A 121,896-nucleotide genomic window follows, 5' to 3' on the forward strand; every position below is an offset into this window, starting at 1 on the left:
GGTGGTCCCTACCCTGGATGCTGCCAGATTAGGCAGCAGTGGAAGCATCACTGTCCTTGACCAGCCCCCAAGAACCATAACAGGAGGAAGGGGATGGCAAACTCTATTTTCCTATGTGGAAAATCAAAGCAGAGTGAGTTACAGAGGCTTACAGGGCAGAGATTTGTGAAAGAGCTCAAAATTGCCACACCATCTCTGAATTCTCCATCCTCATTCTGAAGCAGACATCCACAAGGTCTGACTGTCACACAGGGACAGAAACCACTGCTCTCGTGCAGTGCTGCCAATTGGTTTGATACAACACTTCATCTATTTTCAGAAACTGAATTTCCTACGAAGAAATTAGCTATTGAATAGAGAGAAAGGATGATGTTCCCTCCAATACTCCAATACACTCTGGAATCTGGAGGACACTTTCTTTTTTATTTTCCTTTTGGGGATTTTTTGGGGGTTTGTTTTGGTTTTTTGTTTTGGTTTGGGGTTTTTTGGGGTTTTTTTTTTTGTTTTTTTGGTTTTTTTTTTTTTTAGTTACTGTGTCATTGTAGCTCCTTGAAGTCTTACTGCTAAATGTTCAAAAATCAAGAGCTGACCCTTAGACCAGACTCAAATATCTTGTTTGTACACGACTGTGAATTACATTGGCCAAATTCCTTCTTTCTGATATAATTCAGCTGACTTAGATTTACTCACACTTTCCAGCAACATGAATGAGAGGACATTCAGGTTCAATGCTTCATTTTCTGTCCACATCAGAAGTTAACTACCAGCTTTATTCCCTGATCCTGCTGAAAGAGCTGATGATGGTGGGACACAAACAAAGGCGCCTTGACATGCAAAGAGTTGGGTATGTTGTTGCTAAACAAACATGCCCATGTTAACTTCAGCCTCATTAAAAATACAAGACAAACATTCATCCTGGGATCTCAGACAGGCAATTGGTAATAAAGGATGTGTTCTAAGCATCAAAAAACACACAAAACACTCCAAAACAAACAGGAAAAAACCCCACTGTAAATCCATGGTAGGTAAACACTCAAAATTATAAACCTAAAAAAGAAAACATCTTTTCTACATCCTGCCTAGCATGTCTTGAATCTTGGATAAAAAGATTTAACATTCTTTTCACTCTATCCACTTTTAATAGGAAAACCCAGGTGCAGATGTGGGCTTGATTCCAGTGCCAAGATCCCTGCTCTCTTCAATAAAGAGTTTAATGCAACTTAATCTAGAGATGCAAAGAGCCCTAAGATACCAGCAGTTGAGATTCAGAATCCTAATTAATTTTCTGTTGGTCAGTTGTCACAGAGATACCCTCAGTTATGCTTTTGCTAATATTGTTTAAAATATATTAAATCTAATAAAGTGTGGATAAATCAGTTGCAATAATTAATATTTATACAAAAAATAGAATATAACCAACCAAAATTACACTGTTATCTCCTCCCTCCTCTCACTTCATCCCTACCCATGAGATTGTTCTATCAAGAATAAATGGATAACCATAAATATATGGAAGCACCACTAGCTGAGTCTGTCTCAGCACACACTGGTGTTTAGGAATGGAAAGCAGAAGAGGTGTTTTCACCCTGACAGCAAATCCACAGGGAGACGTGACATGGAGACCTTTCCACCACAGGAGGAGAAACAATTTTGTGTGGCTTATGAAGATGAGCATTTGATTTGAACTTCTTAGAATCACAGAATGGCCTGGGTTGGAAGGGACCTTGGAGATCATCCAGTTTCAGCCCCCTGCCATGGGCAGGGACACCTTTCATCAGACAACATTGCTCAGAGCCCCATCCAGCCTGGCCTTGAACACTTCCTGAGACAAGCTAGGGACATTATTTTACAGGAAGCAAATGCAAGCCATGCTCCCCTCAGCCTGGAAGGAGTGATTGGCAGAGAAGCCATTGATTATTGCACAGGCAGCTACCCAGGGTCCAAGGTAAACAGCAGCAAAATGGCCTCAGTGGGACATGCAGTGAAGGCACCAAGAAATTCAGCCGCCCAAGATGAGGAAAAGTGAACTGGCACATTAACCAGTGTAGCTGGCAGTGTTACCAAAATATCAGAAAATCGTATAGCAGTAGTTATGCTAAGGTTTCTTGGCTAGCATTAGGGCACTAGGCCTTGGGAAGGTAGCCTGGGAATATGTTGGGTCTGTGGAAACAATAATCAAAGGGATTAGCAAAGCATGAAGAACATGCTGAAAGGGAAAACCGTCTTAAAGATAAAGTTTGAATTATTACTAGGAGGGGGTCTAGTAACGGGGAAAAGTAAATTTTGGTAATTAACCTATAGTTTTGAATAAGACAAGCATGTAGAATTTATTACTTTAGAAGTCTGTTACCTAGTAGATGAACGTCATTGCTTTATCAAAGAATTTTTCTGTTTGTCACGTAGTATGATGAAGTAATCTTTGTAAAAAGGTATAAAAACCTGAGTCTTGATGAGGGTCTTTGGGAATCCTGATTTGGGACGTTAGTCCCCAGGACCCCGGGCCCCGAATAAAGCACGACATAAACTGACTCCTTGTTAGTTTGTGTTTTCACTTCATTCCGGGCAACAGCAGGAGGTCTGGGGGTGTTATAGCCAAATTCTAAGCATGGGGAGAAACAGCCTTACGTGTGTGGCTGTGCAAGAGGCTGTTTCAAAGTGATGAACCTGTCAGTAGTCCCTACAGGTCGTGCCTCTCACCTGTTTGGGGCAAGCAGCAGCTGCCTCTATGAGACTCAGAGCCCTGGGGCAGGCAGGCCACGTGTTCAGCTCACTCGGAGCAGCTCCAGTGTCCTGGACCCACCCATGGTGAGATCAACGTTTTCAGAAGCCCTTTGTTTCTAGGAGCACAGACCACACATTGATTGCATTTCCTTCTGGGCCAGCGTGAAATTCTGATTGAGAAAAGCACTGACAGGAACTCAGATAACGCATCACAAATTCAATATGTTCGATACAAATGAACAAACAGAATATCTGACCTCTAGCCACAGTATCACTTTTGTAATATGATGACACCATACCAAGTTATTTCCTCCTGGTTCAAGAGCCAAATGCTATTTGCTGAAAGCCAGTTCAGTTTGTCTGAACTTAATAAAACACCCTTCTGCAACAAAGCATAAGGATTTTCTTCTGAAAGAAATTAATAAACATTTGACAACTTAAACAAACTGAACCCTGCTGAAATCCTTAGAGGCTCAAACATATTGCTTTTTTTTTTTCTTCCCCCCAAATCACAGATTTTAATAAATAGCAGGAGTAGACCATGTTATACAAGGGATAGTTATTAAGTAGATTTGGGAAAATACTAAATGTCCAGTGTCTGTCTGCTCACTAAAACTGTTCCATTGCATTGATGGGTTCCACCGATACCATTTTCACTCCCATTTAAAGATACCTGAGACAAAACGAGTTCCAGTGAAGGCACAAGAACTGATAGTGATTAAATGGTATTCCAAGCCATGGGCAAAGCAAGAGCAAGAGAATTTATGCACAGGATGCCTCCAGAGCTGAAGAAAACAGCTGAGACAATGGTGGTCCCATGGCTGCCATTTTTGCCATGGGGGTTAGGATCTTCAAATGATCTTTGTTTGAAAATGTTCAGCTCTTGAATTGGCTCCATCCTCTGCTCTCTACCTTCCTCAGAAAGCTGAAGAGAAAGTTTTTGCAAAGATCAAGAGACTACCAATAGTGTAATAATTAATTTGGCAATAATATTAAAACTATTGCAATGTGGTTTTAAAAGAAGATTTTTATAACCATTTTCTTATGTGAAAACAGAGCAAGTAGCCAAGAAAAAGGCAATTATTACACAAACTGATTTCCACTACTGCAGCAAAGAAGCTTAGCAAAAGAGACCATGTTCTCCTTATTTATGTACAGGAAATGACACAGTCAAAAATAATTATAATTAAAAATCAAAAAGCCCATTAGGTGACTGATTTCGAGAATGGTGCTGGGCTATGAGGGTGTTTTTAAATAACCCAGTCTTTCACAAAGGTGAGTTTTAACCCAGCCTCATGTAAATACTGAGCTGTTTTTTAATGACCACAGTAGTGGGGCAGCCCTTGAGTGAGGTGACACTTGAGTGCAGTGGGGCTACCTACCCACGAGTTTCACTAATCACTTAGACAACTGCCTTTGAGACTTCCTTTTCCCAAAAAGAATGGTACCTCTACAGACCATGAACTTCACTTCTCTCCCTGTCAGAGGGAAGAAATAGTCTGTTGGTGACAGAAATAAATGTTTTCAGATTACTGAGACGATTATACACAAGGAGAAGATAATTCATTTTGAGGTTTTACTTAAGAGACAAAACCCATTAAAATATGGTCATTTCCCCACTGATGTCTGCAGCCCTCTGCCAGAGTGCTCAATGTCAGCAGGACTGTGCCTCTCTTTCTCGTAAGGAAAAACTCTCTCTGTGATGATTACAAATGGAAAGACTGAATAATACCTGCTGCTGAGAAAGTCCCGTGGCTAGGAAGAGTTCCTCACGTTTCCTGCTGCTGCTTTCGCCATCATCATCAGGGCTATTTGATCCGGCAGCGGCGCTCGCAGCGACTGGAAGGAGAAGAGGAGGTTAACACAAACACATCAGAATGGAGGGCTAAAGGCAGCAAGAGACAGACCCTTGTGGTGATGGAGTTATCACAGCTTGGCTCTTTCCCGGTTGTAATTTCCTGCAGACATACAGGGACAGTGGGAAAAATCAGCTTGTACGTCTTCCAGTTAAAACCACCGTCGTGGTCTTTACGACTTTCAAGATGAAAAAGTAAACCTCAGAGTATCAATATCTGAATCCAGGAATGTATCTTCCTCCGAATTGTACAAGATCTCCAGAGCTGCAATTACTCCTGAGGGTGTGTGTTTTCTTGGTCCCACCTGAGGATTCAGCAGCATTCACAGCACATTGAGCACTCACCATGTTCTGTCTGGGCTCAGTGACAGCATCCCCTCAGATGAAGATGGGACCTGGGATAGGGTCTCAAAGGAGTTGTGAATCTCTGTTAAGCTAACTTTCTTCTCTACAGGGTTTTCAAATAATCACTGTTTTAAACGTGATATTTGACCAAGAGTTCTTTGTAACAATCTAGTGCTCTAAAACATAAAACCAGATGAGAATTATCAGCAAGAGGCACTGAAGTGCAAGAAGCAGCCCACTAAGTTGCTTTGAGAGCTGACAGGGAAAGAAGATGCGGACGAGTGAGTGACTTGCCTGGTTCTCAGGGGCCAGAGGTGAAAGCACAAGAAATCAGGTGCTGGAGGAATAAAAGAATACACTGAAAATTCCACTGCCTTGACATGTGGGTGAGGATGACTGAAATGTCTCCTTTCATTTGATGTCACTTTTCTGGGCAATGTTTATATGCTTAGGAAGAGAAGAGTCACAAGAGATAAGATACTGTTTGTTCTCAGGAGGAAACAAGTCTAACCCACAACAGAAATCTTTTTTCTGTATTTTCAGCATAGTGACAAAGTGCCTCCTCTCTTTTCATTAACAATATTGTACTTGTCAAGCAAAAGTCAAGTCAACAACTAAGAGCTCCTTGAAACATAAGATCTGGCATGTGAGGTCTTTGCTTTCAGTTCATGGAAACAGACCATCATGAGAAAACTTGACCGTATCCTCCTGGTGTCACTCACTTCAGAAACTGCTGAAAGACAGCAATCTGTGTGAGTGGGAATTCTGTACAGCAGACTGGGCTGTACAGATCCCTGTGGTCATGCAGGATAGAAGACAGCCCATTCTTGAAAATTTATTTGCAATATTTTTCCTGCTCCCTATAAATTTATTTTTTTTCATTCACGCTTCCCCGCTAGTAGATAAAATTTACCACCAAGGCTTATGTAAAGGGTTGCTGTAAAAATTTAAAGGTACACATGAAAAAGGGGTAAAAAGATATTTTCCCATTGATACAGAGATTCCATTCCAGTGCTTCCTAACAAGAGCCTCTTTCAGGCTTAGCAAAATGGGATAGAAATGGTTTCATCAGTGTTCTACTGCTCCCTCAGTCACACTCTGACCTTGGGCAGGTAATTTATCTGCTCTGTGCATCAGTCTTTCCTTCTACAGAAAGGAGGAATTGAATTTTACCTTATAGGGGCATGCTGTGAAGCTGCAGAGTTTTAAGGGTGACAGGAGCAGACCTAATAAAGGGAGAAGGTACAAGACCCTGAGACAGCTCCAGCTCTTGGGTTCATTTCCCAGGACTTTGCTTTTACAGCACAAGGCCAAAAGAATTTATTTAAAAAAAAAAAAAAAAAAAAACCAAAAAAACAATAGATAAATCTTCATGAAAGTTAAACATGAGATTAGCTGCCTCTCGAAGTCATAGCATTAAATTTAAAACTTCTAAATTACGAGAGCTTTCAGATCAAAGTGCTACACAGTAGCTCAAATGGAACAGAAATAAAAAGGCATTTATATCCAGCTGCCATCCTGCCAACCACTCCTGTGCAGGCTGGGCTCAGCTTCCAGTCAGAGCTGCAGTGAACACGATGATTTTCTAAGCTGCAACAAACTCTGAGGAGGTCCCTGTGTGTCACCCCCGTGCTGCCATTGCCATCCCAGCAGAGCTGCAGTTCCTGCCCCGCTGTGGCACATCCAGAGCACTCACACCCAGCAGGGATAACAGCTGGGGAATGCCAGCACATAAAAACCCAGCTGCATTGCTGTGGCCAGCCTGGTCTGTCTGCTCAGCCACGGACAAGGGCAGATCAAGGCACTCCCCACAGGAAAGGAGAGAGGCCAGGAATATGATCGATCCAGAGAGACCCTGCTCATGGCAGCTGCTGATTTGGGTCCATACCTCCATCAGGAGCAGGGGCATATATCCACTCTCCCACTCTGCAGCCAGGGAAACAAAATGATTCTGGGACATCTGTCAAATTCCTGCCCTCCTCACTGGTTTTCTAGAGGACTTTTTCAGGTTTGGTTTTTTTTTATTATTTGTTTGGGGTTTTTTTTTCTTTATTTCATTGACAAAAGCCTAAAATTATTAAATAACTTCTATACTTTTTCTCCAAACACCAAGTTTTGCTCTCAAAACTTCATTTTAGAAGGCAAGAGGCCCTCAGGCTGGGTCCTGCAGGGGTGGGACATGTCTGATGAGGGCAAAGGGCAGCTGCATGTGCAGAGTGGATGTGGCTGTGCCAGAGCTGCCAGTAGCACTGCACATCTTTCCAGCTTTCCTGCAGCACTTCCAACAGGGAAGGCTCCTGCAGGGCCCTCCAGCAGCTGTTGGGACATGCAGAGCCACCAGTCTGAGCTGCCTGCTGCTGCTCCTGCCACCCCTCTCCTCTCAGCTCCCCGGGGGACCCTCTGAAACACCTTGTCCCAAAAGATCCATTTGTGGCAGTCGCTCAAGCAGCATTGCTTGCAAGGTATTTTTTCTGTTAATTAGGCCTTTTGGCTGCCAGAAAATTCACGTTTTTCTACTCTTTTTCTCCTGCTTTTGAGTTGTTGTATTTATTCAAGATGAAAGCCAGATGTTATATTAACAAGAGAACTGCCTTTCCTAAAGGGAAACATTCATCAGGGCAGAAGCAGACATTGTAGCATTGCTGTGAATTATTTAAATTCCTCCTTTTTTTTTTTTCTTCTGAACAGGAAATCCAAGAAGATGTATTTGAAAGCAATAGTATTGTGACTGCAGAATAAAAGCCATTTATCCTAATCCATTTAAAAGCTGGTAATAGGGATTTAAAAGTACTGAAGTTTAAAAATGTTTAAATTTGAAGGAAAGACAAATATAAACCCAAAATATTGAGGAAAAAATAGAATGTTTGGATAATTTATATAGCAAATACTTTCCAAATCCAACAAGAGATAATTACTATCAAACCAGCTGGATTTTCTTATACCCAGTGGAAATTGTTTTTCCTACAGAGGTTCTTCTCCCAAAGCCAGGGGGTTAGCAGAAACGGACCTAAATGACATTTTGCTTTATTCTGAAAGAAGCACATTCTACAGAATATCTCCTCTGATATTGTGCTGGATGGGTACACTGTGAATATTTTCATAGGGAGGGTGGGATGGGAGGACTGGGGAACAAATCATTTGTGAAAAGGTAAGATTACCTTTGGTTTATCATGGCACTGCCCAGGTGGTTCTTGGGCTGGGTTTGGCACTTGTGGAGCTGTGCTGGCTGCGACTCCTGGGCCAGTGCCAGAGGTGGGAAATGCTCAGTCAGGGCCTATTTTTCCTCTCCTCCTCGAATTTCTCTTCGAATTACACCCATAGGAAGAAGAGCGGAGAAGGAAAACGCAGTGGTTTCTCTGTATCAAAATTCAACAGCAAACAAATAATACTTTTCATGGGAAAAAAATAGACTTTGCAGCAGACTGATGGCCACAGTGCTTCCCTGTGACTGGGCCAAGAGCAGCCTCAGCCATTCCCCCACCCCTTGACCCTGTGGAGGGTATGTTGCTCACACTTACTTGTGATCTGCATTCCTTGTAGTGCCAAACATGGCTTAGAAACCTGATTTTAGCAGCATCACTTTTTAAACAAAGAGCCAAGCTTCTCACACACCCAAATGCGAACACTTCGAAAACATCCCTCCCATGTATGAACTATAATCTTTATTATTTAAATAAATTATGCATATATCAGAGATTTCTAATACCGTATATTCATAAAAATAATCAAGGTCCTGAAGCCTCATTTACCCAGTCTTGGAAAACTTTTTAAAGTTGTAATGAAATCATCTACTTGTATAGAATGTTGTATCTTTATTATTAAATATTTCCATTATGCCATTTCTGGAATATTTTTAGAATCAATATAATGCATTGTAATAAAAAGAAGAGTACTGGCATAGCTATTTGACAAGATGTGTTCCAGTTGAATGAGCTAATTAGCTTTTAATAATGAGATCCAGCCCATGGACTTACAAAGCAAGCTACTGGAGCCTAATGATTTCAAAAGCTATCACATTTACAAGTTAATGTAGTATAAATTATTCATGAGCGTCTTATAAATAAGTGCAATATGTTATTTTCAGGGCTAGTGTTGCCTTAAAATGAGGTTCTTCTGAAAAGTGCCTTTAGAAACAGAGGGGCTTTTATTTTTTTTGTGACCCCATATCCAGCCTGAGTGTTGGTACTTCCATATGAAGCTGCAGAACTCTGGATGTTGATGATCATTCACCAGCTCAGATTTCCTGCAGCCCAAGTCCCCGCTGAGCCCTGACAGTGCCCATGGTTTGGGAGTGTGCAGAGGCATCAGGGGCACTCGGGGCAGTATCCAACTTTCCTGATTCCCTCTCTCAAAGGCAGAGAGTCACTGCTCGTGGCTCCCTCCATACAGAATCCAATTCCAGGGAAGTTTCCCAATGCTGAAGCCAGGAGAGCTGCACAGAGGTACCATCTACACCCTTCTTTGTCACCCAGCCCTTTCTTTCGTGGACAAGTTCTGACTCATCCAGAAGATTCAGATACCCTCCCCTGGGTGCAAAGCACCTGTGAAAAAGTCAGTAAATTTTACCAACTGAGGAAATTCTTTCCAACGCAGGCTTTGTCACTCTTACCTTGAAAAAAAAAAAGGAAGAATTTCAGTAGCAAAAGATGCATCAAGCTTACAAAACGTTTTAAAAATGGGTCAGGAGATGGTTCAGGTATTTAAAAGTTTTGAGCCTTAAATACCTACAGGTATTTAAGAATTTTGAGCCAAAAGGAGGAACACTAATTTATAGGGAAAGATCTCTAGGGATCTGAGGACTAAGGGCAAGAGGAGGGAAGGGTTGGCTTGTTTTTAGGGCATTTAGGTATTTTTACTCTTTTGCCATGCTCCTATTGCCATGCTTGGCCCAGCTTAATGAATTTCAGTTGTAACCTGAAATAGGCTTCAGCTGCAGCTGTTCAGGTCAGGGCTCCAGTTTGTATCACCTGGGGATGCTTTTCTTTGGAGTTCACAATAGTTAAACTGGTTCATCGAGAAGTTGCTTTGATTTGTGAGAATATTTGAAAGTCAAATCTTCTAGTGCACAAGCATCACTTTTCATGCAAAAAGTATCTCTCTTCTAGCAGGGATTTTTTAAATTCATTTTATATACAGGTCATAAATCTACAAGTTCTAATTCTAGTTTAAGACCAACAAACACACAGTAAGATTAAGGCAGGAATGCTTTCTCTGTTTAATTGCCTGTCTGAGTTACATCCTGACAAAGTTCTCTATGATTTGCTTGCTTTCTGATGGATTGTACTCCAGGCATTTTCTCCATTTTGTTATTTTGCTTACCAACAGGGGATCTTGGATGACTCAGAAACATCAATTCCAGTAGAACTTCAGACATTCAGAACAATCCCTGCCATTCCATTCAGCTGTCATCATTTGGGATTGTTTTGGGGTTGATTTTACTAAGTTTTTGAGCCACAGCACAATCTCTTCAGACCTTAGAAGGAACTATGTGGTCCTCCTCATATTTCTTATTTGATTAAGTACAACCGGTATTTTTAAAGAACAGAGGAAACGGTTTATTTCACAATTGCTCATTAAAAGCCAGACTATTGTATTTTCTCTCAAAAACGTAACTTGGCAACATTTATGTGTCTTATCAGGAAATAGGATGAAGAAAGATACTTGAACTATGTTCCTCTTACTCACTGGTTACACAGAGAAGATGTTCAGTACAAATTTGAAGGAGCAGAGGTTCATTAGATGCATCAAACTTGGAAACCACAACTGTTTCATTATCAAAGTTCATTTGCACAACCAGAGGAGACAAGCTTGACTCAGAGGATTTCTAGCAAAGTGTGTTCTATTTACCTTGGGAGTCAGCTCAGGAACATGGTGTCCCTCCTCAAGAGATGCTAATTATTACCACCAGGCTCTCCAGCTTCCTGTGCCCCTTCAAGCTGCATTTTAGCCCTGCTTTCTCCATCAGGAGCATGTAGCAATCCTAGCAATCTGTGGCAGAAAGGCAGATATATAACACAAATATCCACGTGCGCATGACTTGCTCCCCCAACACACAAAATGTTATAGAAGTCCAAAATGTCTCCCCACAGGGAAAGGAAATAAGATCAAACATCAGCCCACTATTATTTAGAGAAAATTATATGTTTTTTAAAAGGGGACAAAACAGCACATGAATCTTTGAGGTGATGTCTTCCACTTGGGTATCTTCCCTCAGCTCACCTCAAAGTTCATTCATGAAGGTAAACTCCAGTTTTGCAGCATTAGCAAAGCTGATGGGTCAGATGGTCTGCAGGAGGCTAAGAGGGATGACAGCAGTTAAAATACTTCTCTGTATTTGTGTAAGGGATATGAAAAGATGTTCAATGCATACTCCTCAAAAAAACCAAAAAGGATATTCAGTACTTCATGAACACTGTATCTGCTGTTAGCTGGGCTTTTAGAGGGCACCCCCATGAAGCTCTGGTTCAAAAAACAGGTTGGTTCATTTGCAGGTTTCAGAGAAATCTTATTTGCACAAGCTACGATGAGGTCCTTAAGGAAGAGACAATATTGTCAGTATTTGGGCATGTCTATCAAAGTAGTTTCTGTGAACATCCCACACTGGGGAGAAAAAAAAAAAAAAAAAAAAAAAAAAAAAGGAAACGTTTTCATCAATCAATTTAAATTACTTAATTTACAAAATGTTGAAAAAAACCCCAATGCACATGTTTGCAGACATTTCTGAGCTCTGTTTTTTCTCCTCCTTTGGTTAGTAATTTATTAAACCTTTTAAAACTATTAGGGTCTGCCAAGCAGTTCCATCAAGCTGCATCCTTCAATGACTCCATGAGTTTTGAGGGGAGTGAAGAACAAATGAGCAATGTCAACAAGGCCTTCAGCTAACAGGAACCAGGTGGGCTTGGACACAGTATTTTCAAGTCGTGCGTCATTGTGTTGCATTCTTGAGCCTGGTGTGACTTCCTGGGAGCAGTGCCAAAGTCAGGAAAATCGTGATTTACAATTAATGACATCTTGAATATCGCGTACACTTAAATGTCTCTTCTCCTTGTTTCTTTTGTACTGCCTCTGTCTTGTTTGGATTCTGACTGCAAGCACTTTGGAACAAGGATTTGCAACAATTTCCAGTGTTTGGAAAAAGGCCGGAGTCTCCGGAGAGCGGTCACCAAAGCTGCACTCACCAGGAGACAGTGCTGGCTCCACAGGCACGGGGAACAGCACTTTCCTTCCCCCAGGGAGTGGTTTGTTGTCACCCAGCATAAATAAGGTCACAGAGCGAATAAGGGATTCCTCATCCCGCAGCCCAGATATGAGGGATTCATTCCTGGAGCACCTCTCAGCTCCCACCTGCCTTTCTGCTGTCACCCAGCTGCTGTGCTTCTGCCCAAATTTAACTCTCAGCCACTCAGGCAGTTCCTGGTGCCTTCTCCTCATTACAGGCAGAACCTGTCATGAGGAGCCCAAGATCTTCTTCCAGCCCCTTTCCAAACCTCCCTCAGCTGCTTCAGTCTCCACTGCGACCAGCACAGAGCCAGGCCCTGGGCACAGGCTCCATCTCACTTCTCCAGGGTCAGGGCACGGCTTCATTTTGCAGATTCCAGCTGCACGATATCTCTAAGATGCAATTTTCTTATACACTGAGCCATTAAAAAAAAATTCACCAGCACTATATCTCCCATCTGATACAATCTTACCTCAAAAACTCAACCTTTCAGACATTTTCAGTGGATCTCTGCACCTGCCACCAGCAAACCCAAACCTGCTCCCTCCTCACCCACTGATTCCCAGCTCCAGACAGACATTTTGCAGCTTCACAGGCAGAAACCTTTGTAATTTTTCCCCTTCACCTCCTTTGTTGATTTAACGTCTTATAACAGATAATTTTAGGAGCCTTTTGGACGGAAAGGCTTCCCAGGTGCCTGCACCATTATCCATTCACTGTGTTTATTCTGAGCATCCAAAACCATCAACACACAAATTAGACTCTTAATTACTGCAACAGGAAAATGAGCTTTACTATTAAAGAATCACAATGGTCTCTTGCTGGAATAAAATTTTAGAAACATGCAGAACAAAGAAAAACAGAAAATGGACATAGAATCATAAAATAATTTGCGTTGGAAGGCACCTTAAAAATCCTCTAGTTCCAACCCCCTGCCGTGGGCAGGGACACCTTCCACTAAACCAGATTGCTCAGAGCTCCTCCAGCCTGGCCCTTGAACACTTCCCAACTTGCTTCCCTATAATTTCCCTAATGTATCTGGTCAAAGATGGACTGTTGATACATGTTTTCCTTATAAAAAGCACCTCTTAAAAAATTTCTCCTTATCCTTCTTCCTAAAAGTCTCCAGCAGTTTGCCATTTTGTAATTATTTTGTTATCTCCTGCATTTGTAGTTCATCAAATCTCTCATTAGTTGCTTATCCGCCAGGAATTGGAGATGATTATCGCTCTGCTGCTTTGAATTTATACTTTGATATGATAATTTGCTGTCTGGATTTTATCAATAAGAGCCAGAGGAAGCAGCCTGAACACCCTGGCTGTAATTTGATGAAGGATTTGTGGCCCTGCTTGGCAGTTCTTTAACCATCGATCTTCCTCTGCAGGGACTTCGCCCAGTGCCCCCGTCTGCCATGCGATGAATTAGGTTGTGGTGCAGGGGGAGAAGTGATTATTTCACTGTTATTTCCAAATCAGAGTGTCTAAAGAGTGTCTACAGTCTCTACGGGCGGGTTATAAAGGACTGGTTTACAGCCCTGAATGCACACTTCTCTTGGAATTTATTAGTAGGTAAATAGCCTGAGTGGTAGTCAGAGCCTGTGTTTTGTGTCCAGTTGTAATTCAGTTGTAACTCAAGTAAAAAGATTGTCAGCGACCTTTGCTAGTTCATTGTGTATATTTGAGGGAAGAAAAGGGAACTTGTTCTTCACTCCAGTTTATTCAGTTATTTATTTAATAAAAAGCTAACACCAGACAGGCCCCCTGCTAGCACTAGAACTCCATCTGAGCAGAGGAGCAGCACCAGTTTGCTGGTTGTCCGCTCTTTGAGAAGACAGCCACGTTTATTTTTGTAGAAAACGCAAGCAAGATTCAGCCATTCATCGGAACAAAGGCTCACCCCAGGGTGATGGTCCCTGCAGGGAGCCTGGAGCTCCATTTGGGTCAGGAACAAAGGCAGTGTGGGATGTCCCTTGCGCAGCTCCTGCCTGCCCTGGCCCTGGGCACAGCCCCGTGGTGACCTGGCACACAGCGGTCCCCAGCCAGCACAGCACACAGGGCGTGCTCTGGGCCCAGGGCAAGCCTAGCCCAAAATAATTAAAGCCCCTTGTCAGCTGCATGGACAGAACGTCACTGTCACCAAAGCCAAATTCCCATGGTTTTACAGCTCCCAAAACAGGCTGCCAGCCTGCACCTGAGGCAACATTTTTATGACTCTTCACCAACATCGCCTAAATAAATTCAGAAGGAAGATGATGACAAACACAAAAATTGGAAGCAACCGTAAAATTCTACCCGCTTGTATTTTTCAAGACAATTTGTGTTTGTTGAAGTTCCCAGTTCTTGGACTCCTTGGCTCAGCAGCTGCTTTCCTGGTTGCATAGCAACTTTCTCTCTGCTTCTGCTTGCCAGAATCAAAGGGCCACATGTTGCATAAAGTAATTAGAGTATTCCTTGGCTCAGAGGGACTGAAGTTCAAGCAGGCTGGCTGGCACCTCACTGCCTGCACTCCTCTCTGACTCCAAACTTCCACCTTGACAATAAGTGATATTCACAGGACTCAAATCACAGACCTATCACTTGCCATTTCGTTTTTTTGGGGTTTTTTTAGAGCATGTTATGGTCCTTCCTGTCACTGGCCATCTCCTGCTCTGAAAATAAAGATGAGAGGGGTCTCTGTACAAGAAGATTATCCAGCATGAAGTGGGAGCATCCTTGTAAGAAAACCTGGTTTTAGTACCACTTAGATTAGAAGACCCACCGCTCTCTTGGTCTTCTCCAGTGAGATGGGTGATGGCTATTTAATTCTTCATAAAAATGCAAGACCTGACTGTGACAGCACCTCTGGGTGCCAATCATGAAAATGATGGCAGTCAGCTCTGGACACCAGCCCTGGCTACAGCCTGGCATGGCCACAGCCAATGCCAGCCCACTGAAATACTATTGGCAAAGCCTTTGTTTATTGGGTTGGCTTTAGGACAGCACCAGTTGCATTTTAGCATGAGGCTGAAGCATGGTGAGCTTCCAGGGTGCCTCACCAGCTCCCTGCAGGAATGTGCTCTGGGAGGTTGCTGAGTGGACACTGTTTCAGTGGCATTTTTTCTGTGTACCTGTGCATTTCCTTCAGGACTGTACCTGAACAGAAAACACAGCCTTTCTGAAACAGAGACCCAAGCCGTGCCCCGCATCACTGCTCTGTTTCATGCTTTGTCCATAAAATCAGTAAGGGTAGGCAATTACCCCAAATTCTTTCCAGCTGCCACAAGCATAACCATCTTTAGGAGCAGTCCAACTTTCAACAGAAAAAAATCCCAAAAAATAGCTCTAAAAAGGGACTATTTACAGGATCTTTAGGGCAAAAACCTGCTCAAGCTTAAAATATCTGCCTTTAATGGAAATATGCAGGTACACATACACAAGGATCCAACCCTGCTGTCCTGTATTGCTGCTGTTACTGGGAAATGGGTGCATGGATTTAACACAATCCTTTAATTGATCCTAAAATTTCCCCACTTTTTTTTTTTTTTTTTTTTTTTTTTAATCTCATAATTTTCAGAGCACAATGTCAGCAGGAAAGAAATCACAGTGCACAGTCACTTCATCTCTGTACAGCAGCTCTGGATCACTTGGGCAATCCAATATGGTCCTTGCTGTGCTTTTGGGCCAGGCCACCCATCAGCAGTGCCAGGGTCTGCTGGAAAGAGGCTCTGCCCTGGCAAGGAGCCATAAGAGCAGCCACAGTCAGTGCCACCACTCTGTGGGGTCAGGTGGCAAACACAGCCTCCTGAGCTGTGCACATGAGCAGCACACAAAGCCTCAGTGGCTCAGGGAAAGCTGCTCAGTGGATCAGCCAAAGTGCCCAGCAAGCAGCTTCTGAGCATCCTGCTGCTCCCCAACAGCTGAGACAGAATTGTCTCCTTTGTTCCTCTTTCCAGAACCCCACACTCTCTGGTTCTTCTCTGCGAGTCCAAAGTGGTGGTTCAGATATAAACCACAGGAGGAGAATTAGCTCTATCTTGCCTGTACCATATCCTCTGGGGCTGGTCCTGCACCAGCTTCAGAGGAGTCACACTTTATCTACACCACCCTGAAGGAAAGGAGAAAATCTGGTTATTTTCATCATCCGCCCCCTTTCCTAGCACACAAAAAGCAGCTTACCTTGCTGGAAATACGTTGAAATCTCAGATTTAAAAGACTGTGGAGCGTTCAAAGATAAGACCTGTGCTGTAATTGATCTGAAATGTGCAATGAAGAAAAAAAGGGCAGAAGCTCAGATCTTTCTTCTTAGTCTCTGTACAACACATTTTTGAAGATACTGTTTGCGTTAGTTTCATCCTAATTCTGATGTCTTTTCCCCTAATCACCACAACAATTTTCACTGAAAAAAAACCACTCTAAATGTCCCCAATCCCATAAACATATCTTCAATCCTCTAAAGATTAAGTTTGAAGAGGGCAAGAGCAGAGACAGGTCACCTACTCACTTTACTGCAGGGTCCAATTTCCACAAGGAAAAGTCCAGCTGTGTCTGGACCAAGAACAACCTGTATCCAAGAGCACTAATTTGGGATGCTAATTGATCTGCAGCCATCAACTTCTCATCTCCTCAACTTCTCTAATTTCTAAACAATGCCTGGAGACCAAGATGTATGCTTGTGCAGGGCATCAGAAATATGAAAATAATGTATAATATGTGCTAATTAGCAAATACTGGGTTTAGAGAGAATGAGATGTCCCAACTTTTTTTTTTAATTTAGCCTCAGCTGCAGGAAGTAGTAATACTCTACACCAAATATTTAGCAATGCAGAAAAAGCTGGTTCCTGACCATCCAAAGGACACAGAAATGATTTGAGATTACCCCAGAAAGAGTTTGTTTTATTAAAAGCCAGTATACTCCACAAGATTCCTTCCACTCGTATTTCTTCTCAGCTGTCTGATGCCTGTAGAGTGTAAGTGCACACACAGAGTAGGCTGCAGCTTCTTGAGAGCTCAACATTTAGATGAAATATTTCTAAAATTCTTCAGCCATCTTTCCAACTTAAAAAAATTACGAATATCTTTCCTCTCATTAGAAAACTTCCCCTGCCAAAGAATGCCTTAGTGCCCAAGTGCCGATGTGCCCATCCCAGTGCCCATTCCAGAGTGACCTGCCATCCCCATGCACTCCCAGGCTTCCCGAGCCCTCCAGTGCCCTGCAGGTGCCAGAACTCTGAAGGGGGAGCACACTCACAGTCTCCTTACAATCACTGTCCTGGAAGGTACAAGGATATATCCTACATTCCTTTGGAAACAGCCTGCCATCTGACAGGGACTCACACGCAGACAGGATGCTTCACTCGTGTTGTGATTTTACCTTAAATCCCCCTGACTTCCTGTAAATGCCAGCACAATCCAGCCTGAAAGGTGTGCTGCAGCTCCCGCTGGCCCAGCCAGTGATGCCCAAAGCAGGTGACAGCAGCACAGGTGAGGAGATGCTCAGCTTGAAGAATCCTAAATTTTGGCTCTTCCACTGAGACAAAAGCAACCACTGAGCAATTTGTTGTGCGGGTGAGCAACTCCTCTCTTCATACAGTCCATTTGAGGAATAAAAGAGAGGTTTAATTTGAGAAAAAGACGTATTTTCTGTCTCACCATGCCTCCAGGCTCACACTCACACACAGCTGCTGGGTTATGGCCGCTCAGCATCCACAGCCATACTCTGGGCACGAGCTCTGGGCAGTGAGTGGAGCTCCACTCCTGCTGCTGCCTTTTTTCATTCTCAAATCCCATCAGGGAGCAGCCCACACCACCACCCAGCCTTGCCATACAAACACGTGCAGTGGTTAAATGGGAACTATCACCTTCCACCCGGTGCCAGGGGCAGCTCCAAGGACTTTCTTATCCCTGCCTGACTCCGAGCTCCCAGGCCATGGGATCCATCACCAGAAATGAAGCACTTCCTCAGCAATATAATTTCTTTCCTTTTTTCTTCTTTAATGAATGCAACAATGACAGCAGAGTTATGATAAAAGGTTCCCTCTGGCAACAGAATAATAAGATGAGAATATGATAGACCCTCCGTCTGCTCTGAGCAGTATATTGGCTCTGGCATTTTTATTTTTTAAAAATTCAGCTCCAAAATACATAAGTTTGGGATAAAGCTTTTGGAAGTTGGTTTAATGATCCTGAATGGGATTTGCTCCCATGAAAAGTTTGTTGCAGCTCTACTTTGAGTTGTAGAAATAGACATGAAAATAGCCATAAAACCCCACAGATGCTGGGAATTCTTCCTAAAACCCTCCCTTTGGTGAAAAACATTGTTATCCTTCATGGCTTTTTTTATATTACCTTTAGAAAAGTAAGCAGTCTAAAGTTCAAGAATGTCAAACCTAAGTCTATTTGGACAACTTATACCACTGAATGGAAGACATTGATTACAGACATGTTTGGTGACATTAGCACCAAATGTGTTTGAACATCACCTCAATGCTTCCAAACCTCATTAAAACACCTCATTAAAATCCCTATGACAGTGGGAAAGGAGGAGCTTTTTATCCTCCATGAGGAGTCCTCTGTGGGGGCAGCTTTTGGCACACTGGCAAGTCCAGCAGAGCTCACAGAACCTTTGGTGTGCCCAGCTCTGAGGATGCTGTGGCCTGATCCCGAGAATATGCTGTGGAGAAGGTGCAGGTGAGCATTATCACCTTTCCATCATGCCAAGTTATGATGGAAAAGACTTTTTAGAGCAAAAGGCCTTCTAGGAGAATATTAGAACAGCTGGACCCCTGGTTTTCTGGTCGTGGTGTTTTCTTCACCAGCTGAATCCTTTCAGACAGAACTGCCTCATCTTTGGCTTCCATCCAACTGCGAGGAACCTCATCAGAGCCATCAGGATTACCTCAGGCCCTGAACTGGACCTGAAGAGGAAGTGAAAACCCCTCCACCCACAGGCCTCAGGAAGTTTGGATTTGCAGATAGGTCCTTTCTTCAGGACTGTGGAAAAATGCCTCCTTTTCCACTAACAAATCTGGGTATACCTGAGAAACTCATCCCAAAGGCAATACTTGAGCCCTGGTCCTCACTGATGGAAATAATGAATATGTGATACACTGATAAATCTTGTCTATGGTGCAATAAATCTGTCCAAAATTTTGTAGGAGTTCCCATACAGTGAACTCCTCGGCAATAAATTCTTTCAAGTCATAGAAACAGGACAAAGAAATGAAGATGCTGTCACCGAAATGCAAAGAAACTAATTTCCAGCAAGCATTAATTTTATAAAAATCTCTATGCATAGTGCATATAAAAATACATATAAAATATATATTTATATTAAGTCTCATTACCGGGTGTGCCAGGGAGGCAGTTTTATGTGTAGAGTGCACATTTTAACCAGCTACTAAAATGTTACATCGTGATTTGTTGCTTTTAGCAAGTCTGCTCTTAAAACCACAGTTCATAACCCCAAATAGCCACGTTTTGAACTGGAATGCTTATAGCAAGTTTTTTATATGGTAGTTTTCTCACTTATAAAACTATCTGTATTTAACATACTTACAAAAAATATTTTCTTTCATTGCAATTGAAAATGGGTATTTTTTCACTAATTGGGAAGAGCTATTTATCTGAAATATGTTAATTTAATTGGTTTGGCAATTGTTTGTGATTTTGCACTCTGACAGAATATGTAATTTGCATAAATAAATACTAAACCTCTGTCAACTTGGCTGACAAAAGTATTCTCCCTTTTTTAATCTTAAATTGCAGCATTTGCATTAAAATGGACAAGCTTGATAAAAACAAACCATGAAGAGATAAAATTGCCTTGGAAAGGAAATATGGAATTCAATTAAGCAATTTCTTTGTGTCCAAAACACTCTTTGCAGGGTCTTGTGTTGCTTTGGCAGATTGGGTTGCTGTTGTGGGCAGGAGAGTTTGACAAGCATACAGGTACCCAAGAGAAAGATCCTGATTCTCACTATCACAGAGGCATTGCCATGTCATACCTGCTAAGCAAACAAATAGATTTGCAGTGAAATCCAAATGAGGTTTACTTGGGAGATTTAAAAACCTGGCAGAAGAGTAGCAATAGTGCCAATTCAAGCCTTAACCTTCTGTTGGGTTTTCCAGTTGATGTCAAATGGGGTATTTGGGATATGAACGCCGCTGTGAGACGGTGGAAACTTTCCACTCCATTCTTAGCTCTGTCTTGGGCTGTGCAAAGCGCTGAGAAAGAGCAGGTTTGCTGTCAGTGGCAGGCCCCCACGTGTGAGTGAGGACAACCCTCCCTTTCTCTGGGAGTTAACAAAGGGCATGACATCCCAGCTGAGCCACCTGGGCTTGGTGAGCAGCTGGACAGGGCACTGACCAAGGCACTGCACAGCCAAGTGACTCCTTCACTGCTGCTCCCCCAGCACAAGCATTTGCTATGCAGAGCTATTAATTACAAATTGAAAGCATCCACATACTCAGGATAGCTGCAACATTTTCCCCAGGAATGTGGGAGATATTTTACATTACCAGCTTCAAAGAGGGGGACAGGGAGAGAAGGAATTTAATCCTGCTTGTGTATGAGGTAACGTCAATTCCTCGCAGTCAGGAGACTGGGGCTTAATTGATATCATATGGCCAACAAATGTACTCCAAAGCCAGCCTCATTTGATTGCTTTTTAATAACTAATAACTCTCAGTGGGAGTCCAAAATATGTATGTATGAAAAAGAGTGCTGAAGCTGCCTCTGTTGCCTGCCAAGATCACTGTTACTGAAGCAAATTTGTACCTTTTGCAGTCCTGGAATAGATACCAGCAGTGGCTGCACACGTACTCTCAGCCTGCCTCAGCCAGGAGTGTCTGCAAGAGCTGCAGAGAAGCTGGAGGGCAGGTCCCTGGCAGTGGCAGTGGTTGTCCACCCTCTCTGGGGTGGGTGTCAAGCCGTGGCAGGAGGAAGGGTTGGATCCCTCCATGTGTCCTCTCTTGCCTGCCCAGACCAGCTCCACACGGGCACATCTGCCTGTGGCCGCAGGGCACAGAAAGTTGTTGCCACTGGGCAATAATTCTGTCAGAGATCACTTTTCCTGTGGAGTTCGTTGCCTAGCCAAGTCACAGACCCCAAAGAAGGAAGTCCTCTGTGATGGGGCAGGAGAATCATCCAGGGTTGGGCTGCTCAGTCCCCTTTGTGCCCCCACCTCACCTCCCCTGGTGCTCAGAGTGTCCCCGCTCACTCCCCAGGGCAGTGTCAGCAGGCCACCAGCAGTGTTCCTCAGTGTCCCTCAGCCCAGGAACAGCACAGAAACCAGCTGGATTCCCCTGAACAGCTGATTATAAAAAAGCTCTGCCTGAACAGCAGGGTCTAGCTGCAAGGAGATTTTTACAGAGCAGGGTATATCCAAAAACATCGTCTACTGACTACCAATAGCTGGCAAAACCAGATGCTGAGTCCTACTTTCCCCCCTTCTCTCCTTGCCCCATCAGGGTGGCTGAAGAGGAACAAAAGGATTTGACACTGCTGTGTCACAGGGTGCCTCATGCCTCCCTCCAACCCTCCCTTAGCTGTGAGAGCCACCTTCACCTTCAGTGCAAGACCTGCCTGGCTCCAAGTGCTGACCACAGGGATCCAAGCCAGAGCCACGGGAAGTTTCCTGCCGCAGCCCTCTCCTCAGTGGAACACAGCAAGTGTACCCATGGAGCACCACCAGCATCACTCAGTTGTTTCCATTTCACAATAAGATGACACAAAAATGCTTGTATCTGAGCATGCAAAGGTGCTCATTAAAAAGTCTGTTATTTTTTATGCCTCATAAATATAAAACGCCCTTTTAGTTTGCTGTGAAAACACTCCTTTTAAAATCTGAGCTATAGGACACAGGACAAATAGGATTTCAGAATAAAAGCCTGGTTTCTATTATCTCAAGAATTCCAACATTGTTAATTAATAATTCTCCTTTGCCTTTCTTTGTTTTCAAGTCTTTTCAAGGCATGTATTTCTGAAGATCTGCTGTTTCACTGCTCTCCTTTGATGAATATTTTATCACATAGTAATGAACATCTTGTAAGGCAATCGTACAGTTTACAACTGTTACACAGCGAAACATAAAGCAAGAGGGGCAAGCAAAAGCAGAACGCTGTTAAACACTTCAACTTCTAAAAAACCTGGAATGACATCATAATAATTTATTCTAATGCCAGGCAGCATTTTGCCGTTCTGCTCCTGCTGCCACTTCCCTGAATGGTGAGATTTGGCTGCTGGTGTGTGACCATGTTGTTGCTCACCCTTTCGGAAGCGTGGGCACAGGGAGTGGCGGTGGCAGTGAGGCCACAGCCAGTGTCTGAGGTGGGACACAAGCTCTGGCACACCCCACGTGTGCCTGTGCCCCTCTCCCTGCCCGAGGGCATGGCAGCTGCTGCAGCACTGGGTTTTATTTATGTGTGTGATGAAGAGCTGTCGGAGCTTCTGCTCTGAGCACAAGGCCATTGCCCCTCAGTGGGTGCAGCCCACAGAGACCCTCCTGATGCAGAGCATCACCACTGGGGGAAGAATTTTCAGCAGACATGATTTATTTACGGGCTGACAAAGTGTAGGCCTCAGGGCTGAATATTAATGTAATAACTCTAACTGTAATAAACCAGCTGCTTCTCAGAAGTGCTGATCTCCCACAGCTTTCGACGTCCCTCATTTTTTTTTCCCCCCCATATTCTTTACTGTTCTAAAAATCAGACTGTTTTCATTTCCCTCTACAAGCAGTCTTGTCAGGCAGCTTTTGGTGTTACTCTTGTTTCAGGATTGATTCTCGTGTTCTGCTGCACTCAGAGGCTTGCAAATCGTTTGTGAGCCTGTTTTGAAGATTTCATGTCTTGGGGATTTTTAAACGCTGATAAGAACAGCAGTACATGCAGCACTCCCCTGAACAGTGTGCAGGTACCACGGATTTGTTGTCACCATGACATGACACCCCCAGGGAAGCTTCACACAGTTCAGTGCAGGAATTCTTCCTGATGGAGGAACACTGGCACGTTTTTGTGGTGTGTGGTACATGGAGGCATTTAGAGCACTACAAGACGTTTGTATTTTATGTTATGAGGTGCAAATAAAGTGCTAGGGAAGGTTGTGTCCACCCTGACGGAAAAGATTTCTCTTTTCATGACTGTCTCCTTCAGCCTCAGTTCCAGGCTATATGAACAGTCCCAATGTTCACCATCCTTTCCTCAGTTCACAAGATGATTTTAAATTGTTTTTCTTTTCTGAAAAACGGGTGGAAAACCAAGGGTCGCTCTGTGCTGGGGGAAGAACCCTCCAGGGAGGAGGCTGAGACCTGTGGTCACAGTGCAGATGTCAGACCTGAAACAACAGCACAGGGTGAGGTCTGGAGACTTGGCTTCACTGCTCCTTAGGGTTTATTAAAAAAAACCCAAATAATTAAGCGTATGAGACCTGATGGACCTGTATTGATACCTCTCAAAACAATGATCCTTGTACACCAAAGCTCTGTCACACTTACCAGTTCCGTGGTCTTGGGTTGCTGAGACACTGTTCAGAAGGAAGCAGAGGGCTTAAACCCAATACTTGTGGTGGAAATGTTCAACAGAAGATGAGCAGGATTGTTTCTCCCCCTCAGGAGATGACAAGAGGCCTTGGCATGAGGAATCTTTTCTCAGCCAGCCTCAGGAGAACCAGTCTTGGCCCCAAACATGAAGTCACCAGTTTCCATCTGCTTGAGGCCATATTTATTCCACTGATGCTCCTTGAGCATGAGAAACTGCCAACAAACCAGAGTTTCAAACGCTCTGGATTATTTTTGGTGTTTCTGCTGGTGCAAGTCTATAGCAGCCTCTTCAGTAGCAAGGTAGAAGATCTGCCCAGAACTCATTCTGTGAGAAATACTGAGAGTTTTAGTTCAACACAGATCAGGGTGTTTGGCCCCTCTTACAGACAGCACAGAGCAGAACTTGGAGACCTACAGGAAGGAAGCAAAAATCAGCCATGAAATGCTAAGTTTTCCATTTGGGGCAGACACAAGCAAAAGGATACATATTCAGCTGCATAATACTGCCAGAACAGGAACGAACACGGTGAGTTTATCCATTATCACTGTACCAGAGTGAAGAATTTTGCATGGGGGAGTAAACAGATTTTAAACAGCTTTAAAGATTTACTACTGATTTTAAAAAGTTGCACAGCATGTGCATAACCTATTAGCTTTGCCACATATTATCTTTGCATTCAATTGTTTGATAGGGTTCACATAAGAGTTAGGCAGAGGGAAATGAGAATATCAGATGGCTCTAATGAGGTGGAGAGGTTTAAAAAGATGTAAATACTCAGATTTCCTTGGCGCAAAAGTCACTTCCAAAGACAAAACAATGCACAGAATGGAGCACTGCTCTGCCTGCTGTGGTAATTCCCAGTTCCTGAAGAGCCCCATACTACATTTTACTGTGTCCTCTTACACAGTACATTTACATCTGAGAAAATACAGTACTTGCTATCCTTGAAGTGCACACAAAAATTTTTAGCTGTTTACTCACATAAATGTAGAAGTGCCTTGGGTTTTCTCCTGGCATTATTCTGCCCCTGCCTGGCACCTCTGAGCTGCTTCCAGACCAGCATTCCTGATTCACTGGAGTGAGCTGACAGGGAAGCACAACACACTGAGCCTTGAAGCTGTGTGTGCACAGAAACGGTTTAGGAAATTGCTGTCACAATCTCAGCGTTTCAAATGGCATTAATCTTCAGCCCAGCAAGATTGCTATTACCTTATCTCTGGAAACATCCAAAATCCAGTGCCTTGAAGCCCATTTTTTTTTTTCACAGGCCCACAGGCTGAAAACCAGAGGTGGGACTAACCAAATTAAACTTTTCTCCTGACCTCCTCTGCAAGTATCCTTTGACACCTGCATGGCCACCAGCCCATCCAAAGGCAGGCAGGAGCCAGCTCAGCACTGTTTTGCCTTCAGCTGTTGCAAAATACTTTTGGAATGTGCCTGGCCACCAGGTTCACCACTCAGGGAAGCACTCAGTAAGATGAAGGTACAAAGAGGAGAGGGGAAAAAAACATCTATTTTTGGACATTTAAAGAAAATCTTTTAAAAATCACCAATCTTGGCAGGGAAAAATACTTGATTTGAGGTTTGCAAGTGAGCAATTTTATTTCTAAAGCTGGCATGAAGCCTGCCCTTTGTCCCACAGGATCTAATCCACCACCAGCTGAAATCACTTGCCCATGGACCTGCACTTGGACTTTCCTGTAAGTTAATACTTTACATAAAAACCTCGCGGCTCAAAATTACCCAATAGAAATGTTCGTAATAACTACCTTTCTATAAAATTAAGCCTCCATATTTTTAGGAGCATTTTAAGTGTTTACTATAAAATTTTATTATATATTAAACTTAATTACCCAAATTAAATTCTCAATTATTGTACCTATGCAGGCTGTTTCATTCTTTGCTTCAGTAATGCCAGATAGTATAGTGATTCGATTGTAGTTTTAAATTTTGATTGCATTTATTCAGGTATTTCAAGCTGGTAGTAAACTAATGATAGAACCTGGTTAAGCTTTAGTATTACTGTCAGCAACCATGCAGGCTCTGTACTGCCAATCACGGCTGGCAACACACTCTGGGAGTTTTTGGAAGAAAGACAGCAGTGTTCAAACAATTGGGACTGTCTGCTAGGTCCTAATGTTGAATCAAAAGCAGATTTCCATTTTGAAGCCAAATCTTCCTCAAAACCAGGTTTTCATAGATGAAAACATTACATTACCTTGGGGGGAAAGGGAAAGGATACAATAAGAAATTTTAAGGCAAATCAGCCCTATAGTTTGCCAAGTATATGACTGCTGACAATTAATTTCATTTATGCACTTATGGAACATCTTTTACATTCTTATATTCAGCATAATAACCTCCTCCCCCCATGCCCTGAGTCTCCACAGTACCAAACCACCAAAATAAGAAGTTACATTTTCACTCTTTTGATTTGAAATCTGAGTTCCCTGTTACTCCAAACAGTGTAGCAGGCATGTATTTTCTGGTAAACTCACTGATGAGCTCTGATAGCCCTACAAATAATACAAACAGAATTCACTGCAAAGATATGCCCCTTTCAGAGACCACTTCGTTTATTCCTTGCAGTAGCTGAAAAATCCAGGCATGAAATCATGTTTTCCAGCTATGCTTTTTGTCATATTTATGGTCTCTTTGGTAAAATCAAAGGAATGCACTTCTGTGTAATGGGGCATAGTTTGAATGGGGCACAGTAACCATCACACCATAAAATTTAGAGTTGGGCTGCTTGATTACAAAAGCATGTCCTCACTCCAGCCTTTGCACAATGCAGCTGTTTAAATCACTGAGAGTTTAAAATTGGAGTCACTTGAGAACTAAAATTGCATGTGATGGCAAAATGGAAGAGGATATTAAGTTTGGGCTGCCAATTTCAGAGCAATTTCTAGAAGTCTGAGAGCTTACTGATAAAATTATGAGATGAAGAACATGCAGCAATCATTAAACTCCTTTCCTTTTGCTTACATCATGAGATTTCTTATTGCACCATTTTATTGTGGGACTCCTTGGATTTAGAAACAGGTATCAACAAACGAGAACAGGGTAATCAGATTTTTGATGAATGGAGCCTTTAACTCCTGTTGGTTTTCTCCTGAGACATGCTCTCAGCTACTGCTCACTGGAACATGAATGAATGTTCATTTATTACTGTGTTGGACAAAATCTTGCAATCCCTGCTTGGTTTAAAAATGCTCATGATGTGACAATCCCATGTAAATTTTCAAGTACAATATGCTATAATGCAATGACCACCCTCCTTTTCCTTAAGGAGATGAGCCTGGAGAATGCTCCTGGGACACCTCACTGCAGCCTTCCAGTATTGGAAGGGAGCTTATAAAAAAGGTGGAGAAACTTTTCACACAGGCAGAGAGTGCTGGGAATGGTTTTAAGCTAAAAGAGGAGAGATTTAGATTTGATGTTAGGAAGAAATTCTTCTCCTAGAATTCTTCTCCAAGGAGGGTGGTGGGCACTGGCAGATTCCTTGGAGAAGCTGTCCAAGGGCAGGTTGGATTGGGGACCTGAGCAACCTGGTCTAGTGCAAAGTGTCCCTGCCCATGGCAGGGAGTTGGAGCTAGATGATATTTAAGGTCTCTTCAACCAAGTAATTTATGAGTTGATGCTGAGGAAGATTTGTACCATGGCTTAGTTTGGACAGTGGAGTCATCTCTGCTCACACCACCTCTGAAGGTGGATGGAGAGCTGGCCAATCCCCACTTCATTTCGCTCCTCTGGGAGCATGTGACAGAAAGAGAGGGAGGTGACACCTCACCAGACACTCTGAGTTACAATAATTGCATTGTTATAACAAACTACAGGGGCTACTTTTTCCCTTGTATTTTTCATACTCTTGCACAGAAGCACCCAAACCATGTGAGCTGCCAAAGATACTCAGGATAACATGTGACTCATTAAAACTCAATAAATGCAGGTTTAATAGCATGCTTTTGCTGCTTTTCCTAATTTCAAATACTAAATAACCCTATATCCTTTTCTCAGGGTAATTCCTTGTTTTCCAGAAAAGGGAATTTTAAAAAGAGAGAAGACCACGCTTCCCCACCCAAATATTACATACTGAAAACATAATAATTTATTTTTACCACAAATCTGTAAGAAAAATGCTGTGATTATCAGAGGTAATGCTAAATCACTGTCTCCTCAGGATGACATCTCAGAGGTCTCCAGATTTCATATCCAAGCATCAGTTATCTCCCATGCAGGGCGGTTTCTGCAGAGCAAAGGCCAGTGCAGAATCTGTCCTCCACTGTTTCCTGAAGCCACTCACACACTTTCCACAGGAAATGCAGTTTAAGGATTAGCAGACACCATGGTAAGTCTGCTCCTTCTGGTTTTCCTATACTAATAAACCCTCAGCCCTGTTGCCAACAAAATGTCAGTAAATTCAACAGCTTCCAAAACCCTGTGATAACTGTGGGGCATCTGCAACAGCACAGGGATGAGCAGAGCAATCCTCCTTTACAACCTCAAAACTGTTTTATTTGGAAATGAAGTGGAAAGCCATTGCTGAACCAGAGCATCACACGGAAATGAGAGTACAACACTTCTTTCTTTTCAGCTGTTAAACGGTTGTAGAATTTTTTTCCACATTCGCAGCTATTATCTTTCTCCTTTCTATTGAATCTGGGCTTAGAGTATTTCAGATCATTTTGATTCCCACCTGCATGAAATTTACACACATCTTGCATGGTCTGACATCACTTAATCTGCAAGATTAGAGTTAATTCTCTGTTTTACCTGATTAACTCCACTGAACTGATCACACTTGCTTCTCTCTCTGGCTAAGATGCACACAGCTGCTCATCTAAAGCATACAAATTATCTCATAGCCTAGTTATGCTGCTGACACAAGGTCATGAAAAATGTGCCAACAAAACAGAATCCCCAGTGCTCCAGCAGACAACAACGAACCTCATATTTCACTATAACTTGGCAATTAAGTTGGAAGAAATACCTCGGGAGAGGAGCCATTCTCCAGGATCTCAAGCAGAACAAAGCACTGCTGCTGAATTAGCTGAGACCCACTGCAGCGTGCAGGCAAAATGTGAACCACGCTGAAATGCTCTGTTCTTAACCTTTATAATGGCATAAATTAGGATTCCTGTAAGTAAGGCACAGGGACTGCTGGGATCTGTTGCACGAAACTGTGCTCAGCACGGCTCAGCATCACTTCCTCCCCCTGCAAACAGCTGCAGTGCCACCAGCCTGCCAGGCACCCAGCCTGTGGCTTGGCTGTCCTGTGGGAGCACCCCACAGCCAGGGTGACAGGGGACAGCTCTGTGGGAGCACCCCACAGCCAGCAGTGACAGGGATGTCCCTATGGCAGCACCCCACAGCCAGCAGTGACAGGGATGTCCCTGCAGGAGCACCCCACAGCCAGGGTGACAGGGATGTCCCTATGGCAGCACCCCACAGCCAGGGTGACAGGGATGTCCCTGTAGGAGCACCCCACAGCCAGGGTGACAGGGATGTCCCTGTGGGAGCACCCCACAGCCAGGGTGACAGGGATGTCCCTGTGGGAGCACCCCACAGCCAGCAGTGACAGGGATGTCCCTGTGGCAGCACCCCACAGCCAGGGATGTCCCTGTGGCTGTCCTGGCCCCACGTGTGTTCCCACATGCCCACTGGCACCTTTCCCCAGATGAGCCCACTGGGACCATCACCCTGACACAGAGGCATTAAGGACCTGAGGCAGGAAAGAGGTGGAAGCACCCCAGCAGAGAGCTGTAATGAATCAATTATCAAACCCTAGGCAATTAATGCCATTTAAACTTCTGCAGACTGCAGGAAGGAGCCTTTCCCTCTGCTCAGCACAGCCCAGTGCATTACCATGCACACACTTCCACAGCACTGGTAGAGAACAATACATTTTTCTGACAGGCACACAAATTTAATCAGAGCACACTACCTGCAGAAGACACTGCGATGGCCCAGGGAGCAGAGCAGGGCTCATTGGAAGTGACAGCCACCTCCTCACAGGGACACCAGGGACAGGCAGAGCAGGACAGCCAGGCCAGGGCAGAGCAGGGGCTGCAGAGATCCCACAGCTCCCTCACACAGACCAGCCTCCAGCTCATCCCAGGTCACTGCTTTGCTACCCAGCAGCAAGGACTGCTAGAAACAGGGAAGGGAGGCACAAATGCCACTGCTCTGTGTGGTCAGAGCTTACTTGAAAAGACACAAAGAAACATACCTGGAAACCCCAGAGAAAATCAGGTCTCAACTCATTTAGGAGAGCCTGGGCAGATGTGAAGCATGGTCTATTAGTCAAGCACAGTTTCAGATTTCACCTGTTCCTGCACTGGAAGAGGTCTGACATATTTTATGGGCACAAAAATATCCCACAGTTGACCATCATCATTTAACCTCATTTTTCCTTTCTAGAAGAGTTTCCTTTGAAGTTCCTCTGTGTATTTCATTATTGTCTTGGGATCTGGAAAAACTGTTGTTACTTGAAACCACGAGATCTGGAATCCATTAAAGATGAGACTGAGCCAGGGAGCACTGGCATGGTACTGAGCACTCAGCCACAACAATTTAACCCAACTGTGCAAAAAAACCCTGATTAATTATATCCTCAGTAATTATGTCTACAACTACTTCTACGCTCTAAATGAGAGGTAACTAAATTGAAATAACAAATTTGAAATAGGAATAACACACTTTTTCACATTCACATGATCTATTATCAACTGTATAAAATTACAATTCACTAAGAATGAAATCCACTCCTGTCCATCATCCTCAGAAAGTCTATATTGCCTGCAGGAAAACATACCAGCCACATGATGCATTATTCATGGGATTATGATGTTTCCTCTCTTTCCAGCAGCAGTAAGATTTGCGGGAAAATAACAGAGAATGTAAAACACAACGCAAATCAAAGCCTAAGAGGTAAGAGTTACCACCTAGTGCTAGCTTCACATTCCAGTGGTGGAAGCTGGGAAGGAGAGATGCTCCAGCCTGCACAGGAACAGCCCCTGGGGAAGGGACACTGGGACCATGTGACAGGGACAGTAATCAAGAGTCACTCCTTTGCCATCAGAGCTGGGACCTTGCTGTGCCCTCCCACCTCTCCCCCAGGATTACCAGCCCATTACCAGTCCGTCCCATCCAGCACAGTCAGCATGTGCATCACACCATCACATCACATCCAACTCACCTCACAACCCTTTTCCAGAGAAGGCACCACAGCAGACACGGTAACATCCCTCCAAACACACAACAGTTTTCAGTAAATCATTGTCTCTGCTTTAACAACACTGATCTAACTACAATCCTAACTGCAGGAATTCTCACAGCACTTACAATGAACTGCAGGCACACAAGAGAAGTCTTCCCAAACGTCAAGCAAATGAAAGCAGACACTCCGTGCTGCAGCACAGGGCACAGTGTCAGTGTCTGTGCCCTGCTGGGGTGGGAGGGGTGACCCCCCTGGACAACCCTGCCTTTCCCCAGCCAAAAATGATCAATGGCACATTGGGAGAGAGGAAGCATTTTAATGGAGTTTAACTAAAAACTAACTTCTAAAAACACCCTGTGTCTGTTTAAAATTACATTAGAAGAAAGGTATAATGAATGTCCCTACATCCACTAAAGGATTCTCTTACTGGAAACTCTGGTCTACAGGACAACAATCATACATTTAGGTTATCACTTCCCAATTACACACAAATTAATAATTCACTGCCACAGGGGAAAATGAGCCCAACCATGTATCACTGTTAGAGCAGCGAATTGGACATGGAGTGGGATAGCTCTGGTGGCAAACAATGCATATGGTATATCAAATTTTGTATGTAGATTTAGTTTACCTCCTACTAAAAAAGGGAGAACTCTTAATAGGCAAACCATTCATCTCCAGACTAACATGCACAACTGCCTTCACACATCCATCTACTGTTACATATGTCCATCATACAGAGAATATCTAACAAGCATCATGTTTCAACATGTGTGTGTGCAGATATGGATGAATATATGTACCCATACATGTGTATACAGACACACAGAGAACCTTACAATTAAAATAAAATTCACTGTGAATTCACTGACATAGAAGAGTCAAAACTTCTGAGAATAACATATTTAAAGTTTCCAAGAGACTGATAAGGGGTTGTCATTGTATCAAATGCTTCTCAATCACATACCATTTATTTGAAAGTTTTAGGAAAATTAAATGAATGTCATTGGCAAAATCCAACTGCTTTTTCATGTAAAACTGAAATCATTCACTACAGGAAAGCTAAGGAGTGGAACCAGCTGCAGAGAGTTTTGTTTTGGGGTGGGTTTTTTGTTGTGTTTTTAGTTCCTTTTTTTTTTTTAACAAAACAAAACATTCAGCTGCTCTTAGGGGCCTTTGAGTTTAAACATGAAAGAAATTACTCTCTGCCTTTCTCCATCCCCCTGGGCTAAACCCCCCATGCACATCTAAGCACTTCTCATGCAATCTACGCTCACTAGTGCGGGGTGTTGCTCTCCCCATGGCACAACCATTCACTCACAGCTCCACAAAAGACTTGGTAGGAACAGAAGATATTCAGACTTCAGAGCTTGAAAACAGAACAAATCTACTCTACATAGAGTAACAGTTTCTCTTTCTTAAGGTAGTTAGAAAAATTGTGAAAATCACCTTAACATAACCATGGTGATGTTATGCAGTGCTGTTGAGATGTAATGACCTAAATGCTCTCTACTTTTTCCACACTTCTAATAACAGATACTCGGACCCTTTCCACTCCCCCCTAGAAGCACAAGAGGGAAAGAAATCCTTTAACATGTTTTCCTGGCTGACACTGAAGGAACTCATCAACTCACAGTGGGATGCAGTGAGATCCAAAACTGGACTCTTTGTAGTTGAACAGGAAGAACTTTAGCCAACTGGAAACTACTCCTGATGGAAAACTTTATGATTTTTCTTTTCCAGCAGATTAATTGAAGGAGAAGTTTAACTTGATATTTCATTCCAGTATCTACTGGCAACTGATAATCAGTGATAACTGCTATGCTAGCAATTCAGGATTGAAAGCATTTCTCCGTCTTGCAAATAGCATCACACATTTGGAATTGATAATGCAGAGAGATTTGGCCTGAATTCCAAATTATCTAAGGATCCAAACTCATGATACTGATTATTTTTCAAATCTCATGTTTTCAAAGACAAACTGAAGTTCTCATTCCCTCATATTCCCCTGCATGTTTGAACTATTAGAAAATAGTTGGTTCATGTTTCAAAGGGTCTGATTTTCTAATAAAAGGACTAGAATTTTCTCCTTTATATTCTATTTTTATCGTGCAAAATTCTAGCTAGTCCACAGCCTCCAATTGCTATGGAATTATCATAGATGCCACAGTATCAAATATCTTAGGGAGAACTCCCCAACCCACTGTAAATCAGTACATCTGTAAAACTGTAAAATCTGTAAAAAAGAAATGTAGACTGTTCTATGCAAGAAAATAAAAATGAAAGGACAACAACAAAAACCCCAACAAAGGGATTCTTCACTCAACCCACTCTGGCAGGTAACAGGGAGACAGTATGTTCTCAGCAGGTCCCAGCACATTAGAGGAAAGATTATTATTAAAAATCAAATGATCATAGAATCATAGAATTGTTTAGGTTGGAAAAGATCTTTAAGATCACCGAGCCCAAATGTTAACCCAGCACTGCCAAGTCTGCCACTAAACCATGTCCTTAAGCCCCGCATTTACATGGCTTTTAAATACCTCCAGGAGTGGTGACTCCACCACTTCCCTGGGCAGCCTGGTCCAGTGCCTGACAACCCTCCTGGGGAAGAAACTTTCCCTAATATCCAATCTAAACATCCCCTAGCACAACTTGAGGCCATTGCCTCTCGTCCCATCACTTGTTACCTGGGAGGAGAGCCCAAACCCCACTTTGCTACAACCTCCTGTCAGGGAGCTGTAGAAAATGGTGAGGTCCCCCTGAGCCTCTTTTCTCCAGTTCCCTCAGCTGCTCCTCCCCAGACTTGTGCTCCAGACCATTCCCAATTCCACTGCCCTTCTCTGGACACACTCCAGCACCTCAATGCTGTGTAGTGAGGGACCCAAAACTGGACACAACACTCTGGAGGTGCAGCCTCACCAGCACTGGGGGACGGTCACTGCCCTGGGGCTGCTGCCACACCACTGCTGACAGCACTCGTGTGTAGTTGTGCTCTGGCCTGGACTGGAGGGTGAGAAAGGCAGACTGTGTCAGCCAGAAAGATCAACCCACCCCATGACAGGAGGACATCCCACTCCTCTAAGCATTTGCTCCAGAGATGGAAATCCCAAACCCAAACCACCCACCGCAGTTCCCCATAGAGCTGGCGGGAGGCACCTCGTGAGGCTCATGTGTGTGGTGGGCTGGGAATCTCCTGTCCCTTCCACACTCCAGCAGCCCTTGGCTAAGAGCTGGGGCTGGCAGACAAACCCCTCTGCTGTCAGCAGGAACATCTGGGTGAGAGGATGGAATGAGGGATTCCATGCCACCATTCAGAGTAGCTTTGGTGGCAGAGCATCCAAACAAGTCAGGAAATTAACACACGACTACGGCTCTGAGCAAAAGAAAATAATTTGTGAAAAGTCGAAGAAATTTTGCTTAATTCTGCCTCTGATCAAAAGCATTTAGCCCATACATGACTCCCCACTTCCAAGTACACACTGTGAGAAGAAAAAGAGAAATCATTTTTAGGCCTGTATTTGGAAACACTGGTTTGTCCAAAGATTCAGAGAAAAACTGGAAGTTGCCAGCCTGGTGGTGTATTCCCCATCCTGCCATCAAATGCCCACCTGAACCACTCTGTGATTTCTGTAAGCAAGGCAATACTGCTCCCTCACAGCAGAGCTCATTTCAACAGGTTGGGAGGGGGTTATGTCTGCCACCTCCTGCTAAGCGGAAAAAAAAAAAAAAAAAAAAAAAAAAAACAAAAAACAAAAAAACAAAAAAAAAAAAAAAAAAAAAAAAAAAAAAAACCCAAAACCACCCAAACCAAAAAACTAAACCAAACAAAAAAAAAAAATCCAACCAACCAACCAACCAAACCAAAACCAACCAACCTCCAACTGATCAAACAAAAAACCCAAAAAAACCCATAATAACCAACAAACCAAGCAATGAACAACAAAAAACCATCAGCCAACACACACAAGCCCCCCAGAACCAAAACCTCACAGCAATAATTAACCTAAATATTGAAAAGAAAATAATTTTTAATTGTTAACAGCAACTCTCATGAAGACTGTTGCAATAATGAAATGGAAATAAATTCACATTTTCATTCCACTAAATGAAATAAACACAGAACTCACACACACAAAACCACAGAGTTTGCATTGAAAAGAGAGCTTAAAACTAACAAGGTTTAACTCAAAAATTTTTTTTATTATTAAAGTATGAATGCATTTATGCTGGAGAACAGTTTACATACATTGTAAAGCAACAAGCATATTTTCAAGAGGTGTGGGCCCTCCTCAATACATCTCCATGCTCAGTCTACATGCTTTACCACTGGACTCACACATACACTCTCACATACAAACACAGAGACACAAAACACAGACACAGAGCTATCTGCTTGGATTAGCTTTCTTTTAAGGCTTCTGTAAGGTGCCCTAGTGCCCCTAACATGACCATAATTACAAACAAAATTGTACAAAGGAGCAGCATTACTTGCAAACTATTGATCTGCTCTCAGCCTTAAAAAATATCAAGTGAAACAAGTTTTTCCTTTATTTGAGTTTTATTAAACATCTGCATTTAAGAAAGGCATGACTGTATATCTTATGAACCAGGAAAGATACGGGAATCTTAACATGAGGTTCTCAACCAGAACAGATGTTCAAACCTGACTCCTAAGGGAGCATTTCCTTTGATCTTTACGTGAGGCAGCCCTGTGTGGTGAGACACTGCCAGCTCCGTCCCACCAGGGTTGCTCATCCAGCAATGCAGAAAGCAGGGACACAGAGCTGTGCCCACTGTGCTCGGATCTCCTCAGACCTGATGAGAAGTCACAGTTCAAACACTGACACACCCAAGTGTCCCTCAACTCTTCCCAGGGGGCTCCCCTCCTGCAGAGCACATCAGGGTAGGGTAATGCACAGACAGCAGGGCTGACCTGCTGAACCCCCAGCCCCCAGGGAGTATTTCTGCCCACCCCTTTTTGGTATCCTGCAGAACATAGTCTGAAACTGCAACTACTGGTGTTGGGTGAAAGATGTGGCAGCAGGTATATTAAGAAAATAGGTACAATGAATAAAATAAAGGATAGCATATGATATAATGTGTACATACAAGCATCTTTCATTTTTTTATCTGTGAAATGTGAATTAACTGCAGAATGCCAGGCCATTAGTCTAACAGGCTATGTATGGCTGTCTTAGCCTAGGTATGGTCAAAGGATTTGTGTGATGTATCAAGGGGAAAGATCCTTCGGGAACCATTAGGGCTTTCCAGGCCTACTTGCTCTTGTGCACCAGCATCAGCCCACAGCTAGGAATGCCAGAGAAGCAACTAACAAAATTGCCTGACCAGTCTTTGAAGACAAACAGGAATGGCTGTACTTCATGGTATGCACCTGAACTACAGAGACGAGAAAGGGACAGTGATGGGTGGGTGACAGAGGTGAGGGAGGGGGATCTTTTCCTCACTTTTACAACAGCAGCAAATTTCAATGCAATTTCAACGTAATTACTTTAATGATGCGTATTTGTAGGTACCAAATTGCTCTTCTGATTTAAAAAGCTGGTCAGACAAGTGTTTGGCAGTCCTTTCATTACCCAGTTTCAATTGTTGCTTATTCATCTATCAGCTCTCATTCCCTAAGCCATTTCTGCCTTTGTTGAACCGCCAGTGAGTCCAGTCAGCCATCGTCAGATTCAAATTCATGAGACACTTCCTCCGATGAGCTGTTCCTGTGGATCCGGCCATCGCTTTTCATGCTGTGAAAAGTCTTCTTAAAGGCCTCCATCATGGCATGGGCCAGCTTCTTGGCCTCCAGCTTGCTCTCACACTCCACAGCGTGGCAGTCCATCTGGTAGGACAGGTCATCGTTGATCTCCCGATAGACCCAAGCGAAGATGTTTGGGCTGACGTTGTGGTCAGCAGTGCAGTAGGCTATACGTGCTACCTGGAAGGTATCCATGTGCACTGTCGCCTCCCCTTTGAGGTCCAGATGATGCAGCCAGACTTGGAAAGGGCGAATTTCCAGCAGGGCATTAGCTGGGTAAACATCCTCCCTGGTGAGCGTGTGCTTCTTCCACAATTCAATCACTGGTTTTTCCGTGCAGCCTGACAAAAACTGCATCCCTGTTGTGGAAACCTTACCCAAATATGTAACCTGCAAAGAAGAGCAAAGATATGTGAAAACACAGAGAGCAGACTCTGGTGGTACTTTCTGCCATCCCGGGGAGTTTCACTGGGAAAATAAAAGCACACACAACTTCCCGCCGCAAACTCCCCAATTTCTGCATCATTTTCAGTAAAACAGTTTTCAAACTGCTTTCCAAATATTTGCTTTTGCGGATGCTGACTTCACTGTTCAAACCCAGAGATTAAAAATGCCCAAGTGTCCGAGTTTCAAGGCATTCCACTTTCTTCACCTCCCTAAAAAGCCCAGCTTCAGAGCCCATGACTACCCCATAGCTCATCTTAGCAAGTCCAAGTGCCATTGGAGCAGGTCCCAGGCAGCTGTGATGCAAACCACCTTTTTTCCTTCATACTTTATTCAGATGATTTATTTGTATAATACTTCAAACATTAGTATTGAGGAGATGGAGACATTCTCAGTTTGATAATGCAAGGCTGCAGGGAGTCAGAAAAGTGTGATCACAGCACAGAATTTTAAACCGTTTGAATGTTTCTTTTCCAAAATGATCCTGTTCGTCCACCACTTCTGTTACTTCTACTTAAGTATTAAGCCAGGAATAGCTCAAAGCTGTTCAAAATTTATCTTTGAGCAGGGCAGAGATATTTATTACATCAATTCAAGAAAATATGCTGTTAAAAAATCTAGTAATAAATCTACCTAACTATAATCACATCATCTCTCTGCTTTCCTGTCTAGTCCTAGCAAATATCCTGTTAGCCAACCAGCACAGGAAAGCAAGGTGGTTTTATTGCCTTTACAGTAATTTGTTCACGAAATATCAAATTCACTAGGAGGTCCACATCAAAATTCTGTATTAAGCCTGTTCCCCTAAATCTGTGCAGCTACTAATGAGGCTTCCTTCCACTTACAGCTGAATGGGAAGATTATTTTACCTGGGAAAAGGGATTTTCTCCAGGAAAGACAGGTCAATGCCACATAAATGCGATTATGAAGATTATTCTATTTATTGTTGCTGTCAGGATGGTGCATTTAAGAACTACTCTATGAAAACGAAATTGTTCCTCATTTATCTCTTGCAGCAGTAACTGCTTGAGACAGAATCTTTTACCCTTTGCTTGATGTCTTATAACCACGTCTACATTTTACTCAAGGCATTTGGAGGAAAAAAGTAAACACATGCACTTTCCAAACTAATTTCTTCATTATTCTGCATTAAACACACTGTACAGGTAATTTTTATGTTGTAAATGTGGTAAGAAATGTAAAGGAAAAAACATAGAATTTCCACATTTAAGCACATTTTAAAAATCCTAGCCACAAGAAATACAGGATTTGTAATCCATTCAAACAAAATTTTCCACAAGAAAAATATTTTGCTGGATGCTTCATACGTTTTGTTAAACTCAGAGGCCTAAATTAAGCCATAATTAAGGAAAAAAAGCTTACAAAACTTTATTGGAAGTCTGTGTCTTAATCATGCTTGCCAAAAAAGCAATTTCATAGCACTGGCATTTCAAAATGGGAAGTCTTATTCTTTGCCTATAAATATTCATGATTTGCACTGGGAAAATGTTGAATCTTATAAAGGGGTTTTTGGGGGGAGGGGTGTGAAACAGTGGGAAACACAACAGCTAGAACAGTTAACAAGGCAAGACCTACCAGTGTTTTGCCTTATTTTATTAGTGATGAGAGCTGAGTTTCCTAAAGTACTGTAGAAAAACTTAAAAGAAAACCTCAGAGTTCACAGTGCCAACTAAACACATACAAACAGCACATACAGGACCAAAGTGGAATGTGTCTGCAGCATACCGGGGCGTATTTCAACATATATCCAAAGTCAGATTGCTTTGAACAGAGCAAGACCATTGTGCAAATTTGCACATTCAGTATATTCTCTAAAGGTTTGTTCAGCCCTGTTTCATACTCACGAGCCAGCTAAAAAAAGACAAACACTCTAAACTGACACTTGGGGTCAAATTCAAAGCCCGTTGCAGCATCAGAAGTCGCTCACTAGCTTCAAAGAGATTTGCACAAAGACTTTAAACCCCCAGGAACAGCAAAATGGCCTCCTGCTCATGCACTTCCTCACTGCCCAAATACAGCTTTGAATCCCTGGCTGCAGGACAGGGCTGCCACCACTGCAGCATTTTGTCCCCCCAGCTGCTGGTTGGAGAAGCCCAGTGTCACCTGGAGACCACGGGAATCAGCACCTCTCACGAATGCACCAGAGGGGATGCAGGGAATTGTTTCACTACTGGCTTGTCCTAAAGGGGAAGTGCTGCCAGCTTGTGAACCGCCCTGAGTAGCATCACGAGGATGGGCAGAGGAGAGGAAAGCAAAGGCAGCTCCATCCCAGTCAGTGGTGCTGAGCTCTGTGCTGCAAATTCACCCCAGCCACAGCATCAGCTTCTGAGCATGGGCAGCTCCCAAGTGATGCTCGGACATCTTCAGCAGCCAAGGAGCAAGATCAGAGTAAGTCATTACACAGCAGCATAAACTGAATTTAATGTTCTCTTCTGTTCCTCTGCAGCAGCTAACTGCAACCCCCTGTCGGCCATCAATCCGTGTGTGGCCTGCTTAAGAGTGAAGTTACAAAAAATAATGGATTTCCCTAAAATAAAGTAGTTGTATTAAAAAGAAAAAAAAAAAAAAAAAAAAAAAAGAAGCAGTGAATTACTCTGCCAGCAGCCAATGCAAAAGTAACTAATAACAAGGATGGAACTCTGGCTTGTTTACCAAAATGGGATGTACTGGTCTGATTTACTGTCCCAGTTCTGTCACGGTATAACTGTGTAGGAACCTTTGGAAAGTTGCTTCTTTTAACGTCACTTTGAACCTCCATTATATAAATTTCATTTTCCTTTGAGGACACAGCTATAAATATTTATAAGGTGCTTAGACATTACAATAAGGAGTTCACAGGAAAGAATAAACAAAGCCTCAGCTTTAGAGTTTCTCCTGCACTGTGTCTTATATAGAAACATCTACATCTAGTAGTGCTGTCACTTTTTGGTTTTTTAAATGGATGATCTTTTTTCTTCCTAGTTGAGATACAAGCATCTGACAAGAGTAGCATCACTGAAGCTCTTGGTGAAGACAGATGTCTAACATTTCATCAGAGCATGGTCCCCTGCTGAAACAGAACAGAGATACAGGGGCTGGTGAGCCACCTCTACTCTTTGACCTACAAAAAGGTACTTCTCCCTGATCTCAGAGTTACAAGGTTATTCCACAAGCAGTGCTCCCTGCATTTTGGCTCCTGCCTCGACGCATCTCACAGCCTACCCACCTTTGTTTAATTGCTCAGAAACCACTGACCACACCATTACAGTGAAGCTATTATAGTACAACCATCTTCCTTTTCAATTTCCAGGTCTGCCAAACAAAGATCATTCCTTCCATTATCAGATGGAAAAGAAAGCCATTTTGAGGCAAAAATTCTCATTGGTGGTCTTTCCCATTAAAATCATTGATATCTCATCAGTGTGAAGTCAGCAGGGATTATAAAAGAGGACTCCAAAAAACCCAGAATTTCATCTTGAATTAATACTCGTAAGAACCAGATGTGAAGAGCACAGAAAGACATTAGTAGCAGCAGCAGTGATGTTACAGTTGTCATTGCACCTAAAAAGCACACTGAAGTGCCTGAAAAGCTTTACTGACCAGAGAGTGATCATTGACGAAGACAGGCAAAGCCACAGTGCAGGCTGAAAGCCACATCTGTGACAATGCAGCTCTGACCACAAGCAAAAGCTCACCAGGACTGAATAATGCTTTTTCTTCCTCTGAAACTCTGGAAATCTCTTGGCAGAAAACATCAGTCCAAGAATATCACTTATTTGTGCAAGTGTGGCATGTCCTATAGCAAGGGTCATCCTATACAGCAGGAGCATCCTACAGAGCCAGGAGTTTTATTCCCTCCCCTCTAGGGTTGTTTAGCACTGGAATGAGCTGCTTGGGGAAGTTGTGGAGTCACCATCCCTGGAAGTTTTCAAGAAACAGCTGGTCATGGCACATAATGCCATGGCTTAGTTGCCAAGGTGGTGATTAGTCAAAGGTTGGATTTGATGATCTTGGAGGTCTTTTCCAATCTTAATGATTCCGTGATTCTACGATTCTAGCCTCAGAGCAAGGCAGAGTAGCTACAGGTTGGTAGTAAGAAGTAAATTATGATCAAGCTTTTCCAGCTTTTACTTGTTTTGGACACTGTCTTTTAAGTGAGAAAAGGAATGCAAATTCAGCTCAATGCCACTGTGATAACCTTAAGCAGTGAAGGCATTTCCTATCGTATCTTCTACCAGGGATAAGAACATATTTCTTTATGGCCCTTTTAGTCCTTTGGTTTGTGTGCTCCATCTGTCTCACAAATTTCTGGAAGATACATAAACCTCACAAAAATTTCTTGTGCATGTTAAAAATTATCCACATTCTTTCCAGCCTTTCTATGGCAAATTTCATCCTCTGGCAAGCTACTGTCACCAACCATGACATAAAATACACTTGAGGCTTCAGCACTTCTATGCTTGCAAACATTCAAACCTTTTGTAAAAGCCAAGATGTTCTGAAGAGCTCCTGATTTCACCCTAGAGACTTGCCAACACCAGTGTCAGTATCTGACAAAACTGTCCTCAACTGAAAAATGCTGTGCTTTTGCCCTTTTATAATGCAGCTACACCCATGTGACACATAGAGACATCTCATGTCAAAGGACATGAAGAATAATTGATGTCATTTTTCATACACTCTCCTGGAAACACAGAAATATATAAGTATTTTGACATTGTTGTTTTCAGCCCCTTCAGTCCAATAATGTGTAGTGAAAATGTCTTTTAATAACTGTGTTCAAGAGCTTACCAGCTTTGAAAAGAAAAGTAGAGCAGCTGCCATAGACATTTACACTTCTAGCACAATATGATTTGTCAGAAGTAATAGGGGTTGTTCCCTTTCATACCCAACTCTTTCATGATTGATCTCACATTGTTCACTTGCAATTCACAGGAGACAAAGAGCAGCTCAGCTCCTGCATATGTCCATCTGACTCCCCAATGGATCGTGTGTCCATACTGCTCCTATCTCACAAGCCTCACTTGGGCACCTGAAGTTTAGGCAGCCAAACGACTTTTTCTCCTTCTGTTCCCTATCCCCAGTCCATAGGCTATCAGTGTTCCAAGAAAGCAGATCCAAGCTGTAAAGACCCATAATTACTGCATTACAGGAGGACAGATGCTCTCTTGGCACAGGAGCTTGGCACAGGAACTCACAGGACTCACATACCTCACAGGACTCTGGGCCCTCTCACTTTTCAAGACCGTGGTCAAAAGACCATGCGTAAAATTCACTCCTTGGTTATTCATATAATATAAGTATTTCCTCCATATGAGATAAGAAGGGTCTTTGTCAGCAAAATCAACACAGAAAAATATATATATATATATTAAAAAAAAAAAAAAAAGAAAAAAATAGAGCCCTGACCTTGAGCCAGCAGGTATTTACTCTGCCAATTTGGAGTCACCAGAGGATGCCCTAAAAGATCTTGGATCTTGGGCAAATCTTAGTAGTAGATTACTGTCTCTTTTGTTGATCAGTATTTTAAAATAAAGATTCCTTTAGCCTCAAATTTGGTCTAGCTGCAACTGGTTATGTTTGATCAAGATAGTAAGATATTTCTCACTTAAACGTAAGGCAAACAGAGGTAATGAGACATTTTCTTCCTAAAAACAAAATTGCTCCTGTGGCACCTTGAGGATAACATGGCAAGGAAAAAAGTGACTGTAAGGGTCTGTGTTAAGATGCACAGGTATAGACCCTCCAATCAGCAAGTAAACTATTACAGAATCCTGGAAACATCAGGATTGAAAGAGACCTCTAAGATCATACAGCCCAACCACACACTCAGCACCACCACTGCAACCCCTACACCACTGAACCGCATCACCCAGCACCAGATCCAGACACCTCTTAAACACCTCCAGGGATGGCAACTTCCCCATCTCCCTGGAAAACTTGTTCCCATGACTGAGGTTTGTCAGTTTGTTCCAGCCAAGCAAGAAAAACCAGCCTAAAGATCAGGTAAACTTGCCGAAGTTCTAAAGCAGAATGCAGAGGAGATTTGAAGAAGAGCAGCCAAAAGCAGGTTTAGGAGGATTTTTGCATGTCTTGTTTAAAATTGCTGCAAGAACACGTACATGGAGATGCTCCCTGGGTTTGCAGCACAAAATGAGATGCAGGATGAGAAAGTTAGAGCTTCACCTAGACTCCAGGTACATATTGTTGAAGCCAGGATACAGCAGGCTTCATCTCCACATCAATACAAGGTCTGGAAACCTCTCCAAGAAGTTGCCACTCAGGAAACCTGAGCTCAACTTCACATTAATGACAGTGTGCACAAGGGCCCCTGTGGAACCTGACTGGTTGGGGAGAACCAGGGCTCACCAAAGAGTCACAGATTTGATGGCTGAAACGAATTCTTCTTTTACTCCCGGTGGAGCTGGGATACATGTGGGACAGGCCTGCAGCACGCTGCCCAACAGCTTGCTAAGTCCTGGCACAGCTTTCATGTCAATAAAAGCAGATTTAGCTGTAGAGTAATTTTCAACATCTTTAATTAAAACATCCAGCTCCAGGCACAGCGGGAGCACTCTGTGCTGGACAGAGTACCCGTCTCACCACACCAACTCAGCTCTCCTCACCCTAAAGCACAGTGACTCAGCCTCAGGCTGGCAACTTGGGATTTAGAGCCAAAAGCTGCTTTTTGGCTCTGAAGGAAAAACAAAAATATCCCAGACATTCCACTGGATCACTGAGCAAATACCATGAACTGCATTCAAGCAACGTTTGCTTAAGACCCAAAAAATAACTCAGTCAAGTAAAAAGGCTGCACAGTTTCCCTCTGCCTGTCACAGCCTCCTCACCCACACTGCATGTGTCCAGCCAAAGCCTTGCAGCATGAACACGAGGGTCTTTGTGGGCACGGCAGGGCTCCTCAGCACACAGAAATACACAGTAAATGCAGTAATGTGGCTTACAGAAATATGTGAAGAACTGTTTTATTTTTTGAGACAAAATTCAGAGGGAGAACAGACTGAGCTAGGCAACTATTTAATGGAAAATAACCATCAACTCTGAGGGCTGCCCACTGGATTAGGAGGGAAAAAAAAATACATCAGTAGTTAATGTCTGGTTTATTCCATGGAATCAAAGAAAAAATTCCAGAAAAAGCTGGAAGCATCAGCACCTCTCCAGCAGTTAAGTCAACAGCCAGCATCTGACTCCTTTTGTGAGACCAAAGCTGAACTTAAGTCTTAAAACAATGCTACAATTCCCCCTTGAAAACAAAAATAATAAACAAGCCCAGCGAGAAATGTATTTGACTCTTTACATCTTCAGAACTCCTAAGGAAAAACAAGTGCTGGGCAGCAGCTGCTCCAGCTGTCCATGTGTCCCCACAGCCACGCTCACAGCAGCCCTTTGCAGGTGCCTTTATTTCCCCGTGTGTTTCTCAGCTGTGACCATGCAGCAGATCCTGCCTCAGCTGCCCCCCAAGGAACGGGTCACCACACAAGTAAGGCATAAAGTGATAGCACAGAATAGTCACTTTGGATATAATTCCCCAACTGAATGCCTTTGAAGGACAGAAGAGCTCACATTATCTTTAGTCCATCGTTGTTCTTCCAGGTTTTACAGCCTCCATGCTTCTCAGTAGCTGTAGCATGTGAAGGAGAAGGAAGAGCTGGAGCACTGTGAAAGTACTTTTTCTTGAAAAATGCTCTTCCCCAGTAGAAAGAAAAATATAACATGAATTTCAGTGCTGCTGCTTCCAAGGTTGCCTATCCCTGTTAAAGCCCTTCAGCATGGCAGCAGAAAGACCAGGTGAGTTACTGTGATCCAGGGTGGGTGTCCCAACGTCCAGTCCAGGGCAGCATCTGGGGAATGGGGCTTCTCTGAGGGCAGAGCTCACCCATGAAGACTTTTCACTTCTCAAAAACTATGCAGGACAAACACTCCAGGAACTGCAGATGATTAGCCTGAAAGTGCAGGGCATATCCCTGAGATCCTGTCCCAGCTCTGAGTAAGACACCCAAAAGCACACAGACATCTCAGAGCTCCTCTTCATGGCCAAAACCCCTCTCACCTCCCAGAGCAGAGCCCTGCCAGGCCTCCCAGTGATGGCAGCTGGGGAGGGGAGCAGAAGACAAAAACCTCTGCAGAATGCTTACAGGAGTGGAACCCTCCTTACCCTATGTGATCAGCCCCATCACCAACACCAGGCCACGCTGCTTGAGGAAGACATGGAAAAACACATCAACATTTGGCAAGTTTAAGATTTAGTAAATAAATGTACTGGAAGAAAAAAAAAATTACCCTTGATGGCTTAATTTCTAAGCTTTGAGAGGGGAAAAAAAGCCAACAAGAAAAAGCCCACTGAGTCCACAGCCAAACAGTCAGTGTGGGGTAAACAAGGCAGCAAGCCAAACTCTCCTGGAAAACACTCCTGAGAAACACAACGATCCAAGCTTTTCACCTTTCATTATATCAGGCTGCTGCTCAGCAAGTCTCTTTATAAACTACCCCAGGTATTAAACGACTGCCCTCAGTTAGACCTAAGAGCATTTAACACATCCAGTGACCAGGAGTCTCTGCCTCACTGGCAAAATAGCTAACCAAACCCAAACACAACCTCAGCAAGAGCCAGCTCTGCTCCCTGCAGCCTCCCGTTAGCAACAAAAGGATCGCCTCTTGCATTTCATTCTCCACTGGGCAGGAAGCTCTTTTTGTGGTTTGGCTTGCGGGGATGAATCTGAAATGAAATCAAGTGGAACTGGCAAACTGCAGTCAGCTTGCAGTCAGAGACTCCTCGGTCCTGGTGTGAGTGGAAGATTTACACCGCACTATTTAAAACTCAAGAAATCAATTTCATTCTAGCAGCAACTTAAAAATGTTGTCATGCAAGTCATAACTGAATGAACAAATACATCCATCACACACGACCTCAGCAGGGCTGCTGGACACCCTATTGTACAAGTCGATGATCACTTTTATTCCCAAATATTTTCTTTATGTTGCTATTTAGATCACTATCCCGCTTTGTCTCCTTTCATTGCCTCGTGTAACTTCCTCTCTCTGTACTCAGTTACTACTGGGTTGAAATTAATACTTGGATAAGCCAGTTCATTTCCCACTGTCCTTCCGGAGTCTTCACAGGCAAGGAGAGAGGTGGAGGCAGCCAGGAAAGTGAGAAAACCAACCCACTCTGCAGCTACTACTGCAATTTCTTGAAGTTTCCTTCGCACAAAGTCTTTCCAAAACCTTTCCTTTGCTACCTCAAAACCTTCTCACTGAGAACACCTATTCTGCCAGGAGAATGTGGCATAAGTTGGCATGAGCACTATCTCCCTGCAAACAGAAATCTACCTTCATGTTTATGTTCAAAGTACACACAAACCTTTTTCACTACACATTCTTCATTCACTTGAGGTTGAAACGGAACCTGGAAATCTGATTAAGCACTGCATCATGTTTCAGAAAGCTTTTTAGTCCTGGGCTCCTCATAGCTGTTGTCTCATAGTAGAGGGAAGGAGCCCATGGACACAGAGGGGAGCAGACTGTTCACTTTTACTTTGTTCCCCTTCCTTCCCAACCCACAGAAAATTCACTTTGGCATCAGTCCTACAAAAACTTTGGTTGTACCTCATGGAGCACACAAAAAGAGGGAGTACAGGAACAGTTACATAATTCAGCCACCTTTTCCACTGAGGCAGGTGTATTTTACATACTCTCCAAGACTTAGGGCACTGAAGCACTCCCAGAAAGCCATGCAGAATGCATGTGTTTCACTATCTTTTATGGTCAAGAGATCTGTCCTCAAGGTTCCCTTCTTTGTGCGTTCTCCAGGGGATCCTTGTGTTTCTCCTTTAGTTCCTCCCTTCAAAAGCAGATGCCAAGTAATAAAACTGAATAAAACCTCTGTTACTATGACATTCAGTTCTGGAGACCAAAAATCTCAAGTGCACTTGATTCCTGGCACAACTTGACAACACCTGAAATTAAGAACAAAAGGGAAGGGAGCCAACTTCTGGAGCCATTGAAGATGACTACAAATTTGGATTGTATATCAAAGGAAGTATCAGGTCTGCATCTCAGGAAGAGCAGAAGCAATGCTCAAAATTATTTCAATTCTTCCTCCCCCAAGTGCTATAAGACCAGTAACATTCAAAAAAAGAGAAAAAATTACAAAACAAACCACAGAGACTCCCAGAAATAGCAGTACTTGCTCCTTCTCCTACCATTCACAAACTGCAAATGAAATACATTCCCTGAAGAGTACAGGGGAGCAGAGAAATATCAACCCCATATAAATGTAATTGTACCCACATCCCGCAAAGTTTCAATTAAAATACTCTGTCATTACTTTTACATCTCCTTCATGAATCATTATGTGAAATGAGTTCCATGACTTAACAAAACCCTTTGAGATTTTTCCAGCTCTCACAAGTTTTAGCATCTCCAGGAAAAGTCTTATTTGAAGGCTGGAGAAGAAATACAGTGCCTACACTGGGATGGAGCACTTACACTGCAGCAATGAAAAACAGACCTTGCATATTTCAACTTAATAAAAAGCACTAAACACATTATGAAGAAGAAAATACAGTTAAACAACTCTTCTATTGCTAAATGAGTCCTTAGATAAATATGCCTGATTTATCATTTGTTTGTGTTATCAAATTCTGGATCCAGGCCACAGAAACACAGGCTCAACACAGACAAGAAAGAATACAACCTCACTGCCTCTAAGGTTTGTGACACTGTATTAGAATTAAACCAGAAATTTCCCACTCAACAATGCAACAGTATGTTACCAGACAAAACAACAGGCTTTAAAGGAATAAATATGTCCCAAAGACTAAAATGATGGAAGTCAATAGTGCCATACAGTTTTTAATTCATTTCCAAAGCCGTGGTTCACAATGCCTCCAATGTCCTGTTTTCACAATGGTTTTAGTGCTTGCCTGTATCTTTAATATAGTTAGTTTGCATTTAGATAATGTTTTTCCAACCAGCACAGAAGGACCTGAAAGTGATCCTTAGGCTCTGTGAGTGAATTGGGTATTCATCAGGCTCTTGGGGCTCCAGAGATGCTCATCTGGGAACTTCTCTCTGCATCAGGAGGCTTTTCACAGCGTCATAGAGGGAGCCTCCTTCCTTTTCTGATTAATTTAATCACAGTACCACCCAAGTGCCTCTCCCAGAAAAGCTACATTGCCTCCAACCCATTCCCTTGGCTGCATTTCACCTCTAAGGTGATGAGCCTTCAAAGCAGCCAGAAACACAACCCTTAACCACCTGCAACAAAACCCGAGACACGGAGATTTCTGTGGTGCTAATTTCAGCCAAGATGAAAGGAAACACTAAAGGTAGGATGGGAGAGCCTGGAAAGCAGCACTCCAAAGTAAAGTATTGTCTGGAGGAAAGAAGGGGATGGGGGCAAAGGTCCTCATCTCTGGGGACAGCTCTAGTTATCACTGCTGCAATTTATGTCATCTATTACAGCAGCTTGCCCCCAGTGCCATTCAGATGGCTGCAGGTCAGACTGCTCGCTATTCACACCAGTTTTACAGCAAGTTCCTAGGAACTCCCTTCATATCCACAGTTCATCTCTCTATTGCAGAGGTCACGGCTTTTACAAAGGGCAGAAAATTCATTTTCATAGTTTCCACTGGTCCTGAAGTTGCCTTTGCAAAGACAAAATCTATAGAGAGTAGCCCTGCTGTTGATCTGTTTGACAAAGGACAAACTGGCACAAATTTTAGAGCTCTGAAGAAAAAAGAAACTACTTACGAAAATAAAGAAATCCCTCATTGTTTTTCTGCACGTTTACCATCTTTATGCTGTAATGAACACCAGCAGATAAAAGCATCATAATTCTATTTTCTACCTTCCAGTCTGCAGTTTGGCAGTCACTGGGCCATGACCAAGCCATAGGGGAGGCAGAGCCCACGAGGAGCTTTCCCACTGACACCCAGACACCTTTACCCCAGCTGCTGCTGGACAGGGACAGAAGGCCAGGTCTGAATAAAGCAACACTGACTGAAATGGCTCTTCACCATGACAACAGAACACAACTTCCTAAAGAAATTAACATCACAGGATGCCTATAACATTCTCTTGAAGCAAAATGCATCATATGAAGCACATTCTCTGGCCATTCTGTAGCAAAATAAGCTCAAGGAGGTCTCACTGCCCAAAAATCAACATATGGCTATGACTGCAATATATAGGTGGTAAAAATCTCAGAACTCTTATTATAATTGTTTTCTATAGAAACAATTATTCCAGCATTTTCCACGGAGAAGGTGTTTTACAGCTCTGTAACAAGCAAAAACTCAGTCTCATTTATTATCATCCTAGAGTTACAATTTTTCATATAGTTTTTAAAATTATTTAATAGAATAAGCAAATCTTTTAAGAGTTTAATAGTTCTTTATCATATCAAACTAAGAGTAAAACTATTGCATAATACTTTCTCCAGCACTATCCAGGATCAGATGGAAAGGAAGAATAAAGAAGAAGAGTAAAGAAGCAATGTCCGAACTGACAAAGCAGTGGCCAAGACAGGAATAACTGCTCAGAGGAAGGTTTCTCTTCCCTAGAGAGCAGGAACTAAATATTTCCAGGCATTTCAAGAAAGCCCACGGGTTTTGAGTGCTTTCTTCCTTTTGCTTTGAGATACTGACAGAGAGATTTTTAAAAGAGCATGGACAGCAACACGCGTCGAGCATTTTAAGAAAAGCCGACCATTCTCTCAGCATCTAAAAATGCAGGGAGAAATCTGGCAAGAGAAATTGGTGTGTGCATTAACAAACAAAGAACTACTCATTGTTTAAAGTTCTGTAGCTTTCCCCATGTAGCCCAAAGCAAGCAGAGGCAAAGTGCTCCTGGTTCCCAGGGAGCCTGATCCAGCACTGGTATGAGACACGGCTGTACTTTTACACAGGGATTCGAGCCTTTGCTAAGCCTTTTCTAACACTCCCATTTCCTACCAAAGCTGTTATTGTTTTGGTTAAATGGTTTTAGATAGAAAATTACATATATTTTAGGTTAGTTATGCATCAGCTTAAACATGACAGCACAACAAAAAGCAAACAGTATTTTGGGTAAGAAAGAATTGACTTTATGCTGAAAATACAGATATTTACAGTACAAGCACACACTACCTTATTTGTTTCCTATTATCTGCCTCTAGCCTTCCACTCTTTTCCTCTGCTGCCTCCTTATCAAAACAAATTGGCATCTCTTGTTGGGCCGAAACCAAGCAGAAGATCTTTTAATTACAGTGCAAACCCACAAACACATTAAAGCTTAAGCCATGTATGCAAAAATAAAATCTGAAGAGACCAACTATTCTGGGACTAGAGATTCCTGGGAAGAAATTTTATTTACAAGAAAGCATACTACATCTACAACAAATTCATGGGGGGAAAAAAACCCCACAACAACAACAAAACAACCCTGTACTGTTTCTTACTCCAGGCAAGGGCAGCCAGTACATGACGTTTCTTTGTAGGATCTTGTTTACCTCTTGTTTTCTGAGAAGAAAAAGCTGAAATAAAGGTTAGTCTCCTCTTGAAAAACCAATTACTGTGGCAGACAGTAATTTTTCTTCATGTCTAATCATTAGCGAGGTCAGATATCTGATTTTTAAAAAGTAGTTATAAAACAACAGCCTCTCCCCTTCTCACAAAAGCACCAGAGAGATTATAAAAAATCTCCACATTAAAATCAACTACAGCAAAAACAAGGCAGCCCCTCCCATGGCAGCAAGATCATGCAACTGCAGCACAGCCCCTCTGGGGATGAACTGGTAACACCCAGAAATGGCATTAATGCATCATATCGTAATGCCTGTCACAGCCTTAGGTTCCTATGGTCCCAAATTGTTCAGCAGTGCAATAGACAGCTTCCCATCTGCGTGCCTGAAGTGACACTATGCTATTCTAACAGGCCATGACAGACACATATATGTACTACAAAATAACTCTATTGAATTATTTATAACACTTTTCTTCTTAAAGAAGCATTTAGCAAGCTGTATCATTAAAATATAACCAGCAGCTGCCTACACAGCCCTGTACATGCCAAACTCAGAGTTTAAAAGAGAAGGTGATGAATAGCATTACTGAGGGAAGCTGCAAGGGCAATTTATGAGGGAGCAGTGCAATTAACAGAACAGGAACTGGGCTCCAGCAGCCACGCTCAGAGTGATATTCCTGCAAAATGACACGCAGCTTTCCAATGATTGCAGCCCTTGGGACATGCCTCATTGACAGCACAGTGCCACTAGAGAGGTGTCTCCCAGCACAGCAGGGGACAGGGGCAGCAGTGGCCTTGCACCACCTCCACATGCAGAACCTTGGCAGAGCAGGCTCTGGGTATATAAACACCCAAGAATAAACTAACACAGAGGACAGGCACATATGAAGCAAGATAACTCCACTACCTTCTCGCGTCTGCTTTCTTTCCTGCTGCCATTTGCTCTGCTTCCATCCTTTGCTCCCAGAAAAGTGCAATCCTGGCAATGGACATGTGCCCCCTCTCCCCTCCCCCAGCACTGCCTGCACTGGCCAGGTGAATGATGGAAGTAGGTGTGAGCACCACCTGCTTGGGAAACAGCCCAGGCAGACTATGGAACCTACGGAAACTGCAGCAAGGTGGAACTTTATCCAGGGAAGACTGGAAACGTGTGGAGCAGAGAAAGAGCCACAACACAACCCGGAGAAAGCTCTTGAGGGATAGGCAGCTGTTTCGAGGGCAGATTGCAAACCAGAGCACACCCATCACAGGGAAGTGCATGGATGTCCCTGGATAATCCATAAAGATACTCCTGTGCTCTTTACAGTCAGTCAAATGTAGCTCATGTGATCATGAACCAATGACTGAAACGAGCACTGTAAGATTTACCCAGACATTTTTAATTTAAGATACTGGAATGAAATTTTAGAAGGTGAACAGGAGAAATTCCACGGAGTGGTCCAAAAAGTGCATCTCAAGGGTGGGTCATACAGTAGAGGATACCAGCCAGAAAGGCTAATAAAACCAGAGAAGCTGTGAGATCCCAGCAGAACTGCCACCTGTGCTCTCTTGGAGGTGGTCCAAGAGGATGACGGCACGGTACCACAGGCCAAAGCAAAATCTACTCTCCATTATATCAGGCTGTTGCCCTTTGGAAAAATACATGACCAGCACAGCTAGGTTTAGCTAGAACAAAGTTAAGAGAAGGCAAAAATCACTTGGCTACTACTTATAGATTGGGTTTGGACTTGTATTAAGAACTGTCTGGAAGATATCATGAAACCAAGCATTGCTCTTTGATGTAGAGTCCAAACTGCTCTGGAGTTTCTTGTTAAAAGGAAAACCTTTTATGCTTTAGGCAAAGGAGACATAATGTCCTTCACACTTTCCAGCTAACACTTAAAACTCTTACACAACACTTTGTCAGGTATAACCAAAATCTAATTAAATCAAGGATGCAATGGCAAGAGCAGGCTTCATCTTGCTTGCGTTTTTTTCCAATTCCGGCAACTAAACTGCCACCTTCAGGCACCTACTTTTTTTTCTGAAAGGAAAAATAAGTAAGCACACACTGTAAAACAACAGAAGAGAATGTTTTATTCAAGAGTGTCCAGCAAGTGTGGAAAAGGAGATAAAGCTCTGGACTTTGCCAAATGGCACAATCATCTAAGGCCTGGAAAAATGCTGAAAGAATCAACAAAAGACTAACACAAATCCTTCCATATAAATGGCTAGACACATGGAGCAGCTTTCATAACACTCAAAGACCTTGACTTAGGTACACCAGTCATTCTCCTTTATCACTACCTAACCTGATAAGGAATGAAAACTCCAGAATCACACTTTCTTACACTTACATATGCGCTTGTCAGCAGATGATTCTCAGATGAACAAAGCCCTAATCACTCCTGAAGGACATTATCACATGCATAGCACTGCCCAAACATCTAACACCTCGTATTCTGAAATCCCAGTGAATTCCCGGTTGAAAGAACTATAGCTCTTTTCCTTTCCAACCGACAATCAACTTGAAGTTACTAAGAAAATAGTGGGGTTTGTGGTGGGGATTTTTTAACTGAAGAAGATAGACTGGTGTCCAACTCTTAAACAGCAAAGCAACAGAGAACAGGAATTCAGCAAGATCACAGAGAAGAACTGACTTTGGAGTTTCCCAGTGCTCCCAGTGTGAGCCCCTGTGGATTTACTGGGCAATTTGGCAGCAGAGCATGGCACTGGTCTTCTCTGCTCCCTCTGAGTGACTTCATGCAAAACAGCAACAGCTTAAAGGAGAACAGAATTCTGACACCCTTGAACAAGACACAGCATAAAAACTGGTCAGAAGAAAACCAAGGGCAGAGCCTGGGACCCTGGTAACTCTCACAGGGTAAAACACACATTCCTGAATGACAGAAGGAAACAAAAACTCTTCTCAGCAACAGCAGGAGGAATACCTTTCCAAAAACTTTGTGATATGGTCTGGTTAGATCTATCATAACCAAGATAAGTCAGCCAGTTGACTTGAAGCAATCACAAAGCCTGGGCTCTGGTTCATGACTCAAATACCAAGCAGTTATATGGACATGTATCCATATAATGGATAACATGGATTTCATCCTGCCTCAAGTTATTCCTAGCCTACAACTGCCTAACAGGAAGGTTGTTTCAAGTTTGACCCATCCTGCACTTGGCCACCAGCATTTGTGATGTGGAAGAAACAAACACGATTTTAACCTCTGGCACAGAGCACAGAAAGCAGAAATACAGTGGCCAGCATTGTCTCCTGGGCACTGATGTCTGTCATTAGAAGCAATCCCTGGTTTTAAACTTTAAGATGTTTACTCCCTCACCTCCGTCTTCAGCAGCATAGTCCATGGTCACTCACATCAAATGTCTCTGACTGAAATGGAAACCTGGAAAGCTCACAGAGACTTGATTAAAAAAACTAAAAAAAGGCTTTTTAAACTGTGTTTTCAGTGAGGAAATCTGCGTACAGCACATAGAACTAGACACCTGATGCACCAGGTTTATGCACAGCATGCATTGAGGGCATGTAGGGAAATGTAGGGGTACTACTACAGCATCTCCCAACAGATGAAAGCAAAGGTGTGGTGTCACAGTGTAAGAACCAGAAGCCAAGATGATTACTCTGCTTGTCCCTAATGTGGCTCAGGCACCATTGTAATAGGTGTAATTTCACCAAAACTGAACAGGATCAAAATTCATTCTGCTGGCTTAGTCTTCTGGCATGATCAAGCCCATTGGAAAGAAAAGCTCACAGTCACAAAAAGATGACACACACTTGATTGGGCAAGCTGGATTAGTGAGTTAAGTTCAGAGAAGTTTTTGTGCAAGGCATGTGATCTCTCTAGGCTGACAGAGGAGGGGAAAAAAAGGAAAACAGACATCGCATACTAAGACAGTAAACAACAATATCTGGAACTCCCATAAAGTCAGAGAACGTGCCTACCATCACCAGAGCACGGGCACTGCTGTGGTGTGAATGTGACCTTCCCAGTTCCCAATCCCCTCCCAGAGAACCACCATGGGCTGGCCTGTCAGGGAGGATGGCACGGTTCAATAAGCTCTACCCCAGGAAGAGAGCGCAGTGGGGAGCCCAGGTCCACCTACCCACCCCTGCCCTCACTGCCAGCCTCACCAAACTAGACTGGGGTCAGAGTGTGCCCACCCCGTGTGCTCACCCAGCCAGAAAGAGATGGGGTTCACACATGGTTGTCCCATCTTTCAGCACCAGCTGGCTGAGCTCTTCAGCCACCAGGACATAGCATGGAGCAGCACCTGCTCCTTCAGAGGTGATTCTGAGGTCTGACCGCCTCTTCCAGGTCACGGGCAGAGAATCAGACCTTTCATCTGTTTGTTTCTTAAGCAGATCCAGAGTGATCAAAGTTTGTAACAGCTCAGTATTATTTTATAACCAACCTATGCTAAATGCTAAAATGGGAATGTATGTTTCTTTGTGTGACTGTCAGACACTAGCAATTAAAACTCAAAATAAAGGAGTGAAGGAATACGCCAAGTTATATGGATAGAATTTTCAAGGTTCTAAAATGTTTGGCTTAACTTCCTAAATGCATTTTTCAACCCCTAAATCATCACTAGAAATCAGGTTCTAGAACAGAAACTCGAGAGAAATAAGTCATACATTTTCTCTGGCAGTTCACTGATACTTAGAAGGAAAATCTAGTGTTTTCTTCATTTGTTAAGATAAAAATGAAGAATGGTTTCCAATATCAAACCATTAGAGGACAGGCTATTTGTGACGTGTTGCTGTTAAACCTGTCTTATACTTCCACTACCAAGAAAAAGGAACATCACAGTTACAAAATTATTGCAATTATCAGCCATTAAGGATGAGGCTTATAATGTAGAACAAATCCCTTATAAAATGTTATAACTTCAGCTGATGTTTAATTTTATCTCTATTAAGTAATTTTCTAATGTTAATTTCTAACTATAGAAATTAACAGCCTTCTTTGCAACTTGAGTACAAACCAGAAAGCATATGAAGATTTTGTTCTTGAAGCCTTTGCACAGTAATCCCTGGAGTATTTAATGTCACGCCATGGGTATCCATATACAGACACAGTCATGTGTGAGGTGAACTTACATAAAAAAAAAAAAAAAAATCAAATATTTCTGATAATATCAAGTCAAAAGAAAATACAACTGACATTTGCAGGCAAAAAAGAAACAAGAAACCAAAAAAACCCAACAAATCAAAACCAAACATAAGAAAGCTGTAACTCTGAAGTATCAGTCCTGGTCTGACGTGGCCTCCCGTCACAGGAAGCTGACATTTAAAAGACTGTTTATAGAAAGCTGGATGATGTCTGTGTCCAATGCCAATCTGTAGCCACACAATGCCACTGAAGCCACAGCCATTTATCCTTCCTGGGGCTGTTGTGGTCACTACCAGACACCACGTCAAACAAGGAAATCATCAGCGGTGCATGGGACCAACTTTTGCCACTTTTTCAAACACAGTCGTTGAACTTAACAATGCCCTGTGATACACACAGCTCCAGAGGGAATTGTAACACCTTCTTAGCTGCAGAGATCTCTTCTCTAGGAACTAGAGCTCTACCAAGTGCATTTATTCAGAAATATTTCTAAAGTTCCAACAGCTGCCTTCACAGTCACATATGCAAAACAGTAGGCTGGAATTACCCATTAATCTCACAAGAGAGAATTAGGTTGATGTCATGTAGTTTGAATAGTAATTACAGCATGAACTAGAAACTGTTCCCAGTAATAAAAATTGTTACAAACAGTTGTAGATCCACAGAGTATGATAGATGACTTGTTATGACACTGAATAATTTTTTTAAATATTGCACTGCTTAAATTCCAGTACAAAGCACCATATTCAAATTTAGGGTGACTCAAATTTGATTCACACCAAAGGTTTGCTCGACATACAGTGTCTTAATTTAGAAATATGGGTACAGACAGTTGTCCACAAATGGTTTTTCCAAGAAGGTCAACATGATATTTTATTTAAATGTTGCGCAACTAAAAAATAAATCTTAGTCAAACTACTGGGAGCTTTTGGTCCTTAAACACAGCAAAATCTCAGTCTTGAAATGAATCTTGGAAGCATCACTAAACCTGGATGAAAAAGTTATCACTGCCCAAACCAAACTAGGTTATATCCAGCAATGGATAAAGCAGCTTGAACACCTGCCTTCAACACCAGCACTTCACAATGGCACCTTCTGGGGACAAAAATATTCCAGCTACCCAACCAAATACCACTTTTAATGGGTATTTTTAAACTTTAATCTGCCTTTGTCAACCCACTATTTTTAATGATCCCCCCAACTATTTTTCTGGAGTAAAAATGATGGAAATACTTTGGTTTATTTTGCTTGCTGCTTGACAGCTAATCAAATTTGATATTTATATTGTACTGGGATAATGAAATGTCAAGATGGATATTATAACAACATTTCTGAAGATAGTAATTTAACCTTCAGCAATCCAATTTGATTTGATGGTGTCTACATGCTTGCAAATGATTGTATTTTAGAGCCCTGAACCCTGATGGCAGAAATAAACCCTTCCCCTCTTAGATTGCTGGGTCTGGAGTGCCACTCGGTGGCCAAACACAAACCCTCTTCTTGTAGCAGACACCTCCCTAACACCAGTCAAGCCATGTGCTAGAGTCTAAGTTTGGGATATACTGGATTTGGAAACAATCATTCTGCCTTTGCTTACGTGACAGCCTAACACAAAGAGGAACATTTTTATTCCTCATATAAACTGGGGTGATGAAAGCCTGGTGACAGTCAACACATCCCCAGTGAAGCAGAAAACCTCCAACTCAACAAGCTGAATCTCTCACCTCTCACTTCAGAAAAATTCCAACTGTAACAAACATCTCCCCAGCGCACAACACGCAGAGAGGGACCTGCAGCCCATCCTTACCAGTGGAAAACTTCGAATCCTTAGCACTGTGAAGCGCATATAATAAATTTTTAAGCCTAAACAATCAAGTTTCTTTACATAAACAAATGTGCCTATTCTAAAAAAAGAAGGAATCAGAAAATAGGGTGGGGCAGGCAAAGAGACTTTATAAAGGTGGGAGCCTTTGTACCACTTGTACGCTGCCATCATAGGAGAATAAATTACTATTTATTTATTTGTAATATCTCATAACTCCAGGCCAGTGCTGAATTTGCATCACTGTGACCTGGCAGTTTCAAGGACAAAGCACTTCCAGTACCATCAGAAAATCTCCACTTCCTCTTGCTCAGCTGCCTCCCAGACACTGAGATGCAACAGGGATTTTTGTGTTCCTACTTGTTTTTATTACAACCGCAACAGCACTCACACTCAGCATAAACACCACACAGGCAGCAGGGAGTTAAAAAAATATGGAGAAAATTAGTTCATGCATGAATAACATCTTTCATCCTTCAGAGAATAAGAAAAAAAAAATCACTCCTAATTTTAAGATGTTCTCACAATCAGCTGAGTTAGTTGCACTGTTCCTTTTCCTGTTGGATAGTACAGCATATAGGAATGGAGAGCAGAAGTGATTATCTTGCATGAAGAACCTTAACTATAAAAATGAGATTTCATTACATCAAAAAGTATCAAACATCTTTTATTATTAATACTTTCACTGTAAGCTTTCCAAATTGCTAGCCAGCTTCCCAGAACATTTTTTTTTTTTTTGCTTCTTGTTTTTTCTCAAGGGTAAATGGCTCATGGTGCATTTAAGAACTTTTACACTGCTATCTGAATAAATCCCAATTAGATCAAATTAGTATTCAGTGTTCTTCAATAATCCACCCACACTGGTTTAAAGAGATGAAAAATACTATCTGATTGTAACTTGATATCAGACCGGAAACAACTGTCAAATACAACACAAGGAACGAGAAGACAATGCATTCTTAATTCAACAAGACATTAACTCATCCTGCATCAATCCACACCTCTGGGCAAAGCTCCTGCTGGGACATGACTCATACACCACCAGTCTATGGGAACAAGAAACTGTAAAGCCAAAAGTTGGTGCATGGGAGACTTTGTACCCATGTGGGCAAACCTCAGAGGCTCAGGGCCCGCTGGAGGCTGTGTTTGCACGGCACACTTCAGCAGAGCCTGGGATGCTGGAACTATTCACAGGGATACACAGGAAGGTCACCACAAGTGTGCCCATACTGTGGTACCAAAAACGTCTTTCTTTCAAAAGAGGAAAAAAGAAAAGGAACAATATGAAGTCATGGCAAGAAAAGAAAAACCCTGCATGATTTTTGTATGACATCTGTGAGCTCACTGTTCCCTATGATTTCATCGTAAGAGGTGCCATGAGAAGCAGCTCTGGCATGCAGAAGGTTCTTTGTAGCATCATTTTCTTAAACCAGAAGGTGACAAACAAACAGTGACATTGTGCTGAAACCACAACATCCTTACACAGAGAAGGTGCTAGCAAGGTCCTAAAGGATGCCAACATTTCTGTCAAATCAGCTACAAATCCATCATCTGGTTTTGCCCTCAAAGTTATCAAAACTAGTATATTCCAAATGCCTTTAAATCTCTGTGCTCTAATAAAAAACGTGGTCCAACCAGTGAACATCTACAGGCAGATGCATTCTGTGTTATTCAGCACTTGAAAATGAAGAAAAGGAATATGATTTGCTGAGAGCAGGTTAGCTGCACACCTGAGATATGAATTACACATCTGAGATACATGCCACAACCACATTTCAGGGAGGCTGCCATCCAGCCTTTTCAAACTGGAGGAGGCCAGTGGTGGGCTGGGACGATCCCACAGAGCTCCCTGCCATGAGAACAAAAATCTGTGCTGAACTGGTCAAGAGCCCAGTGAGGAGCACCAAGCTAAGTTCACCAGCTCCTTGCACTTCTCATACTACTTCAGTGAAGTACTTAAGCACAGGAACCTACCCCACGCCCACTGCATAATAGGAAACATTGACTTTTGTGAATGATTATAAACAGAAGGCTCTTGGAAAGGGCTTTACTCTCCAACAGAACCCCTTAAATATTTACATTCTGAGGGCTGATGTACAGTAAGGACTGTTCTCTGCTGAGGCAGCTCAGAGAGCTGCCACATGCCCAAAGCACCTGGCTGTGCCACATCTGTCACAGCAGCAGCAGCTCAGCTTGGCAAGACAGGATGCCATGGCGAAACTGCTGCCTAATCTGCCCCTCAAGTTCATTTGCAAAATAAGCCACCTATATTCTTCCTCTCCAGGACACAGTTCAGCCATCATCTCAAATGTCTCTGAGCAGCCCCCACCAGAGAGTGGATGCAGCTCTGCCCTCCATGCCACAGCTTTCTGGAAGCAGCAGAAATAATTCACTGCAACAGACAGCTCTTAAACGGGGTTTTGTTTTCCTTTTTCTTTTTCTAGGAGCTAAAGATGGCAGTCAAAAGAAGCTGCTACTACAGCTCTTACACCCCTCACAAATGCAATTCGTATCTTGGTAAGGAAGAAACCAGACAAATGAAATGAAAATATGGAAGGAATAAGATAGGGATATTTGAGTCACTTCCGTGACATGACCAAAGCTTTTACTAATTGCAAAATTGTGCTTTGTCTATTCACCAGCCCATTTTTCAGCTTTTCATTTAGACAGAGAAGCAGATATTTAGCATAAGCAAACAAGAATCCTGAAAACTCACAATAGGTGGTTCCTGTTCTGAGACAGCTCTAGTTTATCACTTTTTTTTCTTTATTGCTATTTAATGACTCATATCATGCAACTCCTTCCTCATTCCTAATGTCTGCTGCTGAAGTCTCCTCTAGAAAGATAATACTTGAATGCCTCAGGGAAAGTCAGAGAGAAAGATAACTGCAAAAAAATCACAGGAGTCATCATTTCCTAAGTCTGCATTGAAACAGATAAAGCTTCCATTGCCAAGATGAGTTCATACAGTACAATACAGGGGGAGATGGACAGATCTCTTTACATAGGATGATAGGATGAATCTTTCCATCAGATATATATGCAGACATATATGAAATAGCTTCTTTGAAATCAGCTGAGTTACTTTTGATTCACAGCCATAAATTTACAGTCTGAAATGAGTTTGCTCTGTGACTTGGCAGCTAGAAAATCCAACTGATTGTCATAGGGAAGGTGCACCTTCTTTTGGGATAAAGCCAAGAACACTAAGCAGAAAAACATAAACCAGATGTTATCGTAGCATATCGTTGCATACAGACCCATTAATTACTAACTAATTTCATGCACAATAACCTGCTAAACTAAAGCTGTAACTGTCACAAATGGTGCTATCCCTATTTTCATCACTACAGGTGATTTGATTCACCTTGGCTAAATATGAACCATACTGCAATTACTGAACAAAGTCACAAAGCCCAGATCGTATACCCAAAAGAATGCACAGCAGTCCTAAACATTTTGATATGGGCTGTTTTATATCATAGCAACAAAAACAGTCACCTCCTGCTCTCAAAATTTTAAGAAATAGATCAGTTTCCACAAGTGTGTATTATCTCATTGCTGGCCAACATCCCTGACAGCACAGGTAACTGAAGATGTTTTATACCGCACATAATGGGAAATCAGAGATCTATCCTGTGAAAATCAATAAACCCCACATGATTCCACAACTAGGCTTGCAGAGATTGCTCAGGGATTTCCCTGGAGAATCATAGCTAAGAAAACTGAGGATATTGTAAAACCAATACTAGAGTGTTTTCCAAGTGAGCAGATGACTTAATTTAGACCATAACATTGCTATGACTTAGTAAAACATATGCTGAAGTGAAGCAAAAATAGAATATCTTTTTAAAATGAGTTTGCACCAGTTCTGCACAGCTTTTGACACCCAGCCACAAACACTGCTATGACCAGGTGGCATCCTCCCCTCATGTCCCCAGCCCTGCTGTCCTCCCACACATGCTCTGCAGCAGCACAGCATCCACCTGTGCTGGCTGCAAGGCACTCACTGGTGGATACAGTGGGGACACATCCTCAGTCTTCCAACACTGTGCCACAGGGCACAGGGGGATTACCCAGAGAGCAAACTGCAGGAAAGCTGGGAAGAGAACTACCCACCAGCAATTGCACAATGAAAGAAACTCTGCAGAAAGTAGAAAATATTTTCCATGTTTTCTATCCTCAGGAGACTGCAGAAGTCACACACAAAAACCTCTGGCTCCTACTGAGAGAAACTAACTAAGCTCAATAGATAATGTATTTAGAAAGAATTGCAGGGAAATAGGAATGCATTCTGCCATGGGCTGTGGCTGCAGCAGTTCATACTGAGGCTCGATGAGCTGCCATAGGAATTGCATTGCAGAGGTGAGCCCCAGGCTTCCCCTCTCCTCCTCCTGCCAGGAAGAGTCAGCATGCAAGAACCACAGATCACATGCTCTGCATTCCTGATGCTCCATTCACAACCTACTCCCGATGCAGTACAGAAGGCAGCACATAAACCCGCCAGGATCAAGAGTTTTCCTACAGTCTAATACCCCTCATTTTAAAATCCAGCCTGGTTTGATTGTAGGTACCTGCTGCCCCACCGCCTGCTGTGACTCCCTGTCCAGAGCAGTGACTGCCTAGATATGGACAGAGAAGAAAGAGCATCTTCCCTCCTCCAAGCACCAGCTGATGCTGTCTGTCCTAAGCAGCCAACTGAAGCTCTACCCAAAGCCTCCAACAGCATAATTAAAGGATCCCTCAGCTAAGCAGGAAAGCAATTTATCCTTGCAATTATCAGAATGCCTCACAAATCTTCCAAACGCCCTTCAAACAGCACTGGATTTGCACTGACAGAAAGAGCAATTGATTCCATGCTGGCAAAGGCGGAAAATTTAGGGACAGCAGTTAATACAGCAGAGACAGGGCGCCCTCAGGAACACCTATGGTGCTCTCTAGCTCCAGGGACAAAACCATCAATGCTTCCAGGCTAAGCTGCTGGAGATGAGCTCCTTGAAGTGCAGGTCTTTCATCACGGATGCCTATTTGATAACTGCCAGCCCCCAAGGTAAATAATGGATTTCTATTTCAATTGATAAGCATCATTTACTGTGCATCAAAAGGACCTCTGTCAGTAGAAGGGATTAGAAAAACCAGGAGGTGCCTCAAGAACGCCTTAAAGCTTTCCCCAGATGAATTTTGTCTCCCAAATCTCCATCTTTTCTCATTTCTAGCTCCATAAACAATATTATTTCACCACCAGGTTTTGCAAATTCAGGTAGCATCTCTTCTTATGGGGGGAACCCACAAGATTCTTAGGTGGGGGAACCCTGGACCAGGGTTAAATAGTGTTTTGCCAGTTTTGTAATGTCATTAAAAACCAAGGAAAACATTTGTGTTTGCTATGACTTTGATGTGAAATGCATTTAAATGAAGTAATTTAGGCTGAGCTTGGGGCAAAATTAAAATCCCCACATGGGACACAACCACATAGGAAAGCAAATTCACTGAGCTTTGCAGAAATCATTATAGAGATCCAAGCAGAAAACCCATTGTTAACTTCCTGTAAGAATGGCTAAATTACAAAGACAACATTGAAACATTATAGTCAAAACACGTAATCTTGAAAGAATTTAGAATTTTTCCTTGAGGCCGCTGCAGCCCAGGCCCCCAGTGGGTCTGTGCACAGAATTTCTATTGTCTTCAGCAGGAGACTATTGTATGAAAGAATCACTAACCAAAATATTATTTCACGCCATTAAAACAGGTTTTAAATGTTTATGTTATATACAGACACATACACAAATACACGTGTTTCCAAAAAAACTTAAAAATCAGGCATTATAACAAATTCTCTCAATCATGAGAATTAGAAAGGGTTCCCTGAATTGTCAAAAGAGAAAGTAATTTTTTAGAAATAGAAAATAAGTAAATATATCTTTTTAATTACTTAAAGACTTCTTCCAGAATTCAGCTCATCTGTTAAATATGCCTACTTTTCTTTTTTTTTCTAAATCTTTTGAAAGAAAGATAGCCTACCTCCTTTCTAACCCAGTGAGCCAGCAAACCATCTGTGGCATATGTGGCAACACCTATCCTGATATCAGAAACCATATTCCTCTTCATCTTGAAATACAACAATAAAAATATAAGTTGCCACACCCTTCCTGTTTACTGCAGGACACCTCCTCAGACCAACAGGGTCCCCTCCAGCAGGGCTAGCAGCAGCCAGTGGGCTGAGCATGGTTACTTGTCACCTTTAAAAAAAAGTGACCCAAACAAGGGACCTACCTGCCTTCCCCACCATGGCAATGACCCCAGGAAGAAGTGCTCATCTCAGCCTGCACTAAGAATGAAGAAATCCCTGCCATTCCAGTTAGGTAGCTTTAGAGCCGTGGATGGGTTTTAATACTTTCTGAGTACTGGGATGTTACAATTAGATACTAATTACTCTCAGTATTTTATTTAGGAACTGCTCCTTAAATAAAGCAAAATTACAGTCAAGCCAACAAGAGTCTGTTCTTTTGGATAACCCAATAGCATCATCCCAGTGATCTGGGATGAAGCAATTACACCATTGTGATCCACAGCCATGCTTAAGCCACAATTTGGGGAAATAAAACAAGAAGGAAAGAAAAGAGGTGGAAATGCAAAAAAGAGAGTTCTAAAGAAGTTGCAATTGGTTTGTTACCATGATTCAAGACTGAATGCCAAAGAACATAAAGAACTGACAGCTCAAGTTTGCAACCTGCATCTTCCAGCAGCCAGAGCGTGTTGGAATAGAAATAGTACAAGGTACTATAAAAAAGCTATTCTGCAGGTTTGTATCACCACAGATTCACACAGCCTGCAAACACTACCTCTTCTGGGTATATGATGGCCACTTATCCTGCAAAGCAAAAATCCAGAGCAAGAGAAAATGAAAGAAAATGCCCAAGAATAGGCAGAGATGCTCTCTCTATCTGTGGGCAGCTCTCGCCATGGGCACGGTGCCAAACCCATATTCCTGTCCTTGGCTATATGGAGATGTAGCATGGAGAAAGTACCATATACGTAACACAGACCCAGATGTAAAACTAGTTAGTCAAAGTAATAATTTTTCTTAAAATACTCACCATAAAAACAAATCTGTTTTATTCTAAGTGTTGTTAAAACATAACACAGTGCAAGATAAAGCAAATTAGAACAGAATCATGAAAAGGATCTAGAAACAGCAGTGTAATTCCATTTCAGATTTTGATTCAGTTACAGTGCTGGAACAACTCCAGGTTTCTACCATCCTGTCAGACTATAATTTGCTACCACATATATGAAATCTTCCTCTGAATCAGTACAAAGAAACTCTGTAAAAACCTGAAGAAGTCCAAGAATCTCAGTACAACATGAGAGGTTCAAAGGGGAGTCCAAGAATCCTAAGTAATAATATTTTGTTTTTTCCAAGTATGCACATGTGGAAAAAGTGCCTCTAAAACAACGGCAGTTTGCAAAACATCAGCACACAGAAGTGCTGAAATTACCTCTCCCCCTGACAGTGAAGTGTTTGCAGCTGCCATACCGTGCTCAGATCAGCCGAAAACCTGTGTGCTGCATTCCCTCCTCCTCTCCTAAGACTGGAGAGGAGGAAGACAGAGTCACGACCCTTCTGTTTGCTTTTGGTTTTTCAGAGCACAGTACACAAGACTTTCTTTAAAATAAAAAAAAAAAAAAAAAAAAAAGAAAAGAAAAGAAAAGAAAAAGCTGCATTTTAAGAACCAAACCCTCTTATTCTTGACAAACAATTGCTTCCACTGAGTAGCACAAAGAATCCCTCCTCCTTACTAAGGTAGCTCCATAAAGCAAGCTGTATTTTAATCAGCATTTCCTGTCCAGACAGTATTTTTCACTTTCACTGAGCACTTCTCTCCCCTAAAAGACTGCCCAGCAAGAACTACCAAAAATTTAGTGTTTTTAAGAGGTTTTCAGGACCATGAGATATGATCTTTAAAACCTCCTGATTCTGCCTCCGCAGTCTGTTTGGGTGCCAACCTTGGCAAATGCAGTATTCAGCAGGGACAGGCATGGAGACAAACAGCTCAGCCCTCCTGGCTGCTGCAAGCCAGGAAGAAATACCATAAAGTTCTCTGTAAAGCCCACACCAACAGCTGCCCTTAGCTATGGACTGGGCAGGCAGCCCCAGCTCTCCAAGCTGTCTCACTGCAAGATGCTCTCACCCCTGGTAACAGAGGACTGCAATTCTGTACCAAACCAGTAACCTTCAAAACAAATTTAGAAGGTCATGATGTTTCTCTTGCTTCTGGTATCCATGTCCAGAAGCAGAAAAGGGCACTTTTCACCCCTCTGCTCTCAATCTGAATGCAAAATAGACAATCTCCAAAGGAGAGGTGCAAGGAATGGCCTAGCAGCCATTTTAATCAAGCAAGGGTTTGTTAGAACACAGGAGCCAGCCAAAACTCAGGAGGCATGTCAGATGTGAAGGGCATATTCTGCTCACCTCCAGCCCCTCCAGGCATCACCCAATCCAACACCATGAAAGCTGACTCAGGAAAAAAATGAAGCAATGTGACAGCATGGGTGCCCTTGGCTCTCCACCCCGTGTTATTCCATTCACGAAAGCCATCTATAATTCAACACACCCAGATGACAGGAAATCAAGAAACAAAGCACAAGAGAGAAGCAAAGGACATTTTCTCAAATGAGACAGATGTGTGTAATAATAGCAGTAACAAGACGAGACTGTGTATTTGTGCTCCAGGTTAACAGACGTCTCTGTGAACTCCTTCCTGAAAGTATTTATATTCTGTAGGACAGGAATATGAAATTATCCTGAAGGAAACAGTCATCACAAAATGATGATGTCCTGTCAGGTGTCACGTAGCTGCAGAGCCCTTTCCCTCCATGTGGGCACTCAATTATATCTAAAACCCTTGGAAAACAGATTCATCCTTATGTAGAAAATTTTAGGTTTTGCTTCTATAAATCCTACATGTTTTACAGTTTCTGTTCTTTCACCCTTTATCATCAGCTTGATTCCTTCCTGTGCTCCCTCAGCTAAGGGGCAGGGAAGAGAGCAGAGAAGAAGGGTCTGGGTTTGGCTCCAATTCACCTCTTCCAGAGAAAGGAGCCTGGAAACAGTTTGGGTCCTGCTGCAATAGGTGCTGTGGAGCTTATGTTGCAGGACTCCCAGGAAAACAAGGTCTTTCCAGATCAGCCTGGCAACTTTGCAGCAACACCCATCATTAAAATCCCCACAGCTTTCCACTTAGCAGAGAAGTGTGTACCTGTAAGACAACCCTCTGGGATCTCATGTTAGGAAGTGTATTATGGTATGAGTGACTGGGAGCAAAAACTTGCTCTCATCTGGACTACTTATTCAAAACTCCTGTACTTATTCCTACTACCCACTCAAAAAACATGCAGCAGAGACTGCAAAAGTAAATGAATTACACAGTGGTGTCCCTCATTCACAAGCCCTACACATTGAAGTTTACAGCTGACATCTGTGAAGGGTCTTCCTTTGCCTGATTCCCAGACTTCCTGAAACTGCATTACTGAACTCATACACTGGGCAAAAAAAGCTACATCTGCACGTGCAAAATAAAATCTTATTAAATCATTAATCACACAGAACCTTAGGACATGGCAGAACAACACAACGTATTTGTAGCTGTTTTGTAATTAGACCCTGCCTGCAATCCCAAGATGAAATTCTGGGTCAGTGCTGGATTGGCCAATCTTTTCCATGCAAAGCACAGGGGCCACCACAATGCTGAATGGAGCCCATGGCAGAGCAGAAGAGCCACCCCACCATGTTCCCTTTGAGGGGCTGAGACAGCACCCTCTAACACACTTGCCCATGTGACAGTGACTGGAGTAAAAGCTACAAGCACTGGTTTTAAATGTACTTGTGATTCGTGGTCAGTGTATCTTCAGTTCTCTCATCTGCATGGAATTATTGCCCCTTTCAAAATTGAAACTTGGTACATTTTATTTCAAGATGACTTTACAAGGCCTTCTAAGTGATATTCATTTCAACAGCTCTCTAATATTGCACAACAGTCATATGATCCAGTGTGTGTGTTTTATGAGACAGACATGGCACATGAAAATTAAAAACAGGTTCCTTGTCTGGAATACAGAGAGGGACTGGAGGGGAAAAAGGAAAAAAACAATGAGAGTGTGCGCCCAGAGACCAGGGTGGAGGAAAAAGGGGAGGAAAAAACAGGATGAGACATCAGAGTCGTGTCATCCTGCCCAGAGTGAAAACAGCTTTCATCAGTATGAAAGACAATTAATTTGCATAAATTTACTGCATAATACAATTGAACTGTGCTGCTTTCATTTCAGGTCTGGCAATCAGGATTGCTGTGTCTATAGCCTATATGCCTACAGTCATTTATCAATAATTTACAATATTCCCTTCTGCAAGCAAGACTTTGTAACTGCCCTTGCCTTTCAAACGACATTTTCTGTAGGTATTACATTCAAGGAGACATACAGAAAATCAGGATTTAAATGCACAGGATTTAAGGTTTATTGTGTAACCCGTAATCTAAGCCCTCAGTAAGAGGAGGTATTTCCTATGGTCAAGAGTATCCTTCTACATGTTCTGCTAATCACGGAGGATTCAGAGGTATTTCAAATATCTCACCACTGATTTGAGTGCATCTCTCATTCAGACTCACTCTCCAGACTGCATGACTGAACAATTCACAAGATCACCAGAAGTTGCAGTCATTTTGGTCTGTTTAACTTTGAATATATTTTTATTGCCATGTATGCATCATATACTATACTGGGAACAGCACAGGCAGAGCAGAACATCTCTGCCTCAGGAAGAGTCACAGCAGATATAGTCTCTGAGCTTTTGCAGAGGTCACAGCAGGAAAAATCACTTTTACTTTGTCTGGCCTGATGTTATGGGCTGAGACAAAGAGGCTCCTTCTTTTAACCAACCAAGGAAGTGTACTTCCTTGGTGAAAGGGTTATAAAATGGGTAATTTTACAAAGTTAGGTAACACAGCAGGTGTTATATTTACAGCTATGTGAGCATGAACAGAAAGACCTGAGGTAATCAAATCTCATGCTTGAAGGATAAGAGGATTCATAAGATGATCACCAGCTGAGATCAGGATTTATCCCACACCTCTTAGACACCAAGCAATCAGCCAGGCACAAATGTCTTTTTGTCTACTTTTCAGTTTCTCCTTCTTCAAGGCATCCGCTGCTGGAGGTCAAATAGAGAACAAGATGATGATCAAGGCCCATTTGTTTTACCCATGTAAGCAAAATGCAGATGAGAGACAAATATCTCAGCACACACAAGTAATGGGGAGGCAAGCCTGGACTAGCCAAAATGCTTGTACTGCTCATGTATCTCCAGCACATACCACAGGCTTACACAAACCCAAAAGCACTCCTCCAAACATGAGAATGATTCACTTTTGCTGCCTCTCTCATTGGAAATATCCCCAGACAGAGTCAGCAACATTCTTGAGGTAAACATATGTTCCATTGTATGGAGATAGACTGTTTCTCAAATGAGTTCACCTCCGTGGGATCTTTTGGAACGTGTAATTTGAAATTAATACCATCACAACCATACACATTTTACAACAACCTCGCTTGAAAAAATATTTTTAAACACAGACGTTGATTTTATAGGGAACTGAGTGCCAAGAAGCAAATAAATACAAAAATATATAACAAAAGAACAAAAACATTTCCTTTGAGTGAGAAAAGCCATTGGAAAGGAATACCTAAGAGCCATTTTTATAACTTCTGTTCCACAGCCTACTCAGGATATGCAATACACAAACATCAATGGGCTCCTCTTGTATATGCAGTTACCCCAACTGTAGTTGCAAGGGAGTATTTCCACCAGTAAAGAACCACTCCTGTGCCTGTTGAGCCTTTCTGCACACACAAACATATAAAATATAAACAAATACTACAAGAAGTGGTGTGAATGATTCCAATCATTGCGAATTTTCAAACTGCCTTTCTCTGCTTTGCGGCTTCTTTTAATAGCTTTAGTGAGCTATTTATGTTTATTTCTTTTAATAAAAAATAAAAAAAAAAAAAAGACCAAGGTCAGCAATCAGCTTGTCAAAGGTATGCTATTTAAAGGATAAAAAAGGGGAAAAGCAAACAGGAGTCATAATATGCAATAGTACCCTTCGGTCAAATCCAACTGCTACCAATATCAAAGGAATTGTCATCATGAACTTCAAACAGGACTAAAAATCGTATCTAAAACTACGGTTAAAAAAGCACCTTTCAGACAATGAGTGAGCAGAGGAACTGACTGTATGAAGAGGAAAAAAATATAAAGAAAGTGACTTAATTGAATCTACATTCATTGACAACCAAGACCAGGACTAAACTGATTACTTCATACTCTCCACTGCTGCTAGTGCAGAATATCACGGACGAGCAAGCAATCTCCGCTCAATCTAAAGTAAATAACAGTGAAATAAAGGCAATAATGGATTTTCTTCATGGTACTCTGCAAAGAGGAGCAAAACGGCCCCAAGATAATATTAATTCTGTGGGCTTAAAAAAAAAAATCCTTATAAGGTTTGGAATTTATTTTGGGTTTTTTAAAAACAAAATAATTTGGAAAATTGTTTGTTTGAGCCAATCTTTTAGAGAACTTGTTAAAGGACTTGAAAGCAACATTTCCAGCCAATGCTACTTGCATTCCATATTGCTCACATCCCTGCAAAAACACTCTTGATTTGCTTTTAGAGAGGTTCCCATTTTAGTTGAAGGATGCTAAAAATATCACCTAGTAAATTGGACTTGTTCTTGCATGCATACAACCTTTCACATTTATATCTGACCCCCAGAAGAAACATGAAACCTGATTTAACTTTGTGCTTAAATGTAGGCAAGGGTAAATATCATGTCATCTGTCTTACCAAAAAATATAAAAGGAGTGGGAGGGATGGACAGTGTTCACTTTTGTCACCCCTACATGTTACCAGGCAAATCCATCCTGATTCACCAAAACTTTGCTAGAATGAAATAACGTCATTTGTCACCACAAGGAAACCATGAGGATTTACTCATGGTGTCAGTGCAGCATGTTCTGCTATCTATCCAGTAGAGCCAAGCATAATCACTCTCCTAGTATTTTTGTACAGTCTCTACAAAATAATTCAGAGATGGCCAGGGTCTGTGTCCTTCATCCAAAATCTCAAATCTAAACATGAAGAGGTGGTTGGCACAGAAGACTTGTAGGGATACACTTTCAACACTGTGAAACCTTCAGCCACCCTCACACCCATCTCCTGCCCAAACTAGTGATGGGTGTGCAAGGTAACTGGGCCCAGGGGAAAGCCAAGCACACAGGCATTGTTCACACCTTATAACAGGGTCAGTACAGCAGTGGCAATCTTACCTTTCTTTTAAGTTTAGAAGGGAGAGAATGAAACACTGGATAAAGTTAATATATATTAACTGTGAGGAATGCATGCTGTTTTGGGGGGTTTCGTTTTCTACTAAGATCTCTGAATTTTACAGTTGGGAATAGCAGCCTGAGCCATAGCTTTTTTTTTTATATGCTGAACAAGCATCTTAAATATCTTATATACATTTTGATTATGTCGAAACTGTTCCAGACATGAAAAGACCAAGGCTTGCTTTGTGCTATACAGCAAAGGCCACAATCATTTATATGTTCTGGACCCTCAGCAAAAGAAATCCGAAACAGATTTCACTTGGTAGAATATGAACAATATGTTTTCTATATTACACAAAATGTAGTTGGCTTTATATGCAACGCTCCTCTCATCTTGGAAGAACTTACAACTGTGTTTTATATTGCAGTGGGGGGATATAGGAGCAATTCTGCACGTTTAGTGCAGTTGCTGTGGAATTATACTGCTCTAAAATGAATAGGGAATTTGCTTATGAATATAGAGCACTCTATTAAAAATATCTTTTAATATCTGTATAATCAGGCAGCACTTTCACCATCACCTGGCACATGCCCCCTAATACATTTCACGTTATTCAGCTCATCAGCTCTGGAAGAATTAATTGAAAAGATAGCCCTGAGATGTGAACCAACACACCAGCTTAACCAAATGCAGGGTTAAACCACAGGGCATCTCCAGTTCATTCACAATGATGATCCTCATTTATACCTTCTGTCAGCTGGAAATAAAGAAACACTTTATATCTTGAGGCTACAGTCAGGCATGACTACAGGATAATTTGTCTCTTTACGGTGTGATTTCCACAGCAGCATGAGATAGTAGGGAACTAGGCAGCTTTTTTTTCTGTTTATTCCCTGCTTCCTTTTTAACAATCTTCCTGGGGTAGGGGGGGAAATATTAAAACTCCTCATCACCCTGGAATCTCATAGAAAAAGACTCAGTGCTTTAGGGATGACACTTTCCTCTCAACTAGAGCCTGGAATGTCACACTTCCTTCCCAGCCCACATGTGACAGGGACCAACAGTGCCCACAAAACAGTCATAAAGAAAGGTACTGAGCTCTCATCTGAGGGTCCAATCATACCACCAGGAACTATTGGGTTAGCCACATATTTCCATGTTTTAATTCACTTTCTTGGCCTTTAAAGGCTACAATGGAAAACAGGCAGCAGCTTGTTTTAGGCGTTGCCAACTTCAGAGAAAGTAGTGAAGGACATTCACTCATTTCACACCCTAGGTCGAATTTAGCATGCCTGCATTTTTGCAGAGTCATGCTCTTAGAAGAAGAAAGCATTTATTTTTAAAAAAAATTTAGTCTCTCTTTCTTGAAAAGACAGCAAGGCTTTCTCTCATGTACTGGGAAATGTCATTCTTTGTCTACGCAATTATACAAAAACATAAACAACAAACAATGAACTTGAAGCAGAGAAGTCAATTATTGTACAAACGACTTAATCCTTTGTAATTGTCCTTCATGTAATAAACAAATTTTATTCCTCTCCTATCAACTGTTTAAAGGCAGTGCTTTATAAAGGATATTCTAAAACACACCACATAACCATCTCTGTAACTTGTATGCTGTTTTTTGTTTGCCTTCTGAGAAAAGGTAGTGCTACCTTGCAAAGACAGATAAGACAGGCCAGAACTAATTCACCCTGCATCTACGGATTAGTCACTTAAACCTCCCCAATTTCCAGCCTCCCCATGTGTATAATGGGGCAGCTCTGGTCAGGGCTCTTAGGAGGATTAACTAAGTGGCACTGAAAGGCTTTGAGATCTGCTCAGTAAAAATTATTTCTATAAAAGTGCATATGCATAATGTGCTAATTGATGCCAGCTGGCCTTTCATCCCGGGCAGCAAAAACAGCTTCTTACCACACACATTTCCTTTGGTGGGCACCAGCGGCATATTTTTTTATTTCTGAATTCCTGGGGTTTGCCTTAAAACATGCAAACCATTTCATTTTCAGGAATTCTCCATTAGGAGATTGATACAGCAATGTATTTCAGAAATTACCTCGATTAACCTTGCACAGGCAATAAGTGTAAACCTCTTAACACCTTCCAAACTGAGAAACGAGCCCTATTTGCTGTGCACAATTCTAGATTCAGCAATTTGCATCTTAGAGTCTGCAGCGCCCTGTTCATTTCCTAGAAAAACCCGACAATCAATTTACAACGGCCCCTGAAATGAAGCAGAAAGCTGCTGTTCCTCAAGTGGCCTTATCTGACAGGGCAGCATCAAATGAAGATACGTAAATAATTATTTTTCATTTCCACTCTGTGCTGCAAACAACCGTGTTTTCTGGAGCCACTCCTTCAGCTGCAGAAACTTGGAAATGCTCCACCTGCTTATGTTTGCTGATAGACGCCAGAGGAATTTTCACTTCATCTGTTTCACAGATGCTTAGACTCTTTCCTCAAGACACATCATGCAAAAATGTCTCCAAAATAATTAGCAGGATTTCAGTCGGCATGACTGTGTGGCTGCACGTAAAGTAAAGCTCAGACAGCTCTTAAGAAATCGAATCCCTGGAATGAGTGTCTGGGACCTTAACAGCACTTATTTAAATCTTCCTGCTTGACACATTTATAGTTTTTCATGTAGTCGAAAGGGCAAAGGGGTTGGCATGCAGAAAGCTGCTACAATGTGAGAAACATCCTGAACTTCTATAACCTCTTGTACTTATACTGACATGAAAGTAATAGCCAGTGGAGAACAAACATGCAATCTAATTCAAAGAGGGGGGGAAAAACTATGCAAAGATCTCTGTAATCATCGTCTCTACATCTCACTTCAAAATAAAATTCACGGCCTTATTGAGGAGCTACCTGAATAAAAACAGTCCTATGCAACGTGTTGCAATACTATCCCATTTAATTGAAAGATGCCCCTTGTTTGGCCACTTGCCTGTCAGTGGCCAGGGCTCTTGACCATCCCCAGCCTGCTCCTCCCTCCCTGCCCTTCACCATCCCCAGAGGCCCCCATCAGGCAGCCGAGCCACAGGCAGCACACCAGGACTCCACTGCAAAATGAGGGCACACTAACAAATCTAAAGAGACAGCAAGAATGCCTCGTGATCCAAGACCAAGTCCAGCGGATAAATCACCTAAACATCTCTGGTTGCACATTAGATTCCCTGAGAGTCCTCTAGTGCCACAGTGAAGGACTCAAATTGCAATCCTTTTGTTAAAAATGAAAGGAATTTAATTCCCACTGCATAAACTCTTGTTGAGAATATTTCAAAGGGCCACAAGTCACCAATGTCTGATTTCAGGCCTACTGTCACATGCAAGTGTCCTTAAAATGGACAGGACAGGGGACCTAAGGAATGGGATGGCTGGATGGCCAACCCTCCACCCAAAGCCACACCAGAGAGCTTTTGCTTTCTTTTGTTTCTCTTTGGACATAGGAAAGGCTTAGGTTATCAACATGACAGGTTCCAAAAAGCTGCAGGTGTTCACCCCACAAGCACAGGCAGCTGCCCATTTCGGGGATGGTGAGACACCTGGGAGCACACACAGGAACCTTGGGTCTCCCCCCATGGCTGGGGGCACTGCCAGGGTCAGAACCCTGAGTCAGAGAGCAGGGCCAGCAAGGGCTCTTGAGGCCCAGGACAAAGCCAGACGTGTCCTCACTCTGCTCTGTACCCAGATGGCAGCAGGGGCCACCTGGCCCTAAAGGATGGAGGGTGGAGGACACACAAAAACCAGCCCCACTCTGCTCCAAATGGCAGCAGCCACCAAGGAAGAGCAGATAGCCTCATCACAGCCCTGAACCAGAGCCCTGGGAATGGCTCTGGAAGGTGACAGCCACTATGGACCTGGGGCACCCCCGTGACCAACTGATGTAATCAGATATCCCAAATCTGTGGCCTGATAATTCCTATCTATTTATTTACCTCTTTAACCCAAGCTCACTTGCCTGTGACAGCACCACACACGGGAACTGAAAAGCCGACACAACTGCAGCTGCAGGACCAGGACTCAGAGACCCTGCCATGTGTCTTCCTGCCCATCTTCTATTTAGTGGCCCACAAACAAAACCATTTTTAAAAGGCCACATTTGCACCTTAGGTAAACGTGCCTGAGACATTCAGCGGAGCCCCACAGCAGATGAGGCAGTGGCAGCCGTGCCCAGGCAGTCAGGGCTGGGCAGGCAGCGAGGCCAGCGAGTTCCTTGGGGGCTACAGCCACTCAAAGATGCTCCACGAGAGGCATCACCTGCCAAACAGTGCCAGCGGCTGCTGGGGTGTCATTCAGGGCCCCGGGAGCACTGGTGGCCGGGCTGGGAGCTGGGAGCACAGGCACCACAGCACAGGGCTGTCTCCAGCCTCCTGCTCCAGCCAACAGCCCACGTTAAAGCCTCGCAGGGCACAGCTGCAGCTACAGCCTACACCTGTCCCCTGCTCTGGGACAAGTGCCACCCTGAGGACAGACGCCTGAACCAAACTATATATAACATTGAACCAAACGCAGGTAAGGAAAGTATTGCACAGCAAAAACCTCAGAGCGGCTCATTATTAAGTCACCGGTAATTAAAGTCATTCAGTTCATCCTCGCTAAAAAGGAAGTGCTGTAAATGGTTCCAAATTTAAATTACATCTACGGTATATTTCTTAGATGTATATAATTTTTTCCCATTTGGGAAAGCAGAGTGACACAATTTATTTGGCCTTGTTTGAAGGCCTGCAAATGCAACTCAAGGCAAAGCTCTGGGGTGAAAACACACCTTTCTTTAAATTACTATTAAAAATCATTTCAAGAATTACTTAATATTTTTAATGTTTCTGCCTAATAACAAATGACAAACAGCACTGGTTCCCATAGGCTGTATTCAATTACTTTGATTTTATTAACGGACTGCTTTCAATCAATAGGAACTCCAAGCCACATGTCAAACTAGAACGTCAGATTCTTACACGATATAACTTAACATGGCAGTTCAGTCAAAGGAAGTATGCCAATTTATACCATAGCAAAGCCAACCCAAAAACTGCATCCCATTAATGATAATTCCCATGGGGATTCTGGCTGCTGTGGTTACAAACAGCTGACAAAGCTCAAGTGTATTATTGCACTATTTGTAAGAATGAGTCAGACATCAGCACAGGGGAATTACTCCCAGCCTACAGAAAATTCAGTCACAGAAGCAGCTTTCATAAAGAACTAAAACCAGTCTGGTTTTCTGTTCATCCTGTTCCAGAGAACACTCAGAATCAACTTCAATGATATTCTCAATAAAATCACAACACACACATACACACTATCGTATTTTGTTTTCTATTTTCCTTATCATCTGTCCCAATTGTACTACTCAACTGTACCAGCCTTTATGAAGATCTTTCTCTAATCTTTGGTATATTCATTTAAATCTGTTTCTGACTTGAAACTTGCTTTTTGCCCTTTTAAAAAATAAATTGCAGGATGGAGGGACCCACAACAAACACTGAAATAAAACAAGTCCCCGGGGGTGAAAAACATCCCATCAAATAACAACTCATTGACAAATCTTTCTCAGCAAACAGTTCCATGAATCTTCAGTGAACTTTATAAAGTACACTTATAAAGACTCTTTCAACTTGCTCATCTTCCAAAATTTGCTAATTTAAGTTAGTGTCCCTTCTTTAAATGTTTGTGTACTGCCATCTATTAAATGTAAGGTTATCTACATCTCAGGTTTGGGATTACAAAGTCAGGGCACTGTCATGCCATTTAAATCTTGAGAGCACTTTAATCAAAAGATCATGTCATCATGCTCTAGCTGATGAATTCAGTATTTTTTTTCCTCAGTGTGCTATGCTCTAGCACTCCGAAAGCAGTCCTAGAATCTATCAGGAAATAAACATCAGCAATAAACATCAGCTTTCCAAAAAGGGATGGACCACAACCTCAGTGGGAATTCTGTTTCTTCAGAGTTAACAGGGTACTACCAATTCAACATTAGTTTTTCATTCACTGATAAAACATGATAAACTCAATTCCAAATTTACATTGCTGTGACATTCAGTATTTTACTTCTGTGGCAATATGTATCATTTAATAGGATCTTGCTGTGAAATGGCTATAGGAGAATACCAGAGATTCTTGGGTTAGTAATACAAGGGAAGTTCTTAACTTAGAGGTACTTACTCATTTTGCAAACCAGACTGTAAATTTGAAACTGGATCTGTCTCCTTTCTCAGAGAAAAAGATAGGCAAACAAACAAAACACCCTCATACTTCTGTTGCACCTCTTATCCCTATACAACTTAGAGTCCCAGAGAAGAAAGCTTACTGAATTACCACCAGCCTCAAGTCAAATATTCACAATAGTCTACAATAAAGGTAATTAATCAGCAATAGATAACATGTATCAGGCCTTAAAATTGCCCCAAAGCATTGTGCTGGTTATTGTTATGAACTTTTAATTAACTATGCAAAGAAAATAATTTTTCAATAAAATAAATAAATGTTATTAATCTCAGACACTGACATCCAAATCCTGGAATGGAAAGACTGATTTCTCTTCTGAGCTAATATATGTATACAGCACACTGCATTGCAGAATATATTGCAATAGTACAAGGAGAGCAGGAATACTCCTGGAACTAACAGAAACAGAAGTGGCACAAAGGACCTTCCTCTCTCTTATGACATAAAGCATTTTGGATTGCAACATTAATCTACATTCCAGCAGCCTGTGCACCTACGTTCTTGGCCACTGGTACCTCATCTGCAGGAGAATGGATGTGTAATCCAATTTCAGCCTGCTTGCTTGCCACTGTCATTTGCTCCAGTGGGAAGCTTTCAGCACGGAGGACTGGCCCCAAAGTAAGTACTGCAGGGTTTGAGCATAGTACAGCTGTAACCAGAGATTACAAATTCCCAAGAAGGCTCATGTTGGCTCGAACTAGTGTAAGCAGTGGGTACCCAGTGCCAAATGCAAATTTTGCAGTATTCTAATGGAAATCAAAGAAACAATATCCATGGCTTCGGGGGGAAGAGCCGCACAGAATACCTTCACAGAATAGGCACACATGCCTTTGTTGTGAAAAAGCACATCTGAAAAGATCTGCCAACACCTCTCCCGGCACATTTCATGCTGGTGAGTGGGGAGGTGCCCATTGCAACAATACCAGGGAGCAACAACCACAGAACCAGAAGTTTTTTGATTCTGTTAAAGGATGACTTCATGCGCTAGGAAGGAAGGGTGCCTCCTTCCCCTGAAAGCCAGCTCACAGCAGAGTCCCTAATGCCCCGAGGGCCGTGGAGAAGCAGCAGCCTCCTGAGTTCTCCAGCACCACAAACCACAGCCCCATCCTTCCACTGCAACAGCCACGCAAAGATGGAAACGTTTCCCAAGGACACGCTAGAACAAAACAATTGACGGTGACTGCAGCATCTGCTCGGCGTAGCCAACGTAATAAATTTCAATCTCATTTTAATTTTTATATGTCTAAAGCTATTAGGTCTTAGATATTTGAACTTTAATTATTATGGAAGCAATTAGCTCCTATGACCAGAAGGCTTTGCTTGAACAATTGCAATGAGCACAGTATTTTCTACAGCATGAAAAATAAATATCCTGACACATCTGTAGCTATCTAGGACCTTGCAACTGCAACTGTTCTTCCCACTGGTGTCCTGGCTTTGTGCCAGACTGCAAAAGCTGGAACTTACTGGCTGGCATAAGCTATATGATATTGTATATATGTGTAACTGAAGATTATCCCCTAAGGCATTCTGTAAATTTGGAATTTCAAAATTTAAATATTTCCTGCTGTAGAGAGATTAAATTGGTTTTGAAATTTAAATATTCTTTCAGAGAAAACTATTTCGGTACGTTATCTCCTACAAAGACAGCTATAATTAAACAGCTCCAAGTACACTGAAAAGTGGTATTTCTAAAACTTACAAAACAACTTACATTTGTGTTTCAAGATACAGAAGTTTTCTGCAGAGCTTTGTGCATCAAAAGAATTTCATTAATATATATTGCTTTTTAGGACCTTCATTCAATGCATTACCACTCAATGGAAGCATGCATTTTAATTCTCATGATCTTTTTCAGTTTTCCCCTCGTGTATTTTATCCACAGCACAGTGTGCCCACACAGCTTTCCCCCGAGCCCTGGTGAGCTGAGCTGACCTCTGCAAACAGGGCTGCTGGCAGAGAAAGGCAGCTGAGCAGCAGGAGACAACTAAGCTGTTTCAGAAGGGGCTTGGGGAGCTTTCTGGTTCAGAAATAATACAGAAGTACAAATCACCCTAAGTAAAGAGTGACTGAGCATTCACCTGCACACAGTGTCTGGCCTCCTCAGTACCTCACAAGCTTCTCTTTGCTTTTACAAGCAAAGGTGGAGATTCAGGAATGGACAGTGCTTGCTCTTAACCAAGTCACAGAGAGTATTTTTAATTCCTATATGTTGGCATTTTACACAGTGCTCTTTGAATGCAAATCACTATCTCTTCCATAACTGAAAGAAATATAAACTGTTCAGTGCCTTGTTTTACACTAAAAGGTTTGATTTAGATGACTTCTGCTGATAAATACCATTTGCTAACAAAATCAAGGGCCGATGACTTCCAATTCAAGCTTTTGTTGAATCAAAGGCAACTAATCATGTCAAAGCTCTAAAGCCAAAGAAAGTGCTAGATTCCAACCAAAGGGATTTCTGTTTAAGTTAAAAACATTTTCCCAGGCTCCATGTTATGCATTGTCACTTTCTTCACTGGGACCCAATGCATCCACTACAAGGGCAGAACTACAGCAGTAAGAAGAAATGTAATGTCCACAATTGTGCAAGTGATCAAATGCACGCACCAAGCAAAGCACAACATGGCAATGGATGCTGTGACTTTCTACACCCTTGCGTTTTCAAGGGGATTTTATTGTTTAGGGGTTATTTTCTACAGTCTACTGCCAAAGAAAATGGGTCCAGACACTCAGGTATCTGAGCAAAATCTGGCTTACTTGGTGCAACCTTTCTACTCTTATTTACTCAAGCAAGACAAAGCAGTGCTGGGAACAGTCTGTCCACAGACAAAGCTGGGGGCCCTGAGCCTTGCTCCGAGGAACTGAGGAGACCCCTCGACACAAACTGTCAGCGCTGGGGCAGGGGGACCTCTCTTCCCAGGTGCCTGGTCTGTCTGCATGGTCCACAGCAACTGGAAGCCTTCCCATGCAGCCCAACAAGAAGGGCCCACAGTCCCCTAGTCCTCCTGGGAGTGCTCACACACACACATCCCTATTTTCAGCATATTTTCACACACCTCTATGAAACTCCACTCACGCCCTGACCTTCCTGAGAACATGCCCAGCCTTGAGCTCCCTCCCTCTGGAAGCAAACCCAAAGGGAACCACAGGGAGAAGACCCAGCACCCGGGGTATTTCCAGCCCTTTGCTGGCCACAAACATGCAGGGCAGCTTCCAGAAATCCTCCCTGTCACCAGTGCTCTCCTCCCAAGGTGGTGGTCTTATTCTTTTCATGGAGCTCTTTAAAATTGAGACCACACTTTCCTGGTGAAAATCCAAAAGGAAACTGAAATAGGCAAAACTGACTTCCTTTAATTAATATACATATATTCCGAGCAAGGTTGCTCCACCATACACAGAAAACAGACTTCTTCTATGAAGAAAACTTTCTTCTGTAAAGGTAGTTAAAGCAGAAATATGAAGCTGACTGCAATATATGAATAACAAGATGCCCTTTACTTGAACCATGACTTGAAAAATGTCACCAGTGCAAATGCTAAGGAAAAAACAAATACCACCAACATATCTGACAGGACATAAGACATAACTTCCACTGCTCTCAGTATACATTATTCTTACAACACCACTTTAGCAATAAGCAAATAAAGTTATGCCAAAATACATCCAACGCAGCAAAACTGAACACTGAAGAAGATACTATTTAAAGCAGGCTCAGTTAAAGATTAATTCAATTGCTTTACCCAATTTATATTCTCCACCTAAGACTCCTGGACACCAGGAAATGAAGCATTACAGTGCTTTAACAACTTTCTGCACTTGCATCTACCCTTCATGTTTCTATTAGATCCACTGCACTCATTTGAAGTATAAATTCTCACTGACATAAATGGGTTTTCCATGCATGTAATTAAAGAAATCATATGCAAGACAGACTCTTTCCTAAGCTGAGGGCAGGCAGTGTCAAACACCCTGCAGTGAGGGCTGCTACCATCCTGCACAGCTCATCCCACCTTGCTCACAGCAGAGCCCACAGCAAAACTCAGCAGCTTCACAGGTATGAAGCAGGACCTTGCCATAAAGGCATGTTTTGAAACAGAAATTACATGCAACCCCCCATTTTGAATGTTAAAACAAGATTCAGCCAATAAAATCATGTTTCAAGGTTTCTGCAAGCAGTTTACTCTTCCACAACTTCAGGACTCATTTTTTTCTCTTTATTTTATTTCCATAACACTAAACTAATAAAAAGTAAAAAACACAGTTCATCTTTATATAGCATGCATGTTGGGTTATTAGTTTATTTGATGCACATCACCTTTGGAAAACATGTTATTACAGCCTCTACATCTCTCCCCAACCAGCACTTTATCTGTATCTAAATATAGTGAAGATACCAAGTTTTGCCCCATGAAAGATGTCATGTGTGTCCTTTTGATTCACTTTATGAGGGGAGAAAGCAGCAGAAAAACAATCTCTCAGTCCACAATACAAAAGAAGTAATGCTTAAGGATAGCAGTAGAAGGCCTTTAATAAAGCAAGAACAAAAAAACACTCTGTGCTTCCAACCCAGATGAAACACGATGTAAAACAGCAGGCTGGGGAGTGATGGTACAATTAGCTTTTCTCACTTGTTTGTCTCTTTATTGAAGTTAATGGTCATTTTAATATTACAGGCCTACCAAATGGTAATGGAGACCAGCCAGCTAGTGGAACTTATATTTACAGCTGCACTCAAAACAATCATCCTTGACCATTCTACAGAAGCAAAGAAAGCATTTTATTGAGTTTTATAAGTGAGGTGGTTTTAAGAATAAGTGCAGCTTCCAATCAGCTTTGGTTTCAGTAGTCAAAAGAGCAATAAACTTTCAACAGGAGTAGGCTTTTTAAATTATTTGTGGAAATTTAAGTAAAACACAAGATTTTTAACTACCCCTTCATGTCACCTGGACTTTACCATCCCAGAGAGACTATGGATGCATTTCCAGCCACTTTGAGTGAACAAGACATAAAACCAGTAAAGAGTACCTTGGTCTCTGGGTACTGACATGAGGAACAGTGTTCTTGTTGCGTTTCGTCTGATTCAGTATGAAGACACAAAACCAACCCATAACAGTAAAACAATTACAAGGCAGCAGAGGGAAGCCATTTGACCATGCTTCATCGACCCAGAGCTAAAACTTAGGCATTGGGGACCAATGAAGGGGAAGAGGAATGAGGCTGAAATTGCCACCACCAAAACCATGCTGTATGGGCTGTTTGAAACTGGGAGGATGGCTCATCAATTTAAACATTTTCTAGATACTGAAGGTTGAGCTGATTAGGAAGGGACATCAGTGGAAGAGGTTGCAGACACCAGAAATGATGGAAAAAACAGCTTTGGAAAGTCTGGTCCACAGGGAAAAGAGTAACAACATTGTAAGTTTTAAAAATGCAACGACCAATAAAAGCAACAACGCAGCATTTCTAAATTTGCTATAGAGGCATGTAGGGCAGAGTAAAAATGAGGTATTTTGCAAGTATGTGGTAAGACACAGTCCTGCTGCAAGGCCTTTGCAATCAAAATTAACAAGGCAGAAAACCAAAAATACGCAGTAATATCTGAGAAGACAGTATTCCTAAATGACCCCCTTACACAAGGAATTAGAATCAGTCTGAGGGGGAATTTTAAGACAATGTTTCATTTTTTAATATGTATCCCAATGAGAAACATTGAAATTCTAAAGTTCATAATTAAATCTCAATCAATCTTACTCTCTATTCATCCTATAAGCTTATTATGAGCTTTCCCCAATGTCTAGGGTGACTTTATGATGCTGAATTGTATCCCCATTCATCTGTTTAGCCCTTGCAGACCAAACTTCCAGTCTCTGCTGCACTGCTGTTCATCCTGTTGCTCAAAGCATGTGAGATAATTTCATGTGCGTGAAGACTGATTATCCCACAGGTGATGGAGTTACCTCTAATGGTGAAAACCACTTTTGAGAAAAGGGGAAAAATGGGAGAAGGACAGAGAGGAAAATGAAAACTGTTGGCAGCAGCCAGCAAAGCCAGAAGAGCAGGAACAAGGGCAACAGGCTGTGGTTTTGCTGAAGGGCCAGAGCTGCTGCTGGAGGCCAGGCACAGGTCAGGGCATCTCAGCCACTGGTCAGCTGTCCCAGAAAGCATCCCAAATCCAGTTCATAGCATCAGGTGTGCCCCAGAGTTACACCAGTCAAGGCTGGTTTCCAGCTGCTGACACAACACTGGTGCCACAGAAGCCTACTTGTGGCCTTGGCCCCACTGTCATCCCCAGCCTGCAGCCAGCTTAGTACAAGAAACACTTCCTTTTTGCTTTGAGAGTGAAGCTATTAAGGTATTCTGAAAGACCAAACTCCATTTATTTATATTACTTCTTGTCTACTTTTCAATCTCTATCAGTATGTGCAACACTTGGTTTTAAAACACTACTACCCAAAAAATGCCATTTATACAAGTGTTAAACAAGATTCCATCCATCTTAAATTAAGATACACCATCACAGAAGTTTCCACATCATACCTTCCACAAAGCCTGAATGAATAAGATTACCAAATCAATCCAGTAAGAGATGCAAGCAGTAAGTATCATTCCTGTAAATGCCATATCACTAAAATATATTTCCCATTTCATTAAAGCATACTCATAAGAATACAATTATTTGGACTGTTTATGCTCCTCTCAGCCCCCCCAGGCTGCTGAGAAAAGCTCGTCCATTGGTAGGAACTAGAAGAATAAGATTGCCTGACCCAGTGCTGATTATTCAGCAGTGACTTCACTTTGAAGAGTCTTCCAATAAAAAGGAAAAAAAATTAAACCTACTACACCACTTTAAAAATTGCAGACAGCATTTTTAACCTCTGTCCTTTTGCATTACTGCACCAGTGCCTGGAAAAGCTACAGCAGGAGAGAGAAAGTCATTTAGGCAGCTCCCTTCGTGCCACCACCATGGCTCAAAGGGACAGAAATCAAGAAACATTAGAATCAATACAAGCCTATTACAACACTAAGGAAGAATAAACCACACAGAACTTAAACAAAATCTGTTAAAAGGCATGGAGAAAGCAGACATTTCTGAGTAGAGAGTAACTTACTTTCTGGAAGTACTCCAGATTTTGCATTTCCATCTGGTGGTACTTAGGGCTGGGATAAGTGAAAAGGAGGTTTCCAGATGAAACACAGGAGTGCCCATTTGACATAAAATACCTACAAGCAGGACAGCCACAGTCTAATTGAAATCCTTATGATCTGAAGAAGAAGGGATGGTTTTTTTATATACACACATCTAAATCACACTCATACCTGAATGGAAAACATGCTCTACTAAAATAAAATCAAATCAGAACCTGGGACTGAAAGTGTGGTCCAGCTACTAACAAAAGATTTATTCTCACTCTTTTTTGTCATCCCTCAGGAGTGGGTGGTTTAGCTTAAGCTGAGACTTGCCATTTACAGGCATACAATAAGCCAGTTGAGGTTTTCCACTCTTTGGAGCAGCTGCCAACCTTAGCCCTTGGTGGTCCAGCATTCATAAATGTCACACACGTTGCTGGAAAGAGGCAGGATGCACACAGGTCTCCAGTTGTGTGTCCCAGAGAAATGGCAGCTCTCTGGGCACTGCATCCCAGTGTCCTGCCTCAGTATCCTCAGCTGAAGGAGGACAAGAAGCAAATGAGGACAAATAAAGCAAATGATACCCTGGAAAAGCACAGAGACTGAGTATTTTATTGTACCCAGAAATCCTGCTCTGATCTAGGCTGTGTGAGGCTGCACCACTCTGATCCCAGGGTTGTCACTCCACACTTGCAAACAGGGCTGGTGGGTTAAGGAGGGCAGGAAGGTGCCCTTTGGGAACTACAGCCCCCAAATCAACCCACCTGACTGAGCAACCAGCACCACAAACTCCACACACAAAAATGTGTGCACCCAAAGCTCTGTGCTTCAAATCTGTGCTAATATTATCCATCTCTCCTGCTTGGGGAAGTCATACCCACAGGTCTAGAAGGGTGGGAAGGACAACAAGCACATCAGACCCAAGCATGCAGTTACAGAAGGAATGAGTCTTAACCCTTCTGTTATAAGTAAAAAATATATTTGAGAAATCACGATGGCAAAAAAAGTTGCACCAGATATGGAACTGGACAAGAAAGAAAAGCTCTCTGAATTTGCTCAATTGTTTAACTTTCCAGATTTGGTGGGGGGTTCCTCTAGATTACTTCAAACTAGACATTTCCCTGCTATTCTTAAAACCATCCCATTGAATTACTAAATGAGATTAGATCTCAGCAAAAAAGGGTTTCAAAATTCAGCAGCTAACTGCAAATGAAAGCAAAAAGAGAAGCCTGCCTTGTGATGAAAGGACAAGTAAAGGAGCAATTACATCAGAAAACCAATGCCCAGGCCTCTAAACAGCAAAGTAATTGCATGTGTCAAGTTCTCACAACAAGATGGTGCCAGCTGAGGCTTATGTTAAAACTGTGCAATAAAATTAGATGTCTGGAGCCTCTGTCAGGTGAATGATGCTATCTCATTAATGGGATTACACAGAAAAACTGGAGGGATTTCAGTCAAGAGGAATAAAATGATTAAGGATCAAAAAAGCGTGACTCATGAAAGCAAGTAGAAACTGGATGCTGTGCTCTTGCCTGGAAAGCCCAAATCTCAGAACCAGACAGCCCAGTGGTACCAGCAACACCACAGCATCTCCTGCCTTACACCCGGTATAAGAGAAATAGATCAGATATTCCAGAGCAAAAAATCATATTATTAAATTCTAGCTTTTTTATGGCAATGCTACTACTCTATCAGTCAGCAAAAAAAGAAAAAAAAAATTGGAAGGGAAAGTGGACAGGAAAGTTAATTACCTGTTAACAGCTGTCAGGAAGAACACATTTAGTCAGGAAAAAAGAGGGGGAAAAGAAAGAGGTTCTGACTACAGAGACTAGGTAAAATTGAAGCCTTTCAGTTATTAACACGAGAGGATTTCTTAGCCACAGGAACAACATACACATGGAATCATCTTCCCAAGGCAGGTACTGAAAATCACAACAGCTGAACCACCTGAAGAGGGCCTGGCCACTACCCCAGAACCATCATAAGACTCCAGCACTGACAGGAGATAAACTAGCTGCAGGGGAAGGGGAGAAGGAAAAGCAGTACAAGAAGGAGAATGGGAGTGTTGTGGTAGCAGATGTTCCCTAGTCAGCACTACTATGCTATACTGCAGGAAAAATAAATTAATAAATAAAAGAGAGCTAAATATAGAACGAGATTATCTTCACTGAAGGGTTCAACATCGCTCTGCAATTCTTTTCCAATTGAAGGACTATATGTTAAATAAAAAGCTTCATTTAAATTCTATATACATTCACAAAGATAAACTGATTTCAGAAAGCATTATTATGCCTGACCTCTCCCACTGGGAGTGAAAGCCAGATACTTTGTAAACCATTTTGATCATAGCTAATATTCCCCAAAATTCATTAGATCTCAACATAAAGGACAAAAAGTATCACCATGGAAGAGCATATGTTGCAAGCTACTATACAAAGCATATTAGGGTTGCTTCCTCTGCATCAGCACAGGGCAGCTCTGCTTCAACACCCAGCAGAAGGTCCTGTTCCTGGCTGTTGTGACAGGCAAAGAGTCCAACACTTGGGAAGTGAACACTTTCCAAGAAGAAACTTTACTGAGGAAGTGCCAGGCCTGGAGGTACCCAAGTACAGGGGAAAGCAATTTTTTCCCAGCCCACCTCACTCACATCAGATCCCCCAGCAAGGAAGAGTGTGTGTGCATGTATTTGTGTACACACTGTGGCAGGGAAGGGGTTTAAGACATTTAATTGCACTGGATCTTATCCAGCACACACAGCATCAAGCAACAGCTCTCCTGGAGTTACCACTTCCCAGAGCAGGGCAGTCTGAAGCCCAGTTCTCTCCATTTTCACTACGACCCTCGAGGGCAGGTGGATACTCCCTCCAAGTGGCAGCCAGGCTGGTGAAGGGGAATTGGTTGCCAAGCCCCAACTCGCAGCACAGACCAGACTGGTACCCAGCTCAGTCTGCACGGCTGCCCATGGCTCTGCAAGGCCAGGCGAGCTCTGTGATCAAGGGAAGTGACTCCAAGAAAAGATTCAAACAGAGCAGATCTGTTTCCTATTTTTATATGGTTTCTTACCACAGAAGAATACACTCGAGGTTCTTAAGCTATCAAACTTTTAAAAAGAGGAAAATCCTTGCAGAAGCTCTGCTTTGATGTAACTGGGCAAATTGATCTTGTTTCTTAACCAAATCAAGACGCAAGTCTCCTGCCCCCCTTTTTCATTTTTTATCTTTAAAAACCCAAACAAACAAAGAAAAGAAAACCCAACCTAACTAACCTCAAGTTTTAATCTGCAACACTAGCCCTTACAGAAATAATGTCGGTGTTTATAACCAGCAATTCATCACAGGCTACTAGAAATCCTCCACAATTTGCATCATGACATGTAACCCAAACTCTTTCCTCCTGAAGCCCAAAATTTCTGGTCAGAAATGCTCAATGACTTTTTGATTAAGAAACTTTATAGTCATAGTAGCAGTTAATGAAATTTCCAGAACTGTTGCCTACTTAGGGTTCCTTAGAGTTCTCAAAATCACATAGGACACCTCCACAGTGGTCTCACTCCCTCAGTTTATACTTCTGAGTACCTTGCATCCAGTGTGAGTCCGGGTCTTCATGAGAGGGGTTGTGGTGCACAGCTCAATGGCTTCTGGTTCATGGAAGATCACTGTCGGGAGAGGTTCTTTACGAAGAGTTAGGACATTCAACTTAGTCTTTAACATGGTCTGAAAGTGCTAAACAGAAAAAGAAAAGAAATTACCTCCAGTTCTCGTGCAGAAAAATGAGAGATAATAATTGGACTTGTCTGCATGTTTCATTTGCTGTTCAATGCCTCGCAAGCTTTCCTGGGAGAGTTAACAAGTTCTATGACTTGAGAACATTCGTTACTATCAGCAATGTGGAGACTATTTTTAATTAAAAAAGATATACACACACAAAGTGAAAGGATTCATTACAATTCACATTTGTTCCACAAAGGGCCTAAATTCAAACTCTTGACCATTTGCAACTATATAATAAAGCTGTTCATGGACCCAGTTCCTCTACTAATGTCTACAGGGAGAAAGAACAGGGGATCAAAGACTATTAAAAGAACTATGAATTCATCCATCCTTGTTCTCCTTCCTCTGTACTTAAATCTCATCCCACTGACCTTTGTAGATGTTACCATTCCCACTGAGCTGAATCCCTCATTGGTTTGCCTTTATCATGTGAATTTTACATTCTCTTCCTTTGTAAGCAATAGTTCCTGTAGTCTCCAATGTAAATGTCACTCTTGGTACCAATGAATAGATGTCATTCAAAACTTCTCACTTTCTTAAACAGACTCCCCAGGCTTAGGTGAAGAACTATCCAAGTGGACAGTAAAGTCATCAAACTTAAAGTTTCTCAGCAATTGCTTAGAGTGAGTAAAGTCAATTCTTGAAAGACTTCCAAATCAATTTTGCGGAATCAGAGGAGTCAAGAGAAAAATTTTAACATTTAGATGTTTCTTTGAACTGACCTTCATTTCAAAAACTGAACATTTTCACATGCTACTACTTATCTAAGGGAGAAAAAAAATGCAGATATGAACCAAATCAAGGTCATAAGATGCCACAGCACTGTCTACTGCAATACGACTTTATCAAAACTTTGTAAGTTGGCTTTTATCAAGCAGCAGTTATTAGAGATGCGTGCAATGGCTCCAGATTACTTTCATCAAAACTAAACCATTTGTCCTGACTTTTGATAGGAGATTCTTAACTTGCTTTGCAGTCACCCCTTTTCAGTCTCCACTTTACCTCTGCAAGGCAAACAAGCATTACAGGGTCTGGCTTGCAGAAAAAGAGATGCTAAGTGATTTCCCAGAACCATGCAAGCTCTATCGGAGCTAGAAAATCAACACAGATCCTTTTTCAGTCCTGTACTTTAGATGAAGAGAGTGTCTATTCAACATTTTATTTATACACAGAGGATGAATCAACTATTTAAATACTAGGCTGGTTTTCTATGCATTTTTTTTTTGTGGATATGAATATTCCTTTGAAAAACTTGCTACCAGATCATAAATATTTTATCATGTGCCAACTGAAAGCCTGTTGATACACTTTTTTAACAGTTTAGTCCTTAGTTCATCAGTGTTACTAATTGTTACACTACTGGAAGTACAGCACTTCAAACACTTTTAGAAATATGTTCAAGACATATACACAAACAGTCTGTGAAAATAGTACTTGTTTACCTATTTCACACATGAAGTTCCAGCCTGTTAACAGCAATACTTTAGGGCCTCTGTGGTGTTTGTGCAAGCATTCAAGTTTTCATCCCACTGAAGCACTCCACTCATACTATTTTTCGTCTGCTCGTATTACATGTTACCCTGTTCACTCTCCCAAACACAGCTCCAGCAAAAAAGTACTCCATTTAAGATGATTATATATTAAAGAATATTCTGTGACATGTTTCTGAAGATAACAGAGCTCTTTGACAGCTAGGATTACTAAACTGACTGAAAAAACATACTTCATTTTACCTTTAGGTTGCAATTAACAGCCTTTTGTCTGGAGTTTCCTAGGCCTCTCCAGTGGAGCTGTTTGCAAAGGCTGAACAGCAGGTAAAAAGCCATGACAAGTACAAATCAAGTGGGAGGTTGGAGATGCTGTGTTTGGAGAAGCAGCATTGATTACCAGCTGCAGTGCTGGGCTTGCTGGTCCCACTGACCAGCTGCTGTTTAGTACAGCTTGACTTGCTTTTATCTATAGGCTCTAGGTCTGCTAACCTGCTGCTGAGGCTGTATTTCTGGAAGAGAAAATATGCAAAAGGCAAAGGGTGCTAGAGCATGTAACTTTTCCCTCCCTTGAGTGCTGAAAGAGCTCTATTTCCATAAATGATCTGTTTAGAAGGTTTCTCCAGTAAGGAACGGTCCTTCAATTAGACAACAGATGTAAAAAAACTCCATTTAGTCCTCCTGAGCAGTGAGCTTGGACCTGCAAAATGGTTCTCCTCCTCTGCTGACATCTCTATAAACTTCAGTGGGGCTACTGACAGAAAGGGCACAATTTGACCAAAAATGAAGAAAACTACGGCAATGTCTATCTTCTTTTTCACGTCGTAACAACCACATATACAATCTTAAACCAAGGAAAAGCCTACTCTGTGCCTTACAAAGGCAATTCAATACTTGTATGAGCAGCAAGTTGGAGCGGTTGGGTGCCAAAAACACGAGAGCACAATTGGCAGCAAACAGCTGATTAGTTGCCAGAGAAGTGCAGAAAGGATTGGGGGTGGATGCAGAAATAGCCTTTGCTTTGGCCCACAGGGCTAATGCAGACCACGCTGTGCTCCCTGCACAGGTCATGTGATGGCTGCCATAAGAAAATCAAATCTCTGCCAGCAGACATCGCACAGGGAGCCCCCAAATAAGCACGTTATTTAAACACATGCCTAACTTTCACTATGTGAGCAGTCACAGTACAGCACACGCGGGTAGTGAATGGGATTATTCGCGTGCTTTAAGCCAAGAACAGGATAAAGTGCTTCGCTGAACCCATTTCTTGGGTTTCCACTCCAAACTGGCATCTCCTGCAGAAACTGTTGGCAAAAGCTGACCTATAACAGTAGCCAACCTATTTTTTAAGAAGAGGCATTCACTCTCCACTGCTGTGAACTCGAAATATTCCTTTAAATGTTTTAAGTTCACAAAGTTCTTGAAAAGCATTACTTTGGCAATCCGGTGAATAAAGTCTCAGGGAACATTACACCATTCACATTTCATGTGCCAGAACCACTAGGTTCATTTGGTGGCTCTTACACTGAAATTCATCATCAGAAGATATTCTTAGCTGGCATGATTATACCAACAGCTCAAAACTACACTTCACTCATTCTTTATCCATTTAGATGGTGCTACTGATATGACTTTATATTTGAAAGAAATGCAAGGAGTAACATGACTGTAAAAAACTGGCAGTAAGTTTAAAAATACCTTGAGCAAATGAAAATACCTTAAATGCCAAAGAAAGCATCAGACCTGTAATTAGCATTGTATTTTCCTAGCTGTTGAACATTATATCATTCAGAGCAAAATTTAACTAATGCTGCCAATAACACTGGACAATTGTCTAAATTCAAAACCATAGTTTTGAATGACTGAAGTTCCATCAGCTGAACTACAGTTGAAGGATTCATATAGTTCCATAGTTGAAGGATTCAAGCTCCAACAGTTTATTTTGCTTAGTTTACCCATCTTAATGGCATCCTTTCCCCTTGCAGAAGAAAACCAAATGATGCACAACTGGTAGCCCAACCCCACAACTGGCTAAGACTGTCACTACAGAGGTACTGCCTCTTGCCTCCCTGGTGACCCTCAAAGTGCTCCCTATTTCAATGACAACTCTGTCACCACTAACACTTTTAGCTACCAGTTAACTGAATATAAGAATTAAGAACTTCTATGTTGTTTAACATATATTTTGTTATCAGCTTGAGAGTCACACATTAGCTCTAGACAAACTAGTTCAGAACGTGCAATTACAAATTTTACGTGCTGCATATATACTTCAGGCACAATTTATTCTGTGGTTAAAACTAAAAGTTAACAGCATTTGGGTTTTGGTTTAGTTTGTCAGCAAAAATACTGTCACTTCCAGAACTCAGGCCAAATATCTTGGAGAAAATAACTATGATTCCATGCAAGGAAACATGACTTGGAGGAGAAAATTATGCACTGAAATTTGTAATAATAATGCTCTTCATCTTCAGGTCTTGACAAAACAGTCACTGCTGTTCACAATATTGAGTATTCAGCAGCCAAGCCTAGTGGATCTTTTAATTTTCCTCATGGAAATAAAGATCCAAATTAAAAAATCTAAGAAAGGGTTATATATTGGAAATGAGTATATAAATAAATGTCAAAAAAGAGGGGACTGGAGCTCATTGTAATCTGTAATCCAGCAACAGAGTTAAGCAAAATAAATACATTTTAAAGGTTGAATGGGTTGCAACATGGTGATCAAAAGAAAAGTCTTCAGCACCTCAGACCTCATCCCCCATTCTCTCTTAACATCAGCACTACAATCAACACATGACTGTAAACTGGCATCACATTTCCAAGTGACCTGTACTTGGCCAATTTTGCCAAAGATGCACATTGAATCCAAACCCAAAAATAAGAGGATGTTAACTTATGAAAAACAGTTATTCTAAAAGTTCAAAGACTCTGGAAGAGGGATCTGCCAGAACAAGAAGCAGTCCTCTGGGCATTCATCCTTCTACAGCACCTACAAAGGAATTCCCAGACCAAATCCATGTTAGTGCATCAGCAAAAGATGAAAGGAAATTCAAAAATAATCCCCATAATTTACTATTTCAGCACATGTACCTCTCTACCTCTGAAACTCATTTACTTCTGGAATGAACCCAGAATTTTCAACAGCATCCTACAGCAAGATAAAGCGGCCTAGGACAGGAAAGACACAACAAAGTGAATTGAACTGCAAGAGAATTTAAAAAGTACAAATGTTCCTTCTCGCCTGTTCCCAGTGGAATTTGACTACCAGCATACCCAGTTTATAGGTACAAGAGGAGATGAGAACACAACAGACCTTCAGCACTGTGGTTACCCCATGAGTTACATGAGCATAGCTGTGAGCTGAGGACCACCCAACCCCAAGTCTCCAGCTTTTTAGCAAGGAAAGAAGTATTCTGATCTGTAAGAAAACTGATCCATTTCAAGACTTTGTTTTGTTTAAAGCAAATCTGTCCAGTACAGATAAATGTCATCTCTGATCCATTTCTTGTTAAACAAATACTGCTAATACAGTTTAAATGCTTTCCCTCCCCCACATTAAACTATATCATGTTTTATTTATTTTTTCTTTAGTAGCAGTTCATATAAACATTGTACTGAACACTGCAGTAAAATCCTCTACAGAAGGGATGGAAGCAATTTATCATGATAAAATCAGAAATCATCTCATCAGCAGCTGCTCTGTAACACTAAACTGACTGGCATGCACAGACCCAAGACCATGTCATGGCTATACTCAAGCAGATCCATCCCAACCAACCTTCTTGAAACCAATCCAACTCCAGAAATCTAGTTATTAAAAGTTTATCTCAAGCATCTCAGGCTCATCTAGCATCTCAAGACCTATATTTTGCCAGCTTATCAAAACAAATCCATTCAATTGCTTTCAGGTAACAGATGCTATTTATGTGGAAAATCATATAATTATGTCTGAAGTTTCATCTTTCAGTCACTAAGAAGTGGCAACATGCAGAAGTGGTAAGACAAGCTTGCCTGCAGGCACCCTGTGTTATATTTTTTAAGTAGAGGAGCTTGGACAGGCCCATGGAACAACTTGGCATGACTCAGTGGGCTGACGGAATGGCACCCCCAAGGATCTTGGGACAAAGCATCTGGGAATTGTTCCACAAAACAAAAACTAACCAAAAAACAAGCAAACTTTTGCTCCCCCTCCATATGTCCAATGACCATGCGTGGCTCAGCCAGTGCCTGCCACCATTTCCCCTCTCATGTCCCCATGCTCCTTCCACCCTACCCAGCAGACAGCACAGGAGAGAGATGGGGTGGCAGAGAAAGCTTGGGCACGGAAAGGAGCAATCTGCATTTGACAGGATAAGCTCTCATCTTTATGACAGGACAGCAGGAAGAAGACAGCATCACAGCAAGCAGGGCACGAGACTCGGGAAAGGAAAGAACGAGGAGAGGCAGCACTACAAGCAGTGCTGCCAGGCAGGGCCCATCCTGGACTTCTCCTGCCATTATTGAGTGTCATAAGGGAGTCAAGGATAAAGCTCTGCTGGAAAAACCTGTAGTACACAAAAAACAATAGGTACATGAAAGGGAAGGGGACACAAGTCTGCAAACAGAACAGCATGACAAAGAACACAGGAAACCCAAATCAGTTGAGTGTCAAAAAGCCTTCCAGCAAAGATGTTACTGGATCTTTGTACGCAAGTACCGAGAATTATTTCATCTCACTCTGACCCCAACTTCTTGGGAATATTCTTTTTCCTGTGGTGGCAAGACACATCTCTTAAAAACACATAACTATCAAGATTTCATAAATAGAACCGGCACTCCCTATCAATAGCTGTGATCGCACAGCTGCCTGTGTGATGGTGCTCACATTGCCTTGTTTTCCTACAAGTTTAAAGAATTTCTGTTCCCTCACCATTTAATTCATGTGAAACGTTTTGTTCTCAGACCCTGTGTACTTCGCGTTTGCTCTGGCTGAATGCCCCCACTCTGTTGCCAAGCTCATGCGATTCCGATCAGCAGGACTGCTGCCCAAACAAAACAGAGTCCCAGATACAAACACCCTCCAAACTGCAGGGGACTTCAGAGCCAGATGAGAATTTCATGACTGATCCTCTAACATTTCTCTATCATCAGTCAAACTAAACCCCAACCTAAACAAATCTAAGGGTACAGGATATTCAGAGACCAAGTTGCCAGTTTAGTCACAACTGTTCAGAACCTAAAGCCTCACTACAGTGATTCACATCAGAGTAAAAAGGAAGGAGTCAATAATTCAGGACACTCAAAATCATGAAAATAAGATAAGGCCTCCCTAAGACATGAGTGGAGGAGGAAAAAAAAGTCACAGTACCACAGTAAAATGTTCTTTCATCAGTCTCAACATTACACTGCTTAAATTCCCAGGCTAACATTTCAGTGGAAATTAGGCATAATAGAAGACGAACATCTAAATATATCTGCTATGGATTTGGGCTGTTACAGTCTTTTACCTACTGATGACTGTTAAATATATTTTGAAATAAGCTGTAGTTTCCCATGCCTGGTGTTCATGGCATATATATTTTATAACAGAACTTTCGTTAGCATCAATAGAAAAAAAACATAAAAAACCTTCACCGATGTATCAACAGAATTGCTCTCATAAATAATTACTACCAAAGTTTTGGCCCCAAAAATTACTGTTAACTCTCAAATTCTAATAACTTTGTCACAACTGAATTAGTTCTGGAATTTTAAATTAGATTGCTGTTTCAACGATACCAGAATTTCTCAACGGAAGCAGAAGAATTTATGAGCTCCAGCATTTTTTCAGGACAAATGGCAGTCAAAATACAAGTCCAAGACAAGACAAATGGTTAAAAGGAAAAGAAAAAAAAAAAGAAAAAAAAAAAGTAGAAATAAATTAAGAAATAGAAGCTGACAAGAAAAGACAGAACAAAATAGAACACGCAGCAGCATAGATATGTCAAGTTCATTCACTTTGATTTTGAGCTGACCCCTAAGCTGCTTTCCAACATATTTTTCTCCTAACATGAGTTTCCAGTACATGTATTATTTGGTATAGTTGGCCCAATATTAAAACAAAGGAATCCTGCAGCATGAAGGCAGCTGTTGCTTTTTCAATTTGCTCTTGGAGGCTTTCCAATAATTTCTATGTCAGAGGATGCTTTAAAAAGTTTTTTCTCCTCATTCTGTGCCTGGCACAACAAGCCCATCTCAGACAATACCTGCCAGACAGCCACTGCACTCTACAGTGCAGCCCTTTCAAAATCAGTGTTTCACTCTGTCACTCTTCTCCTTCATTTTTTGCAATATCAGGAACTTGGTAAGCAGTTACGTAGTTCAGTGATACCTCTCTTGCTTTGCTAAGACTTATTTCCTGAGACGGGGATAGGGACTGGGTGACAGAGGCACCTGCTACAAATAAGGAATCTGCCCTGATTATTTACTATAAGTAACACTGTTTAATACTGTGGAGAAACAAAGTGTGCAAATTCTTGACAAAAAAGGTTATGTATCACTTATATAAATCAAATTAATTTCTAGTCTAATTAATTTTTGTTTTTACAGATACAAAAGAATGAGAATCCATTCCTTCCTCTAAAACTATTTTTATCACAGAGTCCTTTGATGCTAATGTACAGCACTGCCTCTTCCAGGTCAGAACCACCCCCAAGACTTAAACCTGGCATTCCTGAGGGTCTCTGAGAAGGGGTCCTGCTGCTTCCCACAGACACAAGCCACTTCCAAGGGACTATTCCTGCATCTTCAGCAAGTCAGCTTTTTTGGGAAGCCTTCATCAGGGTGTACCCCCTGAGCCCTAGCAAGGGATGAAGAAGAAGCCTGGTGGTTTTAGCCTTTCCCCCCGCCATGAGCACCATCAGCACCTGCCCCAGAGCCTCCACAGGGAGCTGTGTCTGCCCAGCACTACTGCCCCATTCATCTGCAACACTACCCCTTTCCCACCTCCAACAGCAAATTATCCATCAGGATAATCTGCCAGGATTTATAGCCATATAAATCCTTTGAGCAGACAACGCAGAATATAGATGAAAATTGGGTCCCACTGCAGTGCAGACACATAGCCACTACCCCAGGGCAACTTCACACAGTATGTCTTTCCACTTCTTTAAGCCATGAATAAAAGTAGTACACTAGAGAGCCTACATCAGAAATAAGGGATTCTAGAGAAAATGATCAAAAATACCTTTCTACAAAGTGTCTCATTAATTCAGCAAAACTTTAGAGTTGGATAATTGACAGGATTTGCACCAAGAAACCTTTACAAAAGAAAAATCACACCAACTCATTTACATTCCTGTTTCTCCTGCAACTACCCTACTTGTTAAGCTGAGTCAAAACAGCCAGATGCAAAATTACTCTGCTTTGTCCAGTTCAGAATGACTCAAGTAAAGTGGCTGAGGATGGTGCTTGCCTTCACTAAGGCCAGCAGGGCCCATGGGCAGGGCAGCCCTCCAATATCCACACCCTGCAGATATAAAAGTTAAATCTGCGTAGTGTTTTCAAGGTTTTTCCAAAAGTAATTAATCTTTTCTGATGCTTCCATTTTTCTGGTTTTCAAAGGACAATTCCTTAGCGCTTCACAAGACAGAGATTAAGCTTCTGACTTCTTGCAATTTAGTCGTTCAAACTCAGAGATACTCAGAAACTCCAGCTTCTCTATAAAAACCTCCGCTTCTTCCTCTTTACTCATCAGCAAAGCTCAGATAATTTTGCAGAAGCCTAACTAATCCCTCAGCTGAGTATTAAGGATCAAAACGCTGGTGGTTATACATATATATACATATCTACAGTTCTAAGAACAAAGTGGAGGGAAAAAAAAAAAACAAGGGAAGAAAAGCAAATCCCTCCAGAAAAGGAAATAAAATACGCGCCACGAGATTCAACCAGATGCCCTTATCCCCTCAAGGCATGGTTAATGTACTATCTGCCAGTACATATGGGACCAATTAAAAAGAGCTTACTCCTCGCACAGGCGCTGCAGCGTCACTCTGGAGGAACCCACAATCCATTAAACAAACTCATTCCAAGTAATTCCATTCTGGAAACACGTGCTCATTCATAACCAAATCCCAGTCTTTAGGAATCTCATATGCCATGAAAAAAAAAAAACAACCCTGCTTCCACAGAAATCTCTGGCAAATCTGAAGTTCAGCAAGAACAGAACTACCCTCATCTTTACTGCTGCCTTACATGTGCTGCTACCTGCACCGACATGAAGAATTACTACTACTTCTTCTTAGAGAAGTAACAATCTTGGTCTTGCACTTCAACATCGCCAATGAAATAAAGTGCATTGAATGATGGAAATAATTAATTGCTTAACTAAAGGAAACAGAAAAGTTCAAAACTATCCAAATGTTCCCTTCCAGCAAGACCAGCAGAATTGGAAGACTTCAGGCATGTACAAGGATCATCATTCAACCTCTTTATATTGTGAAAGCTACTTCCTCTGTTTCCAGTAATTACACTCTCACTTTTGTCCAATCTCCTCCAAATTTTGTTCAACAGAGAAGTGACTTACAAGTTTCTACACACAAAAGAGCTACAGAATAAAGAATTCCACTCAGTAACAAAGAGGAACATCATTATTCTCAGTACAGTCTCAACTTTCCACCCCTCTCCACTGATCGCTCATCACCACAAACACCATCCATTCTCAGCCACATTACAACCTAAATAATTCTGCATTGAAAAATACCTGTGTTTTCAAGCTTGGGCTCCTCTTTGAGAAATGAAGTTGCAAATGAAATAGGAGTGTAGATGAGAGGGTTGTTTGTGGGGGGGAGAGGTTATTATTATTATTAAATGTTTGTTCATGGAAACCCTGTCAATTATTGCAAGCAGTGTTTTAACTTAGAGCAAATGAAGTAATATAGAACAAAAAGATCTAAGGAAAGGGACTTGGGATGTTAAAGCCCTGACCTTCTCTAGATGCAGATCTAAAATATATTCCTGTAATACAAGATGGAAATATTCTGAATACCCACTACATTTACAGACCTTTGTCTGCCTGTGTCAGGCAGCTAGTTAAACAAATATGAAAGAACCAACAAAATTAAAATATATTAAATGCCTGCCCAGCATTTCCCCACTGTCTTCCTCCTTTGCCCATTCAATTTAACTTCAGAGCATTAGTGATGCAGTTATTCCAGCAACCCTCAGAGCACACAGAGCTGTAATTCTGCAGGAGATGTTAACAAGGTGGCTTTTATCAAACTTGATGCAGCTGAAATCTAAATTATTTACCCTGAAAGAGAAGGGAATAGAAGAATTTTGGGGCCTGTGATAAAATATTAAAGTATTGAATACCTATTAGTCATTCCTCTGGGGGAAAAAGTATCAAGACAAATATTTCTTTTAATAAAGAAAAAGGCATATATTTGGCTGAAAGAAAATATTCAACCCTGATGCAAAATGTTTGAGCAGCTTTACAAATTCAGTCCTCTATAATTATACTGAGACTGCTAAAAATTCCACTTTCATAGCCACCACCACAAATAAATAAATGTCAAAATAAATCCAGTAGATTATCATGCAAAAATGTGTCTTCTACAGCTTAATCTTGAGATAATGCTTTTTATAGCATGTCTTTCTGCCCAGATTTGCAGCTCTTGTTACTCACATTCTGACCACTAATCACAATGGTCATCAATCTTATAATTAATTTTTTTCATTAAATTCTTCATGGTGCAGCCCTGCTGATGGCTTCTCGCCTCTGCTCCTCTAAGCTATTTGCATATAGAATGGCTACAGTTCCTCAAAAGATCTCCAAGCCATACTCAATGATGTCAAGGACATTAGTTTAGACAAAAGAAAAAAGAAAAAAATAACCCAAGCATTTTAGAGGTAAACTGTAAGTATGAGGCAGATGGATGAATGCACACAGGGACTCAATATGAATCTCCTGTGACACTTTTCATTTGGTCAACCCCAATTTTGCAATGAAGAATTCACAGAAGACTTTTCAAGGGAATCTTTGAAGTATCCTTGTTCCACAAACACTTCTAGGAAAAGTAACTCTCTAGCTCTAAGTGTTTAATGCAGTTTCTTATGTTTGGAAAACAAGGATCATTTAGAAAGCAATTGAAATGAATACCAGTCCATGGCTGGGATGATCAGAACCAACCAGTCTGATGGAACACCATCCTCAGAAGGGAACCACTGTAGATGGAGAGCGTTTATCAGCAGAGCTACCCAGCAGTCAGGGCACAACGTGACAGCTCCACAAGACTTGTGCCACCACGCACTTCCCTCAGAGCTTCATTACAGCTGCTGAGATCCCCAACGCTGCCCACTGCAATGCTGCTCTGCCTACACCCTAACCAGGAACGTTCAGCACAAAACGTCCCACGTGGGCACAAAATCAGGCTTTTTCCCTAGGTCTCCACTTGGGAAGTCAAAAGGTAGTCAGAGCTGAACACTCAAAATGAATATTTCTCCTGCTGAGGGGTAATTCTGAGCTCGATGACAGATGGCTGTTTTCCTGCTTTCCAAGCATTACCATTATTTAGAGGAAAGTCTGTAAAAATGTTTGTACTGTTGGTAAGTTACTTGGGAGACCACCACAAGTAAAATATTTTCATTTTTAAAGAAAGAATGCCATTTCAGTCCAGAAGCAAAACTTGAAACAGATAACCTCAGAAGTGGAAAGTCTTGGGCAAGTTGTTAACTGAAGTCACAGATTTTCAGAGGGGATTTAACTCCACATCAATTAATCACCACCCATTCCCCTCCTACAGACCAAACTTTAATCCAGCTACACTATTTTTAGTGTCAGATGGCTTGAGGAACAGAAGGTATCCTTGTTTGATTTTTTTCAATTCAGGATCCCAGGTTGTCTGACTGGAACAGATTTTCAGATTACATTAGAAAAGCCTCTGAAATAACATCAGTCAAGTTTTGCATGCAGAGCTGTTTGCACAAGCCAATTCTACAGTTTTACCAGACAATCGGCTGTATAAACATCTGGCTGCTCCATTCCCAGCAGCTGATGAGAGAAGGGGACCTTTGATCATTTAACAAAGCCAGTTCCCTCCTGGGTACAATCCACAATTCACCACAATCCACCACAATTCAAGGGTTCCAAGTTTTGCTGTTTCCCTGTCCTGAAGCACTTGCTGGCTATCATGTGCATCTCAGTGTCATCCACAGCACAACAGAGAAAATCAGAGGCTGAAGCCACAGTGACTCCCTGCAGAAACAGGAACCCAACCTACCACCACTGTCTGGTCTTCAAGCCAGGGGAGTGGATGCCAGAGTTATCCACACAGGGTGACTGTGGGTTTTGACTAACACATAATGACAAAATGTATGATAAGGGCATCTGCTAAAACACAGATTTTTTAAAAAAATAATTAGTTTTAAATACAGGTTAGAAATCATTTGGAAACCATGAGACTACACAAGGTGCTCCTTTACTTTTAAAAAGATTAAAAGTGGAACAGCTTCAACCAGAACATGAAACAGGGCTATGTGTTATGATCTATTTTCCCTGCAGCATCGGTAGAAAGCTGATTAGTTCCAACTCATGCTCAACAACACGAGCACTTCCACTTTCATGTTTTATCACCATTATAGTCAGAAATTAAAAGACTCTGGTGGCTATCATTGATGTTCCCAACCTGGCAGAGTAAAGTCATTCCTGAAGGAAATTTGGGGCTGCCTTTTCTGTTTACACAGTAGAGAAATCACAAATGCACTTTACTGTGAAGCTGCCAATATCTAATAGTGTTTAATGGTGCAGTATCCGAGTGGAAAAAGGGCACAAGATTCTATCTAGTGTCTGGCTAACAAATTAGGTCATCAGTTTCCATCAAGTTTCCCTCTTTGTCTTCATCCCTGAATGTGTGCTGCTGGGTTGGAGTTGAGGGGCTATTTATTTGCTGAAATACCATCTCCAAGATGATTCTGGGGAAGAAATAGGAGGTAATTCTGAAAACAGGGGCAGCAGCATGCACACCATTGAAAAAATAAAGTAGGCAGGACACAGGGGTAAATCTCAGTAATAACTTGGCAGAGCTACCTATGGCAAGGCCTCTGACCTGCCTGAGCTGGACAAAACACCCCGGGGTGTTGTTGCCCTGTAACAGGTTAGGCTGCAGTCAGCCCAATCAACCCCCACAGCCCATTCTCATCAATTCTCACAGAGGATGGCTACCTTTCCATTTTAGCTCTAAGTGTGCATGCACAGCAGATGGAACGAGCAATGCAAGGTCCATTTTGGCCCAGACCATTTGGTTTGGAAGACACTCTTCTCCAGTTCAGCACATGAAGTGCTCTGGCTTCAGCCTCTTTTCTGTTTGGCACACAATCAAACCATATTTAGAGGAAATCCAATTCATCTATAAAAGTTGCATCTCAATATATTGTGACTTACCTCTCTTCCCTACCCCCATTCAAAGGGAGAGAGCACTGCACAGCTCTCAAAGCCATTCCCATTTAAACATTACTTGCCTTCTGTACATTTTTCAACTTCCAAAACAGCACTTGGTATGAAAAAAAAGAACAGCAAAGAAGCAAGGTTGTCTTACTGTATTATATTCATTTAATAATCATAAGCAATTTCTCAGAGAAGTCCTCCAGGCACAGTTTTAATGTTAAAGCAATTCTTGCTTCATTTTAACCATCCAGTGATGCAGAGCTGATAGCCCAGCTTATTAAAAAGTACAGGGCACTATTTCAAGAAATGTCATAATTTATCAGGCAGAGTTAAGTCACGCTGCACACGGCAGCCTGGATGCACAACACCAACTGCCTCTGACACTTTCTGGATCCAGCTCTGAAGTCCCTCTGCTTTGGGCTCAGCTGCCCCTGCTGCATGAAGTCACACAGCAAAGCTTCCTGCTACAGTGTCATCTTCCTTTTCAAGAGGCTTAGCAACATTTAAAAAATGCATGAATCTCACTTGAGTGACAACCCATTTAACCGGCTAAAAAACTCATTACAGGAAGGATGGTTGGAGAGAAGGTAAATACTGCAATCATTTCTTTATGAACTTTAGCATGGAAAGCCCCACATTAAGTTGACTAAGAAGTCCAAAACACTGACAGAGCTCTCGCTTTGTCCCGTTGGACATCAGTTCTTGGTCAGATTCGTTGTATCAGTGACTAGATCCAACACTTTGACTTTGCAAATTCTAGCAGGTAATGCAAGGAATCATTACCTGCAATGAGGTTCAATTTAGCCCCCAAATTATTTTTTGAGGGACTCTGTTTCTATTTTCTCAAGTACTCCTGACACACAGGAGATAATTACCAATCTCTGGACTCATGTAAGATGGTAATGGACCACCTACCCTGCCCATCCAAAGGTATTCTTCCAAGAAAATGAGCATTAGAGGAAAGCAGTAAACCCATCCCAAGCCCCTGTCAGGAAGGTGTGTATTTGGGACTATACTACATACTGGAAACCAAGTGGTGACTTTATCAGTAAATTCAAGTGGCTCTGTTGAACTAGGTGCTACACCCAAACAGGTGAACTAGATGAGACACTGCAAAACCAGAGTACCTTCCTGATCCACTCTGACTCTGCAAATATCATACAGCCCTGCTTCAGGATTTGTGTTGCTTTCTGGAAGAAAACCTTATTTTTAAACTAAACCCCACTCAAAGATTAACTGCTCTTAAAAAGTACTTAACCACCTATTTGCTTATTATCAAGTGGCCCATACATATCTGTCAGATGAGCACTATTTATGATAATGCATTAAATAAACACTTCTGCCTTAAAATACATAAGTTTACTTATGAGTAGTTTGAGACACACAAATATCTACAGCTTATTTAGTTGAAGAATCCTCTGCTCTCAAAATGTCCATTCAGCATCCCTGCCAGATACTGTTTCACAATACTACAGGCTCACTTATTCATAAACAAATCATTAACATTCTTGACATAAATCCATAGTGTACAACAAATCCCAGCTATGATAGTGTTTTACTACATTTGCTGTGCCCATCATGAATGGGAGTTCTGTCTTCACTAAAAAAACCACTCACAACAAATAAAAGGCAAATTATTCTCCACAAGAAAACCACCAGGATGAAATGCCTATGCACGGATTACAAACTAATTATCAAGTTCATACAGTAATAAACTGGTATTCAGTTAGTGAAGAGGGCTGCCAAATTTTATGCACGAAGTTTCCTTCCTAGAACTCTAGTAACTAAGAAACTCTGAAGGTAAAACACACCATTACAGGGTTTTATGTTTTCTTCAGCTATTCAAGAAACCTTTTCTCCACACATGGGCACAAGAATCATGTGAGAAAACCCTTCAAAACCCCTTTGACTTTCACTCACTGCCAGGGGTTTATTTACAGCCTTGGATCAGAGGGTTTCATCCAAGCCCAAAATGATCAAGGCCATTTTTACATACCTACACCACAACTTAAATTAGACTAATTAAAATGAATGGAACAGCTAATGAATGCATCAGGACCAGGCTTCTTGTTCTTTCTGAATATACTCCACATAGATGACAGCACAGGACAATATTTTCCCAGAAAACACAGTCCACAGGTGAAGTGAGTCCTCTGCAGGTACCCCAAAACAGCTCTATCATGTAGGCAGCATCCCTCTGTGCTGAGGGCCATGGAGGGCGTGGCAAGATGGGATTCCCTGCTCAGAGCTGGTCCACACAAGGGGGGGACACTCCCATAGCACCTCCCAGGACAAATCACACAGCATCCAGCCATGGGCAATGGCCAGTCACCAGCGAAGCTTTGGATAGCACAAGGTTAATCCCTCTACCCTCAATTCACTAATACCTTCCTCGCCATATTTAAAAAAAAAATTAAACACTTCCCTGAATGGCCATAGTTAAGTAATTTAAAAAAAAAAAAAATAAGGGGGGGGGGTGGAAGATAGTTAAGTTACTATAGATGTTCTTGGCAGATGAGATCTACGCTCACAAGAGCTGGGCTTCCCCCCGGCCTGATAAACATAAAGCAGACTGCCTCCTGTGCCGGCTGCCAGCTCAGCCTGGGGAATAAAAGATGTTTTCAATTCCGGAAAAGATACTTGTGCATTGAAACACTGAACACTCAGCAAGGCCTCAGCCCCTTACTCACAGTGCACAGGCCTGTGGGCGCCGGGGGCGGCTCAGAGTACATAAAAATACGCATATGGCAAAGTTTTGCAGAAATGAGACCTTTGTTATTGTAAATACACGCAGATTTTCATAGCAATTACATTGCAGCATTTTTAGGGACATGATTCCTCTTTTTTACTATTTCCATTGGCATGGCTTTTCCATTTCAGCTTGCTTTAGTTCCAGTTCTGTGATAATTTCATGGCACTACACTCATGTGTGAACATATGCAGCATGAATGGCTCACCATTTTCTGGTGTGACTACTGAGGACTGTTCTGCAATTCAGAAGGGCAGGTTTACAGGATCTATTTATGGGTCTCATTCTGCACCCAGCCTTTGAAAACATTTCAGACCTATTTTTGGCAGAGAAAGCTACCAAAAAAACACTGGGGTTGTCTAATCTGGCTTTTGATCAGAGCTCACCAACCCTAAAGTTCTTGCTTTCAGCCCTGATCACCTAAAGTTGTAACATATCCATTAGTATGAAAACCATCACAGCTGAAGGGATGAATATATTTAGCAATCTCCTCATTTGCCTCCAAGTTTTCTGAGCACCTCAATCACAGTTTTAGATGGTGTCCACAACAGTAACAGATAAAACCTAACTCTAAAAAAGCAACAATTTAAGACAGAAAATCACATGTAATCATACATCTGTAGCAAATGAGGCACTACAGAAATGCCAGACTATGGAGGAGGTCAGACCAAAGCGATCCATTATTTGAAAGAAGGCAAACAGCTCTGCCGGGAATCAGCAAGGAAACCAGACAAGTTAATCACTCATTTGCAGTATGAGACAACAGCCAAATGACACTGAAACCTCAGTGTCAAGTCACCCAAGGAAATGTCCATGCTGCAGAGCAGCCCGGGAAGCCCCTGCTTAGGAAACACACAGCCTTGCTGAGAGGTGCTGGGAAACAGCAGGACTGGAAACAGCTAAGTAGTACTGGAAAACTCAGAAGATACTCATGACCTGAAATTATTTCATCCTTCTGAGTCACAGGTAGATCAGAGAGCTTGCAGGGCAGCTTGCTAAGAGGGAGTGATGCCGCTGAAATACCACCTGCAGAGTATCAAAAGCCCCTGTGCTGGCCTGTGGAGAACCACAACAGGAGCCAACAGTAAAAAAATCCGAATTAACAGAGAGGCTGAGCAGAAATCGTGGGGATATAAGTGTTTTCCAGCCTTGATTGCCCATTTTCTGGAAATATCAGTATCTACAACCCCACCTTTCCTTTGCTGACCAGCAGCAGCATAAAAAACATTAAGTCCTGCAAACAAACAGCTGCACAGCACCTGGTACTGCTAACAGCTGTTCACTAACCTGGTTTAGAAGCTGAAATAAACACTACACTTTTGTTTCGAAAGGCAAAAGCTGGTCATCAAAACCCGTCTGTCACTGGCTGTGCTCCGAAATATATCTCATGCTAAACCCCAGCCTGCAATTGCACACAGCACACCCCACTCACAGGGCTCCAATAGGCACACTGACCAGCCACTTGCCTCCTTCAATACACTATGCTGTATTTTGCCCACTGTTCTAGTTCCTGGAAAAGAAAAGAGAAAAAAAATAAAAAGGCATGACCCTCTAGTCCCTGATCCAGCAGCAAAGTTTTCAGTATTTTAACAGTGATTTCAAATGGGAGCCAAGCCAAGCCTGAATCCTCTGATTATCCTTTGCAAAACCCCAGCATCAGCATTAGCAAATGAAAAGATCAAGTCAGTTGGCTCAGACAGACTGTAATTTCTGTACCTATATTTATTAACAGTAGGTACATAAAACGGAGGAAAAAGAAATGCTAGAAAAACACACAGTGATGTTAACCACAATGGCAAACTGAATGTACCGATCCTGTCCTCCAGCCAGGAAACATTTTCAAGCTGTTTCTTTTAAGCTAGTCGCTGGGTAGGAAATGCTTTTTAGACAGAAAAATATTTTCTTTTCCAGAAGACAGCATAAAACCCAGGCACAAAACAAAATATATGTTTTGATGAGAATTAATTACTTGTTTAACGTGGTAGTTCATTACACAGCTAATCCCCACACATTGTCTAAACAACTTATTTCCTCCAGTGAGTGACGAAAGGTCAACATAAACAAAACAGTTTGATTTTTTCCTAAAGAAGAAGATGCAGAGCACTGACAACACATCTGCAGGGTGTGAAAAGCTGAAAAGCAATATTAGAGGATGTCCTTTGAGCACCTTCCAGTTTTTTTCCTAAATGAAGCTATTCCAGAATGAAATGTCACCAAATATAATGGAATTGAGGTGTTCCACTATGCAAAAATATTGTTCTAAACCAAGAGCTATTAATTCTTCAGAGCTGTGGGCTGTAGTTTATCATTAGCATCTAGAAGTGAATGATGGTTATAACAGTCAATTCCATTTCTCCCCAGTGACTAAATCATGTACTAGCTAAATCATTTATGAATGTCAAAGGGTGACAGTTTTCAATTAAGATAATGAGATTCTAGAGGCTCTGGCCATCTGAACCCTGTCTGTGGATTTTCTTGCCAATTAGAAACAAAAAAAACAAACCAAAACAACAAAACACAAAAGGAAACATTCTGACAAACTGATTTTACTTAAACTGGGTACTCGCAATTTAGCATTAATCCTACCACATATCTGCTAGCTACATACCAAGAATAAACATTTATACTAGTCACCACATTCTGTTAGACATTAACACAGGGTTAAGGTGATGCTAATGGAATCACGCTGGACGTTGGAAACTGAAATTATTTTGCTCCCCTTGTGACTCTTCAGCTCCTCAGGCAAGGACCCAGCCTTTGTCCATACAGCATGTCAGCAAATGGACACACAGCATCCAAGGCCGGGCTGCTCTAGGAGGAGGCAAAATAGTCAAGGGAGAAATCAGGGCAAAATAGTCGAAGGAGAAAATCAAGAAAATGCTCACTGACACAGCAGGAGTGGGCAGCCTCCCCAACATCCAAAGTGGCCTGTTGATCCTGGGTCAGGTCCAAAGGAGGACACATCCCTCAGTAGCAAACACTGCCTGGGTGTGGAGATACATATTCCACATATTCTTCATAAATACAACCCCTGTAAGTGAGCATCCTACCCATTAGACTCTTCACTGTTAACTTCCATGGAGTATCTATAATATAAGTGCTGGAAGCAGCAACTATTACTCTTTTTAGCCATCTCACACCTACTGTTCAAATTCTTTATATTGACCCACTGGTTTTCAGAAAAACAAACAAACACATCAAAATAAACCATAAAGAATAACAGCTACATAGTGGAAGTGAAGATAAGCTTCTCAGCATAAAACTTCAAACTCCCACAGAAGTTCAATAGAGTCAAGTCAGAAAAGTAACACCACGTCAGACTTTGTGGTTCAAACATTACTAAGCACTGGCCAGACTCCGTGCTTTCTCTTTTTATTTTACTTACAATTAGCTGGCAAGAGACGCTGATTAGCTAGAAAAACCACATTCCCTTTTGACCTCCAGGTGTACAATGCTGAACAGCATTAAGTCTTTCCTAAAGCAACCCCTGGATCTTTAGGCAGTGTGCAGTAAGGCTCCAAGCAGCAAGTCACCACAGTGTTTATGGCACAGACTCTCACTGTGGAGCCTGTTAGCTGCTGGTCACATCTATCAAAGGGGCACTGAGTGCCTTGGCACCATCAGGCAGGCACCTGCCTCCAGACTCTTCCAAAGCCTTGTTCCAAGGCTGGACCTGTACAAACTACTGCATACATGAGAACTTAGAGGACAAATCACAGCATATTTCTGTAGAATGGTGTGCACTGCCAGCTCAACTCCCTGTTCCACTGGAGATCTGGACTTTACCATCTCTGTTCCCGGTTCATACCCACACTCACGAACAATTAGAAGGGCCAAAGAGTGCAACAACCATGCCAAGTATGGTAAATCAGCCAGGCAAAGCAAGGGGTGTTACTCTGGTGCAGGCAGCTCAGGGGAATGTCACCATACAGGATCCACTTCCAATAGATGGACAAATTGTGCTCTGTCAGTTTGTTCCTGTCACAAAATAGTCCCCAATTCCCCTGGAGAGCTCCCAACAGCTCTGTCCCCTCCCTGGCCAGTCCATCCCACTGGCATTGCTAAGGGAGCTTCTACCCGCTCCTTTAGCCAGAGCGCTCCAACTGAAGGGATTTAATAAAACTATCTTAAATAAAACTAGTTCTGCCTAATGAGACCTATTAACTGGGATACTAGAAAGACTAACTTTTCTGGAAACTGCTGCACAGCCAAAACCACTCTGCACTGAGGGCTCTGCAGCACAGCTGCAATTGTCAGCAGTCACTAACATTGTTATCTAGAACTCCTCAAACCTGCATTACTTTACACCTAGCATGGGAAGTCACATACGGTGCTGGCAGTGCACCCTAAGTTCGTTTTAAAGCAAACATCAAGTTACAGAGTGGAGGCCAGACTTAAAAACCTCCCAGAAAACTGTTTAAAACTTAAAATTTAAAACCCGACAGATTTTTGGGAAACGAGGAAGAATATGACTGCACACGTATGGATTCCAGGGTAAGAACATGTTGGAAACAATGTTTCCTTTTCCCAGGATGAGGCAGACTGCTCTTTAACTTCAGTTTCGTAATGAGGGCTGCTGGATAAAAAACATTTGTTTGCTCCTGAGAAATGCTGAAAAAAAAAAAATATAAAGCAAAGTGGGCATTTTTCATCCTTTGAAGAAACAAATACATGACGTTTTCACAAGAAAATGTGAAAATAAGGAAAAAAAAAAAAAGTAAGAAACAGACTGGATCCACAAATAAGAAATACAGGTTTTGGCTGAAAACAGAAGATATTTCCTGAGGCTCTGGAGGTGTGTGCAGCCACCAGGGAACACACCAGGGCTGGTGATGCTCTGAGCCCAACGTCAGGCAGCTGCCACAGCCCTGCTCCTGTCCTCCTGCGAGGGACCCACACTCCTTTCCCCACTGAGGGGAGGAACTGGGGGCCTGAGAGGCTCATGAACACTTCCACAAGTGTTCAGAAAAGCAGTTTTCCCCAGCCCCAGGCGGGCGGGGCACTCGCTGCAGAGCAGCCCCTTATCCAAACAGCATTAGGGCTTGCTCCAGGATGACCTCAACAGCACACACTTTCCAAAAAGAGTCATACAGAAACATTTCATTCTGCTCTCTCAGACGTTAAGTCTTGTCTCATATAGCTACTCCTAAAATAAAAAAAAAAAAATTTAAAAAAAAAAAAAGAGAGAAGAAAAAAATTCAAGTAAAATTCGGACTTTTAAAACAACACATGAAGTTTCTTCTCAGTCAAAATAAAAGAAACATAGGGTAACTCTGCTGGCATTAGTGTTGGCACTTAGATTTATACCAACACTCTCAAAATCTGAATTTGGACCAAAACCAAACCCCACATAAAGACAGGGGCAAAGTTTATCCTCAAGCGAACAAAATAACATCTCTTCTAGACATTAATGGCTTCTGAAACTCTCTAGCTTGATACAACATTAGTGATTTAAATGCCAAACCACATTCACTCTGTTTATCTTGGGAAGCTCCACATCCATGTAAGAACACCCTCAGACCATAACAGAGGAATGAAAGGTCAGGCTGTTGCTTTCAGAACCAGTGCAGTAAACACAAGGTATGGGCATTTCCCTGGTCAGTGCCACCCACTGCAGCTGGCTATTTTTCAAATATCATGTAAGCAGCATGAATAACTTCTGATACAAAGAAATAAAAAACTCAACTTGAAAAAAAAAAAGCAATAAAAATACACTCTGAAAGTAATTTAAACCAACCAGAAGTGAGCTATTTCAGTGCAGGATTTCTGCAGATGTGGCTCCTGGGCCATGCCAGGCTGCTCATGGACCTCTCAAGTCCCCAGCTGATGACCTGCTCCTCCCACACTCAGAAGCTCTACATCACTATATAGCACTTAACTTTATCCAAAGCCTCCTTAGATTCTGCTTTTCTGACAAACATATGTAGGTACCTTAAACAGACCTCACTGCCTCACACAGCTGGACCCTGCTCTGTCCTGCTGGAGCACAGTCCCAGGCTCAGAAAACCTCTCAAGCTTGTCCAGTCACAGGGGTGAAAACCCTAAGCTGCAGTTCTGAAAGTCTCTTTCCAGTTGAAGATCTGCCCATGACTCATTTCAGCTCACACTTGCAGCTCAGCATGTCTTCAAATGTGACTTTTCCTTAGGGGAGATGAGCTCTGCCACTTCTGCAGCCTGAAACATGTCAGCATTTTAAATGTGAGCAGGATGGGGGAGAATGGCTTCAGGAAAGGAATTATTAAGCACTAACTAGAATTGATTACTAGAATAAGTGAATATTTTTCACTGTCTTGAAGTGCCAGGGCTTTTCACTACCCTTGATTACAAAAGGCAGTCATCTCATTCATTTAGAGATGGATTTCAGGCTGGCCACAGCACCCAGACAGGCTGCCCTGTGCCTTGGCAGACCATGCAGCAAGACTGCTATTTCTGACAGGTTATTTCCTACACCAGGCAGCCCCACTTCCCACTGGACACCCCCAAGGAAATGATCTGAACTCCACGTGTGATGACCATTGAGGAAAACAAAATCCCAAACCTTCACAGTGGGTTAAGTCCTGGGAACTCTGTGTCCTGTTCCCAAGCCAGAAGCTGCAGGACTGTGAAGGGCAGGTGTAAGGAAGACCTTAAAAGGTCTTAAAATACCTTAAAAGACACAAGACTTTAAAAGCAACAAGAAAAAAACTGAGTAGTGCAACACCCATCTGTGGGAAAAGGCACCAGGAGAACCTACCTGTGCTTCTGTAACCTTTCAAATTGTTCAACTCCTCCTTCCATAGCAACTCTGTATTTTAGAAGTACAAGATTAAAACATTGCCCTTTGAAAATGTTACATGTCCCAGCACCAAGCTTCAGGCTCTTTAACAAAAAAAGAGCTGCTCTTTTCTCATTAAAGAAAACACCAGATCAAAACAAAAGTCAGTCACAAACAAACGCTTCCTAACATTCCTTATAAAGCAGAGAAAAGTTACACTGCCATCTCAAATGGCAAGATAAAAGTTAATGGATTCAAAGGTCTATTCCTACACACCAAGATAAGGCTGCATGCCTAAATCTGAGTGATTTAACACTCATTTATCGAAGTGAACTGTCCAATCTCATAGAAAGTAACATCCCCTCTGCAGCCCTCAGCACTGGTGCTCCATCTGCAAGAGTGTGACAGGGAGGGTTCCACCTCCCCCATCATCCCAGCCGTGTATCCCAACAGGCAGCACAGCCTGAGGGGAGCCAGGGCCACAAATCCACAGCTCCCAGGGCAGCCCAGCTCAGCGAGGGTGAACCTGAACCCAGCCCAACAGTCCCTGTGCCTTGTCCTTGGATGGAAGATGTCAGGACTTTGGGTGTCTGAGAAATCACCGATGGCTTTCTTCTTTGTTGCCTACCAGAAAAAGCAAGCACCCGGCACTCTCCAGCAGCACTGCACATCCCTCCAGCAGTTCATTCTTGCAGGAGGCACCAAAGCTGTCTTCACTATCAGGATTTTCTCAAACACACAGTACCAAGCTCAATAGGCCCTTTTTAACCACACTATCAAGAGGGCCGACATAAAATTTTCAAAATATCCTTCCTTCTAATTCTAATCCAAACAACAGAGCACAGCTGTGAAAACTGAAGCCTGTACAGATCTGCACTGCACAGGCTCCTTCTTAAAAACCCTGGGACAGGATTCAAGCTTCTGCATTTTCTGATTCAAATTTATAGTCAGGCACAGAAAATTCCCATGGACTAGGGAAAAAAGAAAAATGCTTAAGCTGACAATTTTCTGAAAGATGAAAAAAATTCACTGCTATCTTTTGCTGACACACTGTGCAGCAGTGGGACAGAGGTCCACACTATGCCCTGACAACCAGGCAGCTCCAGGAACTGTCAACTGGTGTTTGCTTAAGTTCCAAGAGGTACTTTTCTGGTCAAAAACCAGAAAAAATATAATAAATGCCATATGGAAAAGCTGAAATCGGGCAAAAGGTTCAGTTAAATAAATAGCTTCAAATGAGGGGAAAAAGGATTAAAACCCTGTTTTTGAAGTCTGATGTATTTTTTTTCCAACAATTTTGCTGCTTGTCTTTTCACTCTCCAGCTCAGAGTCAAAGCCAGAACAACCAGCGCACCATAACACAACTTCCAGTGCTCTTCTCCCCAGCAGAAGGGAATCCTAGAAAACCAAGGACAGAATTCCCTAATACGACATTAAAAACAAGTTCAGCATACTGATCTGGATGAGATAGTTTTGATGGACAACAACAGAAATTTGTTTTGCCTGTTTTCCTTAAGCAGAATGGCGGGGAAGGAGGGAAAGGTGATTTCTCTCCCCAAGAAACTACCATTTTCAGGTCACTGTCACCATGATCAGTTCAGAATGCACAGATTAATCCTGACAGCAGGAAAGCTGGTTCCCAGCTACAGGAGAACCACAGAGCAGCTGAGACTCTGGAGAGCCTCTCCCTGCACCCATTCAGAAAAGGAATGTTGCACCCAACCCTCCTTCCTACCCCTCACCACCCAGACTCAGGGAGGGAAAGGAGAGCTAGAAACTCGCAGGTTCAGATGTGTTTGATGCTGCCACCATCACCACGCCTTGGCCCCTCACAGACCCCAAACTCCTTTTTTCCTGCCTTCCAACCAGCAGAATTACTCAGGAGGCTCCATAGCAGAGAATATTGTTCATTTCAAATGAGATCACACAAACTCTCTGGATCTCCTGTAACAGTCCAATAGTTGAGTTTCCTGCTCCGCTCTCTGTCACCAGGCTCAAGGTTGGTACTGACCCCAGTGAAGTTTGGATCAGATCCCACTGCAGAATCTTCAGAGCAGTTACTTCACCGGCAGGACCAGACTGAACATCAGTTCTCTTCTCCAGACACTCAGTGAGTGGGTGAGTTTTCAAAAGAGCACAGTCCACCAGGTAAAACACTCTCTGGAAAAGACTGGCCCTGAACAAAGCTGAAGACCTGTAAACGGACTCTCCAGGGTCGTTCTGCAAGTTTCACATGAGATGTATGGAACAACCATTTCTCAAACCCAGAGGGAGCTTGGCATGGGAATAAAGAGGTGGTCACAAATCTGAGCTTCAGGACACTAAATTACATTTCTATCTGCTCTCAGTGTTCTTGGCAGCTCCCATCAAATATATCTGGAGAAAATGTTTTCATTTGAGGAGGTACTTGGAAATTGTCTGGCATAACACAGACCCAAGGCCACAAAAAGTGATGGTGCAAGGACTCCAACTGCCCTGGTGCTATCCCAAACCAGAAGCACTGGGCTTACAGCGTAACTCCACCAGTAAAACTCACCAGCAGCAAGTCAGGTTAGAAATATTCCTGCTCACATTGCCTGGAAGCAAAACCAGCCATTAACCTGTGAAAGGTACATTTATTTAAATGGTCCCAAGGAAAACACTTACGGAGGTTTTTCAAAGACCAACACTCCAGAAGTCGTCACCAAACTGCCAAGGTGTCAACGCAACGAGACCAATTTAGTCATTCTATGTGTATTTTGAGGCTATTTGTGCATGAGGCTATGTGTAATTTTGTTGAAGCAACATCATTAAAAGAACATTAAACACTGGCAATACGCAACTTTTTATTTTTCCTTCAGATTCTATGCAAAGATTTATATTTGCCACTCCATATTTTCAGTATTTCAGCGGGAAAAAAAAAAAATGAAATGTTGTATTAGGTCTTCTCAGGACACTTGTACAATCACCCACATTTACCATGTTTGATCAAAGAGTTCTGATTCAGTTATTCAGAAACAGCTCAAAAGACTTAACGCTGTCACTTGTAACTTTTCTAGCTATTATATGAAGTGCAGATAAGTTCAATTACTACACGTGAAAGCACTATGGGGAAAACAAATATTGTAAGGGCTAAACATTGCTTCAAGGGACTTTTCAACTACACATTTACTTGTCTCTGGGTAGTCAGACTCTCCTCTTGCCTGCACAGAGCCTCATCAAAAACACAATAGTGCTGTAAGGGTAAGGACACTTAGCCCAACACCTCAGCACCAACCCAAGGCGTGTCTGCTGAGAACACAGCTGTGCCTGGAAGGAAACAGTAACATCTGGGCAGACCACTGCTGACTGCCCTGTCCTGCTGGATGACACCAGGGACACACAAAACCTGAAACAGGTACTTAGAATTCTGAACTATTTAGACTGAATGCTTTAGTGTCCCTTTCTTCAAGGAAGTCACTGCTTAAAGTTTTTTTCTTGGTCATCAAACAGGCTGGCAGTTTCATAAACATAAACTAGTAGTACACTATAAATGAACCCTGAATATCATTTCCCTGGGGGCTTTTTCACAAGGCACTCACTTGATTTTGATTTTCTTTTGGTCACAAAATGCTTCACAAAATTAACATTTTTCCAGAGCCATTCAGTACAAACAATAAATAACGTAGAAAAAAAGGAACTGCCTGAGCTAAGTGGTGCCAGATGAGCCTCCTGGAATCACAGGGGGTTTGTTTTAAAGATTCCTGACTGCTGTAAAGTCATAGCAGCAAACTAGAGTGCAAAAAAAAAGTACAAAAACTCTGATGCTTGAAAGATATCCTGAAGCTATACAGTGCCAAAACACCGGGCTGTAGGACTTCAGACATTTGCAGCCACATGACTCAGGCTTAAATTTCAAATACTTTTCATTTTTTCCTTCTGACATAATATTTAATGAAACCAGAGTTCAGTAGTAGTATCAGTCCTGCTATACATGTCTTGCAGCAGTTTCTGCCTGGACAGCTGTTTGTGTGCTTACAACTCACTTGTGTTTGGTTTAGAAAGGTTTTCCACATGCTTGGAAAATCGGATAACTATTGTTTCAATTGACTATATGGTGCATTTTTAACACACATATGCATGTGAACACTGAAAAGGATTAGAAGCTCATTTTGAAAGTACCAGTGGCACCTAAAACCACATTACATCTGAACACGTGCAAACGTTTGCCACCAAACCACAGTGCCTGTGATCGCCTCGAAGCAGTCATACCCCAGAGCTGACTTCTCTTTAGTGAAAAATCTTTTCAATGCTCCTGATACAGGAAAGGCATTTGATGTGTATACTAGTGGTAGTGGATGCATGTAATATACATAAATTTAGCAAGAGTCTACAGTCACAAAATCTACAAGTATAAAAATAGATTGAAGATGCAAGGCTACAGGTGCATTAACGAATTCCTGTAAAATGAGCAATATGTTAACAAAGCCTTGGAAAATAGTGCTCACAGCCCAGCCTGAAGGTGAGCATCAACACCCCAATATGGCTGCTTTCACTTTTTTCACTTCTATTAATAGCTACACTGTTGTTTTACTGCTGTATCATAATAATGTGGAAGTATATTACACCAGCAACTCAAAGACTGTAGTAAAGCAACCTTACACAATCTTATTTCCCATGGACTTCAGAGGAGCTGCACAAGCTACATGATGGCAGAATTAAGCCCTGAGGTTCAGGAAATCAAACTTGCCCCAGTAAAGGACTTGAAGCTTCCTGCCCTTCATCACCCACTTCACTTCATCTCATCTTGCCCACATGCAGCTCTCCTGCGCAGTATTTCACAGCACATTAGGGGAGATGTGGAACTCTACTTCATGAAAGAAATACATTCTAACAATATGAGAATACACTAAAGCCATCCACTATTAAATCCTTGCCCAAATAGGGCCCCAAACTGTGGGTTTCAATAAGAATACTGAACTTCCAGATGAGCAGAGAGAGAATCACTGAAGTCCTACTGTGAACACTCGGCTATCTGCATGCCCATATGAAGCCAAGCAGTGTCCAGCCCATAGCTCCATGACACAGCACCCTTGTCTTCCTCTCTGCTGGGTCCCCACTCATGTGAGCCCATCCCCTGTACCACCCACACAAGCAGAGTGAGACCATCTCTAAAAAGAGGGCTCATGAGCATGGCTCAGCTCAGGGACACCCAGCACCACAGCACGAGGCTGGGCAGCACCAGCACTGCTGCTCTGGGGGAAAAGCTGTTTGAACATGGTGATCCCTATTACCCACAAGTGTCAAGAGAGTCAGGGAAACTTATAAACAGGGGGTAGAAACAGCACGACCTCGGAAACTATGCGCCCCCTGGGATTTATTATCTAGAAACAATGTCTGGCATCAAGCTTCCAGGAAAATTTAGGTTACAAAGCAAATAGCAGCCAGGCTATGTTGTCTCAGGCTGTGAGAACACCTTGCTTGTTTTCAAATACCAATTCAGAGTCCTCCCAGGAGCATCACTGAGACCATGAGCTCCAAAACCCCAGCTGTGCTGCCAAGGGCAGCTGAACCAGGCACAGAAGGTACATTTGGAAATAGTTCTAAAGAAAAGATTTCACAATATTTTTGGCATCATTTCAACAAGTGCCACTGCCACAAACATCAAGCCACAAATCAGTGCCCACTGCTTATAACTGCTGGTAAGGTCTGCTGCAAACATGACAATGTAAACCAGATCAGGCAGGTACAGTGAGCTCCAGGCTGGAGTCTCCCCATTCCCAGCAGGGGGAATGACCTTTAAATACCTGAAGCAACCTTGGCTGCCGCTCCAGGGAAGACTGGGACGTACACACATATTCCATATGTTCACCTGCACTTTACTGAACACAAGCCAGGAATGCCACCATAGAAATTAGAAGCTAAAAAGTCTCCCAAACAAACACAGTCCCAGATCATCTCTCTTACACTAAGTGTGAATAATGCTAATCCTGTATTACCTGCAAAATCATGATCTTCTTATCACATCAGAGACTCGCTGATCCCTGTGGTATATCCCAGATGTATGACTTCACATGTAACTGCCTGTCCTGCTAACTTTGGAGAAAACAGACGAAACTTCAATGTTGCTATAGGTGAAAGAATCATAAAAAGTGAAAGGAAAGGAAGAGCAAAAAAAGAAGTAGGCTTTGCTGTATTATATTTTCAAGAAGAAACCACAATATCTACGTTTTTTCTAGCTTATTCTTGCAATCCGTTTAATTCTACATATCTTCCAGAAACAGAGAGGCTTCTTCATTAAACGGCGGCATAACGGGAAAAGCTTCCATCAGGGGGAAGTAGAGAACAGGCTGACAAAAACAAAACAAAAAACAAGAAAACACAGCTTATTCCAGCAAAGCCAGAAATCAAAGCTCCGCGAAGGGGGGAACATTTTAGCAGCAGATGAAACTTTCAGCAGCAAATAGCTACCACAGCAATGGGGACAAGTCCTGTTCATGCCCCAGCTCACTGCATTCTGTAACCCAGCTGCTGATGACACTTCATTCCTATTGCGTATGCATGAGCTTTGCTGCTGACCTCACTACTGGAATTGTACCCATCCAGTCAATGCCAAAAACTCCAACACAAACTATGAAACTTAACAGGACCGAGCACAATTTGGAACAGAAGTAGATTTTGCGTGAACGGCAACATACCAGGAATGTGCAGTCTTGTCATCCATTGTGTGGGACTGGGAAAGGAGGCCCGTGAGCAATAGAGGACCAGGCACAGCTTGTCAGACCACACCAGGAGCCCTCACACTGCCATGGCCATTTAAGTTAAACATACACAGCTTGCCTTAGAGCTGAGGGCAGGACTGACCCGCACCAACAGGCATCCACTTCCAAAGGCAGTTCATACTTTCCCTTGCTGAACCAAGCCAAAAGAAATATTCTGAGAGATGAAAATATTTTCTTTGCCATTTTACTTAGTACAGAGCTACACCACGGACTAACAACAGACTTGCACTTCCCCACAGCTGGGTATTGACACAAGATACATCTGGGTCAAAACTATTCCACATACCATGCACACATTAGAACATCAAGAAAGCTGGGCCAGCTCCACACTTCCTGCACCCATACATCAGCTTGATGTAACTGCCATTATACATCCCCCAAATATCCTACAGTAGTGACTTGACATAACCGTAATCCCAAAATACATTAATAGAGACCATAAGACGTCGTCTACTCTACCCAGTGACCACATACCACCCTGCTACAACCAAAATCCCATACACAGAGCCTCACAACGCTTGTTTGTCAGCCAAGGAGAGAGCCTGTGATGCCAGGGACAAGCAGAGGGCCCCTCTTCAACACCCCCATTGCACCAGCATTTGTTTCACAGCAGTTATGTGCCAGGAGAGAGGCTGCCTGGCACAAAGAGAGCAACACGGGACACCTGAAACTAAATTAAGATGTTGAGGGGGAGGAAAAAGGGGGAAAAAAATGCATTTATACCTTGCACAAGCTCTCCTTGGGGGGCCAGGCAGCACTGCCAACAGTTCTGGCCAGGCTGATGAGTCACATGTCAAGGGAAGATCAGACCACTTGAAAGAACCAGGCTTCAAGGGTTTTTTGAAGAAAAAAAAATTTCAGAGGGGTTGGGGTTATTAGATAGTTTATTGCCCATGTAACTCTAGCTCATACGTATATGGATTAGGATTAAGCTTTCAGTTCCAGGATCTCATCCTAGTTACCCCAGCATCCTTCCCCTCACTGCACTCATTTTGTCCACAATTCACGACATTGTTATTTAGCCCCTTATGTGAACATAGAATTATTATGGGCTTCCTCTGATTTTTCCAAGGCTTTCTTCCCCCTTTCAGGAGCTGGTACAAGTCCAAAGCATCCTTTAATTCTGCAAATCTGAGTCCCCTGGATTTCTTGATTTTTTTTAGAGCACCTACAGTTATTCATGTACTTCCCCAAAAACTCCTGTTCGCAAAAAGTGCATTTACAGGCACTCAGCATTTTGATCAGCTCAGGATGCGCGGAGACTCCAGACAGAGGCAACCAAAGTGGATTTGCACAAAGTTAGTGGCCGCTGCTGAGTGTTTGGTGTTTGTGGCTCCCTTTCCAGAACAGGAAGGAGCACAGGCTCCTCTTGCTTCAGGCTTGGGTTCTGCTGCAACAGGTAAGTTAGAGGCCCAGTGATCAGTCATCTCTCCTCCAGACAGCCCTGGTTCCTCACAGCACACAGCCATTCCCACCCACTGCCTGAGGCCAGATCCCTAACAGTGCACAGGATAAGGCTAAACAAGGTTACGCTCACAAGCTTATTCTGCAAAACACAAGCATTTGGTTCTCTTTAGCCTTGCATGCTCTTGTAGGCAGCATCAGATATTTGTCATAATAGTACCTTGTTATTTTAACACCTCGCTAATTCCACAAAGGGGACACAAAGCCATTCTGCACAATCCAGACCAGCACAACACGACTAACCTCGGCTTTCCCTTTCTCCTTCCCTTCCCTCGCACTCTCCTTTGTCACCAGCCGCTGGGAGCAACCTCACCTGAGGTCTGTCTCCTGCATCAGCATCTCCCCAGAGAACACCCCTGCCTCCGCAGCACCCCAGACCATTAACTCCTTCACTCAGGGCATCCTGCCACTTGTGTTTAGCAGAGAGGTTTCTGACTAACACAGGGAAAGAAATAACTAACAATACGCTCACATAGATTTACCCCGGAATCCATCAACTATGCACGTGGTACATCATTCCTATCCACAAAAAAATCAAGCTTTTTATTGTAGAGAAAAATACCGTTTTTTCAGACCAGGAATTATTCCTGTTACTGGTGAAGATTAAAGCTCATGGATCTCTCAGCTTCACTCTACTATCAACTCCAATTAAACTGATGATTTTTCTGTTCATATCAAAGCAAATTCACAATCTGAATTGCAAAAGTAGTAATAACCTTTTTTTGTCATCTGCTGTACCCATTGATCCTTATTCTAGATGTCCAATTCTCTCACTCGGCACTTGCTCTGGAAAACTACACGAAACCGACGCAGTGGAACTACAGAGTGAGTTTTATTTCATCTCGCCCTCTCCTGTCTCGGATTTCCCCGGACCGTGCAACGCGGACACAAGCCGCACGAACAACGGCAGAGCCGGCACCGCGGGTGCGGCCAGGGGGGACCCGGGACCCCGACACATCCCGACCTCTGGGCGTGCGGCTGCCAAAGGACTCCCGCGGGATCCCGCATCCCCCGCGCGCCGCTCCGAGGGACCCTCGGAGGGACCCGGGCAGGGCCGCTCGGGGCTGCCCTCAGCCGGGGGACGGCGGAGAAGCCCCTGAGCGGCGCGATCCCCGCCGAGCCCCGCCGCCGCCCGCTGCCGGCACCCAGCGCCGCCGGGCAGCGACACCCGCACCGCGTGCGCGTCCCCGCACGCCGCCCTCCGCGCCGGCGCGGGGAGAAGTTGCCACAAACTCCCGGTCCGGGGGTGATGCTCCGCCGGCCCCGCCGCCCCCTCAGGCTCGGACCCCGGCCGGCCCCCCCTACCTGCAGCCGCTCCGTGGCCGGCTGCCACATGGTGCCGCGGCGGCGGGAGGCGCTGCCGAGCGGGGCCGCGCGCGGCTCTCTGCGGGCGCGCGCCCCGCCCCGCCCCGCCCCGCCCCGCCCACGCGTGGGGGCCACGCGCGGAGCCGCCCGGCACTGCCGGTCCCCGGGCACGGCATCCATCCCACCTGGGCACGGCATCCATCCCACCCGGGCACGGCATCCATCCACCCGGGCACGGCATTCATCCCACCCAGACACGGCATCCATCCCACCTGGGCAGGGCATCCATCCCACCTGGGCACGGCATCCATCCCACCCGGGCACGGCATCCATCCCACCCAGACACGGCATCCATCCCACCTGGGCACGGCATTCAACCCACCTGGGCACGGCATCCATCCCACCCGGGCAGGGCATCCATCCCACCTGGGCACGGCATCCAACCCACCTGGGCACGGCATCCAGCCCACCTGGGCTCGGCATCCATCCCACCTGGGCACGGCATCCATCCCCCGGACACGGCATTATTCCCCAGGCACACAGCATCGATCCCAGCCGGGCACAGCATCCATCCCCCCGAGCACGGCCAACATCGCACCTGGACACCTGTGGTGACCGGGACAGCGCCTCTCCGCAGCGCTGCCCCAGGCCGCCGTGTCCCGGCTCCGCACGGCGCTCTCGGGCAGCGATGCCGTCTCCCCACTGGCGTTCGCTGTGCGCTGCCTGGGAGCTGTGGACCCCTCCAGAGGAGCCTTCCCCAAGAAACGCTTGTCTCACCGCAGCTGAAACTTTTTCCTCCGGTTCTGCAGGTGGTTTCAAGCACATAGGACGTGTCATGATTCCGTAAGGTCGCTGCTGCTGGCAGTGCGGGGTCATGGAGCACAGGGAGCCGCCAGCTGGGGGCAGGATCCCCCCTGCCCGGTCA

General features: G+C 42.6%; 1 protein-coding gene across 2 annotated transcripts; it reads right to left on the reverse strand.

Annotated features, from left to right (window-relative positions):
- Positions 1 to 35,417: 35,417 nt before the first annotated feature.
- Positions 35,418 to 121,054, reverse strand: PID1 (phosphotyrosine interaction domain containing 1). 2 transcript variants are annotated; one of them, XM_066326305.1, is made up of 3 exons: positions 120,972 to 121,054; positions 87,875 to 88,021; positions 35,418 to 37,032 (listed from the first exon to the last, which is right to left on the reverse strand). In XM_066326305.1, the coding sequence occupies exons 1-3, from the start codon at positions 120,999 to 121,001 to the stop codon at positions 36,556 to 36,558; spliced, it is 654 nt and encodes a 217-aa protein (XP_066182402.1). In that variant the 5' UTR covers positions 121,002 to 121,054; the 3' UTR covers positions 35,418 to 36,555. The 2 variants fall into 2 exon arrangements, with proteins under 2 accessions (XP_066182402.1, XP_066182403.1); XM_066326306.1 differs by lacking the exon at positions 120,972 to 121,054 and adding an exon at positions 117,420 to 117,851.
- Between the last annotated feature and the right edge of the window lie 842 nt (positions 121,055 to 121,896).

This window comes from Sylvia atricapilla, chromosome 10 (assembly GCF_009819655.1).
Source record: "Sylvia atricapilla isolate bSylAtr1 chromosome 10, bSylAtr1.pri, whole genome shotgun sequence".
In the NCBI taxonomy this organism is placed as follows: Eukaryota; Metazoa; Chordata; class Aves; order Passeriformes; family Sylviidae; genus Sylvia; species Sylvia atricapilla.

Excerpts from the sequence above, each read along its gene's own strand:
- PID1 (XM_066326305.1), bottom strand. The coding sequence starts at position 121,001 with ATGTGGCAGCCGGCCACGGAGCGGCTGCAG. Across the intron at positions 88,022-120,971 it reads CGGCCACGGAGCGGCTGCAG|CACTTTCAGACCATGTTAAA; the intron begins GTAGGGGGGGCC and ends TTTTCTGTTTAG. Across the intron at positions 37,033-87,874 it reads GGACTCACACTGGATGCAAG|GTTACATATTTGGGTAAGGT; the intron begins GTACTCAGAAGT and ends TCTTCTTTGCAG.